The sequence below is a fragment of the Oreochromis niloticus genome, linkage group LG11 (assembly GCF_001858045.2).
Source record: "Oreochromis niloticus isolate F11D_XX linkage group LG11, O_niloticus_UMD_NMBU, whole genome shotgun sequence".
Taxonomy (NCBI): domain Eukaryota; kingdom Metazoa; phylum Chordata; class Actinopteri; order Cichliformes; family Cichlidae; genus Oreochromis; species Oreochromis niloticus.
Window position 1 is genome coordinate 18,609,021 of NC_031976.2, and position 113,862 is coordinate 18,722,882.

Consider the following 113,862-nt stretch of genomic DNA (forward strand, 5'->3'; position numbering starts at 1 on the left):
GTTTTTTTTATTTTCTACCTCATTGCAGCCGTGAGCTGCCTGCTGATTTACACACACTGCCAGTGAAGCTCAGAGGCCCCGAGAGATGGTGCCCTCTACCCCTCCGTTTTTCCCCCCTTCTTTCTCCACCCTATGTCGTCTTCTCACTGCCACCACTGGCAGTTTCTCTGTTCCCTGAAATGGGTCTGACCAAAGAGCTCCCCCTCTACTCATACCTCATCCCTAACAAGACATTTTGTCTGGAGGGGTTGTTATTTACACATGATCTTGTGACACACAAAGGGCTCTGTTCCCCTGTGCCAAGATGCGAATGCATGCAAAAATGTACTACACATCTCCCTCTCTTTCTATCTCCATCTATCGGTTGAGCTATTGGTCAACCTATGTACTGACAATCATTACACGAGGACTTGCTTCTACATTTTTTGCAGTTTAAAGAATTTGTACTTCCAAAAGCTGGTGGCTTTGGAGGCTGTTTGTATGGGAAAACAGTACAAAACAACCTGTTCCTATGCCAATGAAGTGATCACAAGTCTACACGACTATGAACTGTAGTAAAAAAAAAAAAAAGACTAAAAATATTTAGTTTCTTGTCATTTCAATTTAAGGAATTACCCACTAAATTCTCATCTATTCATTTTTTTAACCTAATTCTAAGTCAAAAGTTAACAATTTAGAAAACTCACTCAAAGGACTTTATTTTAAAATGCATTCATACATACTTCATTAAAAACTTTAACTTAAAATTGGATAATCTAAGATGCATGTTTTTGCACCGACGTATGACGAATATGCAGGTGCAGGGAGAACATGCAAAGTACACACAGGAAGGCCCCACCAGGGGAAGGATGTCCTTACTGTGAAGCAGAAGGGCAATCACTGTAAGGCTATGCTGCCCTACATATATATAGTTATGTGATAAAGCAATTCTCATGCTATGCTAACATTAAAAAAACAATAGATGCCAAAAAAGTAAAGACCCCTGTTTGTACAACCTGCAGGCATATGTTCCTTTCTATAAAACGAAAGGATTATTTCATTAATTAATGAACATTTGTGATTATATATGATCAAACACATTTGCTGTTTTAAGTCCCTCCTCGTCATACATCTGTTTTTAAGATGCACAAACCAAAGGAAGCACATCTAATTTTACACACCATATTATTTCAGGAAATTACCGAGCAGTGAGCTCATCTTTCTTTCTCCCCCTCAAGCCGACGCGCTCAAGGCAGAGGAGCTAGTTTCATGGCGATCAGCTCTGATTCTAGGGGATGGGAAGCTGGTGCATGCCTTGGTACAGTGATCACGTCGGTCCCCTGTAATTGCTACATCCACACATCAACAGGCGACACCATTTGCAGGGGAAATAGCAGGTTTAGCTATGCAGAACTCAGAAAAGGTAAGGCTGCAGAGTTTGATGGATGGCTCATGTCAGCTCATTTCCATCTGTGACATTTGAGTGACACAGAAAAATGTTTCAACCCTGAAGATTTTTTTTTCCTTTTTCCTTTTTGTTTTTGCTTTTTGGTCAAACTGAGGGTAGGTTTGGCTTTTGAATGTGCACATGCACACACACACACACACACACACACACACACACACACACACACACACACATAGAAGGACAGAGGCACACACAGCTGCAAGGACAGATGTAACATCTGAAAAATCCTGTTTTGGCTGTCAGGTTGTGGAAGCTTTGTGGCCCACAGTAAATCAGCACTCAGTACTGGCATGAAATGTAAGAGACCTTGAAAAATGTTCAGTTTCTTATTAACGCTTCAGTAAATCCCCAGCTCCAAGATCTGCCTATAGTGGAGAAACACGCCATATCGCCTGCTTGTGCTGTTGTCATATCACCAATAATGTATATTCCTGGTATCATTTTGTTTAGGCATCAGCCCCTGTCCACTGGCAGTGCAGCTGGCTTTCTCTGATATCGACTCATCCTGGTTCAACAGAGTTGCAGTCACAGAGATTTAATATCTCAAATGGTGCTGAGCTCCTATTGCTACTAATGGATTCTGTATAATGTGGCACTTAAAATGCATGAGCAGGCTCTGATTTATCTGTAATTTGCCTCCATTGGAGCATATCTCCCTCATTTCTTCCATTTGTTTTTGGCTTTGTAGACATACCCTGATTGGGATTTCATATTGTCACATGTTTGACAGTTTGGTTAATTCCAAAAGATAAAATGTTTATTTTTGCTTATTCTGATGCAGTGTTAATTACAAATTAGATGGAATAGCAAGTCAAGCATGTGATCATAGACATTAGATGTGGTTTGTTTGAGCTGTTGTGGCAGAAAGACATGCTGACTTGGTCTGAGGCAGATGGGTCTCTCCCAGAGGGGCCATTTTCATTTATTTGGTCTTCTACTATTTTATGTGTCAAACAATAAGCATACTAATTAGATTACACACAGTGAGAATATTTGCAGAGGGAGAGTGAAATTTCATCTTCTACTTCTTCTTCATTTATTGTCTCACTGTTTTCACTCCTGCTGACCGCACTGTGGGTCACACAACATGGAGCAGGGAGCCGCTAGCAATTGATCTGATGGCTTTAAATGTCTCCTTGTTGTCATGGTAGCAGAACGGCAGCGACAGGCTAGGCTCAAGGTTAACGGCCAGTGGAGCAGAGTACTGAACCATCGAATGATGGGTCAATACTGCTGAACGGGTCAAATTGAAACTAGCAAATGGAAACATTTCAATCCACAAGACTGTTAGTGACAAAAAGGAGTTTGCAGTCACAAAGCTCTGCAAGGGGAACTTAGTTCATTGTGCAACCTGCAACTCCAAAGCTCCCCAAGATTACTTCTTCCGTTTTACATTTTTAGCATCTCTTACACTTGCATCGCAAGGGCTGTGATACATCCTTCATTGGTTTCATTAATATTATGAAACTGATGAGAGTCTAAAATGTTTTAATAAGTTAAAATTTACATGACAGCTTTTCTTTTCTTTACATGACAGCTTTTCTTTTCTTTTTTTGACAGACAAAGTGATTTCATTCTGAATGACTGGAGTTTATTTTGAAAATACCCACACAATACCCCAAATGTTGCATCTTTAACTTCAAGAATTCCTTCAAAAACTGACATGATACAATGTAGCATTTTGCATAGGCTTCTTAAAAGTCTGTCAGGGTGACACACAACAATACTGGAAAGTCAGATATCATTTGAACTAAACAGCTCCTGCTTAAATAGCTTCTTTGCAAGCTATTTGCAGGAAGACAAGACAAACATTTTTCAAAATTTTTGAAGTGGAAATTGTGAAAAACATTCATATATTTGTACTTAAACACCTACACCTTTGTCCGAAGGTGCAAAATAATGCTGATTACACGTCAAGAATTGGTAATGGTTGCATATACATAAATTTCACTATTGTAGATGCAAATGAATACACGTCTACTGGATGCACATCTTCCGGAAATGTGTCCCACCCTCCCGTGGCAGCTCGGTCGGCGGCTGTCTATCTGCATCTCAGTGTGTTTAAGATGATGTCACTGCTCTGTTCTTTCTAACATAAGCCTACTATCTCTTCCACCCTCTGAATTCACAATAAATCTCACCCAGCTGCTGCAGAGGAAAAAACCAAAATAAACAAACCACTTCATCTAATGAGTGTTGCAGATATGTCAGTTTTTCCACTCCCCTTACTTGTTATTACATCCGCAATAAAAAAAAAGCATGGTGATGTTCACTGTGAGAGCAGGCGTGTGTGTTTAGTGAACACATACGAACAGACACGCTGAGATGTGACTGCAGTAGAGCTCACACTAACACAAAGCAAAGGAGACAGGTAGAAAGGGTGGCTTGTCAGTGCAGCTGGCATTTTCTTCAGTAGGGAGCAATGTAGCCTGTCTACCTGATAGCCCTCTCAGACAGGAGCAAGTCCATTGGGATCCCACAGGACCTCCTACCAGCCACACACCTGACAAGGGGGCTGTCTAAAAACTCTGCAGAGACCCTATTACACATGTCATACTGCTAAGCACTGCGGTGGCCACCAGATGACAAGCTTCCCACACCCTTCCCTTGATTGGGAGTGGAACACAGAGAGGAGAACAAAAGGCTTTCACTGCACTCGTATCTGACCAGTTTCAGTCTCGATGACCAAAATCCAAGCAATGTTTATGAAGCAAAGACTATACAAACGCATTGCTGTTACAACACTGCCATCTTCAGGGAAATTGTTGGTACAACTTTGTATTTATTCAGACAATCTGGGAACATATGGGTACAATAGATATGCAATATACAAGAGGTAAATTTTTGTTATTATTTACTGTGCAAGTTTCAAACTAAAACATCTCATCAAGAACAAAAGAAGCTGTGACATTTTTTTTAAATAAATGAAATAATTAAGACGAGTCATGTTAAGTGCAGTAACAGGTTTACGGTAATAGCTTTTTCCTTCACTCATCCAAAACATTGTATGGGTTCAGAGACTCCCACATTCTGTCAGAGGTATGAAGATGATGCTTTCATGTAGAACGAGGTAAGCAGCTCGGCTCTTCCTCCTGGCTCGTTATTATGAGATCAAGAGAAGAAGCTTCCAAATCTTTAATCTTGTGTTCTGGATCCCTACCCTCAGAGCTGAAAAAAAAACAACAACAATTTAGTGAATTAGGCAGAGTGAAACTAACTTCTAAAGACTTTCAGTTCTACTCATGCGGTGAGATCAGAGCACTTTTTTTTTACCTATCTGAGTCAGAGTCACAGGAAATTTTGAGGTTATTGTGCAGATCCTCTTCTGAGTGGAATCTCCGGAGGCCGCAGCGTTGCACAGCCTGAACCACAGAGTAGTGTGTCCTCCCAGCAGCGCAGGCCTCTATCATAGGCACGCTAAGCTGTGACTGTAGGAAAAGGTGCAGGCAGCTGTCGGACAGCAGCAGAGGGTTCTGAAGGACTCTGAAAAAAATTGGGGAAAAATAAACACTTTAAAACTTTGCCCGGTATTATCTTTGGAAAGAGTCAGTCATGTGGTCATGTGTTTGTACTCCGGTTTTTGTTTGACTAGGTCAGAGGTCATGAATGCATTGATCTTTGAGTTCTCACGTACTGTTCCAAAAATTTCTGGAGTCCTTTCATTCGATCAGTGATCTGCCGAGCGTTGTTAAGACTAAAGAAAGGGTTTTTGGGGGGCAGCCCTGGTACATGTACCCTGGAAAAACAACAACAAGAACAACAAAATGTCAGGAACAACTGAGCACACTGCTTTAACTATGAGTAAGTAAACTTTAAATTCAAATCTCAGTGGATGAACTTACATTAGCAGTGAATTTGCCTGCAGTTTTCGCCTGAGCCATACAAACTCACTGTATCTCCTTCTCACTTGTGAGATCTTCTTGGTGAAGCACACGCTGTCGGTCTAAAACAGGACACCCCAGTGTCACACACATATCACAGTAAAGCTACCCTAAATGAAAGAATAAAGATTCGACCAACTGTCTTAAGCATTTTACTTACATGTAAACAAATTTCATAGTCTATGTAGGCATGCCAGAAGTCATTCTTTTGCATCCGTGGGTCCCGTACCCAGACACTGATGACCTGCTGCATGGAGAAGGCAGGACAGAGACTGAAAGACTGAATGGAATGCACTGTGTTGTGAAAAAGGGAAGGATTATATTGGCAGATAGAGGAAGTAGAATGACTAACATCACAAGAACCAGGATAGGAAAATCCAACAGAGAATGGTTTCATGCTTAGTACAAAAACGGTTATTTTCAAAGTTGTGCCACAGTTTAAGGAAAACACGTGACTCCTAAAAGATCTTTTTTCTTGACAATTAAGAAACTCCGTCACATTCACAACATTAATTCAGACCTACCTGATTCTCCGTTCTGTCAGTTTCTTTTGTCATGATCTGAAAGATTCAATCTCAGTAACCGTAAGTCAGATAGATAGTGGTGGTCCTAGCACTGCATTTGTGTCTTTTATTTCCACCTTTACTGTTATGGAGCAAAGGTTTCAAAATAAAGTCACAAGACTGATATAAGCACCTCCCTCTAACTGTCAACTCAGCAAAACAGACATTCCTAAATCGGAAGCATTGTTAGAGAACATGTGTCAGCACAACCAGATCAAAGCTGCTACAGTTACAGGAAGTCCATACTTTGTTAGAAAAAGACACAACTGCTGTAGGTTTGCTTTTTTTTGGACACCATCACAGTGGATTTTACATCACACAATCAGACTTTCAGCTTTAATTCACAAAAGATTAACAAAAAGTTTAGTATTAACTGTTTATAAATTACAGCCATTTTTATACACAGTCTTCCATTTTAGGAGGCTCAAAGGTAACTGCTAGCAGTTTCGTGGCCAGGTGAGGCCTGTTCATTTGTTATTTTGTGACAAATGAAGTAGACATAAGATCTGACGTTAATTCAAAATGGTGAAAATGGTTTAGATTTTAAATATAAGGTCCAATGAGATGCCAATCTAAATGAGGAAGGCCGTCATTAGGCTGAAAATTTAAAATAATCCTCTCATAGAGACAGCAAAAACTTTAAGAGAGGCCAAGGTCTGTTCTTAAAAACAATGAGATGCCTGAAAGATCACAGGAGACAACTGAAGTGGATGCTGGTAGCCAGGTACCCAAGGGTACTGCAGAGGCCTGGTTTAAAGTCCACGCCAGAACATTTTCTGCGTGTAACTCCTTCCACTCTCTCCCATCTTTTCTGTTTACTCTCAGTACTGCACTATCTAAAAAAAAACAAAGAAAAAAAAGGAAAAACATAAAACTAAAATACATGATGACAGAATCGTTTCCATTTGTAGGGAAAAACAACTTTACAGCATCTAACCAAGTCAAGAAGAGGTAAGCATATCATTGACAGGGTCCAGAGTCAAGGAACACCTTCAGAGAGTTTACAGCACGGTGGAAACCGCTGGTTATACTCAAAAACAAGAAGGCTGGATTAGAAAATACCTAAAAGACCCTGCACGGTTCTAGAAAAAGTATCTTTGGACAGATAAACTCAAGATTAACTTGTACCAGAGTAATGAGAAGAGAGAAGCATGGAAACTAATCATTATCCAAAGCATACCACATCATCTGTAAAATATGTGGAGGTAATGTTATAGCATGGGCATGTACGGTTGCCAATGGTAAAGGGTCACTAGTGTTTATTGATAGTGTGCAGCACTATACTTTTCCCTCAGATGCCACAAACCTGATCACTTTACAGTGCAAACAGATAATGACCTGAAGGATACTACAAAAGCAACTTAACAGTTCCTGAAAGCAAAAAACGGGGATATTCTTCATCAACCACGTCAGTCACCTGATCTCCGCCTAACAGCGTGCCTTCCAGTTACTAAAAACAAAACTGAATCCAGAAAAACCCACAAGCAGCACCAGACAGTGACCGCAGCATAGGGCTAGCAAAACCTCTGAAGCACGGGGAAAAAAAGTACGTGGTGATGTCCATGGGTTCTAAACTTTAGGCATTTATTGACTGCAAAGGTTTTCACTTTCAAGCAATGACAACAACCCATCAATTTAAAATGTTGTAAGTTTGTCCAATTGATTTCAGCCTCTGAAAATGAAGCACTGTGTAAAAAAAAAAAAAAAAAAATCACTGCAATTCCTAAAGAGCTGCATTTTTACAGTAAAACCCTTGAATTAAGATTAAAGGTCTGCACTTTAAGCACATCTTAAGTGTTAGCTTTAAATTCCACTGCGGTGGTGCACAGAGGAAAAAAGAAAATCACAACGCTTGTGTTTCTGGGCCCAACTCTGTGTAGCCCATTTAGTGCCAGTAATGTAATGTCAAATGAATCATCTCATATTCATGTTGTTTTTTAAAATAATTTGGAATTGATCATTTATTTTAGGAGTAATTGGACAACATAAGAGATAAGTGAGAAATATGATCAAAGTGAATCAAGATGCAAAAAGTGTCAAAAAAGGTTTCATTTATTCACAGACTTCACAGATCCATGGTCAACAGTTACAGTAGTTCTGTAGCAGATGTGTTTTTTGGAGGTTTGAGGTTCAGCTGAGTGTCCCATAGCAGTCATGGGAGATATGTCAAGTCAGAACAATGCCACCAGGATACAGATATAAAGTACACAGAACTGTATAATTACAGTCAATGAATGCCCTGCGTAAACTGCACAGTCTCAGATCTAAAGTGCTACATTTAACATCGCCTTACGCATTTACGGTGCACAAGTGTTCATTTCAATAAGTGTAAATCTCATTAGATTTACTTAAGAAAATTCATGACCTTCTAATTCAACTTAATTTTATTTATACAGCGCCAAATCACAACAACAGTTGCCTTGAGGCGCTCTTATTCTGAAGAATTCTACAGGGCTTCACTTTTTGGATCAAAGCACCAAATATTAAATAATCGGAAACGTTCTAATTCAATAAACAGGAGAAAACAGCTAATTTACAGCAGCTGATTAAAAAAAAAAAAAAACAAGGGAATTTTTGATGGGCAACATTTTTTTAAATATATATTATTTAACATCAACTACAAGGGTCATAAAGAGATACAGTAAAAGCTGTGTCCATTAACACTTCACAACCTCACACAATACAAGTTCAAACAAGAGGCATTCCAACAACAGGGCTACAATCTTCAGCTCTAACCAAAAGCTACAAAGGCTGAAGGCATGGACTTGGACAGTAGTTTACTGGCTCTGGCAGTAGAGTGTTGCCATACAGGATGTAAAGCACACACTAAACAACCGCAGGGCCCTTCCAGTGTAAGATACTGGCATCTAAACAGGACTATAAATACTAAATTACTCATAGAACAATATCTTCAAAAACAAAACACAACCACAGTGATCGAGTCCGCTACATGATCATGATGACACAGGAAAAAAGCTGCAACGGGTTAGTCTGACCTCAGATCAGCTGCTCTACACAAAGGTTAGCTTGAGCCTCCATCAGAGTGTCTGCAAAGTCACAGTGACCTTTTTTTGAGCACCACAGGGCAGACAGCACTTAAAATCCATCACCGGCGAGGATCTCACACCTGCCAGAGTCTGAAACTCCACCTGCAGCAGGGATGTGATTTCGCACAGAGTGCTTCCGATGCCAGCTGAAGGAGGACATTTGATGGAGGCTAAAGCTAAGCTTCAGATGAGAGCACAGCTGTTTATTAGTTCTCCTCTGCACACAACCCACACACATTTTTACTGCTCGTCGTCTCCACAGTGCCAGGTCAGCTTCTGCTCGTAGAAGTCGATGACCACCTGGGGACATCTGGCGCTCGCTTCACGGGCCGGCAGCAGGGCAACGTCATCCGAGTTTTTCCTGTGGGGATACGCGCAGCAGAAGGAAAAAGACTGAAACCGCCTCTCATTTTTAATGGATGCAAAATGTTTTAACAGAAACAAATATTTCTGACAGTTTTTTTAATGGAGAAGTGAAGGGTAAGGGGACTCTACTGAAAGGGGGCACTCGATTTTAGCTTTAGCTTCCTTTAGCTCATGCTCCATTGTTCCACCAAGTCTGTTAAATTTAGCCAGTAATTTCTCACAATGTCCTGCTGACAGACCAACAAATGTGATAAAGCATACCGACACTGATTTTCAAGAACAAGGATGATGCGTGCAGAGCTGAAGTAACCACAGAGGGATGAAGCTGATCAACCATACCATGAAGACATGGGACAGAGCAGCTAAAGCTCAGTTAAGAGGAGAGATGATGATCAGCAAGCAGCAGTTTGACTTCATACTGAGAAAGAGCGCTGTTTGTGCTAGTTTGCTTAAAGTGTTAATGGAGAAGTACAGAGAAGTAGTTGCACTGTGTCTTTGAGGATCTACAGAAATCATATGATAGTGTGCAAAAGCTGAAATAGGTGGGACATGTGCAAAGGAGGGATAGTTGATACACTGGGCAAAGGACGATGGAGATTGAGCTGGCAAACAGCAGGAAAACAGGAAAACTGCAGAGAAGATTACAAGAATGACAGAATGGGATGCAAGGGATAGACTGAGGCAAACAAAGGGAATTAAACATTTTCCGACTGGCTGTTGTGGAGGAGAAGTAGAGAAAATGACTTGTTTGCTTAAGGGAACAAAATAGGACTCTGGCGTCTTATCATCTTATCAGTGCTGTGCTTCTTTGAATAAAGCCGATGTTTGGGTAAGGTCAATAATTTGCGGAATTGTGTGTAAGTGTTTGTTTTCCGTAGACCTCTAAACTTCCAGCCCTAAACATGAGCACATCTTTCACACTCAAAGCTTTCAAAAAATTCCAAGTTCTCAAACCTAACAAAACTCATCGAGCGCTTCAAAAGACTTCAACTGTTTTACAAACTGTGTTGTGATCTCAGTTACTAATACAATGACCTGTGTGCGTCTTCAAATTCCCATTTTAAAAGCTGCAACTGGCTGTGTGGTAATGTTTTTAAGCGAATGTGTTGTTATTCTATGCAACCACTATATTAGGTACAACTTTACAATCTGATGTAATTCAATATAGTTCCCTTTCATAAAGTAACTACAGCCGTAGATAGTGTTGCGGCTCTGCTGGACTCCTGGACACTGACACTTGTGTATGTAAATCAGAAGAACAAGAAAAATGCAAAACGATCTAAGCGAATCACTCGGAGCCTCATAAAGGTAGATCTTTGCAGAGCTGTTGTTTCAGTCAACATTTAATAGTCCAGGTATGCATAGTTAAGAGCCCCCAAGTCTATAGCTTAATGGTTGTGTGTAATGATAAACCCAAAGCCCATCTGCTCTTTCCAATCTGTTACTAATAAGGTTTGAGGTGGTCAGTGTCAATGTCCAACTTCTCCTCTCAAGTAAATGATCAAACATATATAAAATGTTGGAAAAGTGCAGTTTCCCACAAAGCAACAGCAACAAAAAAATTGAGTCCGCACCCTTTGCTGTAGACTCTGGCTTTAAATATTAACATTTTTCACGTTTACCCAAGTGCTGGCATTTATTCAAGGACAGAGTAAAGAGGAAGTAGTCACCATTTGACTAGGAACATGAGCTCTCCCTTTCTGTCCGTTGAGCCGATGATGCATTCGGGCTCGAGATAAGTACTGAGGTCACTGGGGGAGTCTGTCTGCTCATCATCCGGCTGAAGGACGCTGTTGTCCGTCTTCACAGCCTGAGCCTCCTGCACACAGGACTGAAAGGATAAAATAAGAAAAGGCAAAGTTCAAAGTTACAGCACAGATTTACTAGACATGATAAGAAGGTTGCTGAGTTGAGCCATTTCATTTTTTTTCTCCCTCACTGTACACACCCATTGCGGAAAAAAAGGGGAAATTTAACTGGTTTCATTTTCAGGAGTTTTTGTAAAACTAACCACTTTAACACGACATTTACTTTCAGATTGAGCCTTAAAACAATTTCTGACAAGGAGTCAGTCGACTCCACTCCAACCTCAGTCTACAACTAAAGGGAAAATGCTACCACCACGGTTTGTGTTCATTATACTTCTATATTTTTTGTTGTTGTTCTCCCTTTTGGCAGATTTAGCTGCAGAAGTTCTGTAAATAACATGGAAACATACAGACATACAGACGTTCCAGAAACTCCAAAATTCCTCACATACTCACAATTTCTGTCTCTTCCTCTGCCATTTCCTCTTTGGGAACAAACCCTTGCTCGGTTTGCTCTTCTTCATTCTCCTCGGAGAAGTGGGCGTTTCTCAAGAACTCCTCTATGAGTTCAGGACAGTCCAGGTTGTCCTCGGGTTCCCACGTGTTTTCTGCACTGCGGTTAGAGTTAACAGGAGGAGGGAAAAGCAGTTTTTACTACGGGTTACACAATCAAACCGTTCAAATGACTGGTTCTGCAACATCCCACTCACTCAGTGAAGCCCTTCCACTTCAGGAAGTACTCCACTCTCCCGTTCGAGATTCTGCGGCGAATTATTTTTTCAACCACAAACTCCTGGACAACTGTAGTCTCCTCAGTCTTCCTCTGTTTGGCAGTCTGCTTCTTTCTCATTCTGCCACAATAGAGAATAAGCGAATGAATGAAGGGGTATCAGGGCAATCACAAGAACAGGGAGTTCATTTCTTTTCTTTTTGTGCTAAAAAAAACAAACTAAACACGGTGGAGCCAAGAACATTCACTTTTATCTCCCTGCTGCTGGGATTGTTTTTCAGCATAACATGGCAGTGGCGACTACTCTGCTGTGCCCTTCAGACAATGATCGGCACACTTGTTACAGCGCTCCACCTGCTGTTTCTGTCGGGTGATTGTGCTCCTTCAGTCCAAAAAAGCAACATGTTAGTATCACCGTGAGCGCCGTTCACTCGGACAGCCTGGTTACGAGCACATTTAGCAAACAGCAGCCCGAAACATGAGTGAATAAAAGCGTGCCTCGGTGACGCATTAGACGCTGTAATGAACAATATGCACGTACGCTCTCGGTGTTTACTTAATCTCGGAGGATAGCCTGCTGCGGTGCCGCTCGGCTCTGCTCTGTGCTTGTCGCTGGAAACAACATGCACACAGCGCCGGTGACGCTGCTTTGAGCTCAAATGTGTCGGTCGGCCTGAATAAATGAGCGAAACAACTTTTCATGAATGAGTTAAAATTAAAGATGGCCGTTGATGCTCGGAGGAAGTGGTTGCCAAGGGAAAAGGTCATGCCAGGAAAACCGGGAGGAGACGACGGGGACGCGCACAGCAGCGACCAATCAGGGAGCAGTCCGCTCGACCGTCCCAGTCCAGCGGTCCGGAACAGCCCTGCCACCCATGGGCGTCAGCAGGGTATGGCAGGGCATGCGCACTTCTTATAATGTATTTCACAAATTTTATTTTATTTTATTGGAAACAAAAAGACAGTCAACACAATAAATAAATAAATGTATTGTGTCTCCTCCCGGGATCGATCCAGGGATCTTGGTGCACTTTAGTTTTATTTAATTTTAGAGTACTTCCACGTATTTCCAGTTGATGTTACATAAAGTTCAATACATTTAAGAGAAAAATACCATCCACTTTAAAATGATACAGCGGTGGGTTTATAAAGCAGTTGCAATGAATGTAAATTCCTGGTGGAAATAATGTACTGAATCGCTTCATTTTGCATTATTTAAAACGTTTAATGCTATTTTTAATATTTAACTTTGCATGATATTGTATAGTAGAAGTTCTAATACAGAAAGTATTACTTAATATTACTTGAGTATACTTTTTTACTGTTTTCAGTGCTGTAAAGACACTGGGCTTTATCGACGGAGATCTGCTCCCCTCAAACTCTGAGGCTGTACTGTTGAAATCGCAGGAAAAACAGTCTTTGGGAGATTTGACTGACAGTTCCCCTCTAGCCAATGAGTAAACTCAGAGCTGCTGATTGGCCAAATAGCCCCCGCCCCACCCCATCCCGACCAAAGAACAGGCCTTTCCACTTTGCTTTCCAGCAGTTACTCCACACTGTTTTGTAAAACACCACTGGGGGACGCTGCCAGCCAGTATTGGACTGATGGCACCTCTGTTAACCACTGTCAATAGATTTATGCTGGAAAGCTCACAGCCAAAAGGCAGCAGCTCCACATTGAGTTTTTCCACCACTCTCTCGCAGGAGCTGTGCAGAATACACAGATTCTACTGGTACCATTTCATTGTCAAGGCAGGATTATGCAGCACTTGGTGTATTTGATCATAAATTTATGTATAGACAAAAACTTACGTAGTCTAACAACACTAGAAAAGTGAAAAGATGTATCGGACATACTATGATGAGAAAGGCAGTCATTAGGAGGACAGGTGACTGGTCTAAAGCAAACAGCTACTATTATTTATATTTGGACTGACCACCTATCCCTTTTGTGCAGTGGAAACTTTTAAATGAGAGGGGCTGTAGATATTAACTTCATGAATTGTAGATTCTCTATTGATAAAACCAAGGTAAGCTGCTGTTTTCTACACTGTTTAATTATTAACACTGTGTTGAAGATACTCCAGGCCTCCAGATACAAATGCTACGAACTGTTTTCACACTAATTTATAAGTACATTGAGAACTTAGGGACCCCCGCCTCACTCAACAGACACACTAGAAATATAATCATAATTATAAGGGTTGACCATTTTCAGTGTTTATATTAATACTGCAATACGATATTGCCATGTTGTGAAACATTATTTTGGCTGTCTCTCTTATAACTAGTCAGGAGTTTACAATTTAACATCCTTTATGAGGTGTGCTTTATTAAAAAGCAATTTTTGTAGAGCCACACCATCCTTACAAGGCATCTTTTTCCTCCATGGATCGGTGTATTAGTTGACTGAGACACTGAGGCAAGACGTGTTGGTTATCAACCAAATGACCTGCTTTTGCCCTCGGACCCCTTCCTGTCTTCTCTTCTGGGGATTTAGTACAAGTTGCTATAGTAACGGAACAGCTAATAGGGTTGGGCTGTCGCTGTAGGCCCGAGATTGGCAGTAATGCATGCAGTGAGGTCCTGTCTAGATTTACTACTGTATATATTGTTTTGGGGAAAAGCAGGTTATTTTAGTTTTGCATCCCAGAATTAACATTAACAACTTTTCATGAGGAGATTTTTTTTCACCGTTATTGATTATATGACAGTATTGATTGAGACATTGAGAAGACTCAGTAGGTGAGTAAAACTGACCCTGTAACACTTATTGTTATGGGTCTCAGCCACTCCTCCACCACAGCTTACTATTCATATATAGACTAATAACCCACCAATAAACATTTACATAAGCATCTGTTTTTGATAGCTGTGGGAAATTTGATATTATCTATCAGCCTCTGGATTGCAGTAGTTAGATTTAGGTGAACACTGACATATCTGAGATGTTTTATAAACATTTGTTTTATGTCTTACACATATTTGTAATCTAAATAATGTTACTACAGGTAATAATAAAGTGATTTGAGGCCTTCCTGGTGCCTTGAATGCAAACTGACTGAACCCCAAAATTGACCAAGGCACTAAAAATGAAATACAGATGTTGATGAAATTACATGCTCCAGTGTACAGGGTGAAAAGATATATTGCGTTATGCCGTCATCCCTTAAATCTACTAACTTCCCTCCCAGACAAGCACATTCCTCACACCCACTGTGAATGGAGCCCTAATACAGATGGGGCTTGAGAACCATTCTGTCAGAGCAGAAATTAGTCCAGATGGCTAGATCCTGCTGTGAGGGGATGTGGATGGAGTGAGTAGTGGTCTGTGTGGCTCAGGATAGGCCCGAGTGGACTCTTTTCACATGGAGGGCCCCCGGCCTTCCCTTGGTTCCAACTCTGAAGCTCTCGGATTACAGCCAGGGTGAAGGAATTCATGTCAGTCCTTGTGTTCTTATCAAGTCTGTGGTTATATAAGGCACAGAATCCAGTAAAACATTGCTGAAGGTACCGCTGGTCAAAACGTGATTCAAATAAGTCCATAACAGTTCACTGACTGCATTTGTAAAGCACTTTCTTGGATATCATTTTTGCATGTTTTGAAAAAAAATTCAAGTTCTTTACCAACTCTCCCTCCACAGCAGGAACCATCAGCACCTTCATCAGCTTCAAAAACTGACTTCAGATCATATTTAGAGTCACATACAAAGTCAATCAGGGTACTAAGTGGCAGGCTCCAGTGCAGTTTATGTCCTCGACATTTATGCAGCAGTGGCAGAGAGAAAAGAAACTTTTCATGAGTAACAGATGACGTGGAACCACAGACCACCTGGATCTGCTTGCGGAAATCTGTCTCTTGTTTCAGAACATTTATGGTGCCCCAAGATACTTTCCTCTGTGTTATTCTATACCTGGCACTGCAGGGTTAGAGCCGTGTAGTCATTACCAGTCTTTGTGTCTGCAGAGTTACTGGGAATGCATACACTAGGAGTATGTATTACACTACAGGTTTCAATAAGACAAGAAGAGATAAATATAGCATAAATGTATTTTATTAAAACTACTATCTGGTCAAGAATGTTCATCTAAAAGCACAGAGAGAAAAAATTATAATTATTAAAGGTAGAAACAGTGATGACTGATCTCACAGTAAGTGCAGCTTGGGGTTTTCTGCTAACTATAACTTAGTTTAGCAGAAAACAGGGCGTGAAAAACAAGTCAAAACAGTCATGCACAGACGTTCATCCATGTGACATTATTGTTAGTCTCTTAATTGCCCCTCGGGGATAAATAAAGTCTTCTGAATCTGAAAACCATAATAGAATATATAACAAAAAACCCCCATCAAAATTAAAAAAGCAAGCAACAGGCTTTGATTGTGCTTGATGAATACAAGGATCTAAGGTGAAACTAAATTTTGCACTCAAGTCCCAGTTAAGACCAACAAAAATAGCGCACATCAAGAGCAATATATACAAAACCAAGAAACAGTAGGGGTATAAATAAGAGCTTGAGAAGCAGCTGCGTCTCCGTGCGTCGTCAACTTGAATAAAGAATAAACCTGAACCTAGTGAGATGAAAGTTTAAGCAGCACAAAATGGACACTCTGAAGAACCTCTACCATCTTTCCAAGAAAGTAAATAGTTTCCAGCTTTGGTTTCATACTGTATGTGCTTATTTGGAATATTCAGAGCTCGGCCCTTTGCAGTACTCAAAGAAACTCGATGTAACCTTTGTAGAGATAATAAATCTGTTCATCTGCTGAACGGAGGGAGAGGGAAAAGTCACACAGTGGAAGTGGTGCTGACTTCATCGCATGTGCGTCTCTGCTGGGAGATTCCACCCCACAAAGCGAAGCCCATAGGATCTTGTAACACTGTGATTGATGGGTGAGTGCCACATTGGCCCCATTCCCCCTGGGGCCAATGTGGCACAAAGTGAATGGATAGGAGTGGTAGGGAATAGATCGCCTTTGAACCTAAAAAGAATAATTCCCCCTTCTTCCACTCTTGCTCTTTACTCCCACTCTCTCTCTCAGTTCGTGCCATTCTTCTTTCACTTTTTTCCTTTCTCTGCGGTGATTTTTTTGTCCTTCTGAGCTTTGTGGCTGACGATGATGACCTGGGGAAGAGTAGAATGTGAATAAAGATGCAGTCATTTCAAAGAAGCGATGTGTCACTCAGCTCTTGTCTGACTTTATGATGTCAGAAAGAAAACTTAAGCTTTAAATAACACGGCACTGACGTTGTCCTGCAATTATTGCATAACCCCAAATGAACGTAACTCGTTTGTTTTGGATAAATGTAACTCTGAAAATAGACTAATGATCCAGGGGCATTTTTGTGAACAAATTTCAAGAAAAGACATTTCATAATGTGACATTTTCACATGCCCTCAGGAGTGCCGAGTGCTTTTAATCACGAGCAGCAGTTTTTGAACAGGTTACAATCAAATTTGTTCCTTTTTGTGTTGCACTTTAAGGCAGCTAGTCACTAACTAAAGTTTGATGGATTGCTCTCCTCTGGTTACCCGCACAGCAACGACTGCTGCTGTCTGCGAGGAGATTGTTTGCTTTTCCGTGGCCAGCTTTTGTCAAACATCCTCTTCCATTTCAGTTTCTCCAAATGTTAAGTGTTCCTTTTCACCGCTGTCCATCACCACCCAGTGAATCCAAACAGGGAGCGAGCTCCTCTTCTGTCATGCAGGGAGAAATTGAGACAAAGGAGAAGAGGGAAGAATGGACTGGCTTGGTGTGATGACAGGAACGAAGGAAATAATCATGGTGCTTTGTTTGAATCCACAATATCGTTGCTGGCTGCTTTAAGTCAACATGTGAGGGTGTTTTTTTTAAATTTTTTATTATATACTGCATGTAAGAGTCTTTTTTAATGGGTTGGTATGCTAACTGACATACAGTAAACTCCTATAAGTAGTATAGTCTTTATATTTATCACATGAACATGAGCGTTATAAACACTGGCCTGACTCCTAATGTAAGTAGACATCTGAATAGTATTTTATCCTGGTGAGAGGACCTTTGCCTTGGTAAATCTCCTTGTCACTGCGCAGCTGCTGACTATCTGCTCTCATCGGGTGCAGCTCCACAAACTGCCGAATCCAGTCTGTTGACCTTTCACTTCTTCTCTCTAACACAGCTGTAGGCTTTGAACTTTAGATCTGCTCCACATCCAATCGTGATTCAGCTCCTAACACCACCCCCCACCCCCCGTTTCTGGCTGCAAAACTGGCCCATCTGAAATCAAATCTCATGTCTGTTCTTCACAGGTCCCCCCTCAGATACAGAGCATTTGCTTTTTGGGTTCTGGGAATCTGAAGCTTTTCTTCTTGAGCCAAAAGAGCTTTGACTATTACATATTTTTGCTCAGTCAGGCCTGTAGCAGCTCTATGCCATCTGAAGTGATACTGAATAGGCTCCAGCTTGAGCACATGGTGAGAGCAACCAGCTCTTATGTCTTGCCTGCCTGCCATCTGGAAAATTACAGCTTTAAGTAGGCCCTTCAGTAATTACCCTGCCAACTCCGAAGAAGGGCTCCGAACACACCGTGATGAAATCTACATGACTGATGGAGAGAGGCCATAGCAACTGAGAGTATAGTCCAAGAAATTAAATATCTGCTTTTGTGTTTCTTTTTATTTGTTTATGTAGACATGCTACATGCTCAAAGCCTGCTCTTGTTTTTTAACAAATGGCTACTTCTGAACACTGATTGCTTATGATCTCTACTACAGTCTGTCTCAATTGTATTTCTCTAAACATGTGTGAAGGTCTCAAACTCACCACAAAACCTTTAAGTTTTGTTCTTTTATTAACAAGTAAGTCAAGTTCTCTGACACTGTGAAAATCATTTATATCAAATGATATTTGATAAAAATCTATAGTGTGTTAATAATCTTATAATATCAGACTGAATCTCTAAAATACATTTTTGTCTGAGAATAACTGGCTGCTAGCCTATAAGCATGCTTATTTCAAGAAGAGGAGGTTTTATCTACTGTGTAAAAAATAAGAGCTTTTTTTAGGGATCCTGGGGGAAAATGGTAAACTATATTCAAACTATAACTATATTCAAAATCAAAAATGTACATAATCAGCATTAGACAGAATAAACATGCAGCTTATCAGTGTCAAAAGTCACTCAGTGTTGAAATAAAACATTGTCACACAGTGGATAGAAGTTTACTTACATTCATGAATGTCTTTGTAATTTTGGAGCTTTTAACAATTTCTTAGAATTTAAAATGAATCTTTGAAAAACAAGAATTAGGTGAACAAAGTTTGAATTTATTTGGATTTTTATCCACACAGAGTTGAAATTATACATGAACTCCCTTAAATATTTTAGTAATGAGACCCAAACTGTCATTACAGAGGAAATTGGTTATGGTTCAAGAACAATCCAGGAACCACAAAGGCTCAAGTTTGTGATGAACTGGAAACTGCCAGAACACCAGCATCACTGTCCACAGCCTGAAATTACTGTAATATTTATGCTCATGATGAGTGTAAGCAAACTTCTGACCACAACTGTAAATACAATAGCAAAATACTGTTGGAAATCACTGGACATCCTGTCACCCCTGTCTGTTTGCTACTGGTTTTAACACTTAAAGGTCTGACTTTTAAAGTAACAATCAATAAACTGCCTCCATTTCTACAACAATACTCTATACTCTGCTCCTAAATTATGTCTACACCACCACACACATCCTTACTCCTCTTCCACTGGCAGGCAGTTACCTTCATAAAATATTTATCAGAGCAGTCTCCTTCATGTTCACAAATTGTTGCAACTCACTCACTCTCAGGCTCCATAAATGTTTTACAATACTCGTACTCATAATCGACACCTGTGCGCTCAGCAGATTTGAGCAATACGATGAACTATTCTAACACGTGATGACTCACACAGTGAAACAATGTTGTGAAGTGCTGAGAGTAAAACTGTTCTGCTTGCAGAAATATCGTTTCTGGTGATCACTAAAACTTATAACTGAGCAGTTACTGTTTAAACTGAGGAGTGGAAATTTCAAATTTAAGGATTATGATTTTTAGAGAGTTGGCTTTAAGATTTGTATTTATTCTTTCAGATGGGGGCTTCTGTATAGGATTACATTTTGGGTTAGGATCATGATTTCTTGCAGTCTCAGCTGGCTGGCAAATGCAGTTCATGAAACAAAGTCAGTCCCCATAGACTCCCATGTTATAAAAAGTGCTGTTCACAACCTGATGCAAAAGAATATTTTGGAACTTGCGGATACTTTTCATAACAACTGCATGATTCTTGTTTAAATAACTCAAAAGTTAAGGGCCTGGCTGCTTTGATTAACAGTTGTGCTTAAACGGAGTTGTAATAGACTGATGTCTCATAGGCCTTGTAGTTGCAAATTTAGGCCCCAGTCACACAGGCCTAGAGACTCGTCAGCGATCCACTTACAACCACCAGTTCCTATAGGGAAAAATGTGAACTGCCCAACTGATTTGCAAGCGGTTGCTGGCTGTTCCTTGGTGAAATTGGACACAAAGAAGTTTATGGTCCGATGCCAAAATCCTCTGTGGTTGGTTTTACTACTGCTTGGTGAGTAATTATGAAACTATGAAAAGTGCAACACAAACAAATGCCTATAAAGTAAAATTTCTGGCTTTTGAAAAATGTTGGTTGCAGTGGTAAGGCACAACTTTTACTTTGAAACCCAAAATTTTCTCTTTCTGGTTTGTGTCACACCTTTTTAAATTTCACAATCAGCATGTAGTTGATGAGTGTCTGCAGACAATGCAATGTCTTCTTTGCCCTCAGCCAACGCCGCACCCTTGTTGCGACCAGTTACACCTAGCAACTCCAGCAACAACTTGCCAACCAGTAGGGAAAAAGGCACCTTTCCTAGCAACTGGAGGTTGCCAGGGAATCCCTGACCAGTCTCTAAGTCTACCTCACTGATGCCTTATGCTACTGAACTGGACCTCTTCTCCATTATTGTGGGGTTAATACCTTCTGGAGCATTTTAAAAGAAATATCTTAAAAATTGTCTGTTATTTAGCACCAATTAGCAGACATGTATGTGTCTCCCTTGAATCTGTTTGGTTTATGCCACATGCTAATCAAGCCAGCTAGGGCTAGATGGTAAACCTGATGTACAAATATAGCAACTTTTCAGAAAGAATGAAAAAAATTCCTGTGGCCAAATCACTAAGACTTCAAAAGGAAAGCATCAAAGGGAATATATCCATACATATATCCACCTTTTGCATACAGTCTATAATTTCAACATATCACACTCCAAAAGTCATGCCCAGGCTGGCCAATCCATTTTAAGGGTAGAGTGCTTTCAGTGTCATCTGTGAAATGTTATCCTCATGTCTAACTATTAAAATATCTTGTCCCTTTCATGCCAGCAGGGTTTTGATCCCACCTTTAATCACTGACCATTACGAAGCCATGGTGCTAATGTGGTCAGATTGATAGCTTATACTCTCAATCCAACCTTAACTTGTAAACTTGTGCCTTAATATTTAGTGTACAGCCAAATGAGTAGTGTCCATTTTCTAATTATTGGAAGCTAACATTTTTCCTTTAGTCATTTGCAGTTCATGGGGGAAAACCAAGATGTGTAACATTTGTCCAACATATGCAGCACATAAGTCTGAGTTCATTAAAATCACAGCCTCCACTCTTTGTAAGCAAGACAGCTTTATACTTGCCCTGAAATAGTTCCTGGGTGTGAAAATTTGTTTCCATAGCTTCCTTTCCGCAAGTTGGTAAGGAGTGCTGAAAAACCACGAGCACTCCCTTGGTTTGAACCGCTGCCTGGGCCTGACAAAACATGAATGTGATTTACATTGTCCCTCCTCCAAAATGTCATTTTCAATTTGAATCCTATCAAGGGCTAATCTGGAAACTGTTACTCAGTGTGTCTTGAATATAAATTGTTTGCAGCTGAGAGTCAAAAGTGGACCGGTGGTAGCAGAGGGGAGGGGGCAATACGGCAAAGTCTCTCCTGTGAAATGCCATGTTTAGGCTGATGCACAGGAAACAAGCTCTTACCAGTCAGGAAATGAAGTGGCAAGCACAGGCCGGCTTGTATTTCCCCTCCTGCTTTCAGATGGGCCTTGTTAGTGTGGAGACATCAGGGCTCCAGCTTTTTGTTCACATAGAGCTGCAGCGTTTTGAAGATGTTAAGTGTTTGTGATGGCTGAGTGGTATGTTGCCACGAGGTCTTGAGTTTCTCAGACCTCCAGAACCACTCCCCAGCTGCCCCCATCCCCCAACCCACATCCCCTGCCTCTACCCTCCCTCTGTCTTTATGGTTGAGATGAGTGATGTGAAAGAGCTGAAACACACTTATGTGTAAGCAAAAGATAAAATCTCTGTGCGATACGTCGTAACAGTGAAATTTGTGGCTGTATTAAAGCTTGTGCTGTTGTTTCTCTTTTCCCATGCCATAATAAATAACAAAAAGGATTTGGGAGTTCCACTTTAGATGAGTATTGATAAAATACTCATTAATAAAATCAATACTCATGACAAAACACATCTGTTCTTTAGACTCCCTCCCTGCTCACTTGAAATACTCCAATACTGGCTGACTTGCATGAACAGCCCAAAAACCAAAATTGTCATCCACACATTTTCTAAAGATGACAACTGGTGTTACACTGACACAGACAAAGTATGTTTCGTGTTTCATGTTCACTCAAAGGGATGGATAAGCCCCACATCTGCCAGCATTTTTCTACAAGTTCAGGCTGAACCTGTAGACTTTAGGAATCTGAAACGCTGACGTCAGATCAAACCAAACAGAAGTACTTAGACAGAGAATGGACCCTTCATCTGAAAATGAAGAATCACATCAACAAATATCAGGTTAAAAATCCCACAAGTGTTATGCAAAACTTGTGATAAAGCATTCTTTAAAAAAAACAATAAAACAGTCAACTCTGGAGAATAAAGTCAGAACATTTTCCAGCCTTAATTTTGACACAGAGCACACAGCAGCTTCACATGGAGTTTGACTACTGGAAACAGCGGTTTTAGAGACAGCGCAGGATGGGCAGAGTGCACTGGAGACGCGAGACCTCCCTGCTCTCCATGAATCCACTGGACAGTTAAATGCACTGTTCTCACATGGGTGCAATCTGACATCACGCAGACCTTTTTTTTTTTTTTACGAGGTAACCGAGTTTAAAGACTGTTTAATGTCTGATTCCACTGGAACACTTGCACGTCTGGCGGGTGAAGTTCAAGGCTGAGTGCACGTATGAAAACAGCTTGGGTAAAAGTTAAACATTGTAGGTATTTTGTTGATCAGCTCTGGTCTTTTGTTTTTCAATTTAGCGAAATTGAAACACAGAATTATGATTATTAGCTATACTATGGTATCAAAGCCGGGATGTTCAGGAGTAGCCAACCTTTTAGTACCATTTTAGTTGGAGGCAGGATGACAGGTGACCGAGACTCACGTAGAAACAGATTTCCTGTTTGCATTCACATGTTCCAAGGTCAGAGCTGGCTTCATGCCCACACAAACCCGCCGCTGCTTCTCTAAAAGGACCACCTAAGTGTGAAGGCCTGTCACGACGGTGGTGAGTAGTGATTCATAGCGTAGACCTCAGGGCTAAGCTGAAGTCAGTATAAACAATTATAGCTGAGAGGGATGTATGCTGAATGTGTGTTTGTGAGTCAGAGAGTGGTGAAAAGAGAGAAAAGAGAAATACTGCTTTCTGACTGAACTGGGACTCAGTGTACACATTTGCCTGGATTATACCTTCTTCTCACAGGGAAACAGCGATGATTCACTGTTCGGAGAGTCTTAGCTGCTCTCTTCGGTACTCACGTATGAACGGTCATTGAACACATAATGATCATGGTGCGTTAAAGTGCTGCAGTTAATGTCATGGAGCCTAAACACTGCAGTAGCAGTGCGACTACCAGACACACAACAGACTTTTTCCTCATAATTTCCACATTTTAAACAGCCTCTGAGTTTTCTGTACATACAGTCAGTTACATAAAGGTAGCGAGGGAAAAACAAACATCTCTCTGGCCTTGTAGAATAATAAAACGATTGCCTGTAGGAGTATGAACAGAAGTAACTCCTTGTGTTATGAGGTTATTCAAGTTTGAACAGTATATTGATGTATAGACAAGGCCTGTGTTTATATACATAATGCTGTGCACAAGACTAGTGGAAAGCTTAGAGGTGAATAAAAGTGTCTTACCTCAGATACAGCTCACACCTGTAGAGATGTGAGGCACTTCTTTGCTGGCAGTGATGTTGCGTGTGGATATACATGTGATTTTATCACCCAAGTATCATACAGACCACCTCGACTTATTTTGTAACTGTCACCGTAAGATTCTAAAACAATTCTTATATTTCTGGAACCATTTGAATTTTCTCTCCCTGTGAATGCTTTGTGCTACCATGGGTTTTTCTATCTGAAAACATTGGCGTTTCACCTCAAGCACAAACAGTAACAAAGTTGCCGTCATTTAAAGAGCGCTTGTAAAATTGGCCATGAGCCTCGTGGCAAAATTAACTACATTTTAACATAGCGTTCTGGTGTTTAAACTAAATTCACATTTGTATATACGCTTTTATTTACAGGGTGGCACAGTGGTCCAGTGGAGAGCAATGTTGCCTCTCAACAAGGAGGTTCAGGATTTGAATCCACTGTCTGGTGATGGCCTTTCTGTGCTGAGACTCAGAACCACTGAGATCTATCACAGGATGTACCCTGCCCCACACCTGGGATAGACTCCAGCACCCCTGCAGCCCTGAACTGGGTAAGTGGTCAAAAAAATGGGTGGACTTTTTTATATATATTTTATATATATATTTCCAAAGCTGACTTTCTTTGCACTTTCTCATGAATAGCGAGTATTTCTCATTAATTTTCTTTGACCTGTGAACACATAGACACACTACTGGACTATTGCATTGAGCTAATTAAAATTTTGTGGTCTAAGAACAAGGTCAATGAGAGACCACACAACACATTGTCAGCCAAAGCTCAATAATAACAAAAATATGTACTGATGACATTTTATATTTGAAAGAACAAAGGTCAACAGAGACATCATATATTTTACAAAAAGACTTTTCTTCCCATAATTCACTCTGTAACTCAGGAACAGAGAGAGAGAATTAGATTATGTTTCACATTTGTTTGGATAACAAAATGTTGGTAGTTATATTTTGGTGCTTTTAATTGACATTGAATTCATTTAAAGTCTTAGTTACACATAAAACATAAATCTGGATGGATGTTTATCAGCTGTCAGATGATTTGTTGATGGAGCCACACAGTAGCATGAGAAGCTCAGCTTTCTTCGCCAGCGCTGGTAACTACTTATTACTGGCTGACTTTGCATCACTTTTGCACTCCTCGTCTTATGGTTGTTTCCATCTGCCTGGAAAGAGGTTAGAAGTTGACTGGCAGAGGTCCTGTTCTTTAAGAGTTAGTGGCTCACTGCAAGGGGCTTGTTTCTATCAGGGGTGAAACAGCCGCCCGTCCATCATCCTGACAGAGCTGACAGCCATTCAGCCAAACCAGAGGAGTTTCTGCCAACAATCAAAGGGCTTTTCATTGAAAGAATTCAGTTCTGGTCTGTCATCAGGGAGGGGCGTTCCCAGCTGTCAGCAGGCCAGGGGGACACTCTGGTTCCTCCTCTGCTTTCTTTTTTCCTCTCTGGTCAGATCCATGGATTGGTCAAGAGCACACGCTCCACCCTCTCTCTCTCTGGCTCTCTCTCTCTTTGCCCTTGAAAGTCAGTGTGCCATCTACTTTATTCATGCAAGCAATTCAGCTCAGCTGTGTTGTGTGACATTGCACAGCTGTCTGCATTGTGGCAGTTTACTCGTACGCTTTAATTATTTTTGATTTCTCATTAAACCGCATGTATTTTTTAGTAACTACTCTCTCCAAGTACCCCTCAGAAATGTTTGTTTTCTTATTCACCACTTGAGGGAAGCAAAACCAAGGAAAACGCAAGGAAGTGCCACCGTTATCAGTAATATTCAGATACCTGACACATTAATCCTGACTATAATAATGCAGTTATATAAATTTTTAACTTGGTTTTAGGATATTTCCCACCAAGCATGAAACAACCTATTTTCATCTTGCTCAGATGACTTTTTTTCACATTTTTTTTTTAACGTTTTCTTGCTTTTTCATCGGGTTGGATGAATGAAAACACAATTTTTTGGCCTGAAGCTATTAGTTATCTTCATTATCATTTATTGTGACAGTTATTTTTAATAAATATTTAACTGTGCGGTCTTTCAAACCCCATAAATATTGTAAAACTTAACAGTGGCTGTTTTCAAAAACTAAAGAAATTAAAAAATCATCACATGCTGATGCGCTAGATCAGCATGTGAACATAACATCCTGACTTAACACCATTCACTGTTCATTAGTATGTATATATTGTGTAGCTAAACATATGTTTTATAGTATTTCTATCTTAATATAATATAGTGTATATAGTACTATATTTTGTTACCACATATTCTTTATTCTTCATGTGCATGTTTAATTGTTTGCATTTGCACCATTTTTTTATGTTTTGCATGTCAGGAGGTGCTAAAATAATTTCATTGTTTTGATACCCTAGTATGCAATGACAATAAAGCCACTCAATAAATCAATTAATATAATTTGTAATCAAATCATTTGATAAATTTGACACACATGCACTAAATATCAACAAGCTGCTGTAACATTTATGTCTTTACTTGCGGCACAGTTTCAGACTAGGGTACTCTCTGATGCTTCATTACATAACCAGTGAGCTGCCTGCGTGAATCAATTATTTATCTGCATGTCGTAACACTGAGGATACTTTGATTGTGACAGACACCAGCCAGACAAGGCAGTTCAGTAAATGGCAGAAAAAGAAAAAAAAAACCCACCAATCTCCACTGGGTATGTGGCTGTGCAATGTGACTGCAGAGGGAAAGAACCTTCAGATAAAACATGTTTCTCCACCTAGACTGAAAGACAGCGAGGATGCTTGATTTTAAAAACAGCCCTTGGCAGTAGAGGAATCAGCACAAAATTATTCGTCTGCAGTTCTTCCCACATGGGATTTGTAATGAAGTGGTCAGAGAAGTACAGGCAAAAGAGGGAAGATATGTATTTCTCTTTGTGCTTCATGCCTTTGTCCTTTTTTATTTAACTCTCATTAAGGCAGCTAATGCTGACTAAGTTAGTGGTTAAAAAGGTGCAGTGCATCTTGATTTACCTACCAGGATAATCAGCCATGAGCATCTGTTCTGTAAAACATATCTGAGAGCCTATAATGAAATGATTACAGGCTGTAAAGGTTCAAAGCTTATTTATTTCTTTATTTTTTAAGATAGCTGTGACTTTCTCTCTGCGTTCAGAGATTACAAAACTGGCCTATTCATGTCCACAGTACAACACAAGGTAAAAACTCACCATGCTTCATTGTGAGACTGTGTCCTTCACTTCCTTTGTATATTTTCTCCTAAGCCACAGCTCTGCAAAACACTATCTGAGCTGAAGTAATAGTATATTAGTCTCCTGTCACTAGTTATGATTAAAATTCTTTGCTAGTTTCTTTTGTAAGCTACAATAGCCACACTTCAGTGTCTTAATGCACACGCACAAACATAAATTTTGATCTATAATCGGTCCTCATCTAGCCAATGAAAAATCATTTATTCAGCCAATATATTTAGAGAATTTCATATATGGCGTCTGTTGGCAGATGGCGTAAATTGAATAGAATACCAGACATTTTTATGGGCTGACTTCATGTATGTAAACAGTGCACAAGTATTTTACTAAAAGCAAGAATAATTTTGCAAATATGGTGGTCAAAAGCTTTACAACAACTACTAAATGGACCTTAAATTATGTTTTCATCCATTGCTGTTTCCAAATCCAATAATACACTTTATAACTTTAGTGATATGAGATATTCTGACTTCTAAGCGGATTCTTAAAGTCAGCATGGAATGATGGGGAAGTAAATACACTAGCTTCTACTTTGTTGTTTTACTTTCATACAGTACCGTGCAATAGTCTTGAGTCACTGCTCATTTCTTTATCTTTTGCTTCCTGACTTTTTTGCAACATTTAAACTGGTCAAGGAATGTTTCTTTGTTGAATCACTGTTGGGTCTACATTTAAAAGACCACTTAGCAAATAAACAAGTTTAAATTGTATCTTTAGACAATTTATTACTAACAGCCTGTCACGAAAACACATGATTTGCTCTCACTTATTTAAATGAATCCATGAATAATTCCAAAGATAACGCAGTTACAAACATAAAATAGTATTTCTGCACCAATAAGGTGAAAATCAATGGCAACAGGTCTTAGGATCAAATCATCATCTGTGGAGGCTCTGTCATGGTTTGGGGCTGCATTTCAGCCAGTGGTGTTGGCAATCTTGTCAAAATCAATGGACTCATAAATGCAGAAAAGTACCATCAGATGTCAATCCACCATGGAGTACCATCTGAAAGCATCTGATTAGCCACAGCTTCATTTTTTAGTCACATAATGACCTCAAACCCATGACCAATGCAGTTAAAGCATGGATAGAACACACAGTGGAAACACTATCAGTTATGGAGCCTGGACCTCAGCATTGTTGAAGCAGTGTGGGATCATCTTGGCAGAAAACGGGACAAAAGACAGCCAACATCCAAAGAAGAGCTTCGAATATCCTTGAAGAGGCCCAGAGAACTATTCCTGAAGACTACTTAAAGAAAGCTGCCTAACAGAGTTCAGGCTGTGTTCAAGAATAACGGTGGTCATGCCAAATAATGACTTTCAAGCTCCTTGGAATTACAGAAACTTCTGGGTTTTTTTGCACTATATCCTTTAATTTCATAAATGTTTTTGCACATGTTTCAATAAATCACTGCACCTATTTTCCATTTTCCTAGAAAAATATAAGAAAATGAGGAGTGGCTCAAGGTATGTACTGTACTACTCTAAGTACAGTAAATGTAAATGTAAACAATGTTTTACAATCACTGAAGTGTTTTAATTTTTTATCCCGAAAAGTTTCTTGTTTACTGTGTTCAGACTTGATGTGGTGTTGAATATGTGATTATTGAAGCCATCACACTGATGCATGCCCAACAAGTGCCGTCTGCTTTAAAATTCATAATAGTTCTGGCATTGTATTATAAAAAAGAATTGCACATAATCAAATAAATAATCATGAGGCGAACACAGCTATTTCTAGTACACCACCATCAGTAAGAGTGTGTATTAATATTTATAGTCTGCTTCACACTATTGCATTTGCATGGCAATCTAGTTTCTAAAAATGGATAAAGGACATTTCCTCTAGATTTACAAAGCAGCAGTTGGAGCGATCTCATTACTGTGATAATGTTTACACACACTGTTTAAAGCCTTCACTGTAACTCATTCTCAGAGGTTATTTCTTGTTATGTGTTTTTATTTTTTGAGCTCTGGTTCATAAAAAATGACTCAGAATATAAACTAGGCATATAAATATCTTAAAGGTTATTAAACATTACACGCGTCTCTTCGGGGTGTTTGTTTTCCACGCAGACATTTATGCACTGCATCTTTTTGTCAGCATGTACCTATAGTACAGTATGTCAGACAGGATATGAGTTAGAGATGCTGCTTCTGTATGTGAGGGAGACAAAACAGAAAAAAAAAAAACAACAGCGAAGAGGAAGCGAGAGCAGCAGAGAGATCAAAGACTGTGCTGGAGCCAGACTCTGTATCAAAAATGAGGTTGGAAGGCTCTCTCTCCTGTCTCCATCCAGTTCTCCCTGATCACGGACCCTGAGGAGAATAAACTCAATCCATGTTAAATTATAGATTAAGGCCCGGGTCTGGCTATGGCTTGGCAGCTGGCGGCTGGATACGCATCAAGCTGTACTGGGTTTTATACATTACTTCTGCTTCTACTGTTGCCTCACCTTATTAAAATCAACATCAAACACTCTCCACAGACCAATAAGAGGATTTAACAGAGGCTGTATGAATATGTAAAGAATCTCTATACAATGTTCTCTCCATGACACTCAGGTTCTGTTTTGAGGCTTTGCGGATGATTCAACCTTTATCGTTACTTTTCAGGCCACAAGTGTTTTTCTCATTGGTAGTCTTTCATGTCACTTTGCTCTTTCACCTGAGACGATTTTGAAAGTGCAAGTTTGTCTTTTCTTATGTGCTGTCAAGGTAAAAAGAGATATTGTTGCTCTGCATGTTGTCTCCAAAGAGACAAGGAAATCTCAAAGCCACAGCGTATCATAAATACAGATGCTGTCTATTTCAGTCACATAAACTATTAATATCCATATGCACAAGAAAATCAAACAAAAACGCTTTACTCTTATTCTACTTTTTATGATAGACATAAGAAATAAATACAACCTGAAATTAGAATTAAATTCCAAGTTTAATGACATTCAGGGAGCAGATGTCGACAGATGTTGTTTTGTTATCTGTGATGCTGCAGATATGCACAAGTAAAGTGTTTGGTCTTTATCAACAGTGAGAGAAGCCACACCTACAGTCATGTGAAAAACAAAGCGTTAACAGGTCTTTATGGAGTCATGTGAAAAACTACATCCACCCTGATTTTCCATAAATATTAAGAGGTTATATAGCAGAAAGCTGTTTCTTATCAAATGCAAAAACAGAAGTTTGGCAGTTTGCCGGTCTGGACCAATTAGATGTGTGTTAACACAATCTTGACAACACAAGGAATGGACGTCACAGAAAATTCATCATGAAGTCAGACTATGCAGTGCTGCAAAAAAACCTCAGGGTCTACAGACCTCAGTTAGCGTCTGAAATGTTAAATTCATAACAATACAATACTCAGAGAACACAGCCCATCAGCCTGTTATGGCATCATTGTGATTCCATAGGATGTCTTATTGAAAAAATAAAACTAGTGTTGTAAAGCTTTCCCTGTGCCCTTTCATTTGATATGTTACTCGATATTGTTTCTTAAAAAAAAATTTCAAGGTCAACTTTGACACTGGACGCTAACAGCGACTGTCAAGGTCAAATGCTTAGCCAACCTAGGTAGTTAGTTCCCCCAAGGCCTGGTATACTGTTGTAGAGTTTGAAGATGATCCAAACCCAAACTGTGAGTTTTTACTTCAAGTTATTGCTGCTAAAACTGTTCCTACAAGCTAATGAATCATGGGGACTGCATGTTTAATTCATTCATAATCTTCCAGATCTCAGCTGCCTCAATGTGCTTCAATGAAAGAGTGCATCAGCCTCATCCTTGGCCACATATGAAAGCACAGTGCATTGTCACATTAGGCATATTGTGTATATCATTTACAGTGGAGAATGTACTTGATGGATTATCATATTTATTCATGTATTTTATTTATTTTTTGCCAATAGCCTTACAACAGTAACAATACATTCACATCATGGTGCTACTTCCTCCTTCTGAATGTCAGTAAACTCCACAATTGTCAGACGGTCTGATATAAAGAAGCAGCTACTGTAATTTTAAACAATAGCTATGCCATAACTCTGGTTACATAAACACCAAACAAACAGTTTTCATGCCACAGAGTTTTATTCACAAAACCAGATGGAGACACATTTAAAACTTGTCTCTCCCTTTTGTCTGAAGTGAAACGCCGTCCTGTCTTCTCTAAGAATTTATTTTAGGGAACAGTTATAAATATAGAGTCCGGTGTATGAAAAATAATGAATGTATAATTTTGGTACAGTTTGTGATCTAAAATAGAAATCTGTATCTGTTCTCAACAACAGTAGTGCAGTAGCAACATTTAGTATTTCCATTCTAATACTTTCATGCAAAACAAATCTCATTGGGCAGTCGAAGGCATCGAGATAATGTCCAGCGTCAATATTAAATATGATGCATGCAGTTTCAACATAATCACCATGCATCAGCAAATAAATGAAAGCTTAGGGTAAAGTGCCATGAAAGCGTATTTCCCCCATTCCTGATTTCTTAGTTTTAGTATTCCTCAGACTTAAATGTTTCAAACCATCAAACAAATTTTAATATTATAATATTAGCAAGAGATAACTGGAATAAATACAAAATGCAGTTTTTAAAAAATGATTTCATTTAGTAAGGGTACAAAAGCCATCCGTACCTACCCAGCCGTATTTGAAAAAATTAATTGTCTCCTAAACAAAATAGCTGTTTGTGCCACCCTTGGCAGCAGGATCTGAAATTAAGCACTTGTGATAGCTAGCAATGAGTCTTTCACATTGCTATTAAGGAATTCTGGCCCACTCTTCTTTGCAGAATAGTTTTTATTCAGACAGATTGGAGAGTTAGCATGCATGAAGAAGGCATCTCAATTGGATTTCAATTCAATTTGACACTCCAAAACCTTGATTTTCAGTTTTTCCTTCTTTTTTTTTCTTTTTTTTCTTTTTTTTTTGAGCCATTGGACTTGCTGGCATGTTTTGGATCACTGTCCTGCTGCTTAACCAAACTGCATTTGAGCTTTAGAGCACAAACTGATGGCTGGACATTCTCCTCCAGGGTTTACCAGAAGAATTCATGGTTCAGTCAGTTACAGCAAGTCGTCCAGGTCCTGAGGCAGAAAGCACCTCCGGACCATCACTCTACCACCACCATGTTTGACTGTTGGCATGATGTCCTTTTCCTGAAATGATGGTTAGTTTTATGTCAGATGTAATGGGACTCAAACCTTTTAAAAAAGTTCAACTTTTGCTTCATCAGTCCACAGAGTTTTGACAAATGTGAGCTCAGCTATGTCCTCTTCCTGGTCAGCAGTGGTTTTCTCCTGGGAGTTCTCTCATGGATGTCATTTTTGTTTAGTTTCTTTCTTATTGTTGAATAATGAACTCTGACCTGAAGTGAGGCAAGGCAGGCCTGCGGTTCTTTAGATGCAGTTCTGGGTTCTTTGGTGACCTCCTGGATGTGATCGATGCTCTCTTGGAGTAATTTTGTTAGGAAGGTTCACCACTGTTCCAAGTTTTCTCCATCTGTGGATAGTGCTGTGCCTTACCGCTGTGGTTCACTGGAGTCCTGAAGCCTTAGAAATGGCTTTGTAACCCTTTCCAGACTGATAGATGTTGGTCACTTTGTTTCTCAGCTGTTGCTTTTTGAGGTCTTTTAACCTACTTCAGTTTGTCAAATAGGTTCCATTTAAGTGATTCCTTGATTCAACAGGTCTGGCAGTAATCAGTTCTGGGTTTAGCTAATGAAATCAGCTTTTTTCTTTTTTTTGAAAATGTGGTTAATCAAATTATTTTCATGATTTTCATTATTTTCAATGAGGCAGGCCATAACTTCACATAGATTAGGTTTGGCTAGCTTATTTTCTTCATAAATGAAATCATCATTTAGCATTTCTTTGATTATCTGAAACATGTAAGTGTGACAAAAATACACAAAGCTTAGAAATCAGTAAGGGGGAAAATACTTTTCATGGCACCATATATACTGTATATACACAATCTGCTTTATGAAACTTCCAGTTGGATAATTTTCCATATTATATATGTACAACACTGAAATCTTGTAAAGGCCATAGTTCAGGCACTGAGAAGGGCCTTTCTTAACAAGAGTAAGACAAACTCATCCCACTGTGTGTAGTTTAAAGACAGTAAACAATAAAATTAGTAGCTTACAGTTGGGGCACATGTAAAGAGAAAGTAGATCTAAGACTGAAGTGAACACATGGACATGGACTTACTAGACAGTCATGTATTTTTCTCAATCAAGTGAGCATTCATTAAACATTTTATGAGTCTGGAAATTAAACTATCCTGCTGCAATAAGTTATTTTAAGACCCATTAAATAACTACCTAACCATGATATAACACAGACTCACACACACACAGACACGCACACACAACAAGCCAGCAGACTTTAAATTTTAACACTGACCTCCTGTTTGAGTCTTTGACGCATATCTGCCTGTTTTCCCCCAGAAAATACATGTATTTGACACAACAAGCGGATGGCCAAACAATTCAATTAACCCACAAACACTGAAAATTACACCATATAGCCAAAGACTTGCAACTGAGGTACCACAGCCTTATCCAGAACACAATCATGCTCCAGTAAACATTCATAATGGCAATTTATATGATTTGTCACAGTGATTCTTTTTTGTTTTGTAAAGGCATTCCAATAGTTTTGAGATTTCTAACACAGTTCCCATTAAAAAATATTATAGTATTAAGAGACCTTCTTTGGTTTCTTATTCGATTCTTATTCATCCCATGACAAGCTCTCAGATAGCATAGATACATAGGTCTGATGGAGTCTGACCAGTAGGGATAAAGCTCAGTCCTGAGTTTAACGTAGTGCTTGGGACACCTAGCAGATGAAAGCTGCATTTCATTTACCAATAGTGGGTAGTGCATTTCTTATCAAATCAGAGGACATTTGAATGTTTTCGGCTTAATGCAAAGCTTGCCAAACACTTAGCTTATTTTACTTCTTTCCTGCAGATTCTGTTTCCACCTCCTTGTTTTCTCTGCATCTTTGATCCTAACTGCACTTTGACCCAAACGGTGAGTTTTCGACTGGCTTCACAGTCTCTCTAGACTCTAGGTTTTCATTGGTTTCTCCATCTTCTTCACCTGACTCAGTGTTCTGACTTGATTCTGTACTCTGATTAGACACCGAAGCTCTGCGTGTCTCCTGATAGGATGAGCAGAGATCCTGCCATTTCTTTCGATTGGCATCGATGCCATCCATCATTGGCTGTAACTTTCTGTTGAGTTTCAGCAGTGCCTGGAGAGAAAGAATGATATTAATAGTTTAATTACTATTACCTTTTCATAAGACCTAAATGCTTAACTTAAATCATAAAGGGTTGTCTGACCTGGTAAAGAGGTTTACAGATCCCATCAATCCATTCAAGCTGTAAGGCAGGTAGTTCATCTTTGCGATTGCGGTCAAAGATGGCCTAGAGAGAGATCTAGTTATATTAAGAAAATTGTGGAAAATTGTCTGACTGACTTTTAAAGCTTTCTTACTTACTGCTGGGATTAACTTAAGCTCTGACCTCTCCCTATCACCTTGCTCAAAGAATTCACTTGTAACCAGCTCTGCAACCTGTGGACATCGAGGGAAACAAATTCGTTAACTCTAAAAATGATGTACCGGTATGCTGTTAATAATGGCTTAAATGTATTTTGCTATTTTGTCCTTATTTTAATTTAAATTAAATGAGAAAAACAATTATCTTTCTATTAGTATGGTGCTATTATGGGTCATGCAAACGCATCACTTGCATTATTTTAGAAAAAGACACATGCACAGGACTGTAAACTAAGCTTTGGAAATATAATTTGGTTGTGTATAAAAAAAATCACATGAGTGTTTGCGTCCAAGTACAATTAAGTAAATGGATTAGTGAGCTAATTTAATTTAATGAGAAAGCTCTAGGAAACGTGAATCCTTGACCTAGATAGAGCAACTGTATGGGCCAAGGATGCAAAAAGAAAAGCTTTTTTAAATGGCCTTTATGAAGTGCCCTTATGCTCTTTTTGGAAAAGTCCCAAAGAAACTGAAGCGATGTTTGTGGCACTACCTTAGATGGATTTTTTAATCTAATCTATCCTCCAGTGTCCTGTACCTGTAACATATTCATGACATGGATATATTATAAGAATCCTCTTAATATAGCCATGGCTCAGGGCCACTAGGAAGCAAGTGCATATGCCAGAGTGTATGGAAAAGACCTTCTTTGGTTGTATTCCAATATCCAGAGTAACATAATGTACTTCTTAGCATATATTGAAAAAAAAGATGTATCACAATAAGGATTATTATAAATGCGGCGTCTAAAAATATCACAATGCCCTGGTGTATAAGGTCATATACACAACCTAGCATCCTTTCTGGCCATTCGGACCCATAATCCTATCTACCAGCTACACATGCAGCACGAGGAAGTCGACTCCTGCAAGCTGCAGTACATAGCAAGAGCGTTAATAATTACTATCAGTGATTAAAACATTAGCAGCCTGGATGAAGGGATAGTGAAAGGCTCAAACCTGTTTAGATATCTTCCAGGGACGAGTGACTGCACCCAGATCACATGCTGTCATCAACATAGACCTGTTGATGACATTAAAGCTCATTTCCATCTCTTTTTTTGATTCAGTTATAGTTCGTGTTATTTTGATTTATTTGTATATAAATGTAGGAACCTAAGAACTTCTCTGTGTCCTTCATCAGTCCAGCTGAACTCTCCAGACAGAACATATTCAAAAAACTTGGTTCTGCGCCTTGCAATTAAAAGATATAATCAGGACAGAAAAAAAAATCAGGCACAATTTGACTCCCGCCCCCCCCCATAACCACCCAAGTGCTTTGCAATAAGAAAGAAATGTGAAAGTTTTTGTTCAGAATATGGTAATGCATCCAATAATTTATAATGACGTATGTAAGTTTACAAGTCACAAACAATTTTAGCCTTGAATGCCGTGAGGAAAGAAAAAACAACACTTACTCAAAGTGCAAAGTAAGGTCTGTGGAGAGAATAGCCTGCTTCAATAGTTGCATCATGTTGCTATACTCTTTAGAGCTTAGGTTTGCAAAGATATTGTGACCCTGTGAAATAAAAACACAATAGCATGCAATACAGTAGGTACACACGCAAAAGCAGGCGAGGATGAGTAATAGTGGCTAAAATGTCTCCTTAAATCCAATGCACCGGTAAAGTCATTGCTCACTGTCAAAAGAAGCTCCCTTTAGAAATGTTAATTAGCAGCGTGTTTGGACTTTCTCTGTCCGCTGCTAAAAGAAATCAATAAAAAACACGGATCCCAATGATCAAACTGATTTTCACCTGAGACAAAGCAGCCTCTCGACTTTACTCGAACTCTTTAAACAGTGGCTTTCTGTTAGTCTAATGGTCTCAGTCCAACACTTTTAAATTGAATGCAGTCTGTGCATTTGTGTTTTCTGTTATTTTGAATGTGTTTTCTTGCTGAGCTGATGTTTAGTTTAATCTAAAGGGACAGAAATTGCAGACTAGCCTCAGGCTGTAGCATGTATTACTGATCCACAATTGAACTGATTAAATAACATTTCAAAAATACACCAATGTCTGTCCTTGATTTTTGACTCTGGTATTTTCGTCTCATATTCAAACTGCTATCTATAAGAAAATAAAGGGAAAAAAAATTGATTTATCTATCTAACTGACACCATATGACGTTGCTTTTCTTTCAACAGTTGTTTATTCAAATGAATCATCTAGATTTCATTAAGGATTAAGTAAATATTATTTTATTTTATCAGCTGGAAGTTACAGCCCCTTGATCAAAGAAAGCAAACTAGGAAGATAAGAAAGAAACCTGAGCAAAAACATAAGAATTACATGGGCTTTATCAAAAAATATAAAAATATTAGCCTGACCTCACTTTGCAGGATCATGACTGCATGGTTGAAGTGATGATGCTCCAGGGTGGCTGATGTCCCGTAAAGCAGGGCCAGAGCAGAACCTGTCCTGCAGGAACAACAGAGTAGTTACACTTCTCTGCATCAACAAGACACCAGTTCCGAAATCCACAGGCCTCTGTGGCGTACTTAGCTTGAAATGCATTGTTGGTGCCTCGGTGGTCTAAGTCATGGCACAAACAGCCAACCATCAGTGCCAATATCTCTGCATCTGACAGGACATCCTGGAAACTTGCTGTCTACACAATGCAAAGCAAACAGCCACATTCTTACCAAGTAATTTTAAACCTATTCTGTTTCATTTATTTTCACTAAATATTCAATGTACTTTTATAGGATTTTTTGCATCAGTTTGGATAGGATAGGACACAGAAGCAACCCTAAGCAATAAGAGACCAAATCCGGCACCATATGACTTCTTAGAAATACCTTGGATATAGAATTTTTTATATAGTTTATTCCATAGATCTATCTATTTGTGGGCATGCAAAACAACTTTACATCATTGCTTTCTTTAAAGATATACGTCTGACTTTTTTTGCTTTATGTTCAAATTTACCGTGATCATAACGAACATGCACTGCGACACATTGAAAGCATGCCTCCAGTTATGGTATGCCACAGTTCGATAGTTCTTCCTCACAGTCAGAAGCCAGCGGCACAAAACCTACAGACAGATATACAGAAGGTATGAATATGTTTATGTATGGATGGATAAACATGCATATTACAAGGCACATTTCATGGCCTTACCTCATAGTCAATTTTAAACTTTTGGACAACACCAAGTTCCAGAAACATCCTGAGAGAAGCCGTGATCATGGCGTCGTTGTCCAATGAAAAGTCGTTGAAGTGGAACTCATCAATGCCTAACTCACTGCTCAGGGGGATCTTGGCAGCCTTAAGGGGAGAGGACAGTGCTGTCAGTCACAGAGTGCCACTGAACGATGACAGCCTTCCAGTTTATGTTGCACCTTTATCCACTGACACATTTCACTATTTTCCTGACGTTGGTAGAGTGCCTTTATGCATTATATAATGTTTTTCTTTCATTACCTTCAGTCTGTCAACTTCTACCTTGGAGCAGGTAGCGTGATAGGACAACATCTGAAAAACAGAAAATAATGCAAAACACTGACGTATTAAAAAAACTATCCCAGATAGTGAGGTGATGTCATGAGGGGATGGCCTAAATAACATAAGACTAGCTCTCTAATGTACACTCACTGCTAAACAAGATAATTAATATTTACCAAGAATGTTGATGTTTTTTATTCGTGTTCACCGTCCTATGTAATCAAGATCAAAGTAAATATGTATCTGCTTTTAAAGCCAATTTGTTGCTATATTTTGGCTTCTCTAATCACAAAAAAATCCATCAGGTGATCAAAGAAACATCAAAGATTGTGTGACAGAAATACAGCTGTGTTTGTTGTCTTTGATGAAAACTGAGCAGACCTGCACGTGTATTTATCGTTAATAATTTAAAAGCAACTAAAATATTTATAGTAGAGAAGAGGAATCATGTTTTCTGAGGATAATGTGACTGCTCAGGTTAGATACTGGGCACTGGAACAGAACGCAGACTGAGACACCAATGAATATAAAGAGCTTCTGTTAAGATTAGCAGTAACAGTGATGACACAGCATTTTTCTGGAATCGATAATTTCTCATACAGGTAGTTTGAATTCATTACTGTGTGTCCTAAACTATGTTTTTATTTCAGAGTAGTGTAACTGAAAATTTATTTTTTTTGTATATACCACATATTTCTAATACTACTCCCAAATTGCTTAGTAATTTATAATATCTTACAGTTTTGGAATTGTAAGATTTAGCATTTTTTGTACACATAAAACATTAAGTTTATTGAAGTTTGCTTTTTTCCACAATAAATATCGACTCATTTATGAATAAGAGTTGATTGGATTATTGCTATAGCTTATATTATTATTGATACCATTGGCCATAGTATTTTACTGCAGAGGTCAGAACACACTGGAAGTATTAAAGGAATCCAGCTCTGCAATAGCGTGACTCTATCTGATAGATTCCAATTTGTCCGTGTAAATGGGGAGTTACACATAAAAGTTAGTCATGGAGCTCCACAGCGTTGCATGCTGGTATCAATACTTTTTATATTTTACATGCCTTCCTTAGGCTGTATAATTAGAAGACATTACAGATATTTCCGTTGCTATGCAGATGACACTCAGCTTTATTTACTCATTCACACTGTCCTGTATCTCTAAAATTAGCAATATTCTGTTTCAAAGTGATGCTGAAAAGCTAGTTCATGCATTTATCTAAAACTATTACTTTTGTAATTCATTATTTTCAGGGCACTCTAAAAGCTCCCTGAAACACCTTCAGTTGATCCAAAATGCTGAAACAAGAGTACTGACAGAGACCAGAAAGAGAGATCATATTTCTCCCATACTAGTTTCTCTTCACTGGCTCACTGTTAAATTTAGAATAGAATTAAAAATAAATTTCCTTACATACAAAGTAATCGGGTAAATGTACATAGAAGGTAGTAGTAAATATACATCAAATTACAGTACCATATTTTCCTAACAGCACACTTTTCTATCAGGCTGCTGGCCTACTTTTTATTTGTAGAGTTTCTAAAAGTAGAATGGTAGGCAGAACCTTCAGCTTTCAGGCCCTCTTTTTCCTTCCTACTCTTATAAAGTGCTTCCTTATTTAGGGTTGTGTGATTGATGGGGTTTTCTTTCTAATTTTGTTGTGTCTTTACCCCTACTTTGATGCAACTGTAGTTGTGAACTTACACTATATAAATAAAATTGATTTGAACTGATATCAGATTATACCAGCCATTTGATAGACTGGTAACTTGTGTAAACCACCACTCTCCTGTGTCAACTAGAAAGGCTTCAGCTCCTCTGCAACCCGAGTTAGAGAACTGGTTAAGAAAATGGATGGATGGATTAAATGGAAGCATCAAAACATAAAAGAAAACTGGAACATGACAAAAAAAGAAGAAATTATTGTATAGAAAAGGATATATAAATATCTTTTATCCTCCAGAGAGACATGGAGTGGTGGGTAGAAAGACAGGCTTACATCCAGTGCTACAGACTGTTTGGCCCATGTCTTCTTAACTTGATTGTACATCATTGTGTTGTTAATTCCAAGGCCACAGAATATCACAAATGCCTGCACACAAACAATAGGCCAGAGGAAAAATAAGAAACATGAAAAGAACCTAATCTAGAGTGTCACAGTGCAGACCAAACAGAAGGTTGTTAGTGTAGCTTAACCTCAAATAGCCTCTGATCTGCATCATCGAAGGTCTTCCTGTCCAGGCGGTTCAGAATTTGTGCAACCCCTGTGAAAAATATACATAAATCATGACTATAACATGAGGACTCGTTTCCAGTGAAACAAAACTGATTATTTTCTGGTTCACTTACCAATTATCTGATGAGTTCGATTCCAGATAGGAACACATAACACTGATCTGATATGAAACCCTGAAGCTTGATCTGCCTGCAAAGAGAGAAGCCATGATTTTTTTAAAATTTTGTTTTGTTTTGTTTTTTTGTGGGAAACTGATGTTCTTGCAGTGATAACAGTGCAAATGGCTCATATTTTCTGACTGTTTTTTAAATAAAAGCCTCAGATCTGATAAATACACTACACTGTGCATACCTCAGCATCAAAGCGTGGGTCCTGACACACATCACTGATGTTAACAGGAAGTCCTGTTGAAGCCACCAACTCAGCAATACTGTTATTGATTAGCCAATCAGAACAGGATAACTTCTCCATGCTGATGTGGGCAGTATTAAGAGGAAACAACAGCCATGTGCAGACATTAATACACAGAAACACTGACTACAAACTTTGCCTCACTGAAATGCAAGTCTTCTTTTAATGTTAATCATATTTGTGTTTGTTGCAGTTCTGCAATAATGATATATGAGCAAAATCTGTTTCACCTGATGTCACGGTCCACATTGCACAAAGGAGACATGAGTTCAAATGTCTTAGAGAACTTCACAACCTATGAGAAAAATCATATGTCGCTGCCATCAGAAGTAAAGCAAATTAAATATGGAAGAATTTACCATGAGAATCAGGTAAAAAAAAAAAAAAAGTTATAATGACTTTGGTTTAGTTATACACTGAAAATCAAGCAGCAGATGAATCTGTGAGGAAATAAAAAAAAAGGTCTCACGGGTGAGTCAATGTCCTCCAGAAGAAGCACAGAGCAACGTTCACACTGCAGCAGAGTCAGCGCTCGCTGCATGATCTTCCTGACAATCTTTTCCAGGTCGGTCTGTTCCTCAAACAGGTCATTGACCACCTCCAGCAAAGCCTGTGGCAGCAACAATAAACACTGTAACTTCATTTGTTCATTACATTATTTCCACATTCCTGATAGAATATCATGCTCCTGAAGTTAATGTAAGCCTAACTTTTTGATTAAACTAATAACTAAATACATCTGTGAAAGGCAAACATACAGCATGTTAATGTGTTTTGGAGTGATTATTGTGTTCAGTCATGTTTTTGTAAATGCAGAGTTTAAAACTTCTCACCCTGCTCCTTTCATACTCCTTGCGAGACTCTGAAAACAACTTAGCATTGGAAATCGATATTCCACAGAATGGTAGATACATCTGCAGCACCTGAATGAAAGCACAAAAAAGTGGAGAAAGGCATGCACAATGTCTGCATGCTAATAATGAAATAAAGCCATATAAGAGAACCAGAAAGAGTAAATGCGCATACAAAGATCATGATGGAGTCAGCTGCTTCTCAGTGCAAATTTCTCTCAAATAGATTTGCTGTTAATGAAGTATTGATTCAGAGAAAGAGACTTAGTAAGACATCAAGGGCCTTAAAATGTCTGGACAAGCTGCCTGATCAAGCTTTTTCTCCTCCCTATTTTTACAGTCTTTGTTGCTGAAAAATAGTTTCTGAGGTTGCTCTGCCAAAGTTATATTTAGTGTTTTGTTTTATATACACTTGAAAAAAAGCTTAAATCTCTCACAGCTTTTTGAAGTTGAGCGAGAGATCACACTATACGGATTCACAATGTATTTATTTCCACATGTTTTTTCTGCCACCTCGTGGATGAATTTCTCAGTGCAGATGGACTGCACGCAGAAGCAAACTGATGATTTTTACAAACTGCAAATATCAGCATTGATGCAGTATTTTTTTTTATGTATTTACCAAACGTGAATGAAATGATCGCTTTTGCACAACCCTCCAATCTCCAGGATGTACGAAATATTATTGTCTCGTCAGCAAACTCTGAGAATTAAATTGTACTCATAAGCAGTGGAACCGTAAATGAAGCTATAACACACGTATATTCTAGTAAGCCCATTTCAACTGGATAGCCGAGGGAGCAACTGAAAGTAACACTTTTCTTACTGTGTGTGTATAGATTGCACAGGCAGACGTATTTAATGGTCCACGCTTGAGTAAAAGCTTGACCTCTTCTCTTCCATTTCCTTGTGTTTTGATTCCAAGGGAACACTTTACCCCTCTCCACAGCCATTAAGATGCATATTACAAACAATATTTCCAGTTGCATGGCAAGAGTTATTGTTGGGTGATGGGGTACACGATGCTCCAGTTCAATTTAACTCCCTCTTTAAATGCCCCTAATGGCACGATCAGTAATACTGAAGAAGATGAATAGGGTGTAATATATATGAATGTGTAGCCCGCTGGTACGACAGGCGAATGATTTTCTTCTCTTCAACAGAGTCTCACCTTCTCGTCATCCTCAGTAAATGGGGTGCCGATTGGATTTTTGTTAATAGCTTGTACAACACCTATGACTTCTCCATCACTGTTGCAGATGGCCATACAGAGGATGGACTGAGTCTTGTACCCGGTCAGCTTGTCAATCTCATCACTGAAGCGGTGATCCTGGAATTGTGGTCATATAAACATACAGGCTATTACACATTTATTGATAGGAGTTCACATAAAAACAAGCTCTACATTCCTTCGTCATATGCGCGTTTGCCTCATAAAGCCTATGGTAACGCATCCGCAGCGTTTAGGTCTGACTCCTGGGCTTGTAAATTTGAGTCTCTGTTGGATGAAACTGTCTTTACTATAAGCAGAGAGACCCTTGTACCCCTCACTGACACGTAACTGTGCTGCTGGAGTAGTGGATCGCAGGAGGATACATCATCATGTTTCCTTAGCTTCCCGAGCAGCCCAGGGCGATGATATAATGATGTGGTGCTCAAGTCTAGCATATAATACCAGATTTGGTTTGTGGAAAGAAATACAGTGATTGGTTTTCCTTTTCTTTGACTATTGTATTTTTTCTATCCAAAAGAACCTGCATTTTGTATTCGGAACAACGTGCGCAAAAGTTGAAGTTCTGAGGAGTGGGACAGTGTTGCCAACCCTTGAACACATCTTCTAGCAAAAAACAAAACAAAAAAAGTTCCATTACTTTAAAGAAGACACACATTTATGGATGCTTTTAATTTGGGAATGTAGCTGAAGGTGGACCTCAAACCCGATGTGTATTGTAGAAATTTTTCTTTTACTACTACAATACTCGGGTCCAATACCCGACATCATCATGTACTGATATTCGCAAGCTTAAATGGACGCACACAAATTAGGAATACAAATTCTAATTATCCTAACGGTGTACACTTTACCTCATATGCGTTTGAGATGTTTACAGTCTCCCCGTGCTCTGCCACATATCCAATGATACCTTTCCCCCATGGCACTTGCACTTCATTGGAGTTAAGAGTGCTGGATGACGGTCTGACTGTGGTGCCTGAGTGCACATCAAAGAACTTGGAAACCAGAGTCCTCTTGTGAGGGGGTCCTTCAACGAGGAAAAGCGAACACCTGTCTGCATCCACAAGAATGCAGACATTGATCAGGATCTTATAACTCAGATTTGTTAAGTCCAACTCGTTGGAGATATCTTTCACGAGCTCCAAGAAAAACTCCCTCTCATTGGTTTCTTTAAGTCTGTATTTATAGTCAATGGCGCTGGATGCATACTGAGGCACATTGACCCTAGACTCCAGCAGGGCGCTCAGGATGTGCGCGGTAGTCGGAGGCAGTGAACTGGCTTTACGCAGGAGCGCACGGCGCCTCATGCTGGACTGGGACTCGTGTTCGCTCAAGCTCACATGCTCGTCGTATGTCCAGTGTGCAGTGGTGGCTTTGGACCGAGCAAAGTTCCGTCGCAGCTCCATATGGGACGATCTGCGCCGGAGTCCGTCAGCACTGGTCGGCCACAGAGGGTCCATGGCAGCGCCCCGCTTCTCCTCGACAGAGGACACTTTCGACGGCTGATGCTCCTTCAACCACCTGCTAACCTGGTCACATTTCGCTTTCCGTACGAGATACTCCTCGAACAGATCCGGGTGGCAATCCAAAAACGCCTCTATATCCGAGAAGTCAAACGCTGTCATAGTGAAAGCAGCTGTGAAGACCAAATGAGATTCTTAAATGTAACAGAGCAGGAGTTAGACGGGAGTGAGGGAGTGAGGCGGCTACAGTCGAGCTTCACAGAGAAGTGATGATCTCAAAACATTTTTTTTTATGCATTCCTAGTATGACCCAGTATAGTTCCCCTTGTTCTCCCCCAAAATACAGGCAGCAGAAGTGGTCAAATAAAGTCACTTTTCACAAGAGACGAGCTATACAGCTGTCCGTCAAACGAGAGATTGAGCTGTTTCTCCGGGGATTTCTGTGGAATAGTATGCAGAGGTGTGGAAAAACACAGCGCCTACATTCTCCCCAGTAATAAAAAAAAATAAAAAGGAAAAGACAACTGCAGGGCAGTGTCTTTAGTGCCTCTCTTTATTCTATACCACCAGAGACACTCAGCTCACCATAAAGTCAGTGATGTTTCAGTTACATTTACAGGCAAAACGCTGTTTTTAATGTACATTTGAATAATGAAGCTGTTTGAACAGATGGCCAAAGTAAACATGTGCATTTTTTTAAATGTGATAGATAGATAGATAGATAGATAGATAGATAGATAGATAGATAGATAGATAGATAGATAGATAGATAGATAGATAGATAGATAGATAGATAGATAGATAGATAGATAGAGCTCTGACTTGCTTTATGAACAGCTCTGAATAACTCAAGGGCACTTGCCTTCCAGCTAACAGAATGTGACTGAATAGTTGGAGAATAAAAATGAAAACATTTAAATAAAATCTGTTAATTTACCACATTTTTTCCCAAGCAACTCTATGCAAATGAGGAAAAAATGATGTAATTTCATTTAAAATTTTTCTCATTGTACTGACAAACGCACCTATGTTACCCTGGAGTTACACACACACACACACACACACACACACACACACACACACACACACACACACACACACACATGCACACACGCACACATGCCCACACACTGTGCTCTGTGATTGTGAAATATGTGTTTGTTGTGTGTGTGTGTGTGTGTGCGTGTGTGTGTGTGTGTGTGTGTGTGTGTGTGTGTGTGTGTGTGGTGTGTGTGTGTGTGCGTGTGTCTGTGTGTATGTTTTTCCTGAAACATGAAATTAAAGAAAAATTCTCCCGAGCTGTGAGCTTTGAAGTGTGAGTTCACAGGTTCATCTTTTATTCTTTCATTCTCAGCTCACATGAAAGAAACATCATGAATGTCTTCATAAGCCCTTTCAGAAAGCTTATAGTCCGCCAACAAGACAAGGACGGATTTGTAACTGGGCACCGAAGACCAGTGCAAGAGTCAGTGTGTGTGTGTCTGTCTTTCAACCATCAACACATTCTTTTTTTTCAGCAGTTAAAAAGTAACATTTTTTTTTTTTTGTCGTTTTGCCTCTGTACACCACTAAATCTGATTTTAAGTCATTATCCATTTCCCACCGTGAAGTGTTTGAGCAGGGAATATAGCCCTGTGCACTTCTCAATTAATCAGCAGCCAGATCATCAATAAACACCAATGACCCGGTTCCACTGGCAGCCATATATGCACATGCCACCATGTTTGTCAGATCATTAGCTGTTTCTTTCCTTCTCCATACTTCTCATAGTTTAATCTTTGTTTCATTTGTCAAATAATGCAGCCTCCTTTATCTGGTTTGTGGCAAAGTCTAATCTTTTACTGAGTGTAAACAGGGGTTTGCATCTTGCTGTAAATCCATCTCTGTGTTACCATTCATGAAGGCATTTCTTGGTTGCAGACTTTAACAATGAATTGCCTACCTCGTTTTTAACTTTGAACATTTTTAACTTCTTTAGATGTTATTAAGTTTTCTGGCTGTAATTCTGAGATATTATCTGTTTGCACTGAAGCTGAATTTTGTTTGTGTCTGTTTGTGCTGCGTTTGCAGGGTAAGATAGCTTAATAAAATTGTTAAAAGCCATATTACTACAACATAATTGGCACAGCAAAGCTGATGAGACCTGACAGTCTTTAGCTTCACTTGGGGCTTTCAGAGGTTAGAAGGGGAAGTTTAATTTCTGCTCTCCTTTAACAGGTTTTCACCAGTGAGGTTATTTTTTTGTGAAGTTAGTTATCAACAAATGTCACATGATTTTCATTTGGAAAATGGTGAGCTAATTTTTCACAATGTGTCTGAAGTTGTTGGCATGAGAGCTACAGATAAGGCTGGTTTCCTGTTGTTGTTGCAAATCATCCACTAACCGTCAACTTCCATCTGCACAATAACCTAATATTAGGGAAAGCACTGCAGCTGCACATTTATAATGCAGCAGCGGGAACTGTAATCCGGAGAGAGAGCGGCGGCTCTGCTGGGCCAGAGCAAGGTAATTGGTTACTGGACTTAGCTTATGCTGCTTGATAGGACTTGCGTGTTTTGCTGAGACTTTGGACAAGGTCTCTTGAGAATCCCAATTAAAAAGCAGAATGCAGAATGGGTCTTGTGAGCTAACAAACAAGGAAAAGGTTTGCTGCTTTCCAAGCAGTCCAAATCGTGTTCAATAAAAGGCAGCAACACGCATTGATTGAAAAACTGGTATTTTAATGCAATTTTCAGGTTTCTGGATGTAGTGTGTATTCTTCAATAAACTTCTTACTACTAGGCATAAAAAAGACCCTGCATGAATAATAGAGTGTTTGCAGTGGTCCAAACTGTTTTTGTTGTTTTATTTGAGAGGTTTAAATCTGGAAAGGTCTCTCCCATAATTTTCACATACTAAGCAAATCTGGATCCAGTAACATCTGAATGTGAATCTAATGCCGTAGTGGCCTTTTGGTCACTGTGCATAAAGGCAGAGCATATCACAGCAGCTTTAAATGTAATATGCCTATGTTTTGTTGTTACTTATTTAACCATAAATATTTTATGTTACATAATAAAGAAATATTTTCAGGGGGTTTAATATCATAAATCTTGTTTTCAAATTAAAAACAAATGTAATTGTTCTGGGGACAAGTGTGAAAAGGGAAACTGAAGGATTATATCAATTTGCTATCATTACACAAGTTCTTCAATCACCCTCATTTCTTTAACAGGAAGTAAGTGCAGCAATTTATAAGGAAAGACCACATATATGGTAAAACAGCAGTGTGTACTATTCTAACAAGGCTGACAGTCAATATTTGGTATAATCCAAACACAGCCTGAACTCTCTTAGGCAAAGTTTCATGTCATTTCTTTAAAGTCTTCAGGAATAGTTCCCCAGGCTTCTTGAAGGACATTCGAAGCTCTTCTTTGGATGTTGGCTGCTTTTTGTTTTGTTTTGTTCTCTGTCAAAATGATCCCACACTGCTTCAATAATGTTGAGGTCTGAGCTCTGGGGAGGCCAATCCATGACTCACAGTTTCATTGTGTGTTTTTCCATCCAGGTATGCTTTTATTGAATTAACAGTGTGTTTGGGATCATTGCCATATTGAAAAAAGAAGCTGTTGCATAGTGGATGAAAATCTGACTGTACCTTTCTGTGTTCATAATTCCGTCAATTCCATCAAGTCCCCAACAACACTTCCTGAAATATATCCCCAAACCATGATGGAGCCTCAGTGTTTAATGGCTTAATTAACAATTAGATATTCCTCTGAAAACAATCAGGTACAAGGACTGGACTAAAAGTAAGTCCAAAAGCAGCTAATGTCCAAAGAAAAGTTTTGAAAGAACTTTAGAGGTTTTCTCCAAAGCACTATCACTCAATAAAACTTTTTTTTTTTAAAAAGTACAAGAAACTCTGGCTACTTGGAGGCAAAATACACAGAAATTAGGGGTGGCTCAAGACTTTTACCTAGTACAGGGTGGGCCATTTATATGGATACACCATAATAAAATGGGAATGGTTGGTGATATTAAAGTCCTGTTTGTGGCACATTAGTATATGTGAGGGGGCAAACTCCTCAAGATGGGTGGTGACCATGGTGGCCATTTAGAAGTCGGCCATCTTGGATACAACTTTTGTTTTTTCAATAGGAAGAGGGCCATGTGACACATCAAACTTATTGGTAATGTCACAAGAAAAACAATGGTGTGCTTGGTTTCAACGTAACTTTATTCTTTCATGAGTTATTTACAAGTTTCTGACCACTTATAAAATGTGTTCAATGTGCTGCCCATTGTGTTGGATTGTCAATGCAACCCTCTTCTCCCACTCTTCACACACTGATAGCAACACCGCAGGAGAAATGCCGGCACAGGCATCCAGTATCCGTAGTTTCAGGTGCTGCACATCTCGTATCTTCACACCATAGACAATTGCCTTCAGATGACCCCAAAGATAAAAGTCTAAGGGGGTCAGATCGGGAGACCTTGGGGGCCATTCAACTGGCCCACGACGACCAATCCACTTTCCAGGAAACTGTTCATCTAGGAATGCTCGGACCTGGCACCATAACGTGGTGGTGCACCATCTTGCTGGAAAAACTCAGGGAACGTGCCAGCTTCAGTGCATAAAGAGGGAAACACATCATCGTGTAGCAATTGCAAATATCCAGTGGCCTTGAGGTTTCCATTGATGAAGAATGGACCCACTATCGTTGTACCCCATATACCACACCAAACCATCACTTTTGTTGTTCCAACAGTCTTGGAGGGATCCATCCAATGTGGGTTAGTGTCAGACCAATAGCGGTGGTTTTGTTTGTTAACTTCACCATTCACATAAAAGTTTGCCTCATCACTGAACAAAATCTTCTGCGTGAACTGAGGGTCCTGTTCCAATTTTTGTTTTGCCCATTCTGCAAATTCTGTGCGCCGATCTGGGTGATCCTCGTTGAGATGCTGCAGTAGCTGGAGTTTGTAAGGGTGCCATTTGTGAGTAGCTAATATCCGCCGAAGGGATGTTCAACTAATGCCACTCTCCAGTGACATGCGGCGAGTGCTACGCTGTGGGCTGAATGAAGCTAGGACAGCCACTGATGTTTCTTCATTAGTGACAGTTTTCTTGCGTCCACATTTTGGCAAATCCAACACTGAACCAGTTTCATGAAACTTAGCAAGCAGTTTGCTAACTGTAGCATGGGAGATGGGTGCTCTCGTAGGGTGTCTTGCATTGAAATCTGCTGCAATGACCCGGTTACTGCGTTCACCAGATATCAACACAATTTCGATCCACTCCTCACGTGTTAACCTCTTCGACATGTCAATGGCTGTGAACAAGGAGAAACTTGTAAATAACTCATGAAAGAATAAAGTTACGTTGAAACCAAGCACACCATTGTTTTTCTTGTGACATTACCAATAAGTTTGATGTGTCACATGGCCCTCTTCCTATTGAAAAAACAAAAGTTGTATCCAAGATGGCCGACTTCTAAATGGCCACCATGGTCACCACCCATCTTGAGGAGTTTGCCCCCTCACATATACTAATGTGCCACAAACAGGACTTTAATATCACCAACCATTCCCATTTTATTACGGTGTATCCATATAAATGGCCCACCCTGTACTATAGATCCTGGAAACAGGGACAAAACTTGGGTTTGAGAATTAGTACAAATGTGATGCAACTTTTTTATGTGTTATGCAATTTCAATCACGTGTTACTTTTTGGCATGCCAACACTGTCCATCAAATGTAAGAACTAAAATAATAAATTTTCTAATAATAATAATAATAACAATAATAATAATAATAATTATTATTATTATTATTATTATTATTATTATTATTATTATAGTAATCATAAAGTTTGGGTGCATTCACTAATGCACATAATCTGGATCTATTTCAGTCTTTGTGTTGCGCAGGAATGGACACAATGAAATACAACTCCTGCAACCGAACACCAGTCGCACAGCTTGTATCTGGTGTCGGTGTGTGCTGGTCAGAGCCAGCTTGATTTTCTTTGCACCCATTCACTGAGCTGTGAATGCGTAATATTATCAGATCCACACTCGATGACTGGATGATGGGCGTTCTTAGCAGTGATTGTAACTAATATTAGTAAATCAGCCAAGACTTGATTCCTGAACAATAAAGCTTAAAGAACAGTAAAAACTTATATCGCACTGGTCTTAGAGCAGTCAGTGTTTAGTTAGGGTAGTTTTACAGTTGCTTTTTAAGTGACATCAGTACTACACACAGTGGGCTGGATTGGGTGTCGCTCACTCTGATCCTATTGTTTGTGACACTGTCACTCTGCCTGTCCCTGGAATTCAAACCCACCTCTTTGGTCAAAAGCAAAGAGGAGATCATCCTGTTCAGTCAAAAAAGGCTTTAAAATGTTCACCTTTATCTGAAACAAGACATTTGCCTGTGTGTGTTTATTACAGACAGATACTCGGAACTTCTCTGGACTTCCTTTATACCACTGTCCAGGTAAGTTAATATTAAGAAAATAGTAATTTATATTAATTAATGATTAAATAGCAAGTATACTCTAGAAGATTAGTCACTGCATATATAAAATACTGCACAAAACTCTCAGGCTGCCCCTCACTTCTTTATGTTTTTCTATGAAAATGGGAAATAGATCCAATGATATTTTTATTTCTTTAAGTAGCTGTCCAGGCTTCTTTGGGATTCAAAGCCTTTCTTTGGATGTTAGCTACTTTTTGTCCCATGGTTTGCAGATGGCTGGAAATTATCACTCCATAAGATCTGTTGCCACTTTTTCAGGCCAGTTATTGTAGAATTTGGCATACCTCAGCCTTCTTCTCCTTGTTTCCCTTCCTTAAAGAGGGCTTCTTGACAGCCACACTTCCACTGAGATCATTTCAGGACAGTAAACAGATCAACTGAAAGGCCAGATGCATCTCTGTGGGTCCTGTTTCAGGTCTTTCATGGATTTTTTCCTTTTGCTTAAGGACATAACCTGCAGATCCTGTTCATCTGATGTAGATATTTTTGGGGGAATCACCTGGTGTTACCGCTGGCATTTGTCATAGATTCATCTAAAGACAGAAACAAATGATGGCTACTAGCAATAAAGTGCCTAAAGATGCAGTTAAAAATAGGTTCTTTGCTAAATTGTCTTGTCTATGCTTTCTGACTTTCCAGAGAAGTGAAACATTAGATTTTCCTAATAAGTAACAACATAATTTTTAGTAAAAAAAACCCAAAAAACCTTTAAGTTTTTTCTAAAAGATGTGTGTTTTCTTGCTTTTATGACAAATTTTTATCACAAACATCATCTCTTTGTCCTTCTTTACTAGTGGGGTTTTTTTAGTTCTATCCTTCCTTCACGTTCACTGATTATGAGTCAGGTCTTCAGCAGCCACATGGAGCCTTCACTCACCAGTGGATTCAGGGCTGATTTAAATAGACATTATCCCTGCGGTTATGGAGGAACCATACCTGGGTGAGTGTGATGCAGGCTTCATTATGAGACAGTCTTAGAATTTATAATGTAATATATCAAATGTAGTATAATTATATAATTATTTCACCTTCACAGGAGTATCACCAATCAGCGCTGTAACAGCAGTGATGGCAGAAAGAAAAGTCATGTTCGACTTAATGACCAACTGTGAGTAGCTGCTGATTTTATATAAATATTATAATCACAAACTTCCTCTTCCTGTGTTTGTGGTGATACATAATAACAGTGATGGTGTTTTTTGTTTTTTTTTCCAGAATACCAAAACCAACAGACATAAATATAGCGTGAGTACTCTTTCCGTAATGATAAACTGATTTGTTTTTGCACATCATTCGATCCTTTCTTGTCTTTGTGCCTTTCATAGGGAGAAAATGATAAAGATTGCCACCCCAAAAGAGCATCCCTATTCATCGCACATCTCTCGTTTTGCAATGTTCCCATCCTTCCACTCACCAGATGACCCACATACAGGAGTCAGAGCTGCGTCTCAATCTTTCCTCAACCTCAGTATCCCAAATAGTGCACCTGATATCACTCTGTTAAGCAAAACTAAAGGTGGGATATTCTGATAAAAGGGAGTGGTAGAATGGTTAGGTCTTTAAGATGCCTCTTTTTTCACACCTAGGTGCTCCATATAGACTTGAGAGCTTAGAAACACCACTGACAACAAGGAAGAAGGCTGTTGTGTGGACAGGAGAACATGGCTTTTTTGATGTGAGTGATGAGATATCAATGACTTCACAGTTTCACTGACGTTAATCGAAGTATAAAGTGTCTTCCGCCTTCCACCAGCATGCAAAACCAGCAAAAGGAGAGAGCCAGGTTTTCTACCCCACTCCCCCAAAGACGGTGCTGCCCAACCCAAAACTTCGAAACTGGGATTTGACGCTATCGGAGAGGACAAGCAACATCCTGAAAAACTTGGAAAAGACCCTTTGGGTCACTTCCTACCAAATGCAGTACACAGGTAAGAAGTAAAAACACTGGAAAAATAAATCCTTGTGAAACAAAGTATGTCTTGATTCAGTTCATCAGTTTTATCTATCAGGACATGATGAAAAATTTTCCTGTTTTTAACAGGTTCTAAATTATTCACATACAGCACATGAAATATTACACCGTGCAGTTATATATTTAACAAAAGAAATGCCAAAATGCAGAAGCAATGAGGGGAAAAACTAAGTACACCTTGTGATTCAGTATCTGGTCAAGCAACTTTTAGCAACAGTACCTTGAAGATCATTGATCTGATCATTTTTTGTATGACTTTATCAATCTCTCACATCATTGTAGAGGAATCTTGGCCAAGTCTTCTTTACAATGTTGCATCAGTTAATTTGAGATTTTTGAAATTTCATTTATACAAAGCTCTCTTAATGTCATGCCACAGCATTTCAATTAGGTTGAGGTCTGGATAAGCCCAAATCAGCAGCCTTCCACCACTGGGCCCAACAGTTGGTTTGATGTGTTTTTGCTGATATGCTATGTTTGCATTTCTTGTTGTTTGCCAAATGTGGTTTTGTACATTATGGCCAAGCAGCTCCACTTTATTCTTGTGTGTCCAAAGGACATTGTTCCAGAAGTCCTGTGATTTGTTCACATCCAACTTTGAAAAACTAAGGTTTGTTGCCATGCTCTTTTTAGAGAGATGAGGTTTTCATACTTGTTCAATCTTTTCGTTTCTCTAAGATCATTGTTGATGTCTTTTCTCACTGAGAAACACACACCTGAATGCTCCAGACCGGCAAACTGACAGGACTTACAGAGGTTCTCACACTTACTGATGATCAATCAGTGCATTTGATTAGCAGCACCCGGCTAAAACTTTTTCTCTCGAGTCCTTTGGGAGTAGTAATGGTATATTATTCCCCCACTGCATCTGCATTTGTAATGTGTAATGTTCTGTAGTTGATATTGTATTTTGTGCAAGTTAATTATCCAAAATCTGACATTAATGTGAAATCTTGTTTTCAGGATCAGGGCCAGCAAATCCTCTGATGACAGATGATTTCAAGGAAAAAATGACTAACTTTGCTGGGCTTAATTCACACACGTCAGTTCTGGTAAAAGCCATTGCATTTATTATACAGTAGCATTAACAGTCCGGAACACTAATAAGTCTAATTATTTTCCCTGCAGCAAGAAAGGTCGCATCCTGTGTTTGTTCCTTCTAAAGCAAGGCAAGGATGTAGAAAAAGACTGGGGAGCAATGTCAGGAGGAGCAGCTGCAGTCCCACTGCTGCTGAACTCCAAAATACATCTCCAACTCTAAACCAAAGCACTGCCTCGCCTGCTGTGAACCATCCACAAGAGATCACAGCTATGCGTAATGAGGCACCAGATCTGAACCAAATGGGTCATACTCAATCAGAGTGCAGCACTAACTCCACAAAGGCACAGCAGACTGAGCTGTCCCAGGAGGTCTTACGCAAGCAGCAAGCTCAGTGCAAATGCTCTGCGCATAAGGGCAGAAAGAGGGAAAACTGCAAAGTCCAGTTTGACAATGTCATGCAAAGATCCCCATCACCGAGCAACCAAGAGGCTAATGCTGCCCAGATCACAAACACAGAGCAACTCTGGGACCTCTCCAACCGTCTACATCCCCAGGGGGAGATAGAAGTCAACAGAGAGGAAAGCATGTGTGTAAAGGATGTGCCAAGTAACAAAAAACTTTTTAAAGTTGGAAGAAATATACCCAGCTGTAGTCCACTACTTGAAGACAAAGACCAGACGAGCAGGGAATCACATCCCAAATTGTTACCAGGAGCAGAGGACAGAGAGCGGCTGCAGGGCAACTCTAATCCGTGCATCATGCCACGCCCTCCTGTCCTGCCAGGCAGTTCTTCCATTGGGACTGTGGGTAAATCAGGTGCAGCCCTGACCCTATTAGACCTTCAAAATTCATTCAGTAAGTCAGAAGCTCATCGCAAGTCCAACAGCTCCATCACTCATGCTGCTGTGAACCTTAGAGACAACGTAGTCTGTGGGAAAAAACACAACTTCTATGGGATTAACTGCTACTACATCCGTGGATGACCTTCCATCCAGCCACTTTTCCCACTTATCCAATTCAGTATTGCAAGGATGGATAGAGTTGTTCCCAGCTGTCAGAGGAGAAAAGGCACGGTACACCCTGAACAGTTTACCACTCTCACATTTACACCTACAGCCAATTAACCTAACCACATACACGTTTTTGGACTGTGGGAGAAAGCCTGAGGACGGGAAGAGCATACAGACTCCACACAGGAAGGCCCTGTCCAGCTGGTGGATTGAAACCCAGGGCCTTTGTGCTGTTAGGCAACAGTACTAACCACTGCAGCTCCCATATGGCCTTATAAATATAATTTTAATATCTCAGTAAAGCAATAGCAGTTCTAATAACCTGAAACCTGAAAGTAACTTAGTATTAAAATTTAAATGTCTGCATGTATTTAACATTACTTAAGTGTGACTTTTCATAACCAAAGATGCTGTGGACAGTTTTTTAGAGGTGTTTTAACACCTATAGAGTGATTTATTACAGGTTTCAATGTAGGTTATTGTTACATAACACCCACATTAAAGACTTCTTGGCACAACTAAAAATGGACTTTCATGGACTAACCATAAAGAATACAGCCTATTCTGTGCAATCGCTCATATGACTATAGTCACATTTAATGTTTCTCTGTAACTGTATAAGAATGCAATTTGTTTTTTATTTTTCTTTCCGACTCAAGCTAATTAGAATAAACACATTACTGTGAGCACAGTAAGTGTTTCATCCATGTTGGAAGCATTGTTAATTTGCTCTTTAGTTTCACACATTTCATTTGCATTAGAGCTCAGGATTTATTTCACAATACTGGTCTCTTACAAGCTGTAGCTAATTGTATCAAGTAAAATAAAAGCAACAGCCTTCAAAGCTCACTTCAGTGAGTTCAGCCAGCCTGCACAGTGCACACAGAAGCAATTCAGCTGTACCAGATTCATAATGCTGCACAGATGAATACTTTAGTCTTCCCTGTAACCTTTCCAATTTTACAGAGAGAGAGAGAGAAAAATATGAGGCTGATTTTTCCAGCAAATGTAACACAGAGTGCAGCACAGAGCATTGTGCTGCCTGTGTTATGGAATCCAACTCTGTGTATTATAGGTGCCGCAGTAACCTTCCAGCGTGCCACTGTGAAAGGAAAACAAGGCTCTTTTGCACAAAATCTGTTGCAGTCAGGCTGACTTGTGTGAAAGGATTTTTTTCTATGACAGTATGTCCTTGAGGTGCAAGCCTGCAGCCTTCACTGATACAACAGTGTCTCATTCAGACTTTCACTAAAAAAGAATAATGGCTCACAAAGCAAAGTAGACATGCACAGTTTTGCTGTTTAATAATGGAGACAATATCAGTTTGTAGACAGGGTGGAAATCAAAATTATATTGCTTTTATTGAGTTATTCTGTTTCTGTCTGCTGTCATAATTATGCAAGAAGTCTATACTTAAATCACGTGAAATGACTTAAAGGTATAGAAAAAAACACCTATTTACTCAACTGTTGTATGTTTGCATTTTAATCTGTTTGCAGACGCTTTGACTGTTTAACAGCACAGATGTGACTCAGCAGTGTATCCAGTAGGTGGCGGTATATGCTAACTTTTGTCGCTTGAACTTCATCTATCGCTTCTAATAACAGTTATTCAGCCATTTTTGTGATATTTACTAATGTGAATAGTCAAATAAAATAAAATAAAAAAGTTAAATAAAATATTTATCCTCTAAGATCCACTATAACGCATTAATTAACAGGACTGCATGTAAAATATGAAGATAACTTCTACACTGTGTGTCCTTGCGCTTTGGGGACCTCCTCTACACGTCTATGCGTCACGGAAACATGTCAGAGATACAAACGCCGCCCCTTTAAGTTGACGCCGAGCTTTGCTTTGCACTTTAATTGGAGTTGGCCTCAGTCAGTCGCCCCTGTTCTCCCTCCTCCGTACAGCGGTGGAGAGACTGATGCCTTTCAGCGCGGCTGGATGGTGCATGTGTGTACTTGTCATAGTAGAGTAGCCAGGCTGTTCGGTTGGGGCTCTAAATTGACTATCTCTTCTCCGGCTGTGGCCTTTCCTGTAGTTAAACATCTGTTCACCGATCGTGTCCATCTGTAGCTCAAGGTGAGTGTGTTTTCTTTCTCTCTCTCTTGTGCAAGAAAAACTCTTTGGCCTTGTAATTCTCTCTTATGCAATGATGAATCTCAGACCCTCTGGAAGTTATTTGATTGATTCAGCCGAACAAATCAGGTGCATGTGAATTTTTAGTTGTAATGTTCTTCGAAACACTTCAGCAGAGTCATCAAAGTTTAACAACCCATCGATAAAATGGATAAATGTAAAGGCGCTTGACCTTAAATTTATGTCCTATAGAGTTTAACAAGCAACTGGTGTTTTTATTTATTTATTTATTTATTTGAAGGTCTGGACATGAGACAATATAAACAACAATAGATCACTTTGGTCTCCAGACTCTTGAGTCTTCTACAAGTTATAAAAGATGGTCTTTTGTTTCTGTGATAAACCTAATATACAGTAGAGCTCATTAGCCTCACAGGCGACAAGTCATAAGCCAGGACTGTGAATAATGCGCCTTTATGACTGTGTGTATCTCTCATGCTGAGTGGATGTAGGTGTGTGTGATATCCATTTTCAGATTCAATCATGGCTGGAGCTCAGCATCTCATGCTTAACAGATAGTGGTCAAAGCAAACAGGATTATGGAGGATTTTGCTTTGTTTCACATGTAATATTGAATATTTATGGTAGTTATCAGTGCACCCGAGCAGGATTCATAAATCCAGCTGAATAAGAGTGACTTATGGCACAACTTCACAGTGAAAGAAAATGTGACTCAAAGCTGTTTTGTCAGAGATCTATGTGGCTCTTATACAGAGTAATTTTACAGCTAACACAAGGTCCCTCAGTTTTCTAGAGTGCTGTGTAAACAGTGCAACAGAGGAGGCTTTTCAAGTGTTGCTTGAACTGTGTTTGTTCAAACATGTGTGGGGAAGGCCACTCAGAATTTCAGCATAAATGCACGCTGGCATGGGGTGGAACAAAGGAGGTAGATAGTGTGCACGCTGACACAGATTTGTACACAGTTAAGGAGAAAGTCAAGGTTATTCAGTGGAACACTGAGTTTTATTTTTATTTTCTTCTTAGAGATTGGCAATGTTGATTGTTGTGACACTAAATTCCTGAGGGCTTGGTAGATTTCAGTGTATAAACTACTTCTCATTTTTCCGTCACAGCTGTGCTCACTGGGGACTGTGGTTTGTTTGGTGGCCCATCTGTCTTTCCTGCAGCTCCTGAGGTTTTTTGCTCCTATCACACCCAAGTCAGTGATTGCAGTCAAACACAAAGAGACTGTGAGAGAGAAGAATCAATAGAATCTGTGGAATGCAACAGCGAGAAATAAAACAAAAATGCTTTGTGTGGGAAAAACACATATAATCGCAGAGTTTCAAAAAGAAAACGTGGTTAAGGAGGATTTTCTAAATTTATTTTATTTTATTTAACTGGACATTTTGCACAATAGCTAGTATTAGCAGTAAGGCACTGCATTTCATAAGGTGACCTCCAGCTCACAGTAATTTCACTGAATGTTTGAATGGGCCTATAATCTGTCAGATTCTACAGAATTCATTCATTTTGGTGCTGAGTCTTTATATTGCATGGGCTGTTTCCAGTTTTTTAGGTCACCTGCTGTGTGTTGTTGTTCATAGTGTAACATCATATTGCAGAAAATTGCACAGCACCGACGGTCAGGCCAGCACATTGATATTTACCAGTCAATAATTTCCTTGCAATGATCAACAGAACTCAGATAGCTGAGGATGTATAGAGCTATCATTTTCACACACTGGGTTATACAGTGACCTGTGTGAAGTAGTTGTGGCTTTAGGGTGTACATTACAAAAAAAAAAAAAGAAAACTTATTTATAAAAGCCGCTAACCGGCAGGTGAACAATGCAAAAAAAAAGTGTCAACAAAGCAGCTGTTGTGAGTATGCGGCAGGTGTTTTTGCTATTTTTGCAGGGCCTGTAGGCCTACATAAATAATTCAAGTGGTTTCATATTTAAAAATATACATGGGCCGGCACAAGAGAAGCTACTCATCTGCACTGCAGTTTCTGTAGTTTTCAAATTCAACTTAAGGGTATTTTTTTAATTTTCTAAATGATAAAACCCTGCAACAGGCTGATGACTTTTCCTCTTGCCCTATGACAGCTGAGATAGCCTCCAGCCCCCCGACACAACCCTGAATTTGATAGCAGGATAGATGGAAGATCATCACTCCTGCTGTTATGTAATTTGTCCATCTACTTGTTGTCCAAATGAGCAATATCGTTTTTTAATAGCAGCTTGCTACTCTTGTCTTCAGCCTCCTCCAGGCTTCAGAGAGACTGAAAGAAGCTCAAAGGCTGGTTTCATAACTCCCTCACAGACTGCCAGATATCTGCATGAAATTTTAACGAGGGCGGCACTAGGAGATACTTTTTGATAAAAAACAATAAAGCACAGTGAATGTTTTTACCAAACGCCTGCATATAATAGTGGTCATTCTGTGGCATTTAAAACTGATTCGATACCGTCTTTAAGAATGACAGTTTTTATGTAACAGAACAGTTACTTCTGGTTTTCAAGTTCCAATCATATCAACAAGTACCTACATAATAAAGCATGACAGTGTCATTTTAAACAGTCACCTGCCACTTTATTAGTTATACCCTTCTAGTACAGGGTTGGGCCCCCACACCAGAAAATATCCCCCACACCATTACACCACCAGCACCAGCAGCCTCAACTGTTAGTACAAGCCAGGATTCACCCTTGCTTTCATGATGTTTACACCAAATTCTGACCCTACCATTCGAATTCTCACCAGAAATCTAGACTCATCAAACCAGGCAATGTTTTTTCCAGTGTTGCATGGTCTGATAAGTTTTAATTGTTGAGGAGATGCAAATTCTAGTCCTAGTTTCCTGTTCTTAGATGACAGAAGTGGCAGCTGGTATTCCTCTGCTGTAGCCCGTCTGCTTCAGGGCTTAACATGCTGTGCATTTAGAGATGGTCTTCTTCATACCTTTGTTGTAACATTCTTCACTGATCTCCTGCATCATCAAAGCATTTTCACACAGATAACTATCGCTCACTGGGTAGTTTTTCTTTTTTGTATGATTCTCTATAAGCCTTTATGCCATCAACAACCATTCAAAGTCACTTAAATCACTTTTTTCCCCAAATCTACACACATAAATGGCTTATAAGTTACTCCCATGTGAAGGTTAATGAGTACTACAACAGATGTACCCAATAAAGTGGCTGGTTAGTGTGCGTATTTGGTGGTAGTACTCTGTTCTGAGACCACTCCCTATTCAAAATCACTTAAATCACCTTTCTTCCTCATTCTGAACTTCAGGTCTTGTCTTTGTATCAACATGCCTAACTACACCGAGTTGCTGCCATGTGATCTGAGTAATTAGATGTTTGCATTAACGAGTAGTTGAACAGATGTACCTAATAAAGTGGTGAGCTGGTGCATAAGAATCTGTCCCTGCTTATTTTCACAGCTGTAGATAAGAGTTCTGTTAATTTGTAGTTCTCGTTGCTTTGGCCTCACTGGTTGAAAAACCAGGATATTGTGAATTTTAAATAAGTAACATAACACTCCATATATATCATGTCAGTTCATAAACTTTCAGAGGCGGTTCTCAGCAACCATCTTCATAAACAATGATGAATCCAACTCTTTGATTTTGGATTCTTTGGTCCTCTGACTTTTCAGCTTCTTGTTTTATGACCTGGACATGCAGTGATGTTCCAGATTCATCAGAGCTCCAACCATGTATCTTCCTTGTCAGATGTAAATATAACCAGCTAAACATTTTCACAGCTGTATGCTGTGCTTTGTGACACAGTACTGCCTCACACTGCTGCTTTGAGTGACTCGAATTCTTGTTGGCGTGATGTGACAGATTTCAAAATATGATAGTGGTTGAATTAATTCAGTACTGAAATTGGCAGTCTGTTCACATTTTTTAGTCAAGTGAACTTTTTAGATGATTTGGTGTGCAATATCAAGCAAGAAATATATTAAGGTGTGTCTTAGCAACATCGTATGAGGAAAAAAACTTTATTTGGGCACTAAATTAGGTCAAAAGACGATGGCTGAAGTAGAGCATTTTCAAAAACCTGTAGGTGAGATCTGATCTGTCCGCAACTTTAGCAGTACTGACTGCAACTGACGTCTTCCAGAGGATGACTGCAGAGTAACCACAAAGCACGAGCTTGTCAGAGAAGAAAACTCAGTGCTGCTTTCTGTTGGCTCCTCATTCTTTTATCATTTCAGGGATGCCACATTTTGAGTCATCCTCTGGTGCTGTGACAGTTTATATGTTACTAAATCAGGGAGGGACTCACGCTGCAAGCTCATCCGTGCTGTCCTGATGTAGTTCGTGCATGAAGTAAATCTCTCAAAGTGTGGTAACTTCTCTCAGTCAGACACTTAATCTCTGTCTGTTCATAAATGGAAGGTAAAGGAAGACGATGCCATGTCTAAATATATCGTCACTCCAAGGCCTAAGAGGTGGCTTGTGGCAGTGCAGATGTTCATTTTGCTTTTTGTGATTTCTCTATATTAGACCTATTTTTTGGCCCCATGAGAGTCATAACTGCTGTTATCTTTAATTGGGGAAGCAACAGCTGCATCACCTGACAAGCAAGTTGCTACATGATACATCATAAAGAGCTCTCTGGGTCCGGAAATCCAGCCAATCTATGTTTTTTCCCCCTCTCTTATCAGCAAGTGTTGAACCAAGCTGCAGCTATTCTGCTTTCTAATAGGCTGGTGCTGAGTTATGAGGCTGTCTGGCTCCCTCACACTGAGAGTACAACAAAGGAAAGGACCTCTGTCACCCTCAGAGCTGACAAGAGAAAGAGACAGTGAGGGAGTTACGGGGATGTTGGAGTGTAGGTGGTGCACCGAGGTTGTAGCTGATTAACAGGATGCGGTGTAGTAGTTTTGAGAGTGTGACACAGAGCCTGTGACGTGTCAGGCAGTTTTAGGCATGAATGAGAAAGGCGGCTATGTTTCTAGCATGAAAATAACTCTACAAAGCTTTCCTCTTAGGGTAATGAGCAGTGACAGCTTCACACTTCTGCTTCATACTCCTGAAAATGTAAGACTGCAGATAGTGGAGAGGCACTTTAAGCTCAGCACCGTGATCCTTTTTTTTGGAGCAGCTCCCTGTGGCCTTGGCAACCTTTCACCACGACTCCTTAAAGCAGATCAGGAGCAGGCGTGACCGTATGAGCGCCTCTTTCAGGAAAAGGTGTGGCTCACACACAGGGAGATGTGGGCTGGCAAACATTGCCATGGTGGATGGTCAAGAGATGCGAGAATGAATAATATCATTATATTGGGATGAACTAGTTTTGTCTCTGTGTCAGTCCACAATGCTGATGGCTTGTTGGGTGCTCCCATGATAACCTGGGATACTGAGAATAATCAGGTAATATATGAATAAATAAAACAAATAAAAATTTCTGTAGAGCCCTTGATCTGCAGACAATTTAAGAAGAAGGACTGCTTTCGCCCTGTTCACATTTACACTGATTAAGTCTCTTGGGAAGAGATAGATCACATAAGTAAGGTGATTAATTACTGAACCTAAACGTCACAGTCTTTCGTCTTACTGATAAACTGAGGAATTGAGCATGTTCTTGACAATCATTCATCTAAAACTTTAAAGTTGACAGAGTATTTATAATACTTTATTTATCCACTTTAAATTGTTATTGATTTTAATTTTCTTTTTTTTCAAAAGAGACCTAGCCAAACGAGCAGCAGAGCTGGGGACCCAAGTGAGTTTGAGCTCATTTGAATGAGGGCTGGTCTCATTTTGGGGTTCTATTCCACATTGCTAAGCAACAGAGTATGTTGCCCTGTTGCTAGGCATCATCATCTTCATCATGCTACAGTTCAGATAGTGATGACCTACCAGCGATCCGAGGCTGGCTCAAGCATACATCTGTGCTCAAACTCTCATCTTTTAAAAAGCTGCATCGCCGTGTCCCTTATTTTGAATAGTCGTGTTTCCTCATACGTCTCCAGCCATTAGCGCTATTCCTGTGCAGCACATTTCGAAACTAACTGTTCAAAAAGTCATAATGTACACTTAATATACTGTTGGCTCCAGTTTACCCTTGTTGTCTCTTCACCGACTCTCACTTAAGATGGGCTCTAATTGAAAACAAACTTCACCACCAAATGTTCAGTGCTGCTATCTTTATCTTAGCCTAATGATATCTCTGTAGCTAGCCACTGGGTGACAGGTCATACTATCAATTAGTTTAACTTCCTGTCCCTTCAAAAGCTTGCTGGTATCTAAGTTTTCATCTTAGATTTCAACTGAAGACAGGACAGCACAGAAATTATTATTATCATTTTTTAGACATAATTAAGTCATGATATCTTAGCTTTAGATTTAAACATGCTAGCTAGCTTAAATCTGTTCAGCATTTGAAATCCTCCTCTTCATTAATGCCTGAATGCTGTTTGACTGTAGCATCTGGGCAAACAGCTGCACTGCTGACTTTGTTTGCTCTGAAAGAATCTGTATCATTTTCAACTAAAGACATATTTAGACCTGAAATTGCTAAATACATCAGACCTAACAAGCAGACTGCGTGGTCTTCTGCTGTGACGTCTGTGGCCACTGATTTTACAGAGTAAGATGTAAAAGTAATTAAGAAATTTTAAGAAATTTAAATTACTTTGGCAAAGCAGCAGTAACTAAGAAGATCAAAGTAGTGAGATTAGAATTAGAATTTTTGAAGAAGATTTTAGAATTAGGACAGGGAATAAGAAGGTCAGAGCCGCAAAAGAAGGAATCTCCGTATGTGCCTACTCCCTTTCACATCAGTTACGTCAACTTTTGCTCACACTTACACATCTAAAGATAGAAATCTACGCAAAGCGACATGCAAGGATTTAATGGTGATTTAATGGTTCCCAGTGGTGCAACTTTAATGCCTGCACTATTTGGCAATACACCCTTAACGTGTATAAGAGAAACTTTAAAATTTCATATTCTGTTTTCTGTGCAATTGTTCATGCTCTCACTAAGTAATTCTTCCAACTTGAACAGGAAAACTGAAATAGGAGCTGTCACTTCTGCTCTTCTGTTCTGATTGAATCCTATGAAGAACCCAGCCTGCACCTCTAAGCAGTTTTCAACATCACAATCTCTGAAATAGTCTTTCAGATTTGAATTATTTGCTTTTCTCTTCTGCAGTTCCTTATGAAAGCACAGCTTTATGATGTGTTATCATTTCATGAATATTGCAGACTCAAATGTGTGAGAAACCACAGATTGGAGAATAAAGAGAGTTCTCCACCTCATGAAGTGAGATTCATTCAGTGAAGTAAACAAGTGTACTAGTGGGCTGATCTCTCTGAAAAATAAGCATCAACAGTTAAAGGAATGCTTGAATATTAATGCCTTGAATTTTAAGTTAATAGCAGAAATTTTAGCAAGTGTGATGATTCAGTTCAGTGGTAGATGATGTGCATAGTGATGAGAATCAAGAACAGTTTCCAGTTGTTAATCAGAACCAAATTGTTTTGGTTCTTTTGGTTCGTTTGATTCTTTTGAATCCTGCCTTCAAGCTTATGACTTCCTTTCATCAATGATATGTTTTGCACTTGACATCAAACTCAAAGAAGTGAAGCGTCTGTCCATGAGTCACATGCTAGCCTTCTTTACTCTTTTATAAAGTGTTCAGACTGTGCATTGCTTCTGTTAACCAGTGATGGCCTCTTTTGTTCCAAAGAGAAAATTATTCATGAATCAATCAACCCATAAGAAAAATCAATAATGGCATTGGTATCTGTGAAATAATGTCAATATTCCTATCAATATAACTGATCTGTATAATTATTACTATTTATATGCGTCATAACTATGACACTAAAGCCAGCAACAGGTTATTTTCTCAGCATAAAGACTAAAATAGGGGTCGGCATCCTGTTAATTTTAAATTTTATACCAAATCTGTGTATTGGTTTTATAAGCTTTTTTCTTTTTAAATCTGCCATACATTACATCATTCAAATCAAAGAAAAAATGTAGATGTAAAAGTACTTTTGCTTCATTTATGTCAGTTTCTCATTTCCTCTCATTGTTCATCTGTGTTTCAATAAAAAATAAAGCCTAAGTGGCATCATCCCAGTGGGGCAATGTGCTGCTGTAATATGATTACTGTTATTAAGGTGGTAAGTTTCAGATGCAACAAATGAGAGCCCAGTGTGCCTCCTTTATCAGCTTTCATATAAAGGTCTATCTTTCTAAGGAAAATACATAAAAGGGAATAATAGAAATGCATTTTGATGTATGCCTTTAGTTATATCGTCAGAGGGATAAAATTAGAAGAAAGATAAATAAGTGTCTAGTTATTCCCAGATTTTGCATTGTTACCAAAGTGCTTTTAACTGAGAGGGATACGCTCCCGGAAAAAAAAACTGGTGGACCGCAAGGATAAAGTAGCTACTGCAACATCACGTTGGGTGTGTTGTGTTTGCAGAGGCCGTTTATAACCTTTAGGCTGATTGTTTGAGAGCCAAAAAAGACAAGAGAGAGGAGTGATGTTTACCCTTGAACCAGTTCTAAATCAACATTGACTTTCTTCTAATAAGTTCATTTTTTTTGATCCAACCACTCACACAAGAAAAGGATCAGTTTAGATTCAGCCCATGATGAATGAGAGGTCATTAGTTTTATTGAATAAAATTAAAGATTTGTCTTCTGTTGTCCAATTCTGGTAAGTTCATGTGAATTATAGCCTCTGTTTCCTGTTCTTAGATTGAACGAGTCACACCTACTGTGGCCTTCATAGGCAGTGACATCATCAGTGACATCATCAAGGGATTTTCTCGTAGTGAACTGCCGCTCACTGGATATCTTTTCAGAGTGTTCTCTGTGACACCTAGAGATAGTTATGTGGAAAAATCTCAGTGAATCAGCAGGTTGTGAGTTACTCAGACCAGCCACAATGATATCACATTCAAAGGCAATTAAACTGCCATTTTTTTCCTCATTCTGACGCTCAGTTTGAACCTCAGAGGGTCATCTTGATCATGTCTGCAAGCCTAAATGCAGTGAGATGCTGCCGTATGATTGGCTTGTTAGATATTTACGTTAATAACCTGGGGTTGTGATTCCCACTTCAGCAATTTTAAGCACGCTCTTCCTGCTGGTATTTACTGAACTCCAGCAGCGTCTCGCCTCTTCTGAAATGAATCTCACTCTAAAGTTCACTTCTGAGATGAGGGAGTCTTTCCCCACCCTGTTACATCTGAATTACTGTGATGCATCAGCAGCTAATATGAGCTTAAGTGCTATCATTTTTGCAAACATGACTCTATTTCCTAACAAAGCTGCTCTGTGGGGGTTTACCCACGAGTCTTTTATTCTGGTGAGTCACATCCTAATGATGCCTAAAAGCCTGCTATGCATGTCATCCTCATTGGCAGACTCTGGATTTAGTGAAAGGACAGAGGAACATCTGCAACTTGAACTGCAGATGAGTTGCAATAAAGGGCTTTCAGCTTCTGTCAATGTGGTTAGTGCAGCTTAGAGGGACATTAAACCATGTATAACTTAATTTGAAACCTATTGCTGACCAAGGATTTGTTGACAATTCTCTGGTACGCCTTAAATTAAAAAAAGGGAGAGAGAATGGGCTTCATAACAGTGCACAAGGGCTTTGAAAGGCTGACGTCTCAACAGCTTGGGAGGTGTGCTTTATCAAGCACTTGCTGACATTTATGATTATTTTGTGTTATTAATCACACGATTAATTGTGATATGAATGTGCTTGCCTTTGAGCATCTTTGTGTGTTATGCAGCTGATACGAGTCCAAACTTTTCCAAGCTTTTATTAATTAGTTTTAGCTCATCGTGTGTGTGTTCGTTGCCTCACTTTGTCTTTTGTGATAGTTCCCATATTGTAGAAAGATACAAAAAACAATTACACGATAAAACATTTTTCATATTTTTTGGCATTTCGTAGCCTAAACAGTTACTCAGATTCATAAATGATGAAAAGAAATTGCTGGCTGCAGGCTAAGCTATGCCACCCCCCCACCCCCCGTCTATTTTTCTTTCCTTTCTGCTCTGCACTTCTATGTCACCATCCTGTAACGGGCAAAAACACCCCCATATCACAGTAAGACAAGACTAGTCTGTGAGTGAGAAAACCAGGACAGCCAGTAAAGGTCATAAGACATCTGTCTCACTGAAGTGTTATGCTAATTTGTCATTACAGAACAACTGTGGGAATCACCCACCCATACTGAAATATTCAATAGATGTTAGTCACCTCTTCATTTAGCCTTTTGTGTTTGAGGATTTTTTTAAACATTATCATGTAAACCACTAAAGAGTCGCAGTGAGGCTGTACACGACTGCTTATATCATTCTATAAATCAATGAACTTCTGGTAGGCTCACTTTACCTTTACTGTCTTGTAGACCTGTAATAACCCTACATCCTCAGATACAGCTCTATATGTTTTTTAGCTTTATTAGTTTATTATTATTAGTCACACTATCTGTAATGTTTTCATATAGAAAAATGAAATGATTAGTGTGACATTAATATTGGTGAATATTTCACTTGTAATATTGGAGAATATACTGTGTAATATATAAAAAACTTAAAAAAAATCCTATTAAAATTAATATAATGGAAATATTTATTTTTATTCTTTTCAGCTTGTCAATAAAGGGATGTTGCTGTGATGTACATAATATACATGTAAGATGTTAGGGGTGCTGATTTTCTTCATACTGATATTTTATTTAAATCAGCTGCATCAATGGTAATAATTCTTCTTAAAGGTAATTTTCATTTTGCTTGCAAAAGGTTAGCATCTTGTCTCCCACAAACAAAAACTACCTGGCTGCCTGACAATATGTTTTTTTGACTATCTTAAAAGTTTTCTACAATATTTTAAATCAAGCTTTCTATAATATTTTTTACTTCATACATCCATTTTCTCTACTTATTCATTTCAGAATTGCGGTTGAGATGGAGCTTATCCCGACTGTCATAGAGTGAGATCCAGGTCTCTTGCAGGGCTGACTCAGAGAGATAGACAGTCGTTCATTCTTACTGCCAATTTAGAATCGCAATTAAAATAACATGAATGTCTTGGACTGTAAAGAAGCCAGAGCACCCAGAGAGAGCCCAGAGACACGAGAAAAACATGCAAATTCCACAAGAAAGGCCCCAGTCTGGATTCAAAACTAGAAACTTCTAGCTGTGAGGCAGTGGTCCTAACCACCGTCCTGCCATAGTAGAGCCTTTTCCTTTTTTCTTTTTTTTTAACGAACTATAAGCCAATATAAGTCTGTAACAAGCCATCAATTCTTTTAAAAGTTTTATACTTAGGTATTAAATAATCTGACCACTCTAATCCTCAGCAGTTTGATTGAATTCTCTAATGTCAAAATCAAAATTTGTAATTGTGTTAAACGCTGTAATTACAATTGTTATCCTGAATTAGACATCAGGAACATCAGCACATAGAAGCACATAGTAGAACCACAATACTTTTGTACTACCAGAGTCTTTGCTTTGTACCAGGTTTATCCTTGGGCCTCAATGATTTTGATGTGTACCTGGAAGATCATAAATAATTCTTTCTGCGCAATCAGGCTGAGCATCCAAGTTTATAACTTAACAGCCGTATTCTTCTCCATATTAGGATGGCATGGGGGTGCAGTGGTTGCACAGTTGGCTTCCATGAAGGTCCCAGGTTCAGATTCAATCTGGGTGCTTCCTGTGTGCAGCTTGTATCTTCTCCCTGTGTCAGCTAGGGTTCTCTCTGGGAACTCTGGTGTCCTCCCACAGTCCTAAAACATGAATAGGGTGAGTTTAATAGGCGATTCTAAATTGGCTGTAGGTGTGAATGTGAGAATTAGCCCTGCAGCAGATGGATGACCTGTTATATGACAGCTGGAATATGCTTCGGAGTGGCCAACATGCTCTGCCATCCTCTTTGTAGCCAGGCCCTGGTTCTTTTGTTTTTTATGGATTTCTGTTTTTTTCATTAATCAAGTGTCTACTAGAGAACAATTCTGAGTTTTAATTAAAGAAGGCATATTTTAACAGTTATATTTTTGAATTAATGGAAGTGTCACACATCCCCAGAAGGTATATTTTAAGTTTTAGCTCAAACTACCTCAGAGCTCTGTATATGTCGCAACTTCACTGCTAGCAGCTTAAATTCAGTTAAGCGGTTGCTACCCACACTCCTCACAGTATGAGGGCTTTGAGGAACAGATAGCAACTTGCTCTCTGAGGGGTAATTTTACATGTAAGTAAAGCTAAAATGACTGCACAGCCATTGTCTCGAAGGTCTGTGTGCGGTGATTTTGTCACACAGCACCAGGATTACGATTCTGACAGCGCAGACCAGCATCTTGGGCCTCCTTAGTGTGACTGTCTCAGTGACGGTCAGCTGCTCTGGCAAGAGAAGCTGACTGAAAAATATGTAAATGAGAACAATTTTACTGTGAACTTGGCTGTTAAAAAACAGCATATGTGAGCATGGAGAGTAAAAGAGGAGCAAACTGATGTAAACAGCTGACAAAAAGCCAGCTGAGTCCAACTTGCACTGAGCACAGAATCACAGTAACCCACAGCCCTTTCTTTTTTTAATTGGGTTCAAATCTGCCTTAAAATTGATACTGTTTCTGATTGTTCTTCAATTTTGGCCTTACTCTAACACTGTTTTCTTCCAAGCTAATACATTTTTACCACAGTCACAGTGTATTGTATGTCCTAATGTTATAATTTAGCAAGTGTCCTTCACTGAAAATGGGTAATTATTGGAGCTCTAGCATCTAACACTGCTGCCATGCAGATGAAAGGCTGAGAAGTGGTGTTGTATAAGATGAAAGGCTTCCATGAAGGCAGACAGTGTTACAGACCTGTGCATAGCTGCTGTGATCAGTGGAAAGTGGATGAATAATCAGTGAAGATAAGGATAAACTGGCTGGATAAACACACAGATAAGAAGATAACATTTAATTTGTTATAAATGACGTCTGTCTATAGATTCATTTCTTTCTGTGGAGATTTCAGTAACACCATACAGCAATAATTTAGATACAAAATTTCACAAGCTACATACTGCCCTGCTGTTGGATACATGTATTTGTCTGTCTAGCCACTTTGATCCATTATTGTGGCTGCATTTTGGACACCTTGCTTTGTCAGTGTAAACCACAGCCTGTGGTCTGGAGACAGACGGGTGGTGTAGACCTGCAGGTTTCAGATGACCACTCCTTTGTCTGTCCAACACACGCGGCTGTAGCCATCACGCTGCACAAAGCTTGCAAATGCAGAGCAGGTAATGCAATTAACCTTGCTGCTGCTTCATATTTAGCACGGAGATGTGGGATGTCTTATTAAATGCAAGAGGCCATTGGTTTTTAACTGAAATTTGTAATTATTTATAGATGTTTTTTCTCTTGCAGTCTGACTACAACTGCAAGAGGAACCAATCATTGTGCTTTTTATATTTTTGCAACATGTTTATTTTGCATTACATATAGTTTGGAGCTAAAGCAGTTCCATAATTAATGTGTGGTTAAATTTACAGTAAACAAATCAACAACACAGCATTTAAGACAATGTCAGGATTTGGTTTTATAATATCCTAATCCCAAATACTGTGGGATTTTAGGATGTTTGGAGAAAACATGCAGATGCCACTTACTGGAAAAAGTACTGTGAAAGACATAATCAGCTCTAACACTAAAATGGGCGTCCTGCATTTCAGACAGAATCTCACAGATGATCACTTAATACAGAAATGAACTCAAGCCAAATGGTCCTAAAAGTCAGTACTGCTGTGCATCTTCAGAGAAGCTAATGACCTGCTGCTTTATGTAGAGTTTGCACAAACACTCAGTGTGCATGGGTTGTTAATCAGCCTTCCATACTATGACAAAGTGCCACTCACATTGCATTAGCAAAATGTGGCTTTATGTGTTGATGTGGTACACCAGGCACATAATGTTAATTAGACTGCGTGTTGTGTGTATTTCCTAAAAAGGTCCAATTATTTTTACACTCAGTTGAAAGATGGTATTATATTTCGCTGATGTTCTCACATCTGACGGCGTCTTCACATGTGACTCTTGTCTTTTCATTTCCCCATCAGCGTGAAGTTATATCATCCCCCATTCAGTGTCATTTACTCAGATAATGAAACACAGGTTGAAATCCCACCTTAAAAGGACATGATACTGAGTCTCAACAGGTATATTCAGGTAGAAATTCAGCTTGATTTGAATTTTAGCTTAACTTCAATTACAATAGTAACTTTGATTGTCACTTCAATCAGGAGCACTATTGAAAAGGAGATTAATACACTCACTGGACACTTTATTAGGTCCACTTTGCTAATACAAGGTCTAGTAAAAGATTCAACAAGGCAATGACATGTTAGCATATTGTATTTGCTCCAGATTTGTCAACTGCAAATCCACCACATCCAAAAAGGTTATCTATTGAACTGAGATTTGGTGACTGTGGAGCCTATTTGAGTACAGTGAACTCATTGTCATGTTCAAGAAATCAGTTTGAGATCATTTGATTTTTGTAAGATTTCTGGAAGGAGGCATCAAAAGATGTGGTCTGTGGTAATAAAATGCAATAAAAACACACAGTTAATACAAAGGGGCCCAAAGTGTGCTGATAAAATAGCCACTATAACATCAGCCTGAACTGATACAAGGTAGGATGGATTTGTGTCTCATTTGTGTTTATGACAAATTTTAATCCTATACCATCCAAATGTCACATCATAATTAAAAGACCAGGTAAAATTTGTCTAATCATCCACTGTCTAATTTTGGTGAGCCCATTCAAGATCTAGTCTCAGTTCCCTGTCCTAAGCTGACAGGAGTGGCACCTCGTGTGGTTGTCTGCTGCTGTAGCACATCTGCTTGGTTCGATGTGTTGTGCACTCAGAGATGCTCGTCTGCATATCTTGGTTGTAACAAGGGGTTATTTGAGTTGCCTTCCTATCAGCCTGAAGCGGTCTATCTATTCTCTGGCATCATCAAGGTATTTTCACCCAAAGAACTGCTGCTCACTGGATATTTTTTCTTTTTTACTCTATTCTCTGTAAATCCTAGAGATGGTTTTGGAGTAAAATCCCAGTGTTGACAACCATGTCATGCTCAAAGTCACTTAAATCACCTTTCTTCCTTATTCTGAATCTCAGTTTAAACAATCTACATGCCTAAATGCACTGAGTTGGTCCAATGTGATGGCTGGCTAATAGTTACTTGCCTGTGTGTTCGTTAATGAACACGTTAACAGATACCTAATAAAGTGGTTGGTGAGTCTATATACTTGGTGGTAGTGCTCTGTTCTGGGACCTCCTTGTCATTCTACCACCAATACACCCCACACCCCCCTCACCCACCATATACCTCAGAGTACTTGTTAATAACTGATCAAGTCAGACACAGGATGAGTCAGAGGAGCTGGGTGGAGGTGGGTTGCAAATCAGCTTGTAGATGCAGAGCAGTGATAGAGATGCTAAAACAGCTTAAACAGCATATACAACATGAGATTTGCCAGTTTCATGGTTAGACAGTAGCTCTGTGCTTTCAATAAGTAAATCTCAATACGTTGCTCTACACTGTAAGTGTTCTTCAAGCAGAGGATTTGGATTTGTGTGGCCGTTAAATGCTGAAATAGTGCGATATGAATAATTTAAATCTGTGGTCTCTTCATCTGCAGTCCAATTTAGATCCTCTTGTCCTGTCAGTCATCTTTGTTTGCTGATGTTGCGAAACTTTGAGTAGCTTTTGGAGATGGAAAAACTGATCACTCTAAATAGCCTAATGTATTTTTCAGTGGGATCTAAAAGGCTCGTAAAGTATTCAAACCATCTCCGCCCCCCTCTCCCCGACCTCTTCTCCACTCCTTCTTCTCTTAGAGTAATGTTCTTTGTACACCAGCTGTAGCCTGGACCCGGCAAACCTGCAGCAAGATGAGCTCGGAGGATCGCGGCTCAGCCATGTCACAGAAGATCTCCTCCCTGTCACGCAGCAACAGCAGCTCTTCATCCAAACATGACAGCCGACAGGTAACACTCGCGTTATACTTACAGACATTATGGGGATTTTTTTTTCCCCCATAATGAAGATTTAATTGAAAAAGTTGTAACTGCCAGTCCTCAGATATTTTTCTCTGCCTCCTAGGAATTATAATACAATAGTAGATCTAGCTACGTTTTGTTTTATAGATGTCATGCAGCAAAAACTAAAAGCTGCCTAAAAGAAGGCGTTTTTTCATTAGGATTTTCCTACCCCTTCCTCACTATAAAACCAGGGTATTTCTACAAATGTGGAAGATATTGGAGTGCTCTGAATTACTAAACCGCAACAATATCCTCCAAAGTAATTCTCTGACACACCACATAAAGAAGATGCTGGCACCATGAACAAACTCGAGCGTTTATCTGCAGGCTGTCGACTCATTAATTTTTCATTACCAAAAACAGCCTTTTCCTTTTGGAAATGAAAGTAATAAAGTCCTACTCTAGTACTGTCCACAGGACAAACAGACACTTAAGGCTCATCACTTTGGGGAAGCAGAAAGTGGCGAAAAAAAACATTCTCGTTGGCAAGAAAAACTTTGAATAAGGAAATATTCTGACTGTCGTGACACTGTTATGTGGGTTCAGTTACATTCAGAGAGAGCTTGGTAACCATTTTTTCCCATTTGTTCCAAACCAAACCCTCAATATTTAATTTGTAAAGTGTTTTTGTAAATGATAACACATATCAAAATGTGGTGGAATGGACAGGATGTCTAAATGCAGTAGTCTGAACACATTCACGGTTTATAATTATGTAATGCTGAAACAACGCTGTCTTCTCGGCGCTCCTATCAGAGCCTTGTTACTCAAAGTGTCTCTTGACCTTGAGGAACAGTGTCCAGGCAGTGTGTGACAATGACGCACTGTGTGACTGTGCTGCCCTGGAGCCGTGACGAACACTGAGGGAGAGTCAAACTGTAGCCTGCTGGCCACGCCCTTGTTCAATCCCCTTCAGATATGAGGGTTTATTTTAGATTGCCTCACCCACCAGCATTCAGCCTCTCTGACTGATACAGTGTGTTTTTATACAGTCAGGGACACACTGACACAACAAGCAAGGATTAACCTCTCCCAAGTGCCCAACGTCCCTCATATGGTGTAACACGTACATGATTTATACTTAAGTTGGATAACTGAAAGATAAGCCTGAGGTGTAATATGCCATCATTAGCATTATGAGTTCATATGAGTTGATTTGTTAATTATTTCTAATAATTTCTTGCACATTGACAGTAGATGTGTAAACTGCCCTTCATAATGTTTTCAGTTTTCTTATTATGTCAACTTAGCAGCACAAAATTAATGAAATGTACTTACTCTTTTACACCTGCATCATTTTCTAATGACTGTATGTTGAAAACTGTTTTTGGGTCTCCATTACCAACTAAGGTCACTGCGTCATAACTACTTCACAGCCCACTACTGTTCCTCGGGGTTATTTTTGCTGGCTGCATGCCCATTCCACTATTATTTATAGGCTTACTGCTAAGTAGTCATATGAAAATAATCTATAACATTGGCTCATTTGAATGATAGACCCCTTTCTGTTGATTAATCGTCTTATTGTTTCAGCACTGATAGAAACTAAAAGCGAAATAGTTCACAAATGATAAATTATTCTGTGCCCACAACGGTATTACAAAAGCCTCTGTTATACTATTCATCCTCCGTTCCTGGAATTCTCACTCCTGAAACACATAACAAAGCTATCTGGATTAGTCCGTGATGAAATATCATCTTAATCTCTGTATTGCAGGGGATTTGGGCTTGACCGTTCTAATCTCATTCAGGAAATTATTATTATTGTGAAGAGTGAGATTAAACAGGTAAGCTAATTTTGTAAATTCAATTCAATTCACTTTTATTTATATAGCGCCAAATCACAACAACAGTTGCCTCAACCAGCTTTATATTGTAAGGCAAAGACCCATTAATAATACAAAGAAAACTGAGAAAAACCCCGGCAATCACATGAGTAACTATGAGTAAGCGCTTTGTTGACAGTAGGAATGAAAAACTCCCTTTTAACAGGAAGAAACCTCCAGCAGAACCAGACTAAGGGAGGGGCAACCATCTGCTATGACCGCCCATGAGGGGAAAGAAGTCTGTATAACTTCACCCTGAACACCTTATTACATAGGGCTACATCTATAAAAAATGCTAATCTTCCACTTATAGAGCCTCCCGCCGATTGACTGACACTGATGAAAGTGTGGCATCAAATTTAAATCACCCCAGCAGCCAAAGATTATAATATGCTTCGAGTGTGATTATGGCACTTGCTGAGTGGTTGATTCGCTCAGTTCCATTTATAAATCCTCCTCTGAAACTTTGATTTGCATAGGCGTGCAGATGTCTGTCGTCTCAGAGTTCTCATAAACCATTGTATTCCAACAGGACAGCTGGGAAATAGTGGAAGGCCTGCGTGGAAGCTTCAGCAGTGTCCAGGAGCCTCAGAAACAGGAGGGCTACATGATGAAAAGAAGAAAGTGGCCAATGAAGGGCTGGCACAAGGTAACATGGAGCACCTGTGTGGTCTTCGTGTGACCCATGTGACTCATCATTCAGAGTAGTGATACTTTAAGCCTTGACAGCTTAACGTCATTTCATTGTCCTCGTTTCACACGGCACTTTTTAGGCACTTCCCTCTGAAAATCTGCTGACACGAGTCATTTGTGTTTTAAACTAATTGAATGAGCTTATGTAGTAGATAATTTGACTCGCAGAGGAGTCACATGTGACCAGGGTCAGCGCCTGTTTACACTCTGTCTGAAAGCTTTTCCTGGGATAATGCCTAGATATCTTGGTGGTCCTCTCAGATGCATTAGCTGATGGCCTGTTGGTTACTAGGGTTGTATACATTTAGTATTGACTTGCAGTCGGAGCTTTTTAGGTCTCTGTGCTTTCAACAGTCTGATTCTGTTGATGTACAGTAAAAGCACCAAGAATCGCATTTACAAATTGAGTGGATGAGACATATTGCAAGTGAGTGAGAGGAAGTGTAATAAAGGAAGACAGATGCAAGACAATAGCCTGGAATGGCATGCATCCCACTGCAACAACATGCATTTTAGGAGACTACCATGACCTCAGACTCATAACACTGACTTTAGATTTGCTGTCAGGGATGTTGCATACCATGTCCAGTTGTATCTCATAGGCTGATTGTCCTTCTCTCTCCCTCCAGAGATACTTTTTCCTGGACAAGGGTATCCTTAAGTATGGCAAGTGCAGTGCTGATGTGAGTACAAAAAGCTGCTGGCTGAATCCTGTGTGAGCTCATCATTTACAGAAGATTAAAAAGGACACTTGATGTCTTTTTTATTGTTCTTGTCAGGCTGCTGACCGCCTGCGCCCAGAGATACAATAGGCCCTAATTCTCTCTCAATCTCCTCATTGTTGATAGCAATCAGACTGTGTATTTTACCTACAGATCACACATAATTACGCATGGGCCGCGTCACAGCCTAAAAGGGATTATTATTTTATGCATTGTTTGTACTGAGTTTCATCTGTTGCATTCATATCATTGAGCGCTGTCTTCAACCAACAGATTGAGAAAGGGAAGCTGCATGGTTGCATTGATGTGGGTCTCTCTGTCATGGCCATTAAGAAGAAGGCCAAGTGCATCGATCTTGATGCCGAGGAAAACATCTATCACCTGAAGGTAAACTACAAGGCTAATAAAGACAAGGGAACCCCTATAGGCTTAAATTAGGGGTAGCCATAAGGGGTTAAACATTTTTTTCCCAAGTTTTTGCTTTTTAATTCCTGGTACAGATGCCATCATTAAAATGACTTCAGAATGACCTCATGTGATATATATGTGTGCCAGAGGGAATAACTGCTCACTCCGTACCTGTGTGTGTGTGTTTTTCCGCTGACACACCTCTTCCATCTTACTTGCCCTTGTGCTGATTTTCTGATTGCGGTATCTGCTCTACAGATTAAGTCTCAGGAGCTGTTTGATGAATGGGTATCCAAGCTGCGTCACCATCGTCTTTATCGGCAAAATGAGATTGCCATGTACCCTAACGAGAAGTCCTTGTTCTATCCCCATTATGCCTCCCCGAACTCCCCTGGCATCGCCGAGGGGCCCCCTATTAGAAAGGTATAACTGTGCGCCACGCAGCATGCTGTTACTGAAAATGGTCGGGTCTGTTTAAAATGAAAATGGAAAAAAAAAAAAGATGTGTTTTTCATCATGAGCATCATTATTCCATGTGCTGTATTTAATGAAGTGAATTCCCTCTGCTAAAAAAATTAATGACACAGCCAAAGTGTTTTTGAACTGACCTTTGGGTCTCTTTGTTACCGCAGTGCCTGACTATACGAAGGCAGTCCACAGTGCATCATGCCGCAGCTTTCCCTTTAAACTCCAACAGCCAAGCAAAGGTAGCTGCCTGGCTCCAGTCATCTGACGAAATGGACAAATGCTTCAAAGGTGAGAGACAAGAGCAGCCTCTCATGATTTGATTTTTTTTGCACTTATTGGGGCCTTTCTGCAAAATTTCCACAAAAAAGAACTTGCCTGGCAAAAATGGGGAGAGCTCATAGCTCTAAGACACATTGTTTAATTTGGGATTTTTATCTCTGTCTGAGATAATTTGCACTTTTATTGAAGTCATAAGATGCATTCTTGTACTAGTTGTTTAAAAATCTTCAATTTTCCACCTGGATGATGATCCCCAATGTGATTACGGTTTTGCTGAGGAAAATAATCAACTCAGATAAAGCCATTTAAAATTTAACCGTACCTTCCTCGTATTGTGCTTTTGGCTCTTTTTTGCAGTCCTTAATCTGTGGAAATGCACTCTTCCTTGTGGTAGAGTGTATCATGCTGTTTGGTGTGCATCAAATTTTTGCATCTAATATCTGCACGAACGCCACAACCCAAGGTTTCCCAGCAGAGCGCTATATTGTGCTGCAATGATCGATGTTATTCACTTCACTTGGTTTTATTGTTGTGGCTGATCGGTGAATATGATGCAGATAAGTAAGAGAGGTCATGCAAAGTTTCCTGCTTACAACGACGCTACCGATACCAGTCAAAGATATTAGATTGTTAGAGAGCCCAGCTTTTTCATTTATACCCTTTTCCTGCTTCTTGTCAGGGTCCGGGTCATGGAGGAAGCGATCTAACCATTTCTAATATATTTATGTTAGTTGGGAAATGCTTCTATAATTGTGTACGCCTGCTGTCTCATTTGCAAGTTAGATGAGGCTGGCAGAGTGGTGATCATAAAGAAACAAAGCTGGTGATTACTAATGCACTGTTTGTCTCAGTTTTCATTCATTAAGATTCTGATGATGTGCTGTCAGCACTTTGTAATCCAGAAACTTTGGAAAATGGACACAACAACTGACGCGCACATTTACAAACAGAACATGGTTTCAGTTGGACTGGTGCTTATTTAGTTGTCTGTCATTTCATTATTTTTATGTTCAAACACTGTCACAATTTGAACATCTGTTTATGAGACCTCTCTATATGAAACCATGGCAAAGCCAGTCCTTTGGAGAGAAAGAAATCCACATGGCATTGTTTTTAATGGATGGCAGCAATGATTGATGATGATTGAAGGGTAGACTTTCAGCTCTAATTCAAAGGGTCTGACAAAAGTATTTCATTAACAGATATGAGATTAAACATAATCCCGTAAAATAATAGGACACATTAACATAATTTTAAATTTAATATTTATTTTTAATACTTGACTGCAAAGCATGCAAGCGGTTTCCTCCCTTGAGATGCTCTGCCAGGCCTTTACCTCAGCCACCTTCAGTTGGTGCTTGTTTGTAAGTCTCTCTGTGTTTATTATCCGTGTTGGGGTGAGATCAGGTGACTGACTTGGTTTGCACTTTGTGGTAAGCTGTCTGTATTTGCATTCATGAAAGTGTCACTTGACTTTGACAATGATACAACTATCTCCAATGATAATACAATCATAATCTACTGTAGTCGTCTTCTGTTGTCTTTCAGGGATTCAAAGTTCAAAGGCACTGAACGCAATTTTAGTACTTAAAATCGACTTAAGATCTTTAATTTGTCATAGACTAAATAAAGAAAAAGCCTCACTGAGCTCAGCCTCACTGTTTGTCAGTTGTTAAATTAGGGTCCTTTGTCTTGGACATTTGTCAGGTCATGGACAGTTCGGATTGATTATCTCTTGCCTTTGACTAACCTTCTCTTTCTGAGGCAGATGCAGTTTGAAGGTGTTTTTCTGATTCTGGTAATGTAAGAGGTTTTTAGGCTTGCTCTACAGGCTGCTGTTCATGCTTGAAAAAGATGCAAAAAGCAGAAATAGATATATTGGGAGGTGAATCGCCAAACTGAGGACTCTATTTGAATAAAGCATATATAACATAGTGCATATGGTTCAGTAAGCAGATGTGGCATCCTCTAACTTTGTCAAACTGAAATCACCAAACGTGTTGATGACAGATTAGGATATGTCAGCCCTCTCTGCAGTTTCTACAGAGACTGGTTATTGAGTTCACTTAATAGGCCCAACTAACACATGCCTGCCCTTTTTCTCACCTTAGCCTTTTTAACCATCTTGTTTTCTTTTTCACTTTGTACCTCCTTTTATAACTATTAGTGTTTTTCCTCATCCCGACAGACTTATCAGTATGTGAGGCCTATCTCCTAGAGCTTAACCACCTGCTTCAGAGTATGGAAGTAATTCACCGGACTTATTCTGCTCCATCCATCCAAGCACTGCAGGTCAGCGCTGCAGTATTTCTGGTTACTTTACATGCAGGGCAACTTTTTTGATGATACAAAACATTATTAAGTTATTTTCTGTTGACCTTAACTCACCTCTTATTAAATATAGAAGCCATAAAAAGCCTTCCTTTAAAGACAAAAAAATCCTCTATGGCCTGATTGTCAATAATTTCACATCTGCTCTCTTAGGCGTCTACTTTTGACAGCCCCAAAAAAGAAAAGAGACTTCCAAAGAAGTGGCGCACTAAAAACTACAACAAAGATGTCAAAACAACTCTGCAGGTAGACAACATGACAGAGACGTGTGATCATGCTTAATTTGTTTTTATATTTCATTGTGAGTATCTCCAATTTTTCTTCCTGCTCTGCTCTAGGTACCGAGCTGCATCTCTTCTGGCTCTATCCGCCTCCATGCCTCAAACCCCAACCTATCCACTGCTGCACTGAGCAATGATAAAGCCGATCCTGAATCCCTGGACTCCCCTTTTGATGTGGCCAAGCTGCAAGAAGACTTCTGTCGTGTTGCCACCAACTGTGAGTGAAAATAATTTAACAGTTTTATGAACTCTAGTTTCAGATAAAACTCTATAAAGCACACATTTTTAAAACTCCTCAATCTGCTTCCGATAAATCTGCACGAAAGCTAAGACTGGTGTGGTGTTGCTACTTCTAACAAGTTGAAGTGTTAGTTGCTGTTAGTTATGTGGATGTCTTCTAGCTGTTATTAAGTCAGAAGTTTGTTTTTTGTGCCACAAAACCTGTTAAATCTCTTTGTAAGGAAGTGGCTGACGTATAGAGGATGAATATAATTTTCCTTCTGTCCTCTTTGGAATTTTCTATGCAGATTCTTGGTGCTTGACATGGAGTAATGAAATTCATTTGTTTTTTACATAAAGGCTTTACAGTTTTAAACTTACTCCAGAGAACTGCTGTCAGTTCTGCTGCTATTTAAACTGCCGAATTTATGCACACATTTAAAATTATGGAGCTAAAGATGTGTGATGGGCTTAATCATTTATAATGGCAGGGTTTTTCAAATAATGGTCTTTCCAAAGCAGCGATTATAACGTGAAGTGAAGTGGTGAAATGAATGTTCTAAAAACTAAAGCTGTGGCTTACTGAGCATTAGGAGACAATGAAAATTTCATGTTTTATTTAGTGCGGTGCAGTGGACTGTCACTGTATGTGACTAAGTTGCTCTGAACGAAATAAAAATTGGCTCACTGTGAAAGATTCCCTCTTTTTGTGTCTCTTGTTGCTCCCAGTGCATACAACCATGAAGGCAGCCCTGAGCACACTGACATCAGAGAGAGAGAGATTAAAACAATGCCTGGATCACGAAACCTGCCCCCCCACCTCTCCACAAGTTGTAAATCTGAAGAACACGCTGGCTGCGGTATGTGAAATAACACACCACCATGCACATTGTTTGCAAGCGGATGTTTTCACCAGAAATAGGTATTAGCTGTTCTCCTTTTTTACTTCCTTTTTAATTTTTTTTTTGCTTTTACACTTCTCTCGTATGTCGTGTCCTCCCACACCGTTTGTCAAGCGTGACACATTTACGAGTATTTTAGAGGGATTGCTAGCTGCTGGTATGATGTCAGCCCCCCTAAATGAGACCGCATTCAACAGTCATGTTTCCTGTGGCTGCTGCCTCCCACCAGAGGCTTGTTTTTCTGTTTTCTGTCTTTGGTTGTACATGTTCATTGTCATGTGTTGGCGTCGAGACCGCACAAAATCTAATGCGGCACAAGTATTTCTTTACACATTCAGATTTGTGTGGTGTCTGCTATAGCCTGCTGGATTTAAGCTTTTAGCTTTTCTTATTGGTTTGTCTGGTTTGCTTACTCTGTTCCACTTGACATAATAACAGGTGATAGCATGCCTCTCCAGTATGTAAATGGGTAAATGTGACGTTTACTGATTTTCTTGAGATTACACAACTCCAAATTAGCCTGGTGTTGATGTGTGCTGAGGATTTCAAGCATTTCAAAGCTCGGGTGTTTGCAGTAATCAGTGTTTAAACTGGTTATTTTTTTCCAGGCTTTAGCCCAGAACTCAGAGCTGAGAGAACGCCTGTGCAAGATTCATGCTGAGTCCCAGATCATAGAGCCCACACTAATAACGCTCACTGCCCCTGTGCAGGTGGGTGCAGGAATGCAGTGACTCGATTCCCCCACCTTCATGACGATTATTCTTATATATCTGTCTTTATTTTTATCCCCCGCAAGCTTGAATTTGCCACAGAATGAATGAGCTGTCCTTTTCCTCTCATCTAGAATCAACAAATGTCACTCTCCTCTCACCCCCTCATTCAACTCAGTCAATATGAGAAAAATTAACAGAACTTTCTTTTGGGGAACACTCCATCTTCCTCTCAGCCTTGTCGTTGCGTAACCAGACGTCTCACCGTGACACGGTTCAGAGGAAGGCTTCGAGCTCCATATAATCGTCTTCTAAAGGAAACTCTTTGCTCGTTTAATCGGATTTGCTGATCACACAAAGCGAGCCGATCTGCTTAATTGTGTCCCTGGAAATTTGTCGAACACACAGAGCAAAACTAATACGCCTCCTCTGAGAACATCTCCATGTTAATTAATCAGCTTCACCAATAACAAGGGGTGGATTGGGACGCTCAAGTCCATGTGTGGAAAGCTATCTCATATTGGCATCAACTGCATGCTTGTCAGTTATTTTCTGAGATGTGTGCAGGGCAGGCATGCAGCCTCACTTCTCACTGTAATTATTCTTACTTTATTTAATACAGTAGTATATTGTCAGGCAGTCTCTAGGTAGGAATAAATTGTCTTATGAAATTTTGATTCTGAAGTGTTCATGTTTTCAGCAGTTCATCATTTGGCCTATTTGACTGATAACAGTATGATTGCATGCAGACACACCCATGTTGAGACGACTGCATAATGTCACTCAGCTGTTTGTTAATGTTTATAAACCTATACATTTGTTAAATCAGTGAAGAAATTAAAAAAAGTGTATGATGGGTGTGATGTCAGCCAATATACTTTCAATTATGTATTATAAATGACTGTCTTTCAATATATTGCAGATTAAATTTGTGGGTGTTGCGATCGTCATACTCTGCATGTTGTGATTGTGTTGTATTCTCAATGACACTGTGATTGCCACCCCGGGAATGATGGTGGGGCCCTTTTCTCTGTTCCTATTATAGCTGTGGACATTGTTTCTCTTAGAAACAGGAATCTGTAGATGAAGCCCATCCCCTCGTACACCAAGTATCCAATGAGAGCAGAGCTTCAATCGCGGAGTCTTTGTCCGAGTTCTTCGACGCACAGGAGGTTCTGTTATCTGCTAGCTCTTCTGAAAATGAGGTAAGTGTGGAGACTAAACTGTTTGTCGTCAGTAGTCGTGATGTTGGGTCTTTTTGCTTGTAGCAAACTGATGTTTAGAGCTACATAATGGAATTATCATTGCTGTTGATGTTTGGAGTAATTTGTCTTGTTTACACAAGCACAACCAGAACAAAATCTCCACCAGTGGCTCTTACTTTATTTATTGCCTGTCACCCAGGATTTCTTCACTTTTGTCTCTGTGTCTGATAACTGGCCTAAATTTTGTAACCACACTGGACAATTCATGGTATTTTATTAGAGAAAAGGGGGAAAATGCCATTTAACTTAACGTCCTGTAAGTCTTAAATCCATTTTTTTATGATATGTCATAAAACAAATCTGCCCTATGTTAGTTCAGCTTCCTCTTCCTTCAGTGCTCATGTGGCATGCTTGATGAGGTAGCACCTGGAGCGGAAGCAATGTGAAAATGAAAGTTAATTACTTTCATCTAAAAATACAGCGAGCCGAGGTACAGCTCTGCCACCATGTCCTAAGAGAACCTTCATCTCCACCACTTTAGATCTTCTGCAGATGTGACAAGATGTTAAAAGAGGCCCGTTCATTCCCTTTTTGTCGGTGATATTAAAACAACTTGAATGTTTTTTTCTTTGTAGGTATCAGAGGATGACTCATATATCAGTGACATTAGTGACAACATTTCCATGGACAACTTCAGTAATGAGACCGAAAGTGAAAGACCAAACTCGGGTAAAGTCATTACAGTACTGGCCTTGGGGCACTTTTATGCATTTATATACAAATGACATTTTTGTACACTGGCTTGTCAGTATGTATTATCAAGGTGTCCCTAACCTCAGCTCTTATACCGACTCTTTTCAGGCTCTGTGGAAGAAGGCACTGTTCTTTATCGTCGTAGATCCTGTCTGCCCACACCCAGCCCGAGCAACACCTCCATCAGCTTGTGGAACATCCTTAGGAACAACATAGGCAAAGACCTTTCCAAGGTGGCAATGCCTGTGCAACTTAATGAACCCCTCAACACCCTGCAGAGACTGTGTGAGGAGCTGGAGTACAGCGAGCTGCTAGACAGGGCCGCCAACACACAGGACCCTTTTGAACGTATGGTGAGAATGCAGTTTCGCTGTTTGAGTGCGTGGGCTGGGCCTTTTTTGTTCAGCTTACTTGTTTACTTTCATGAGAAAAAGAGCTGCTGTTGGTAAGACTAGCATGACAAGTAAGAGATGCCGTATATAGCCAACTAGAGCTAACGCACAATTGTTGCTGGTTGGCTTTCAGGGACTGCGGTGCACTGCCTTTACGTGAGAGAGTCTGATCTACCTTTAAGATTTTTAGCAGGAAGACGGCATGATGAGTTTTGCACTGACTAACTTTGTAGTTTTTTGAGATAGACCCTGTGGAATAAGACAAATAAGACATATGCACAACATACAGTAACTACATTCAGCAGTCACTTTATTAGGTATACCCTGCTAGTACCAGGTTTGACCCCCTGTTGCCTTTAGAACTGCCTTAATACTTCATGGCATTGACTCGACAAGATGCTGGAAACATTCTTCAGAGATGAGGGTCAATATTGATACGATGCCATCACACATGCTGAAGATTTGTGAATGTCCTTATCCACCACATCCCAAAGGTGCTCTATTGCATTGAGCTCTGATGACTGGGGAGGTCATTTGAGTTAAGTGAACTCACTTTCATGTTCAAGAAGCTGGTTTGACATGATTTGACCTTTGGGACGTGGAACATTAATCTACTGGAAGTAGCCATGACAGCATGAGTAAACTGTAGTTATAAATTATGAATATAGCCAGCAACAACACTCAGGAAGGCTGAAGCAATGCTCAGTTGGTCTTATGGAACCCAAAGTGCGCTAAGAAAATATCCATTACACCGTTTCATGTTGGATCCATGTGATTTACGTCCAACCAGGAAACATCTTTCCAATCTTCTATTGTTCGATTTTGCTGAGCCTCAGTTTCCTGTTCTTAGCTGACAGGTATGACACATGGTGCGGTCTTCTTCTCCTGTAGTCCATCTGCTTCAAGGTTTAATGATGGTGTTGTGCACTCGTAGATGCACGTCTGCATACCTTGGTTGTAAGACGTGGTTATTTCAGTTACTGTTGCCTTCCTATCAGTATGAAGCAGTCTATACATTCTCCTCTGACCTCTGGCATTATCAGTTCTTTGCAAACCCCAAGAAATGTGTTTGTAGGCAAATCCCAATCAGCACTTTGCAAAGTACTCAGATCTGTCATCAACAACCTTCAAAACTCACCTAAATCCCCTTTTTTCCTCATTCTGATGATCACTTTGAACTTCATTAGGTCATCTTATTCAGAGCCTAAAGTCACTGAGTTGCTGCCATGTGATTGACTGATTAGATATTTGCTTTAACGAGCAGTTGACTGGGTGTGCCAAACAAAGTGGCTGGCCAGCGTAAGTGTAAAAAGGAAAAGCAGCTGATGTTAGAGTCAGTACAAATACTGACAGTTTATTAATCCCATGAGAGGCAATTTGTTTGGACTAACGAGTTATAAAACATCACAGGGAGACAAATAAATGAAAGAAAAAAATTGTGCTGAATGAAAAAAAAGTCCATAAATAAAATCCATAAACAAGCTCAATAAATACCAATATAAAAGTTCAAATAAGACCTTGACAAACAATGTTTAGACCTACAGAGCATCACAAACGGGCCGAAAGCTCCAGGCTGTGGCCTCTCATTATGAGGTAGAGAAGCTATCAGTGCTCTCTCGGTTTACTGAAACTACTGGAGGACTATTCAGACACTTACTCTGCTCATTAGGCTAAAAAGAAGCAGAAATTAGAACTGCTAAGAATCAAAATGGGATTTGACTTTCATTATTAAGCAATAAAGTAACACACATATAATATTAAATGAAATGGATGATAGAGCTCAGTTCAGTGTTCACTCAGTCACTCATCCTGTAATAAAAATTACAATTAAAGTGGTACTTGCTGCTCAGGTTTATCCTTTTATCCTTTTTTGTAGATATACATCGCTACATTCGTTGTGTCCGGTTATGCATCCAGCTACTACAGAACTGGGGGAAAGCCTTTCAACCCTGTTCTTGGAGAAACATATGAATGTGACCGGCCGGATAAAGGCTTACGATTTGTTGCAGAGCAGGTATGAATGATTCTTGATTTGTTATCTGACTGGATTCATATGAATATTTACGTTTTTATGTTTTATTGTATAGCACTGTTCAAAAAACTCAACACAGAGCTCTTTGTGTGATTAACAAAGCATTTTAATCCCCTTTACATCAGGTCAGCCATCACCCACCAATCTCAGCTTGCCATGCAGAGTCTAAAAATTTTATGTTTTGGCAAGGTACTGGAATATTGATTTTGATCCATTGTCAGCGATCGTAAATACTAGAAGAGCACCTGTTTGTCTGGAATGAATGTTCATTTGTTCAATTGTTTTTGCAGACGTGAGGTGTAAGAACAAGTTCTGGGGAAAGTCAATGGAGATTGTTCCTGTGGGGACCACTCATGTAACTCTGCCAGGGTGAGTCTCTTCTGCCTCATTTACATTGGCGCTGGACAGACCCCTGCCTGGGCATTGTGCAGACGTGGAGAGAAAATCACGCAGCGGGGGTTTAGCACGATTCACAGTATTTTTCCTCTCCTGTTCTTTTTCCATTCAGATCAGTAACAATTCCCCACTCTTCGTCTGTGGTGGAAAAAATGTTTTCATATTTTATTTTTGTGTCCAAACCACATACAGATACAGATAAATTATTTATATTATAACTCTAATATGTAACAGTGTCCATATTTTTTGGAAAATGACAGATTTGGAGACCATTACGAGTGGAACAAAGTGACCTCTTGCATCCACAACATTCTCAGTGGGCAGCGCTGGATCGAGCACTATGGGGAGATCACCATCAGAAACTCCAGCAGTGATATTTGTCAGTGCAAGATCACTTTTATTAAGGTAAGGTAAACATATGCAAGGCATCATCCAGCCTGATGGCCTCTATAACAAACTCTGACAACATTTATAATGCAAAATCTTCAGGAACAAAACCTTATTTGCAAGTTTTAGTGACTCTTTTATTATTATGTCATTTATCGCAGTCTCATTTCAAACCTCTTTCATCTACTGTCAGACTTTAAATCAAATAAAAACTTTTTAAAGACGCTTAATTTAAATTATCTTTAGGTTGTTACACAATACACATAAAATGTGCCTGTTGTATTAAATAGAAAAACAGCGAACACATGAATTAATATTTAAGTAACATTTACATAAATATGACATTAATAAACTGAACATGCTAATATTTTCATTAGGAGCGACCAGAAAGGACAAGATTAGAAACGAGTGTATCAGAGGAACAACTCAAGTTGAATGGGTTGGAGATAAAGTGAGATGGTTTGGACAAGCGCAGAGGAGGGATGGTGAATGTATTGGTCGAAGGATGTTAAATATGGAACTGCCAGGCAGGAGGAAAAGACCACAGAGAAGATTTATGGATGTAGTGAAGGGTTGGTTTGACAGACGAGGAGGCTAGGGATAGAGGGAGATGGAGGCAGATGAGCCGCTGTGGCTCCCTAAATGGAGCAGCTGAAAGAAGATTACATGAATAAACTTACCACATAGCTACATTTATAAATAACATCTAAAACACAAAGGCAGATTAAATTGTATTTGGTGTGATTGCATTGTCGCATCACCAGATGCATTATTCATTAATGGCGTACATTTCTGAAAAACCCAAAGTAATCTGTAACAGTTAGAGTGAAGTAGAGAACTGCACTGAAGATTACTTTGCAGGACCACGAAAAGTAATTTATTTCTGAAATAGAAAATAGGATTTCTTTGTTTTTTCTCCAAACAGTTTTGGAAGCATGTTGGATGAATATATTGTAGTCACAAATCAGTTTATGAAAAGGTGCTCTACTGTGAGGCGACAGGCTTGTTTCATATTCATACCAGAGCGCTTTTCTGTAAAAGCAATCAGCCATAATGATGGCTACCACATTAGCATGTCCCTCTGTGAATCTCAGGGGCTCGTAAACTGATCAGCAACAACATTAAAACCAGCTGCCTAATATCATGCCTGTCCATGTTGAACTGTCAGAGCACAACACAGGGTCCACAGAACCTCTTCAGTGAATCTTTCGGGGCTTTTAGCTGGGATCTCTATGTATCCCACATTTGACTGATCAAACTGACATCTTGGAAATTTGGAAATGCTTGACTAGGATAAGATCAGATTTGCTTTACTTATCTGAAATGTTTAGAAATAACTATGTGACAGCACAAATAACTCAATAACTGAAAAGCTCAATAGAGTAAATATAATATCACAAGCATGGAAAGGTAAGAAATGTAACTAAGGTACACTAAAGAAGGAGGGCTCAATCAATGAACTCAATCAATCAAAATCTATTAGATACATGCAGGTATGAGGTATGAGGTGCCCTCGCAACAGCAGAGGTGAAACAGGTATTAGAGAAAGTGGTCCACTGCCTGCCCAGTAAGTGGTGCAGATGGGGTCCAGGTTATCCATTACTTATCTACCATAGCCACAGTCATTTATATGACCTCTCCGTTACCTGATGGAGGAATCTACACAGTGTGTTTATCCAAACTGTTGCTCTTCCTTCTATACAGATGGTGTTTTACACCTGCATGCCAACAAAACCCAAAAAACAAATGATCTTTTTTTTCTCTTTTTTTTTTAACTATGGAGTCATTCATTTGCCAAGAGGAGAAGGTTAATTGCTTTAGTGTGCGTCACTCGAAAGACCTCTTGAAGCTGTGCAGTATAAGTCAAGACATGCCAGAACACATTATGCACCCTCATCTCTCATTAAACACACCAGTCCGCAAGAGCAACATCTGCTGACTGCAAGAGACACTGTCGTGAGCTGCGTGTATTCTTTCATACTCACCCACTATAACACGCTGCTTTTTTTCTAACAGGCCAAATACTGGAATTCGAGTGTAAATGAGATAGAGGGCACTATCACAGATAATAAAGGAAAGGTTATCCACCGACTCTTTGGAAAGTGGCACGAAGCGGTTTTCTGTGGAGACCCGCCTTCAGCTACATGCATCTGGAGAGCAAGTATGACAAGAGTCTCTCAAAATTAAGTAGAAAAAAAACCTCTTCAATAATGCGTCTCCCTGTTATAGCTTCTCATGCTGTTGATGTTACTTGTGTACAATATAGATGCAATGCCAGTAGACCATGAGCAGTACTATGGCTTTACGAAGTTCGCAATTGAGCTGAACGAGTTGGACCCATCCCTGAAACTGCTGCTACCACCTACAGACACTAGACTACGAGTGGACCAAAGGTAAGAGGAAAAAAGTGGGAAACATTTAAAAACCCATTAGTATATTTCCATGCGCTTACGCAGCCTGGTGATCGTCAGCTTAATTTTAATAAATGTCAGTGAGAAACATACGGGGGAAAAGGTTAAAAACTAATTTAGATATAACATCTAATTTTCCTGCCAGAGGACTGTCAGACATAGCTGAATTAAAAACCAAAGCATTGCCAGTGAGTATCTAAGCACCGCACCATCACTGATCTCAGTCACGTCCTGAAAAATGCACCTTGTGATCAAAAAAGTACAAAAATAGGCACTCGCGTTAAGAATAGTACGCAACTGCACATCCTGTCAGGCTATCACAATCAAACTAATTTTAGCTCATCTTTTAAGTTTTTTAAGTCTGCAAACTAAATGCTGCTGCCCCGAGGTGCTGGAGAAAAAAACTAAGCTCTCAGTAGTTTGCCATCAAAGTATGAAGCTGCACTGCTTCCAGCTCTGCAAATAAGTGGTTATGTATTCTCCTTTTTAGCCCAAGCTCCACCATCTTATAATGATCCAGAGGTAAAGTAAAATCAGCAGCAAAGTTGTATTATTTAACCAGTTCTCTTAACTGTAGGCTTATTTACTTTTTTGTTCAATATTTCATCATAAATAATAGGAAAATGTATAGATTTCTATAAAATAAAGTAGAACAAGCTCACTGCCTTTATGTATACAGACTGTTTATGCCCACGTTGGAAATAACCCTCTGACAGGGCCATTCGAAAACAGGAAAACCCCTAAAATTCACTCGAAATGAGAAGACGCAAGTGAAGATTATGCTTGGATGTGGAAGATTAATGTTTTAAACATCTGCATAATGAATGCGTCTGGGTCTCATCGGCAGACTGCTGGAGGAGGGGAAGTTGGATGCTGCAGAGGAGCATAAGCAGAGGATTGAACAGCTGCAGAGAGACAGACGGAGACTCCTGGAAGAGAACAATGCAACACATCAGCCTAAATTTTTCAGGTACCCTAAGTATCTAAGCTTAAAACTTTTTACCTAGAAAGTCACTTATGGAAAAGTGACCACATCTCCACTACTAATGGTGTTACACAACTTGTAAATCTGTCGTTGACAATGTTAATAACAGTTGTCCGTCTTTTCTGTCTCCACAGGAAGGCACAGGATGATACCTGGGTGAGCAACAACACGTACTGGGAGCTGAGGAAAGACCCTGGCTTTGCCCATGTAGATTTTCCTACACTGTGGTGACCATGCGCTGCAGATCATACAAACATTTGGACCTGCACAGCCTCTACTGTGACTTGTGATCCAGACTGGTTCTGGTGATGTCTGTATCTCATTCTGACCATCCACATTCTGTACTGGAGTTCATCAGAGTTATTGCCTTAATAGCAAGTGCTTATCTGAGTTGTATAAACACATTTATGCAAACATATTATGAGAATGTTGCTCAATTTGCAGTAGGCCAATTTAATTTTTTTGCCTGCATTCCACATATTATGTTGTGCTAAACCACTTAAACTAAGAAAAGGAAAGCTCCTTGGTATGTAGGATGAGAAGAAGAGTTTCATAGTTTATCTACACTAGCTTAAAATGTACTGATCAACTGGTTATGTTGGTTGTTGTCTTACCATGGACATTCTCTACCTCTGAGATGAACTAGCCTCGCTACGCCACTGATTCAGTGTAAACATCAGATATTTATTCTGCATCTGCCTGATGCCTTAATGGTTGTACTCAAACTCGTTTAATTTATTTTGTTGTACCTGCCAAATGTTTAAAAAAAAAAGCAAAAGTCTATGTTTTGTAAGGAATTCTTGCTAACAAAATATTGTGCAAGCTATCTCCGAATCCTTACCGAAGTAATTTTTCTGTCAGTTATGAGTAATTACTGCTTTTCGCTATGAATGTGTGAATGATTGTGCAACTATGAGCAGCTGTAGCAAACTCAGTCATATCTTTTTCACTTTATTCAGCACACCATTGTCTATATGGACCCTGGGCTGTGGGACCAAAAAAAAAGAAGAAAAGAAATGTCCAAAAACTATGCTCCATGAGCTCAAATAAAATTTCTGATTGTTTTCTTTTTGTTGAGTCTTTTGTGGTAGTTTGTTCAAAAACACTGAAAGCAACTGGACAGTTGAAATAATTCCCTCTCACTTCAGATGATGAGTTGGTAGGTAGATAGCCTGAATGTAATTTTGGTGCATAAAGGAAAAATGTAATTAATTTTAAACATGACGGGTCAGGAATGCCACACGAAAATGCCATTTAGGAAGCTATGAAAGCAATTACTATACATATTCTTTAAGTCAAGTATCAACTCTTAAAGGTTAGGTATGGGACTGTGGTAAAAGATCATCTGCTAAATTATATAATTTTTGCTCATGGCTGCACTTCATCCCTTTATAATTTTCTTGGCTTTATGGGTTAAATCTCAGCCTCATCTAAATGGAAACCTGTGCATGATGCTTTCCAATGAATAGCCTGCAGTATACAGTAGATATGTGGCTACGTTACACAAGTGTTGAGTGAATTGTTTCAGTCACTTTAGAAACAGCTGTATGTGTTTGACGACGGTTCGTGTTTATGGCTTGTTTTTGCCCATCCTACTGAGCAATGACCAGAGTTCAAGGCTAATGAGCAATTATGGAGCCGTGCAACAAGTAAAAGTTATCATTTATAAATGACGAATGCAGGAATGCAGAAAGTCATGTTGATGAAAAGAGTAAAATGCAGCTAGTGATCCTTAGAGCCTGTCTGCATTTTTGACATCCTACAATATGATAAATGAGAGGGTTAATTTGCTGATGACTTTTACAATTAATGAAGCAAAGACACGAAAAAACATTTTCATAGTTTGAAAAGTTAAACAAAAGGGCTCCTTGAGTCCACCTATTCTCTTTTTTTTCTATTTTTTTATTTTACTCTAATAATATAGTAGTATAATAATAGTATAGTATCTAATAGTATAGTTTGTTTGTATTCTTTTTCTTTGTTTTGTTTGTTAATCCACACTAGAGAACATGGGCTCATCAGACTGCTGTTTGATCTTAAACAGCCGCTAGGTGGCGACAAATGCATATGAAAGCGGACTACTGATAATGTGTTTTTACAAAAATGCCCTATAAGATATTATCACTGGTCAAATAGGACTGAATAAATTATAATGCAGAGCAGCAGATACAGCAATGCAGTGTAATTAAGATACTTGTAAAATAGGTTATTTCTTTATTTTATATATATAGTCCCTACATAAATACAGTTGACAATTTACCAGTACAAGCAAATATAGAAGAGACATTATAATTGTTGTTATTATCACTATTATTATTATTATTATTATTATTATCATTAATACTATTATTATTATTATTATTATTATTATTATTATAAGCTGTATTGTAAGCGTACAGGAAGAAAGACCATATATGCCATATATGTTTCGGCCTCTCTTACCGTGCAGAGGGCGGAGCCTTTTGTCCAAAACAAAGAGTGCAGGAAACCAGGCTGAGCTACCACAGAGGAACTGACTCCTGTGAAAGTCTGACCACCAGGTCACTACTGAAGCGAGGACTCCGTGGAAGCGGTAGGTGGAAAAGTAGCCAGATAAAAAACTAGCATATTTGTCTTATCTACAGTGACTGCTGCACCGATGAACTTTCGGTTTCCGTAATAACCGATGCTTTAATTGTTGTCGTGCAGCCTGGAGGTTTTAAATGTGAAGAGCTGTATGGTGTCTTCTATGTTTTTGCTTGAAATGAGTACAGTGGCTGAAGTAGAAAGTTTATTGTGTAAGTCCTAAGGAGGAGCTCACATGGGTGAGGTCTTCTGTAGCTGTGTAGTAAACGCCTCCCCTCTCTGCTCTCGCTTTCAAAGCTCGCAGGTTTTATCCAGCCGGGAGATGTTTGCTCTGGCTACCAGAAACTTGGTGGAGGAGGTGGAAGATAAAGGGTCCCTGATCCCGGTGACCAGCCTGAATGACACCATTGCTCTCCTGACGGTGGTGGTGAAGCGCAGGCGTTTCTGGTGCTGGCAAAAGTCCAAATATCTTCCCACTGATTTTAATCTCAATGATATACTAACAGGAGACACACCCATAAATCCAGGTAAACCTCAAAAGCAGCACGAAAATGCCCGCATGTGTCACAATTTACTCTCCTGAGGTCACAGAAATCTGATTTTTTTTTTTTTATATATTTATTTACTTTTTGCAGTTGTGGTTGAGACAGACTTCATCAAATACAGTGGGACATTTAGTGACAAAATTCAGGGAACTGTGGATGCAAATTTTTCCAAATACAGCGTTAAACTTCAGGGTGAAGACTCATCCAAACTCCAGTCATCTTTTGGAAGCTTGAAGAAAGAGGAGATGGACATGCAGAAGTTGCTGCGAGACTTAAAAGACAAGTTGGTTTACGATCTGTACCTGGTGTCACATGTAAAGTTGTTTCAAACACGCTAAACATCACCTGACGATCAGTATGTTAAAGATCGCATAAGTGATCTTTGTCCAGCTGTAAAGTTTCACTCAAAACACGATTCCCGGTTAAATATTAACACAAGAGAAAATGATGTAGGATTAGTCACAATAAAATTTTGTTTCCAAGAATATTCCTGGTGAAACTCACCACATTTTCTTGTGTTAGGGTTCTGGACATGTCCCACTGTCTAATCCAGCAGACAAAGGAGAAGCAAAGACGGGTATTTGGGATTGTAAAGGATCGTATTATAACCACCCAACCCTGTTCAGTCATAGAGGAGGTGCAGCAAGGAGGACAGTGTGGAGGAAGTCTGAGCACCTGTGGCCCCAAGATCACTAAGGTACAATATCAAACCTAGTATCACACCTAATAGTTGCTGGTATTTAGGGTTTGGTCAGTTTTTAAAGTTGTCAATAAGATTGACTCAGTTGACAATACAAAATTCATGGATCGTGTTGCCTGGTGAGCAATACATGTGCTGCTTTTACCCGGATGAGTTTCAGATCTGCATGTGCCAGCTTTGTGTGTACGTTTTAAAAGCAGAAGAGTATAAGAAGAAGTGGAATAAATCTTGCCCACTATGCATAAAACGGTTGCATTGTGGTTCCTCTTCAGAATTCGGGTCCTTTATCCTTGGTTTTAACTCTTCATTTCCAGAAGTCAGAAGTGGGAATTTATTGTTTATGTTCTAAATAAATACAGTACTGTGCCAAGGTCTTCAGACAGCCTTTGTGTCTTTATTTTTTTCTAGGGAAATAAGCACATTGATTTACTGAACCATGTGTAAAAGTATATGTAAATACCATATATAAGGTAAAAACAGAGATATTTGGTGTGCCCACCGTTATTCTTCAACACATCCTGAATTCTATTAGGAAAGCATTCTTGCCATGTAGTGTTCAGGAATAGTTCTCCAGGCTTCTTGAAGGACATTTGAGGCTCTTCCTTGAATGCTGGCTGCCTTTTTTCTGTTTTCTGTCAGGATGATCCCACACTGCTTCAATAATGTCGATGTCCGGGCTCTGAGGAGGCCAGTGCTTTTTGTCTTCCACTGGTCCAGTTTCCTTAGATTTTTTTAAGGACACTGCACACCATACTGAGATGTGCCAAGCCTTCCACAAATAGCTCTTTGGGTATCACCCTGTGTATGTCAAATTGTGTTATCTTTGATATATTTCATACATTTAACCAATGAAATGGGAACAGATTATGTGCTTTAACAGGCTGTTAGTAACAAAGTTATTAAAGGGTTTTTTAATTAAAGATGGATTCAAAGGTAAATGTTAAGTGGCTTAAAAAATAAAGTAAATAAATAAATCAAATTCCTCTGAGGGGTCAGGTATAAGGATTGGACTGAAAATGAGTGAAAAAGCAGCCAGTGTCCAAAGAAAAACTATCAAAAGACATTCAAAAAGCCTGGAGAACTGTTGCCTAAGACCACTTTAAAAAAATCACAAAAAAGTGTGACTCCTTGGATCTAAAACTCAAGACCTTTGCACAGTACTGTAGTTAAAACTATATCTTATATTAAATTCCAATATAACCTTAAAGGAAATATTGAATCTTTAATTAATTCTGTAAAGCAGAGTAATATTTGTGACACTCACGGGTGAATTTTGTTGCCATTCGTTCTGATTCGGTGTTCCTGTTTCTTCAGTTTTTATTGAAGGAGAACGCAAGCTTGGGCAATGACAGTGACATTACCATGGAGATTCCTACCAACACTCCAATAGCCTATAGCCTTATAGAACTAAAGATCAAACACGATGGACAATTTGGTGAGAAGTCATTCATTGTATTTGTTTCTGTTAAATTAACATTGTAACTTCATGTTAATTTAACAAGAACTGATAAACTCAAAGTTATATTTAATAATTGCAGGATCAACATCATTAGTTCTAGGCTATTGTTGGAAGTATCCATGTTCTGTCTCCTTGAACCATCATGTGCATTTTCCACAGAGCTGTGTGTATTGTCAGACACCAATGGAGGCTTTGATAAAGTTGATAGCCCCGCTATAAAGAAAGACCAGCCGTGTTTTTCAGGAGCTCCTGCACATTCATCTGACAGTACCTGCCTTCAACAAGGTAAATCCCTGTTTTTGCCTCAGATTTCTTACCTTTTACAGCAAAAAGACACATGATTGAAGGCAGCACTATAAAAATACAGGTTATTATTATTTTTACTAATATTATTATTAGTAGTAGTAGTATTAAAAGACTACCGTTGGGATTTAATAAAGAGGTGCAGTGTTAGTTTTGCAGCTGAAACGTGTGAACACGAATATTTTGGTGGCCTTGTTGCCTATACATATTTATAGGAGCTTCCCCTTGATAGCACAAAATTTAAGGAGAAACATACAATCATACTTCACAAGGTCTTGTGGCATACAGTTTAGCACTAAATTTAATGCTGTTAAAAGCATGTCTTACTTTGGTTTGAGGATTTTTGATAGTTGGAGCGTTCATTTATTGGGAACGAGGGGAATGTTATTAGAACTGGGTTTCAGGCTTTTAGTCACATTTCTACATGAAGCTCGGTACATAATTAAAAAATCTCTGCATGTTTTTTCTCAGCAGTGCACACACAGTTATTTTCATATAGTTTCCTTTTGATTAATGCCAGAATCTTAAAATATGTAGTATTGACTTTAAGAAGTACCAGCAGCCTCACACAGCCTACAAGAAATTACCTTTACCTGTAGCTTTATTCATGTCCACAGTAATATTTTCATTAACACAAGTATGAATCAGGATTTGACTATAACGGGTTTTGTGTTCCTCTACACAGTGACACCACTCGCTCCATCACACTCCCTCATTGGGTGTGCTTGTTTTTCAGCCACTAATTTGCGCTGCTCTAGGCATGTAGTTATTGAAATGAACCGACTACATATTTGTATATAAATCAGCACACGGTTAGTAGATTATCCACTTTCATAGACATATTTTTGTTAATGCAGATCCTTTGGCTCTTTGGCAAAAAATGGCATTTGCTTTTTCTGTGTTGCGCTCCAGCAGCACCACACCTCTGCTGTATACAAGTCAAAGGGTCTCGAAAGATAAGAGACCTTGCTGCATCTTATCAGAAGGGTGTTAAACGTATTTGTAAACACAGTTTTGACCTATGTTAACAGGCAGTACAGTTTACTCTTTAGTTTGCTATGGAAGTTATTTACTGACTGTATGATTTTATTAGGTGGAATTTTAAATCAGGACTTAACCTGCTTGGAATAAGCCAAGATAATAGTTTTGCATTCACTCAGTCTTTTACTGGCCACAGCATGCATATGTGTATTGACATTTTTTAAAATAGCATGTATATACACATGCAGTGTTTTATTAGGTTCTAGATATTTTAGTGGTTTACATCAGCATGCTGTTCTTGCTATAATCTAAGTTAACCTTTTTAACGTGCTCCAGGAGAATGTTTTATCTTTGACAGTGAATGACAAACTGTCCTTATTTTTCTGTCTTCAGAACTAGATCAACTGAGCAATCATTTCCAGCTGCTTTCAGCTCTTCCGGCATCCACCAGGTCCGCTCTGCTACAGCAGATTACAAAACTTTTGCAGGACCAAATAACGATTAGTGCACTTCAGGATGTGGTAAGAGGGACAGAGAGGTCTAGGCACTGGCACTGCACATTCACTAAAAGAAAATGGACATAATGAAATTCGGTTATGTTATGTTTAAAGTGTAACCTGTCTCCTTCTCTGTCTCAGCTAGAGCAGATGTGCATGGATAAGGGATCTGCCTTGGGTGACTTTAAAACAACAGCATGTCAAAAACAGAATGTCCAGGCAATTCTGGATCTTTTAGAGCAGTCTAGTCAAGAGGAACCAAGCCGATCCACATCGCTTCTCAAAGCCCTTCACCTCTTAATCAGTGCATTGGATGGTGAGAAAAGTTGTACTCTACAGTCTTTAATTGTGTATTTCTTTTCTCATACTAGAGTGACCTAGTACCTAGTGTTCCCACTAAAAAACTTAACGCAGGTTCCTTTTCATCATGCGTCTGTGTTTTGTCTTTCAGAGATGACTAATGATTGTCTTGCTGCGTTGGGAATGTGCTGCAGCCCTGCAGTGTTGGGGATCTTGGAGCTACTGGTTAGTAAATCCTCAACAACATGTTATGCAGGTGTTTCTTTGTAAATTAAACATTACACATTAAGTCAGCTGCCCCTTATGAATCTCTCAACACCTGTTCCAGGTGCAGTGTGCATCAAGAAATGGAGAGTCGCCTCTGAGCACCGAAGCGTCATCTGTACTGACAGAGGCCATCTATGAAAAGATCGAACATCTGTTTGCCACCTGTAATGTGTCCCTGCGAAGAAATGGGGACATGGTGAAGGCAGAAATAGACAAGCAGCCAGGAAATCTTCCTCTGGTCCTGTGTATCGTCATTCAAAGTCTTGCCTCATTAGCTCAGGGTGTTTGAACTGAAACCCACTTTACAGCCACCAGAAACAAGTGTCACAGTGGAAGTAGGTAATTGGAAACGTGTAAATAATAATTTTTGTTATTTTTAATAGAATATCTTAATGGGGGGAAAAAAAAGTGTATGTTTTTTGGTGCTACATGACCAAGAAGTCATTCTAAAAATACTGAATACTTGATCTGGATACTAAATCTGTTTTTTGGGTTTTTTTTAAAAAAGGAAAAAAGAATGTGAATTAATAGTGTAACTTGATTTTTATGTGAATAAATGTGCAAAATTGTATCTTTTTTTTTTTTTTAAACTTTGGCAGTTTCCATCAATTAAACAATGATTTTGAGCTGTTGTCTGATTGTATAAAATAGCATGGACTATATTACAAAACTATCATTGGCAGTGTGCCGCTTAGCACAATCCTCTCACAGCAGACAAGGTTTCGGGTTTGAATCCCAGCTGGGGCCTCTCTGTGCGGAATACATGCCTTGGAATGTGAGATTACATATTTGTTACAACTTAATTCACATCTAAGTGAAAGAAGGGATAAACTATATATGGTCATCTCAGGGGCACAGCCTACAGTAATATCCCTATAGACAAAACCTATTATGCTCCTGGATCTGATTATATGTTGGGTATTCCCATGGAAAAACATGCCTAGTCTCTGAAACCACCATAGGTTTTTATTATTATTATTATTATCATTAACAACATTTTATTAACAATATATAATTGTGTCATCATCACAAAGATTAAACTCAAATCACTTGTTCTGAGCAATAATTGTTTGTCAAATGTGGACTGATCTCCACATTCTTTGACAATATTAAAGCAGTTATTTTTCAGGTTATTTTTACTCTCACATCAATTACTAATTCTCCAGTGAAATCCATCTTCAGGATCTTTAACACAAACCTCATTCTGCACCACCCTGGCTTGTGTACATTTAAACTTTGTGTCATTTGCTGCCATATACGCCTTTGATTTTCAGTACCCCTGAATGTAGCATGTTTGTCGGCAAGTTACTTAAAGAAACACACATTAGATCATTAGAAAACACCAGTTATTTATTTGACATCTGAAAATACATCTTATGTGAAATCTTGTAAAATATAATTTTATAAGTAAATATGAATTTTATTTAAAACTGTTACATTTTAGTACATATCACATCAAAAGGGATGGTTCACTGAGGTGCAGTACCCTGTTTGAGAGTCCTGTGGAAAGTCTTTCTTTGAAAACACAAACACAGCACCAAATAGTCAGAAACACATGATCCAAATGTCTGACACAGAGTCAGAGTATTTAATGTAACATCTTTCGTGCTTGAGTTAAAGACACTACAGGATTAATTCTCTTCCTGTACAACTTCATACAGTGACTGGCAAATCGTTTTCCATTCATTAAGTTTGGCTGAGAAGTTAAATGTTTGCCTCCAGGAGGAAAAAAGGTCTCAAATATATGACACTATTCTACATGAATGACAAGTCTGTAGTGACAGAATGAGATGAGAAACTGGACGCATAAGCACTGTAAACTGTAACACTGAGGTATTATTCTTTTCAATGAGCGAGCCCTCATTTTTATGTAGAATAAATACAACTTAACTGATCTTACATACAGATGTAATATTAAAAACTGAGTTTGCTTTCAAAAGCATCTGACACGAGTGCCAGTATTCTTCCAATCCATTTGAGTATAAAATAGCATTTAAAAAATACTTGCCAATAAATAAGTACACTTCCTATGTGTTGTGAATTGCATAGTGTGCTAGAAAGGAATCTGGCAATTCAGGTTAAGGTGACTCTGATGCAACTTTGTGTGAGACCAAATTCACACAGGCTTGATGTCCAACACTTACTTTGTGTGCAGCAGTGTTGAATCCCCTTTTATCCTAAGCCTGGCAGCTCCAACAGCAGCTTCTCTCCAGTGGGGGGTAAAATATCAGTAGACCCAGCTGACTGGAACCCACTGTGGCTCTATGATTAATTGCTCCACTGCTTCCTGGAGCTTGTCAAAGGCTTTGTCCAGATTGTCATTAACAATAGTCAGGTCAAAGTAGTGGCTGTATGCCCGGCGGATCCTGGCGCTCTCGTCTACAGTCTTCTTTAAATCATTCTCCTGTTACAGAAAATGGATTAAGCCCATTTATAGAAGAAGCCACAGCCATTCATGACTGACGACCACTGTAAAAACCCACCATCATATTTAAGAACATTTTATCATCTTAAAACTTACCGTGAGTAGTTTGGTAGTAAGTCCAGCATCTACCACAGCTTTGTGCATAGCTCTTAGTGTGTCCAGCTCAGGAGCAGCAATAAATACCACAAACGGCATAAACTCAGCAGTCTTCAACACTTTCAGGGCCTGGGCATAAAATGGGATGTCACTACCAAAGCTTTAGGAAAGGCAGATCCAGATATTGAGTGTGTGAGTCTTTGACCGACCTGAGGGTTAACATCTAGGATACAGGTACGGCCGGCAGCCACCACTTCATGGATAGAGTCGATCTTGGTTCCATAAAGGTTGCCATCGTACTCGCCGTGCTCCAGATAGCGGCTCCCTTTGATGTCCTTCTCCATCTCTTCCCGTGTTACAAAACAGTAGTTTTGCCCATCTTTCTCCTCTTCTCTGGGACGGCGTGACGTAACTGAATGTAGAAGGTAAGAAAAGGCATTTCATGCGGCCTGGCGGGACTTAAGTGTGAACATTTCGGTGGTCTCAGGTCTATGTCTCACACATGCACGCACTCACATGGGACAGTGGTTCCATATCTCAGGGGATTCACGACAATAAGCCTGTTCTTTAGGCTCCGCCTCCCAACTCCCTGAGCTCCAATCAGAACCAGCGTTTTCCTCTGGAATGGGGGCATCCTGGCTACCTCTTCATAGGTCTGCAGTTCGTAACGATCAAACTCTGTTGAAGGCAATACAAAGTCAGTACTGTGTCACCACTCAAAAATGTGAACATTAAAGCGTGAAAGCCTTAAAACTGCAGGTAATACACACCTGCATTCTTGGTAGTGAGGTACATCATTTTTTTCTTTTTTTTCTTTGCAGTCAGAGTCCCACAGAGCATCCCTGAGTCAAATGCACAAAGTATTAGTGCTACGCATGCTGGTGCTGAAGTCTAACCTTCATTAAATCTATGCAAGAGTAGCTGGTATAGTGGGAAAGAGGGTCAGGAAGTCGTACTAACCTGTACCTGAAGTGTCCCAGTCTCTCCTCACAAAGGCTTTTCTCTTCTCCTCCAACACCTGACTGGGGATGAGGCCAGTGGCTCCACCAACAACTTTCCGTGCCTATACAGAGGTCAGAGTAGTTGAGAGATGCTTCAGACTATATGATTGTGTGTAATGTATTATGTTTTAACTACCATGGGATCCTTGTTTTTAAACATTTGGTGGCAGCCATGACAGAAAAAACATAAAACACTGGAACTTTTTTACCCTCTTGGTTAACCTGCTATTTTTTGTCATTTGTTTTTTTGTTTTTTAAATGTCTCCCTCAATTTTTTCTACTTCTTTGTACATTCCCCTCACGCCCATTCCGATTCTGACAGTGTCCCTCAATGGAACTGCTGACATTTGTGAGTCCTTATATTGATCCTATGATCTTACACTGTTACTATAGTTCTTACTCTTTATATTGAGGTGATGATTGTTATGTCTCACTGATAAGTTCAAAAACTGCAGCAAAAAAGTATTTGAAAATACCCTGGTGGAATCAAAGGTCAAACAGGCCAATCACAGTAGATGTGGGGAACATCAACGCAACATGCAGTTACATTTCTAGAGAGATGCATGTCAGGCTCTATTATAGATGCATATAGACTTTTAGAGGGGTTTGCGATCACCTACGTGCGTGTACCTACAGCACAGATTTTCCTCCTGAAGCATAAATTCCTATAATATGAGCACACTCACCTGCCACCAGTTTGGGTCTTCCTTGTTGACTACATGAAGCACATCCCCTCTGGAGAAGGCCAGACCCGCCTCTTTACAAGGGATCAGGTTATCTGTGGCTGGGTTGTAGTTGAAGTGTGACTTCACATAAACCTGCAATTTAACAGAGGTGAGGTGTAAATCTGTACTGTGACATTAAAACACTTTTTTTTGCAGCTTAATTAAAACTACATATGTCTCATGACTCTTGATTTTGAAATACAATATGAAAGTAAACGTTGTTCTTTCCCTTGTACACATTTTCCACACGCTTAAGCCTATGATTTGTAAGGGATAGGGACGCACTGATATATGAGCTCAACATCAAAATTCACTGATACTGGCCTTGCAAACTCCCATTAGCCTTTTGGCAAATTATATGGTATTTAACCAATGGGGGGGGGGGGGGGGGTTACTTTTTTAAAATAAGAAACCCAAATCAAATTAATACAATTCCAAAAACCTGCACATTTTACATTTTGTAGCTCATGCTGGGAAAACTCAAAGTCAGAAGCCTGAACGAGGTGGACCACACGCAACTCTTAAGTGTGAACAGGCAGAAAAATTTTTACTCTTACTAACAGTAGATAATTTATCGTCCTGAGTACAAAGTACCAATAGCCTTCTGATGTAATTTTACCTAAGGCTTCTCAGTGTCAGCTGCTATATGTGCTCCATTGAATAAAGTGGTGTATGTCCTAGTTGGTGTGTGGAGTGTTATTAATAGATCCTTCATGGGCTCAGTTTTCAAGAACCTGGCATTCAGAGATCACTCAGCTCTCAATCAATATATTATTCTTACAGCACAATTTCAGAATATATTATTGCAAATCAAATCAAATACCAACAATAAATATTAAGGTGCATTTATATGATTGAAAGTAACTTAATATTAGATGAAAAACTCTAAAACTAAGACAAATGTAATTAAAAGCAATTCATCTTGCATCCAACTTATTAATTAAACATCCATCCACCCATTTTCGTCTGCTCATCCAGGGCCGGGTCGTGGGGACTGAAAAACTAAACTTAGATTATCAATCACCTCCGGGTGAATTCAAAAAATGAAACCTCCTTTTTCCATACCTGCGGAGGTGGTGGTGTGTCTTTGTAGCTTGGCAGGACCTTGAGTGTAATACTCCCACTGCAGTCCCTCAGCAGCTCCTGGAGCTCATGGGGGTCGCTGCCGACCTCTCGACCATTGACCTCTCGGATTATGTCCCCTGTGTGCAGCATGCCTTGCCTGTCAATTGAGCTTCCGTGCAGGATCCGGGCTATCACCATCTCTCCTCGCACCGCGCGGAATGTCACCCCCTGAAAGAGAGTAAGAGTCATTAAAGTACTGTACATCCGCACTTCACAAATCATAGAGGAGGCCAGTTTCATGCGTTGGTCAGCCAGGTTCCTCTAAAAGATGATGAGTAACTATGTAAGGCTGAGTTACTGTATCCTAACAGATGGTCAGTGAAAGGGCATGTGAAAAACTCTTTGCAGCTTAACAGGCGTGTTAACCCATGGCTCCTAACTTACCAGTGGTTCCCCAGCTTTCTTCTGGATGCCAATCATCCTGACAGCATCAGCTGGCATCAGTGAACTTGTCATCATGGAATTACTGTTAACTGCAGTCTGTGATGTTTCATAGCACTTTGCAGCCACTTTGTCATGAGCTTCTATCAAACACTAAGACAGAAGAAGAGAAAAATACACAGAAAGGACTTAACAATAAGTTTCTTGGAAAAATGAGAAAAAACTGCAACAGTTATTGGCACTCCAACATGCATTAGATGAATTACTATGAACAAATGAAGACAAACTGCACTGCCAATAGACTAACTGAAAAATAAGTCTCCCCCTAGCAGTCACAGACAGTGAAGACAAACGTCATAGGATTTACTCAAACAGTGCGTAGGAATCCTCTCAATACTCTCCCAACCAAATTGGTTGAGAGTAAAAAAGCAAGACTAGTTAGGTGAAGCTTGCAGACAGGAAAATCATAAGAAATGAGGTAGGGGTTGGAGAAGCAGCTCTGGCTTCCATTTCCACTCCAGTAAAAAGCCCCACCCCGCCACTGAATAAAACCTAAGGTACCTTAAAGTGTGGCTCCTGCAGGATTTTGACAAGCTCAGCAGCGGCAGCATCCTTATCTGTCAGATTGTTAAGGGCATCCAAGATCTCAGTGACAAGCTGAACATTATCATCCCGCACGGCTTGTAACGCAACTTCCTCCAGACGCTCATGTGCCTAAACACAGACATGTTCACCAAAAGAGTGTACACAGCAAGTCAATGTTTGTATCAAGCATGAGGCAAATTTCGTTAGCCTTACAAACTGTGATTTTATAGCATAATAACATTCCCAAAGCTGTAATTACCACTTGACGTTTTTTCTATATTTCTGCCAGCCAGATTGCCGTTTAGATCCACTCAGTGGACCTGTTTGTTCCACTGAGTGGATTTAAAAAGTTTGAAAACTGTGGCGTGAAGGTTGTGATTTTAGGACTTTTGACTATATTTTGTGGATGAAAGCATGCGGCTGCAAGTTATTAAGAATGGACCACGCCATTATTGTTCCTCAGCCAGAGTCTGATTGACTGTTAGTGTTACAGGCTTCTTACTGACAAAAACACTACCCGTCACTAGGGCTGGGCTATATCATACCGTTCACGGTAATACCAGTGTAATTTTGGGCAACGATAGGAAAATGAAATATCGTGATAGAATGTGGGTAAAACGCGCATGCGCAGTGCCTTTGTTTACATACGCACATGGCGGCGACGCAGAATGAGAAGAGCGAAAGTGGATCGTTAAATGAAACGGATGAACCAGAATTGGTTTGTAAAAATGCTGCAACTTCAGTGGTGTGGAACTGGTTTAGCTTTTGTCCGTCAGATACAGAACAAATCACTATTTTTGGTAGAGCATGCTAGCGGGCCGTCGTTATTACCGTGTTGTTTGGAAAATACGGCACACTTAAAATCAATCCTTTGATTTTTCTGAAAATCGACAGTGCCCCTTATAATCCCGTGTGCCCTATGTATGAATTCTGGTTGTGTTTACTGACCTCGAAACGATTTTATGTGGTACACGGCGCTCGAAAATCTGTCAAATGTTTTAGTACGACTTTGCTAAGGTACAAACCCACACCGCTTGATGGATTGTCGGAGCATTACGGCTATCGTAGGCGGGTGCCTCGCGGAGTGATACGTACTGTGCTTCAACATAATATTACCATATTGTGTGTGTATAACCTCTTTTTAAGTTTTGTGGATATTATACATGGTTATGCTGAGGATATGTCGGCCAGTTTCCACTGGAAATGCCTTTTGGTTAAACTGTCCGCAAGGAATTTGCACTGTTACATTTTTATATAACTTTAATGCAAATAAAAAACAGCTGCTTGTTTAAGTGAAAATACATTGATGGGGTTTTTTGCACTAATAAAGTTGTGGCGTTGTAAAGTATTTTGTCTAGTGTCAATTATATCGTCAGTTATATCGTTATCGCAAATTTTCAAATGTATATCGTGATAAATATTTTTGGTCATATCGCCCTGCTCTACCCGTCACTTTAATTCATAATTGCATTGGCTACAACAGCAGGTATTCATAAAACCCACTTGCTGATATTTTTATTTAATTTTAATATATCCAAACATTTTTGACAACTCAATAACACAAAAACTCACAGTGAATTAATTTACCACCTACACCAAGAACAAAGTGGGCTTTGTTTCTGTTAAACTATCACTGTGATATGCAGAAGAATGAAGGAAAATTAAGAGCAGAATATAAAGTAACATGATAAATGGGCCATCTGTGTAAAATAGTGTTTTTTCGTTTTTTTTAAAGCTACAAACTCTTGTTAAGAAATAAAGACAAGAGTTTCTCTTTGTGGCCAGTTTTCTATAAAAAGCTATCTATTTATAGTTATGGCAGTTAAACCTGATGACCTCAATCTGCACTGGAGATATTTTTTTCAGGATATTATGTAAGCCATTTGTTCTTCATGCTGTCAGCCTCTTTATTTGTGTGCCAAACTGATTGATCTAATTTTAAGAGGTTTTCTGTTTTACTTAAGTTTCAACATGAATTTGTGGTGATTAAATAAAAATAAAAATACAAAAAAGCCCTGCACAGAGTAGACCTTTGTGTTTTACTCTTCTGATGACAGAAAAGGTATCAGATTGCAGTGGCTAGATTTCTGGTAACTAACTTAAATGTGGAAACTAGAAAAAGGCATACAACAAGTTATCAGTTCATGTGACTAGAACTCTTGCACATAAATCATGCATTCCCCATTTCTACCATCTCCACACATGAGAAAACACTAGCTGCAATTTACTTCCTCTGTCCTACACAGACTTCTAATCTACTTCACCTATAGCTAACAGAAAAATCTACCTGATGAGATTATGGCGACATGTATCTGTGCATGTGTTTGTAGGAAGTGGAGAACAAGCAAACAGAATTAGTATCAGTGAGTGCACAACATACCTTAGCAAGGGAACGGACGATGGGGCTCTCCATTATCCCTCTGAGAAAGATGAGGTCAATATCCTTAGCTCCTGTGCCTGATGGCAGGTCTCTCAGGTTCTCCAGCACCTGTTGCATGGCTGTAGAAGAATGGATAAACTTTTGCCAACTGCTCTCTTTACTTCTTTTAAGCTCTAAAATGCACTGCTATGTGAAAACAGAGGCAGAAATGCTAGTGAAAAACCAACCTCGTGACCAGCAGTAATGAATATAATTAAAATTCAGGGCCAGTGGAAAAGTATTTCAGTATACTACGAATGGACAAGGCAAGAACAACAAGTGGGGAGTGAATCAATGGGCCAATTCAAAGAAGATTCCTCATTTCCATTGCAACAGCAACAAGGACGCACGGTCACCAAGGAATTGTTTCACTAACAGCTCTGTCTTGTAGTGACTAGTGACACAGGTCAAATTATTATTATTATTATTATTTTACTTCTACTTCTATTTTACTTTATTTTCCCCCTACGCTGCAATAAAAAACACTTGTCTTTTAGTCTCTTTTGTTTATACGAGGACTACAACACTGCCAAGAGAATTTAAGTGTAATCTGAACAGATGAGTCTGAAACGTTTTAATCAAGAGAACCATGCATTAAACATACTTTTTTTCTACATTTTTGTCCATAAAAAGGAACAAATGGAATTGTTCACAAGCAGCCAAAGGCACCCCCACACAACTATCTCTGAGAAGTGGGCACAGTACCATTCAAATGGTAATTAAATGGCAAATATGGTAAACAACACTGCTGCAGTTCCTGTGCAAAAGGCTAGTGGGGACTTTGTCTCTTACAGCTTACCTGAGCCAGACTTTGCATTGGCCACAGTCATGTTTATTATTCCACAGCTCAGGATGGTGAAACTCCCTAAACACGGTCAAAAGCCACCCAATTGCTGTTTACAGAAACCAGAGCAACTGGAGAGCTGCAGGATGTAGGAAACCCACTCGAGTCAGTATAGTATCACACTAAACAAGCCTTTTTCAATGATTAGAATCAAGCCTGCATTTACTGCTATATGAGTGATAAACAGATGCAGAACGGAGAGCAATTAGAAAAGAAAGCATTTGTTGGTCTTTGTGTTTTATGCATGTTAGCACAAAGGGCACTCATGAATTAAGGGGATGACAAAGAGGGTGATTGAATGACAAAGGATGAGTCTTCCATCCTTCTGGCTAAAGGTTGTGCCAGCCACACACAGAGAGGGCCCTGGGGATTTTCTGTGCAAACACGCTCTCCAAACAGAGTGAGGAAAAAAACCCTCTAAAACTCCCTCAATACAGAGTTAGACAAATAGTCGACTCAGACAGCCTTGTTTGACTACAGATTGTGAACTGTATAAACATCATAAACAAAACACTGTATTCTAGCTATGCAATATCAACCAAAGCAGCAAAACAACCATGCTGACCTAAAACAAATAAAAAAACATGGCAACAACTCACCTAGTTACTGATTTCAGATCATCAGTGCAGCGGGCCAACACCGAGCCCCTTGTTTTCTAAAAAACACTCATCTGGTACCTCTGGACTAATGAGAGAATGGAGGGAGAAAAATCTGAAATTGAGCAAGACGGTTTAAACACCATTATAACTATCAATAAAAGCAAATCATGATAAATACGCAACTCACTACCCTTAGGGTGTCCACACTTCTCCTGCCCATTCAGTGTTATTGTAATGTAGTCATTGTGATTGGCCAAGATGATCACATGACCACTGTCTATTTAAAGAGGAATTTTATTTTAAAGCTTAAAGAAGTGAAATTAAGGACCTACATTTTTTTCCGATTTAAATTCATCCAAAATTAAACCATGTAGTAAAACAGTTATAATTTGTATGGGGCGCGTGTTTTTGGTACATTTTATTTACATTACTTAAATATGCCGTTTTACTTGTCAATGAAATTTTTCAGTTGTTTCCAGAAGTGTCGTTTGCATTATACACAATATATTCTACGTAGGGCAGAATATATTGTGTTTAAACATTACTTCAAGGAAAATAAAACCTATACACAGCACAGCTGTTCTCATAAGCGTGTTCTCTCTTCTTATTTCTTCTTTTTTTAAACTCCTGTAGCATTTCTTAGAAGAAGCTGAAATTGTCACCAAACCTCAGGCAGGACGAGTGACTTACAAATGTGTTCTCTGCAGCGGTTAAAATAACTGATGTCAAGCTACACGCGCACTGGGCACGTGTAACCACTTCAACGTGAGGTAGCTTAGCTAAAATGGTAACTAGAAGCCGTGAATACTAATTATGGCGTTAACGTACAACGACCAGTTGCTGGTTGAAATAAACTAAACCGTAGGTCTCTACTCTCAGGTCGTCTTGTCATTAACACCGGAGCTCGTGCCGCGTCCGTTTGGATCTCATATGCGGGCGAATTAGCAACGCTAACTAGCAACTACGAGTGGCGTGCGCTCTAAGTTATATTTTTGGCCGACAAATAATACTAATAATACATAATAACAGACATGCCAGAAAAATTTAAACAGGCTAGCTTCGGTAGTTAACGCTCAATTAGTATCGGCACTAGCAGCAGAGAAGTAAAATCAGCTCAAGTTAGCTTTGTAGTAGCTAATAGTAATATGTGGCTCACAGTAGCTACTTAACATTAGCCAGTGGCACACTGAAATCCGAGAAACTAATAGGTCCCGTACCGTTACATAGCCTCACATAAATGAATGAATGAAATATACTTTACCCAGTTAAATCAGTATCCAGTCACGCTTTCATGCTTTTCTTTATTCCGGAGTTTTATAATTCGCCGATCATTCGCGCACGAATAAGTTGTTACTGCGTTTTCAGAGTGCGTGCCTGCGAGCGCCCCTGCTCTCAGTTCCCAGTCCACTCACGCACTGCTAATGTCATCCAGTGCCGTTGAAGTTATATCTAGAGCAGTGAAAACCCGCAGTCTTCTCATATCACTTACTGTTACGCTAAATTAAATAACGGTAAAGAATATTAAGTAGAGTAAATGTTTATGTATGAAAGTAAGATCATCAGATTTTTATGACCCTCTTAATGTATTTTTTGTTTAGTTTTTGACTAAATGTATTTAAAAACAGTACTTTGTTGAATTAAATATGCGAGTACTGTAAATTAAAATATACAGTTGCCTTTTGACCAGCTATTGTGCTTTTTCATAGTTCTTATGAATAGGGATGAATATTGAATCATTCATCCATTACTGAATTGGTTTATAGGTCTCGTCCTTTATGTATTTCGTGTAGTGATTCCTGATCTACTTTGTGAGTGAGTGTGTGTGGAGGAGGGGGGAATTTTCAATTCTCAGCCTTAGATCTGAAGTTAAAAAGTAACCAAATAGTCTTTAAAAACAAGTTGACTGAATTTCTTACCTTATATACAAATTAGTTTCTCTGCTGACTCCAGAAAAGCATGCACAATGATGACAGCTCATATTGCATAGCAAACAGCACAGCTAAGAACTAAACTTGAAGGATACGCTTACCCCAAGAGATACTGTAAGCCTCACTGCCATCTTTGATTCCTGTAATAATTGTTCCCATATCTGGCAACAAATAACCTCATCTGCACCACCAACATCCATAAAAAGTGACATTTTCTCTCAAGGCACATTTACACAGAGACTACCATAGCATTGCATGATTTGCTTTTATGTATCCAGGTCACTTGATGAGATTAAAGTGTTAATCTGTTGTGAGTTAGGGTGCAGGTAAATCTCAGTAGGCTTGATAAAAGAGGTAAAAGTAAAGCTGAAAAGAACACTTTGATGTACTCACATTACTAATTTCTATTTTACATTTCCCCTAAATAGGACACTTGCAGCAGACATGTTTTAAAAGCTATTTGCCCCACTTAAGAAAAACCTCAAAATGCTTAGATGTCAGCTCACCATCAGAGTGCAGTGTTACTCCATCAGTGAATGACACAGAAAACACTGTTCACCAGATAAGCTCTTTTCACCACATAAGACACACTTGTACTATCTAGCAACATGTCACAGTGCAGCAGTGGCAATAACACGAACAGTTTAAAGTAGTTTCTTTACACAGTGTTTATTCCATGCAACACAAGTTAAATTCATGGCAGTAAAAGACGTCATAGTGGCAGCGTTATGGTAAAGTCAACCTGGATGTAACAGCTCTAGCAGCATCACCATAATGGCAGCCCATCATACCTACAGAAACACATTAAAAACATAATAATTAGAAATTTAGTTTCTGGAAAACACATTAAAATATATGCATAATGTATCCCTCTTCCTAATCAGACTCAAGTAATATTCAGTCCAATGAAGAATATATAATATACAAGAATATATATGTGGTAGTTTAATAGAGAGATAATGGGGTAAATACATTTACCTGATATAGCTGGATCCTGGAACACTTTCTGTGCTCTCCCTCACTAGCACATCAGAAAATACAGTATCAGGACTGTCTCGTTTCCCATACCTGTGCATAAAGAAGATATCAGCAATTAATCAATATTTTTTTCCATATAGGGTCAAGGTGGACTTAATAATATAGAAGTAAAAAACTAACCTCTGTCTTGTTATGAGGTTGATGTAGTGTCTTAGTGCAGAATAATATTTGGCAAGCTCCTCAGGTGGCGCGCCTTGCCGTGGACTGGCAGGTTTGGCTGGGTATGCATTTATGCCAGAGTGAATACAAACCAGCAGGCAGAGAGCCAGAATACTCAGCGACATCACAGCGTTGGAACACGTCCTAGATCACAGGGAAAATACAGAGTAAAAAAAACAAAAACACAAATCCAGCAATTCACGGCAAAATTAGAAAAAGAGCTCTGCAATAGAGTGACCATGTTCATGAAACATAAAGGCAGTCAAATCTGTAAAGACATGCTGACTTTAAATTTAAAAAGCAAGCCTCTCCATTAAATTGTTACAAATAAAGATTTTGCTTACACTTTAGTTCTGCTGTAGTTGCTTTTCCTGCTGTTCAAGGCACGTCTGTCTGATTCCCTACATTGCCCATGTTTTATACAGCTTGTGCCATGTGGGGAGGGGTGGGGGGTAATTCCATTCTTTTAGGCTACTCCTGAGAAATATCTATGGTTGCATTATTTAAGCTCAAAGTAGCAAAGCAGTGAAACAAAAAATGGCATTATTTCAGAAAAAAAACTCACAACCTTTGTTTGTTTATAAATTTAAATTAAGTACATCACTAACATGCTAAAGAAATTTGTGTTCTACAACAGGACCAATTCATCTGGAACAACCCAAAAGGTCTTCATCATTTTTGTTTCCCCTAATGGCTTTGTTTTCTATGTTTAAAAAAAATTAAGGTCTAAATAAGTGATAAGAGTACACCTGATTAAAGCAAACTTTTCTTTGGTTTAGTTATCATGGAAAAGTACTGATGAGTGGAGATGAAGGCTAAAAGTTTTATTAATGTAGAAAATCTACTTAAGACCAAAAGCAGCATGATATGTTTTAATGAAACTGATGATGTGTAACTTAAGATGGCCATGGTTTTCACATTAAGCTGAAAAATGAAAGATGTGCATTAAGTTCACTTCATAGAGAATGCAAAGTCTACTCAAACTACTTAATCACAAGGGGCTGATACAGCAGGAAGCTCCACATGTTTGATTTGATTTTTTAATTTTATTATTTTTTTTGAAATGCCGGATACCTTGACTGATGCAGCTCAAAAGAATTTGTGGCTCATCAGGAAACAAAATTAACTCATGAAATTGTGCATTAACCATCTCAAAAATATGAAAAGCTGCTGGAAATAAAAGAACAGGCATTCGTGCTCCTTGCTATCACACAATTGTGTATTGTGTGCAAATTACACAAGAGCAGCCTAGTCAAAGCCTTTAAACGGTTACCAAAAGTTCCAAACTCATCAGTATATGTTAAATCCTTTGATTTTATGGCCTTTTAAAACTGCTTCATGCATCTCATCTTTAAGTCCAAATTAAACACTACTGAATGACAGGCAGCTGTCTTAAGACAATAACTGCAGCAATTTCAGCCAAACGAGCAAGCATAGCTCTAAATTACTCAAAATCATACAAGAAAGGGCAGGAAATCACAAAAAATCCTTAAACCTTCAATTTCAGTTGATAGAGGGCACAAAAAGCTTTCAGCACCGAAATGATAAGACAACTTTAATGGCAACTATTTTCTTAGAAGGGCACTCAACAAAAATTTGGCAGTAAATCGTTGCTGTTCTGTGGCAGTCACATGAGCGCTGCACTCCAAAGCCACAGCACAAGTCTTTGCTGGTAACGTAGGCTACACACAAACAAAAAACCTTTTCAGCCTCATATTACAGATAAAATATTCAGATGCTGTAAAACAAAATGACATTGTTATTCATAGAAAGCATTTACATGTTAATACTGCGATTTTTATAGCACTGAGTATCACTGCCAAGTGATCAGGTTCACTGTTCAAGTATGAATCTGTCTGGAAAAATGCTCCAAAACATACATAACAAGGTATACAACCATTTCATTTTAGTTTTATAATGTTTTCAGTGGTTAACAGGTCTGGACTGCAGACAGGGTAATATAAAAAGTCGTACTATATACCTATGCTCTTTACCTGTATAAACATGCTGGTAGTGTTGATGAAATAAGCAAGAAAAAAATGTAGAAATAAATGTAACTCCAAGTTGCTTCAACACAAGTTGAAGTTACATTACAACAGCAGAGTCCAGATTCTGCCTACAGCAGTTTGATTGTAAGGTCAAAGTGTGGAGATTATGGGAAGAACACTATGCTGA

At 39.3% G+C, this 113,862-nt stretch overlaps 7 protein-coding genes across 17 annotated transcripts; 3 read left to right on the top strand and 4 right to left on the bottom strand.

The window, feature by feature from the left end:
* Positions 1-3,832: 3,832 nt before the first annotated feature.
* Positions 3,833-6,013, bottom strand: snx10b (sorting nexin 10b). 2 transcript variants are annotated; one of them, XM_003454391.4, is made up of 6 exons: positions 5,853-6,013; positions 5,489-5,575; positions 5,290-5,390; positions 5,082-5,183; positions 4,721-4,930; positions 3,833-4,615 (listed from the first exon to the last, which is right to left on the bottom strand). In XM_003454391.4, the coding sequence occupies exons 1-6, from the start codon at positions 5,883-5,885 to the stop codon at positions 4,504-4,506; spliced, it is 645 nt and encodes a 214-aa protein (XP_003454439.1). In that variant the 5' UTR covers positions 5,886-6,013; the 3' UTR covers positions 3,833-4,503. The 2 variants fall into 2 exon arrangements, with proteins under 2 accessions (XP_003454439.1, XP_025767651.1); XM_025911866.1 differs by lacking the exon at positions 5,853-6,013 and having other exon boundaries at positions 5,489-5,829.
* Positions 6,014-7,922: 1,909 nt separating this feature from the next.
* cbx3b (chromobox homolog 3b) lies at positions 7,923-12,571 on the bottom strand. Its single transcript, XM_005472442.4, has 5 exons — positions 12,384-12,571; positions 11,823-11,963; positions 11,569-11,725; positions 10,975-11,135; positions 7,923-9,299 (listed from the first exon to the last, which is right to left on the bottom strand). Exons 2-5 carry the CDS (start codon positions 11,960-11,962, stop codon positions 9,179-9,181), a joined length of 579 nt encoding a protein of 192 aa, XP_005472499.1. The 5' UTR covers position 11,963; positions 12,384-12,571; the 3' UTR covers positions 7,923-9,178.
* A 10,489-nt stretch (positions 12,572-23,060) lies between these two features.
* Positions 23,061-56,756, top strand: spmip4 (sperm microtubule inner protein 4). Its single transcript, XM_019365008.2, has 12 exons — positions 23,061-23,150; positions 23,361-23,444; positions 24,470-24,648; positions 51,034-51,079; positions 51,916-52,061; positions 52,158-52,229; positions 52,337-52,366; positions 52,447-52,637; positions 52,708-52,796; positions 52,875-53,049; positions 54,057-54,145; positions 54,222-56,756. Exons 5-12 carry the CDS (start codon positions 51,958-51,960, stop codon positions 55,116-55,118), a joined length of 1,647 nt encoding a protein of 548 aa, XP_019220553.1. The 5' UTR covers positions 23,061-23,150; positions 23,361-23,444; positions 24,470-24,648; positions 51,034-51,079; positions 51,916-51,957; the 3' UTR covers positions 55,119-56,756.
* Positions 32,144-45,062, bottom strand: pde11al (phosphodiesterase 11a, like). The gene is made up of 20 exons (XM_003454437.5): positions 43,981-45,062; positions 43,067-43,225; positions 41,878-41,967; positions 41,514-41,654; positions 41,275-41,339; positions 40,985-41,105; positions 40,747-40,822; positions 40,594-40,661; positions 40,397-40,489; positions 38,365-38,415; positions 38,062-38,208; positions 37,868-37,975; positions 37,438-37,547; positions 37,267-37,357; positions 36,356-36,456; positions 36,054-36,131; positions 35,898-35,961; positions 34,879-34,953; positions 34,721-34,804; positions 32,144-34,629 (listed from the first exon to the last, which is right to left on the bottom strand). The coding sequence occupies exons 1-20, from the start codon at positions 44,752-44,754 to the stop codon at positions 34,384-34,386; spliced, it is 2,742 nt and encodes a 913-aa protein (XP_003454485.1). The 5' UTR covers positions 44,755-45,062; the 3' UTR covers positions 32,144-34,383.
* Positions 56,757-56,996: 240 nt separating the features above from the next.
* Positions 56,997-91,814, top strand: osbpl3b (oxysterol binding protein-like 3b). 4 transcript variants are annotated; one of them, XM_005472438.4, is made up of 23 exons: positions 56,997-57,233; positions 73,142-73,291; positions 75,704-75,820; positions 76,494-76,547; positions 76,860-76,973; positions 77,253-77,417; positions 77,627-77,750; positions 79,930-80,033; positions 80,226-80,318; positions 80,411-80,570; positions 81,302-81,432; positions 82,083-82,184; positions 83,258-83,389; positions 84,025-84,118; positions 84,251-84,495; positions 86,411-86,548; positions 86,692-86,755; positions 86,857-86,935; positions 87,223-87,367; positions 89,366-89,510; positions 89,616-89,742; positions 90,608-90,730; positions 90,880-91,814. In XM_005472438.4, exons 2-23 carry the CDS (start codon positions 73,196-73,198, stop codon positions 90,974-90,976), a joined length of 2,649 nt encoding a protein of 882 aa, XP_005472495.1. In that variant the 5' UTR covers positions 56,997-57,233; positions 73,142-73,195; the 3' UTR covers positions 90,977-91,814. The 4 variants fall into 4 exon arrangements, with proteins under 4 accessions (XP_005472495.1, XP_005472494.1, XP_005472496.1 ...); XM_005472437.4 differs by having other exon boundaries at positions 56,998-57,233; positions 83,252-83,389; XM_005472439.4 differs by lacking the exon at positions 82,083-82,184 and having other exon boundaries at positions 56,998-57,233; positions 83,252-83,389.
* A 1,379-nt stretch (positions 91,815-93,193) lies between these two features.
* Positions 93,194-98,862, top strand: gsdmeb (gasdermin Eb). The gene is made up of 10 exons (XM_003454439.5): positions 93,194-93,317; positions 93,608-93,837; positions 93,946-94,138; positions 94,378-94,552; positions 95,870-95,990; positions 96,174-96,299; positions 97,692-97,819; positions 97,937-98,111; positions 98,247-98,320; positions 98,424-98,862. The coding sequence occupies exons 2-10, from the start codon at positions 93,633-93,635 to the stop codon at positions 98,649-98,651; spliced, it is 1,425 nt and encodes a 474-aa protein (XP_003454487.2). The 5' UTR covers positions 93,194-93,317; positions 93,608-93,632; the 3' UTR covers positions 98,652-98,862.
* Positions 98,863-99,691: 829 nt separating this feature from the next.
* Positions 99,692-110,003, bottom strand: pals2a (protein associated with LIN7 2, MAGUK p55 family member a). 7 transcript variants are annotated; one of them, XR_002063854.2, is made up of 15 exons: positions 109,824-110,002; positions 108,563-108,647; positions 107,919-108,042; positions 107,081-107,199; positions 104,677-104,829; positions 104,119-104,268; positions 103,675-103,902; positions 102,571-102,702; positions 101,844-101,946; positions 101,654-101,725; positions 101,400-101,561; positions 101,093-101,295; positions 100,884-101,012; positions 100,507-100,766; positions 99,692-99,877 (listed from the first exon to the last, which is right to left on the bottom strand). XR_002063854.2 is itself a non-coding variant. In XM_019365039.2 (14 exons), exons 3-14 carry the CDS (start codon positions 107,947-107,949, stop codon positions 100,590-100,592), a joined length of 1,659 nt encoding a protein of 552 aa, XP_019220584.1. In that variant the 5' UTR covers positions 107,950-108,042; positions 108,563-108,647; positions 109,824-110,002; the 3' UTR covers positions 99,692-100,589. The 7 variants fall into 7 exon arrangements, 6 of the variants coding, with proteins under 6 accessions (XP_019220584.1, XP_019220585.1, XP_025767299.1 ...); XM_019365039.2 differs by having other exon boundaries at positions 99,692-100,766; XM_019365040.2 differs by lacking the exon at positions 99,692-99,877 and having other exon boundaries at positions 100,590-100,766; positions 108,563-108,674; positions 109,824-110,003.
* Between the last annotated feature and the right edge of the window lie 3,859 nt (positions 110,004-113,862).

Bases quoted from the DNA above. Each gene is read 5' to 3' on its own strand.
- snx10b (XM_025911866.1), bottom strand. From the start codon at position 5,725: ATGAAACCATTCTCTGTTGGATTTTCCTATCCTGGTTCTTGTGATGTT. The intron at 5,391-5,488 runs GTAAGTAAAATG...GTCCTGTTTTAG, and splicing joins ACTATGAAATTTGTTTACAT to ACCGACAGCGTGTGCTTCAC. The intron at 5,184-5,289 runs GTAAGTTCATCC...TTGTTTTTCCAG, and splicing joins CAGGCAAATTCACTGCTAAT to GGTACATGTACCAGGGCTGC.
- cbx3b (XM_005472442.4), bottom strand. From the start codon at position 11,962: ATGAGAAAGAAGCAGACTGCCAAACAGAGGAAGACTGAGGAGACTACA. The intron at 11,726-11,822 runs GTGAGTGGGATG...CTCTAACCGCAG, and splicing joins AAGTGGAAGGGCTTCACTGA to TGCAGAAAACACGTGGGAAC. The intron at 11,136-11,568 runs GTGAGTATGTGA...TTATCCTTTCAG, and splicing joins CAGAGGAAGAGACAGAAATT to TCCTGTGTGCAGGAGGCTCA.
- spmip4 (XM_019365008.2), top strand. From the start codon at position 51,958: ATGAGTCAGGTCTTCAGCAGCCACATGGAGCCTTCACTCACCAGTGGA. The intron at 52,367-52,446 runs GTGAGTACTCTT...TGCCTTTCATAG, and splicing joins CCAACAGACATAAATATAGC to GGAGAAAATGATAAAGATTG. The intron at 54,146-54,221 runs GTAAAAGCCATT...TTTTCCCTGCAG, and splicing joins ATTCACACACGTCAGTTCTG to CAAGAAAGGTCGCATCCTGT.
- pde11al (XM_003454437.5), bottom strand. From the start codon at position 44,754: ATGACAGCGTTTGACTTCTCGGATATAGAGGCGTTTTTGGATTGCCAC. The intron at 41,340-41,513 runs GTGAGACCTTTT...TTTTTCTCATAG, and splicing joins TGGAGGACATTGACTCACCC to GTTGTGAAGTTCTCTAAGAC. The intron at 37,358-37,437 runs GTACGCCACAGA...TTGTTCCTGCAG, and splicing joins AACAATGCATTTCAAGCTAA to GACAGGTTCTGCTCTGGCCC.
- osbpl3b (XM_005472437.4), top strand. From the start codon at position 73,196: ATGAGCTCGGAGGATCGCGGCTCAGCCATGTCACAGAAGATCTCCTCC. The intron at 80,571-81,301 runs GTGAGTGAAAAT...TGTTGCTCCCAG, and splicing joins CTGTCGTGTTGCCACCAACT to TGCATACAACCATGAAGGCA. The intron at 83,390-84,024 runs GTAAGTGTGGAG...TTTTCTTTGTAG, and splicing joins CTAGCTCTTCTGAAAATGAG to GTATCAGAGGATGACTCATA.
- gsdmeb (XM_003454439.5), top strand. From the start codon at position 93,633: ATGTTTGCTCTGGCTACCAGAAACTTGGTGGAGGAGGTGGAAGATAAA. The intron at 94,139-94,377 runs GTTGGTTTACGA...TTCTTGTGTTAG, and splicing joins CTGCGAGACTTAAAAGACAA to GGTTCTGGACATGTCCCACT. The intron at 96,300-97,691 runs GTAAATCCCTGT...TTCTGTCTTCAG, and splicing joins CAGTACCTGCCTTCAACAAG to AACTAGATCAACTGAGCAAT.
- pals2a (XM_019365039.2), bottom strand. From the start codon at position 107,949: ATGACTGTGGCCAATGCAAAGTCTGGCTCAG. The intron at 103,903-104,118 runs GTAAGTTAGGAG...ACTCTCTTTCAG, and splicing joins AGAAAGCTGGGGAACCACTG to GGGGTGACATTCCGCGCGGT. The intron at 101,947-102,570 runs GTGAGTGTGCTC...ACCTCTGTATAG, and splicing joins AAGACCCAAACTGGTGGCAG to GCACGGAAAGTTGTTGGTGG.